The sequence below is a fragment of the Phaseolus vulgaris genome, chromosome 10 (assembly GCF_051622355.1).
Source record: "Phaseolus vulgaris cultivar YP4 chromosome 10, ASM5162235v1, whole genome shotgun sequence".
Taxonomy (NCBI): domain Eukaryota; kingdom Viridiplantae; phylum Streptophyta; class Magnoliopsida; order Fabales; family Fabaceae; genus Phaseolus; species Phaseolus vulgaris.
The window spans coordinates 8529989-8673844 of NC_143507.1; the positions used below are offsets into that span (position 1 = coordinate 8529989).

At 32.0% G+C, this 143856-nt stretch overlaps 12 protein-coding genes, 2 long non-coding RNA genes and 1 pseudogene across 25 annotated transcripts; 10 read left to right on the forward strand and 5 right to left on the reverse strand.

Annotated features, from left to right (window-relative positions):
- Positions 1-9787: 9787 nt before the first annotated feature.
- Positions 9788-12793, reverse strand: LOC137818859 (transcription factor bHLH18). Of its 2 annotated transcripts, XM_068622487.2 has the most exons (4): positions 12688-12793; positions 12199-12579; positions 10202-10558; positions 9788-9938 (listed from the first exon to the last, which is right to left on the reverse strand). In XM_068622487.2, the coding sequence occupies exons 1-4, from the start codon at positions 12721-12723 to the stop codon at positions 9855-9857; spliced, it is 858 nt and encodes a 285-aa protein (XP_068478588.1). In that variant the 5' UTR covers positions 12724-12793; the 3' UTR covers positions 9788-9854. The 2 variants fall into 2 exon arrangements, with proteins under 2 accessions (XP_068478588.1, XP_090152364.1); XM_090296238.1 differs by lacking the exon at positions 10202-10558.
- Positions 12794-28272: 15479 nt separating this feature from the next.
- Positions 28273-30249, reverse strand: LOC137819135 (transcription factor bHLH18). The gene is made up of 4 exons (XM_068622897.1): positions 30108-30249; positions 29574-30023; positions 28997-29377; positions 28273-28563 (listed from the first exon to the last, which is right to left on the reverse strand). Exons 1-4 carry the CDS (start codon positions 30153-30155, stop codon positions 28477-28479), a joined length of 966 nt encoding a protein of 321 aa, XP_068478998.1. The 5' UTR covers positions 30156-30249; the 3' UTR covers positions 28273-28476.
- Positions 30250-37646: 7397 nt separating this feature from the next.
- On the forward strand, positions 37647-39775 carry LOC137818117 (large ribosomal subunit protein uL16). The gene is made up of 4 exons (XM_068621350.2): positions 37647-37748; positions 38079-38580; positions 39241-39322; positions 39540-39775. The coding sequence occupies exons 1-4, from the start codon at positions 37739-37741 to the stop codon at positions 39609-39611; spliced, it is 666 nt and encodes a 221-aa protein (XP_068477451.1). The 5' UTR covers positions 37647-37738; the 3' UTR covers positions 39612-39775.
- Positions 39776-45059: 5284 nt separating this feature from the next.
- LOC137819344 (receptor like protein kinase S.2) lies at positions 45060-47897 on the forward strand. Its single transcript, XM_068623155.2, has one exon. It carries the CDS (start codon positions 45235-45237, stop codon positions 47800-47802), a length of 2568 nt encoding a protein of 855 aa, XP_068479256.2. The 5' UTR covers positions 45060-45234; the 3' UTR covers positions 47803-47897.
- Positions 47898-50294: 2397 nt separating this feature from the next.
- Positions 50295-61089, forward strand: LOC137818745 (eukaryotic translation initiation factor 4G). Of its 9 annotated transcripts, none has more exons than XM_090296676.1 (12): positions 50295-50349; positions 50507-50737; positions 53304-53411; positions 53646-53783; positions 53920-53990; positions 54094-54150; positions 54436-54573; positions 54667-55632; positions 55756-56038; positions 56354-58733; positions 60338-60532; positions 60618-61089. In XM_090296676.1, exons 2-12 carry the CDS (start codon positions 50701-50703, stop codon positions 60949-60951), a joined length of 4707 nt encoding a protein of 1568 aa, XP_090152802.1. In that variant the 5' UTR covers positions 50295-50349; positions 50507-50700; the 3' UTR covers positions 60952-61089. The 9 variants fall into 9 exon arrangements, with proteins under 9 accessions (XP_090152802.1, XP_090152801.1, XP_068478440.1 ...); XM_090296675.1 differs by having other exon boundaries at positions 54679-55632; positions 56336-58733; XM_068622337.2 differs by having other exon boundaries at positions 50300-50349; positions 53275-53411; positions 54679-55632; positions 56336-58733.
- LOC137818748 (uncharacterized) lies at positions 55618-63331 on the reverse strand. Its single transcript, XR_011082135.2, has 2 exons — positions 63238-63331; positions 55618-55984 (listed from the first exon to the last, which is right to left on the reverse strand). It is a non-coding gene; the product is annotated as an uncharacterized LOC137818748 (long non-coding RNA).
- LOC137818747 (methyl jasmonate esterase 1) lies at positions 62722-65257 on the forward strand. The gene is made up of 3 exons (XM_068622342.2): positions 62722-63642; positions 64570-64698; positions 64869-65257. Exons 1-3 carry the CDS (start codon positions 63394-63396, stop codon positions 65157-65159), a joined length of 669 nt encoding a protein of 222 aa, XP_068478443.1. The 5' UTR covers positions 62722-63393; the 3' UTR covers positions 65160-65257.
- A 1322-nt stretch (positions 65258-66579) lies between these two features.
- Positions 66580-70856, reverse strand: LOC137818941 (cytochrome P450 714C2). Its single transcript, XM_068622604.1, has 5 exons — positions 70501-70856; positions 69542-69768; positions 68470-68711; positions 67936-68308; positions 66580-67172 (listed from the first exon to the last, which is right to left on the reverse strand). The coding sequence occupies exons 1-5, from the start codon at positions 70814-70816 to the stop codon at positions 66735-66737; spliced, it is 1596 nt and encodes a 531-aa protein (XP_068478705.1). The 5' UTR covers positions 70817-70856; the 3' UTR covers positions 66580-66734.
- Positions 70857-74887: 4031 nt separating this feature from the next.
- Positions 74888-81695, forward strand: LOC137813366 (uncharacterized). 2 transcript variants are annotated; one of them, XM_090296620.1, is made up of 4 exons: positions 74888-75922; positions 78494-78543; positions 79149-79410; positions 81155-81695. In XM_090296620.1, exons 3-4 carry the CDS (start codon positions 79273-79275, stop codon positions 81332-81334), a joined length of 318 nt encoding a protein of 105 aa, XP_090152746.1. In that variant the 5' UTR covers positions 74888-75922; positions 78494-78543; positions 79149-79272; the 3' UTR covers positions 81335-81695. The 2 variants fall into 2 exon arrangements, with proteins under 2 accessions (XP_090152746.1, XP_090152747.1); XM_090296621.1 differs by lacking the exon at positions 78494-78543 and having other exon boundaries at positions 74894-75922.
- A 2358-nt stretch (positions 81696-84053) lies between these two features.
- LOC137819556 (large ribosomal subunit protein eL43) lies at positions 84054-85695 on the reverse strand. The gene is made up of 5 exons (XM_068623442.2): positions 85562-85695; positions 85416-85455; positions 85124-85212; positions 84417-84499; positions 84054-84322 (listed from the first exon to the last, which is right to left on the reverse strand). Exons 1-5 carry the CDS (start codon positions 85562-85564, stop codon positions 84259-84261), a joined length of 279 nt encoding a protein of 92 aa, XP_068479543.1. The 5' UTR covers positions 85565-85695; the 3' UTR covers positions 84054-84258.
- Positions 85696-87137: 1442 nt separating this feature from the next.
- On the forward strand, positions 87138-97100 carry LOC137813372 (uncharacterized; annotated as a pseudogene).
- Positions 97101-99939: 2839 nt separating this feature from the next.
- ARP4 (actin-related protein 4) lies at positions 99940-110610 on the forward strand. Its single transcript, XM_068621995.1, has 20 exons — positions 99940-100205; positions 100295-100386; positions 100729-100908; positions 101003-101076; positions 102729-102809; positions 102893-102953; positions 103051-103100; positions 104242-104296; positions 104912-104989; positions 105088-105141; positions 105801-105854; positions 105927-105987; positions 106392-106443; positions 106633-106699; positions 107389-107451; positions 107527-107589; positions 108037-108099; positions 109107-109171; positions 110037-110105; positions 110257-110610. The coding sequence occupies exons 1-20, from the start codon at positions 100193-100195 to the stop codon at positions 110300-110302; spliced, it is 1341 nt and encodes a 446-aa protein (XP_068478096.1). The 5' UTR covers positions 99940-100192; the 3' UTR covers positions 110303-110610.
- A 4243-nt stretch (positions 110611-114853) lies between these two features.
- Positions 114854-116657, forward strand: LOC137819303 (uncharacterized). Its single transcript, XR_011082267.2, has 5 exons — positions 114854-115459; positions 115550-115758; positions 115869-116084; positions 116179-116320; positions 116461-116657. It is a non-coding gene; the product is annotated as an uncharacterized LOC137819303 (long non-coding RNA).
- Positions 116658-133388: 16731 nt separating this feature from the next.
- Positions 133389-139931, forward strand: LOC137819678 (uncharacterized protein At1g28695). 2 transcript variants are annotated; one of them, XR_016516177.1, is made up of 4 exons: positions 133389-133542; positions 133849-134250; positions 137448-138403; positions 138476-139930. XR_016516177.1 is itself a non-coding variant. In XM_068623596.2 (3 exons), the coding sequence occupies exons 1-3, from the start codon at positions 133396-133398 to the stop codon at positions 137964-137966; spliced, it is 1068 nt and encodes a 355-aa protein (XP_068479697.1). In that variant the 5' UTR covers positions 133389-133395; the 3' UTR covers positions 137967-139931. The 2 variants fall into 2 exon arrangements, 1 of the variants encoding a protein (XP_068479697.1); XM_068623596.2 differs by having other exon boundaries at positions 137448-139931.
- Positions 139932-141837: 1906 nt separating this feature from the next.
- On the forward strand, positions 141838-142569 carry LOC137813378 (secreted RxLR effector protein 161-like). Its single transcript, XM_068615584.2, has 2 exons — positions 141838-142265; positions 142494-142569. The coding sequence occupies exons 1-2, from the start codon at positions 141838-141840 to the stop codon at positions 142567-142569; spliced, it is 504 nt and encodes a 167-aa protein (XP_068471685.2).
- Positions 142570-143856: the final 1287 nt, after the last annotated feature.

Sequence of the window (143856 nt, forward strand, 5' to 3'; positions counted from 1 at the left end):
AGAGGAAGACTCAAAACTCACAATTTCTCTTCAAATTTGAGTATAGTCTCTCTACTATAAAATTCCAATCTGAATTGTGAAGGACCTAAGCCCTCCTTTTATAGGAGTAAGGGCTGGTCATTTACATAGCTTATTCCCTAAGCTACCAAAAAAGCTCCTAAGATCACACTCCCCTTACTAAGCTCACTCCCCAAGATTCTAGAATTTGCTAAACTAAAGCCTAAAGATGCTTTTACAAAAGAGGTGTCTCATGTTTCCCTCTAAGCACCTTTCTAAACATTATTCTATATTATTTACAATTTAAAAGAAACTATAAAGAGAGATATTTAATATGAAGCCTATTATTTGAGAGTTTGTAGACTTCTTTATCTTTAGGCTTGATCTTCTCTTTGACTTCTTTTAATTTGTGAGAAGACTAGAAGGAAGAACTTCAAATGTGTAGGTGAAAATCCTCTTCCTTCATTAATAAAATCCTCTCCTAGTGGATATCCATCACGTAAGGTTCTAGAACTCCTAGCACATGGAAGAATTCTAGAACCTACCTCCCATGTGCTGAATTTAGGAGCCACCTTCCCATGTGCCAACATTTGAATTCCCCTCCAATTCTCTTTTCATATTCAACCCACTTTTGCTATATATAGAGGATTTTGGGTCATGTAAATGCAAGATTAATACATGAGTGAATTGCTGCCAAAATTGTGCCATTCTCACTCTTTTCCCAAAACCTCTTAGGTTAGGCTCTTAATCTTCCAAAACAGTCACCTTCCAAGAAGAGTTGGCCTCACCACTCTCATATCCTACTTCTCATGCACCTTCAAGATCACCACCACTCTTAGGAGGATCTTGTTCCACCTTCAATCCATGGAGCTTCCACAAACCATCACCAAAACCAAAAAGAGGAGGACCCAAATCCATCATTTGGTATCATGAGCTATGGTTCTTCAAGAGCTAAGTGTGCCTTCTTCTTTTCATTTTAATTTTTGTGTTTGATTCTGGATTCCTTGTTGTTCATCACTTCCGTATTGTCTTGCTGTTTTCTAATTTTCGTTTTGAATTGGTGTGCTGTTTGGAAATTCCAATTGGTGCATCTTGTTCAATTGTTCTTGAGCAATTCTTGTGCAATTTTGTGTAGGATTCCATATAGTTTGTGTTGTTGTTCTATTTTTGGTTTATTTGATTCTTTATTGAAATTTTAATTGGTTCATATTGTGTTCATTTGAGTCATTTTGATTTTTGAATCCAATTGTGATGGAAACCGTCCAGCCTCAAAACTTTCGGCCAAGAAGATAGACGAAGATCGAGCTTTAATGAAGAGTTTGTAAAGTCTTTTTCTTCTTCTTAGCCTTGTAAAAATTGTATAGAGTAGTTAGGAAGTCTTGGTCCTTGTATTTTGGGCCAAAGTAGAGAAATATGTAAATAGAAAACAAAGTAATGTGTAAAATAGTAAAAGAGGGGTGCAAATAGAAATGTAGGCAAGGAAGGCATGAGTCTCCACATGTCTTCTCCTTAATGGAGAGGATTTGCACCAATAAGGTGGTGACACTTGTCACACTCTCTTTTGAGAGTTTTTGAGAGACTTTATCCTATAAATAGGAGTCTCTTGTACATGTATTTCTTTAACTTGGAATTAGTAATGAAATGTTGCCTAATTTTGGCCATTCTACTTGTTCTTAAGTTCTCCCTAGGTTAGTCTCCTTCAAGACTTAGCCTAGACTCTTTCCTAGTGAGTTGGCCTCACCTCTCACTCTCACAAATTCCTACTCCACTTCAATCCATGGAAACTCCTCTTGAGTTTCTTTAATGCTTCCGCTCATTATATCTCCTTCATCATTCATCCAAAGAAGAAATTACAAAGATTATTACTAGAAGAAGATCGTTTTTCCATCAAATTTTGTTTTGTCAAGTCATGTTTCTCCTAATTTGTCATCAATTCCATGTAGTGCTGATTTTGTTGATAATTTTGGTTTCTTGATTTGATTTGAGTCCAAATTTATAATTCTATGTTTGTTGATCCTTTGGTGCATTTTTCTTTTAGTTTGAGTTCATATTTGTATGTTAGATCCATACACATTCATATACATTCACTCCATTGTGTTTTTGAAGTTCTTCATTCTGTTTTTTAAATTCCAGAATTAGGATTACTCTGTTTTTCAAATTTTGTGCTGGCTGTTTTATTTTGTTATGAAATTCAAATACGTTGAAGAAAAATTATTAAAATCTGGATCTATACAGTTTGATGTATTAGAAAATCATGAAAAAAAGAATTAGATCAAAAGACAAAATAGAGAAAAAATGATAAATAAAACAAAAAAAAGTGTGCATTCTGGCACCAAAATATACGGTAGTTGGACAAGAATTTTCAAAAATTTATCACAATTATTTGGTGGATAGTTTTGGTGCGATTCCAGAGCCAAAAGTTTTCTAAGACCTTGAATAGTTTGTGGTTCAAATTTCAGAATCAAATTTCAAATAGCCAGCTCAGCATAAATTTTATAAGTCACGCTTTTTGGACCTAAAATTTCCAGTAGTACTGTTTTGGTTTTTCTAATCAATTCTAGTGTCATTCTCTAGGTTCAATTTGTTTGCCACCTTTTGTTGAGTGCCTATTTTTATTGCTAGTCCAATATTATTCAATACTCCTTCTAGTTGTGTCCTATAAATCAAATCCATTTGCTGTTGTCCTATTTTTAAATTTGAATTGTTCTTTGCTTTCATTTCTTGACTTCTAAATTGTTGGTGAACAAAATTCAATTGGTGCTTGTTAAGTGGAATTAACCTTGTGGTGAGTCCATCCCTACTTAGTAGGTACTGTTTTGAATATTTTAATTGGCTAACCATAAGAGGTTAAGGCAAGGAGCTGCAGCAAATACAAATACAAATACAAACACATATACTTTCTAGAACACAACAAGGAAGATCAATCACAAGCCAAGGAGTGCATAGTTTAGGAAATCTGAATTTTATTTTGTGTAATTCAATTTCTTTGAGTTGTAATTACATTCAACCTTGATTAATTAGTGGATTAATCACGTGTAGACGGTGAGTGTGTCTTCAATGGCTCCAAGTGTCTAGAAGCCTCACCTTAGGAATCGTCTAGTATAAAGCTTTGTAGTTAGCAATCTTTAATTTGTGCTTAGTTAATTGCTTTACTTTAATTACTTGATTTGCATTGTTTAATTGCTTTGCATTGTTTTCCTTGCATAAAAAATGACTTTTCATTCCTAATTGTGATGTAAGTAAATTACTTAGAAAAAGAATTGGGTGAAGTTTTGAGGGATAGGTTTTGGCAAGGAAAGACTTGGTACTTAAGAAGTCCTAGTGACTCACCTCTCTTTCCTGGAAAGCTACCTTCATTACTTTCCTTTTCTTTCTTGAGGTAAAATACGTTTAACACAAAGCTTTAGTCATGTCAACTTACTCTTCTAAATCTAGTGAAAGTGATATAAAGTCCATTAAAACTCTTTTAAAACAATTAGTCAAGGACTTTCAATCACTCTCATATAGACAATTGGAACATAAGGCCCAAATCGAAGAGTTGAAAATGGCTAAAGAAAAGGATGAAAGCTCTCAAAAATCTAAAAAAATATATTCACATGCATCTAGTTCTCACAATCATGAATCTTTTGGGGAAGAAAGTCTTAGGATAAATGAATATTATCAACCACCCCCTAGGAGAACTAGAAGAGAAAGAAAAGAATAAGAAAGCACTAAGGAGGTTAGGGTAGATCTACCTTATTTCCATGGGAAAGAAAATGTAGAAACTTATCTAGATTGGGAAATGAAGGTAGAACAATTGTTTGCTTGCCATAGAGTAAGTGAGGAAAGAAAGGTACCCTTAACCATCTTAAGTTTTCAAGGAAATGCTATGAATTGGTGGATTGCCCTAAAAATTGAGAGACATCTCCACAAGGACCCTCCCATTACATATTGGAATGACCTTAGGGGAGCTTTGAGATGTCGCCATATTCCCTCATCCTACAAAAGGAAGTCAATGGACAAACTCTAAGGACTTCATCAAAAAAATCTAAGTGTAGAAGAATATTGGCTAAAGATGGCAATATACATGAAAAGGGTAAGGATTAACGAAGACAACCATACCACCATAGTTAGGTTTTTAAGTGGTCTCAAACTTAAGATAAGAAACAAAGTTGAACTTTTATCTTATAGAAATTTAAAAGACTTGATTCAACTTAGCATTAAAGTTGAAAAACAAATTCTGAGCAAAAAATCAAGTCAAAAACAAAGTTCATACTTTGTATCTTATGACAAGGATGAGTTCCAAAGAGGGGAAGAACATATAAAAGAAACATCTATAAAACTTTCCCAAAACCTAGCTGAGCATATCTCACACACTCAAGCTAAAGAAATTCAATGTTTAAAATGTCTTGGTAAGGGTCATTTAGCATCTAATTGTTCCAATGAAAGATCTATGATCTTAAGGAACAAAGATGAATATAGTAGCCAAGAAAAAGAAACTAGTGAGAGTGAAGAAAATAAGAAAAAGAAGAAGAAAGAAATAGAAAAGCCAAGTGAGGGGTTGTGTGAATCTAGAAAGAACGAGGAATATCTTACAACATCCCTTACAAGCATAGTGAAAAAAGAACCCTTTAAAGGGGATTGCATAGGTAAATATATAGTAGTTTATGATTACCTAAGCCACCTTAGGGAAGTTTTCTTAGTGTTTAGGGCTAATAGTTTGTTTGCTAATAGTGATAAATGTACTTTCTATGTTAATAGTGTAGTGTCTTTGGGTTTTATAGCTAACAAAAATGGGGTACATGTTGACCCTAAGAAAATCAAAGTCATCCAAGAATGGCCAACACAACAAAATGTAGGAGATGTTAGGAGTTGTCATGGTCTAGCAAGTTATTATAGGAGAATTGATCCTAACTTCTCAAGTCTAGCTTCACCACTCAGTGAGTTAGTGAAGAAAGACACTCCATTTTGTTGGATGAAGAAACATGAGCAAGCCTTTCAAAGGTTGAAAGCTCAACTCACCAATGCACCCATTCTAACTTTACCAAACTTTGTAAAAACTTTTGAGCTAGAGTGTGATGCATTGGGAGTAGGAATAGGTGTTGGGTTATTGCAAGGTGGGCACCCAATTGCATATTTTATTGAAAAACTTCATGGTGCAACCCTCAACTACCCCATCTATAACAAAGAGCTCTATGCACTTGTGAGGGCCCTGCATGAGTCTTTAAAATATTTAAAGGGTCAACGCAAGTTAAACAAAACACGTGCAAAGTGGATGAGATTTCTTGAGCAAATTCCATATGTTATCAAATACAAGAAGGGCAATACAACTATTGTGGTGGATACTATATCAAAGAGACATGCCCTATTTTCTAAATTTGGAGCCCAAATTCTTGGATTTAATAACATACCTAAACTTTATCAAGATTTTGCAACCACTTTTGTTAAGTATCAACATAGAGTACATGGAGGGTTTTATGTTTATGAGGGGTACTTATTTAAAGAAGAAAATTTTTGCATACCCCAAATAACACATAGAAAACTCTTTGGAAATGAATCACATATAGGAGAACTCATGGGCCAATTTAGAGTTGATAAAACTCTAGAGCTCTTAAAAGGAAAATTATTTTGGTTACCCATGAGGAAAGATGTTCAAAGACATTACCCTAAACGTATTTCTTATTTTAAAACTAACTCTAAGGCAATGTCTCATGAACTCTATGCTCCTTCACCTTTTGCAAGTGCTCTATGGGAAGACATAAACATAGATTTTATATTAGAACTTCCTAGGACAACAAAAGGTTTTGATTCCATTTTTATGGTCGTGGATAGGCTCTTCTTTAGAGAAGTGGTAAGACTTCATGGTTTATCTCCAAGCATAGTGTTGGATAGAGATCCAAAATTTGAAAACCATTTTTTGAGGATACTTTTGGAAAAACTTGGAACTAAGTTGAACTCTTCAAAGTCTTATCATCCTCAAACGAATGGTCAAAATAAAGTTGAAAATATAACTCTTCCTACTATGCCTAGAGTAATCATGAGAGATAATCACAACTCTAGGGATGAGTATGCATACAATAGGGTAGTTCACAAGACCACTAATATTTCCCTATTTGAAGTTGTATATGGGTTTGATCCTCTTACCCCTTTAGATTTGTTACCCATTCCTAATCCACATACCTTTGTGCATAAAGAAGAATCTACTAAAGTTGAATTTGTTAAAAGAATGCATGAGAGGATTAAAGAACAAATACAACAACAAATCAAGAAATATTATGAGAAGTTTCCAAAAACAATAGAAAAACAAGAGGAATGGCAACGTAATAAAATTGATACAACTGCTCAAACTAACACATTTGCTTTGTTTGATGATTCCCATAGATGGACGTTTGATCCGGGAGGACGAGCATAGTTGTCAAAGCAAGAGGCTGCTATCCGAGATCGACCCTGTGGATCTGAGGATAGATTTTCTCAAGAAGAAGGAGATGATGGACATCATCCAGCCACATACATCCCACTACTAATTACGAGGATGAAGCCTTGGATTTGAGGACAAATCCTTTTCAAGAGGGAGGGGATGATGGAAGAGGCCCCGACATCAATCCATTGAAAGGCCACCAAAATGTCAAATTGAGGCAACCACTAGAGTTATGGTCAAAGAGGGGTCAAAAGGACGCATTCTACATATCATAAACTCTAGTGTAGAATAGTTTTTACATTTTTGTCAAAAGTAGCATAGTTTAATTTTTTTGTATTTTTGTTGAAACATACAAAGTGGTACCTAAAATGCTAACCTAAGTTTAATTATAGTTACCTACTCCTAATTAAACTTAGGTCCAGCCCACATTTAGCCTAAGTGGAGCGTAAGGTTCTAGAACTCCTAGCACATGGAAGAATTCTAGAACCTACCTTCCATGTGCTGAATTTAGGAGCCACCTTCCCATGTGCCAACATTTGAATTCCCCTCCAATTCTCATTTTATATTTAGCCCACTCTTGCTATATATAGAGGAGCTTGGGTCATGTAAATGCAAGATTAATACATGAGTGAATTGCTGCCAAAATTGTGTCATTCTCACTCTTTGCCCAAAACCCCTTAGGTTAGGCTCTTAATCTTCCTAAACTGTCACCTTCCAAGAAGAGTTGGCCTCACCACTCTCATATCTTACTTCTCATGCACCTTCAAGATCACCACCACTCTTAGGAGGATCTTGTTCCACCTTCAATCCATGGAGCTTTCGCAAACCATCACCAAAACCGAAAAGAGGAGGACACAAATCCATCACTTCATATTTCATCTCTTTTATTTATCTTATTTTTTTTTACTATTTCTTTAATGTATACATTTTATTTTATTTTTTTTCAATAGAGATGTTTAGTTTATTTTATAAAATAATAACTTCAATTTTTTTACTCATTAAGAATCATATTGTTAAAATATTAAGTTCTTCAATAATATTACATTTGATTTATTGTGATAAAAAAATATAATTATTTAATTATTTTAAACATATTTAATTAAAAATAAATATAAATATAATTAATAAAAGATTAACACAAATAGTAATATATTATTTAATTTGATTAAATTTTGTATTTCATTTTTTCCACATTTTAATATAATTAAATAACAAAATAAAAAATCTATACCTATATATATAAAAGGATTTTCCAAGGTGCACTACATTTATTATTCCTAATTACTCTCCACTATTGTAGCAGTTTTAAATTTTTTTTAAGAAACACTTTTTATGATTCTCCACTACACATAAACCACTTACCCTACTTCCCACCTTCTTTATCTTTCTTTCCCACATACCTACTTTCCACATTCTTTTTTTACCATACTTCCCACATCTTGTGAAAAACTGATATATTATAAAAAAAATGTAATAAAATTAATAAGAAAAAAAGAGAAAATTGGAGAGAGGAATAAAGACTAGGAATAAATTGATAGTATGTTTTTAATGTTTTATTAATAGTTATAAATTTTCAATTTTTATTGTGTTGTAATATGTGAGTTTTTAAAGAGAAAAACAGACTTATGAGATCAGTTAAAGAAAGTCTTTTATAATGTTATCATTTGCATTTAAAATTGATTAATTTCATATTTTGGATATTTTCTTTTTTTTTAACGTAAATTTTATAATAAAGCAATATAGCATAGGTTCCTTTACAGATAAGTTAATATTGTTAACAAATATGAAATTTACTTGAAATTAATATATCAATACCCTTTTATGTTTATCTTATTAATTATTAACTTAGTTTTCTTTACTTTAATTAGTTTTATCAAAAAAATAGTATTAAAAAATTATATAAGCTTATTTTAAAAAATTATTTAGAATTTTAAAATTGTCTAATTAAAAGTAAATATAAATATTTATTTTTATAATTTTTTAAATGTTTTTTTAATATTTATTATTTTTTTCAGATTTTAATAGATTATATAACAAACACAAATTTGAAGACTAAATGTTGAAAATAGAAAGGAGAAATTAATACACGAGAAAAAATTTATAAAGAAAGGAGAAACAACACTATTCATATAACAAATATTATTTCAAAAATGAGATTGACATATATTTGACATTTGGCTCAATAAAAAAATGCAGTTAACAGAAATCTTATTACTGCTCCATACTATGATTTTATTTTTATTGGTGATAATCTGCATTGTAAAAATTTATATTTAATCAAAATAAAACTAAATTGAATAATCGATAAGTCTATCATGTATTACTACTATGTTAGCTATGTTTTTGATAAAATTTATGTTTACATGTATTCGTATTTATTAAAATGAACTTAAATTTATATTAATAGTATAAGTATCACTATAAGACAATCATGAAATAGAAACTAATTTTTAGTGACAAAAAATAATTAGTTGCTATAGTGACTAAATTAGAGACCATTTTAGAGACTAATTTTTTTTTTATTTCTAAATTAGTTTATATTATTGTTAAATGGTTTCTAAATTTGTATCTAATTAGCCACCAAGATTTTTGCTACCAAATTTAGAAACTAAATAATCGGTAGTTAAAACTTTGGTTGCTAACTAGATACCAATTTAGAAACCATTTCACAATAATAGAAAGTGATTTAGAAATCAATTCTTTTTACTTTCTAAAATGGTCTTTAATTTAGTTACTATAGCAACTAATTTTTTTTTTGTCTCTAAAATTGGTTTCTATTTCATGTTTTTCTTGTAGTGTATGTGAATAATAATATTGTTTATTCACTTTTAATATTAAACATAATTATATATAAATAATAAAAATAAAAAATGTAGACAAGCACGTCAGTGCCTGTATTCCTACTAGTAGCTAGTAATGATAATGTCAATTGAGCCACGTATAGTTTACAAATAAGTGTGTTAATCCTAATAGGTTTAGCCCTATGTGATAACTAAAGTTGACATCTTTAGAATGAATAGCTATTTATTGAAAATATTTTCTATAATTAATTTTTTTTCCAATTAATCATAAAATAAAATAAAAATTATTAACATGCATTTTATACATTTAAATTGATTTCAATATTTAAATAAATTTGTTTATATATGCTTGAAACTAACATAGTTATAACCTATAATTAGAAAATATGTTGCATTCTAAGTGATGAATGAATAACTAGCATATGCCTTGATAATACAAAGAAGTTTAAATCGACATTATGTCAAATTTTCTTAACTTTTATAATAACTCTCTAATTAAATTCAATAAGTGATTTTCGTTGTTATTTTTATAAAAAAAATAATATAAATAGAAGTATTAAAGATATTCTAATTCTTATACATAAAAACCTCAACACAAATAAGTATGAGCTTAGAAAAAAAAAACCAACAAAGTGATTGTTAACAAAAAAATTAAGTAATTATTGTTGCAAGTTATATAATTTCAATAAATCCTCACTTAAATTTTTGACTAGGTCATCTATTGCCATGCCGAAATGTTGCGCCTGCACAATACATTACAATACTTGATTATGTTCACACACAAAAAAAATCTTTATAAATATTTCTATTAAAAAATGGCTTAAATTTTTTAATAAATTAACTGATGTAAGAGCTAATTTATGAAGAAATTTACATGAAGTTTCTTTAGAAAAAAAATCATTAAAAAAGATTTTCTTAAAACATAATATTTATGGAGAATTTTCCTCTAAACAAGTCCTAGCTAATAATATTTTTTTCTTTTTGCATGGATGATATTGGATGGTACCTTAGCAATGATAGAAATGTTTAGGGTAGAAGTCCCAAATGGCAGAACACTGCTACAAGCTACGGAGAGATTGTGAGATGCAAGCATGGACAAAAACTTTGTAACAATGTGCTCTCGTTTCTCACAAGTAACTCTGATTATTACATCTTCACCTGAAACACTTACATTAACTTTAGGAAAAGTAAGTCTATCATCTAAACCATTGTTAGAATTCTCTGAAATGTTAACATTGGATTTGTTGTTTCTGCAGCACTCTGCATATTCTATCTTACTGTGTTGTTCCTGCAAATCTTTTACACGATTCTGTAGATACTTCACATAATCGACAGTTTTGCCTACGATAGATAACTTGTCCAACTGCACAAAGAAATATTTTACTTTTAAGCTACCATACCAACCAAATTCAAAAATGTTTCACATAACTTGGATGGTTGATTCTATTCTTTTTATTACGCTTGGCTTTAATTTTGACACTCATTTCACTTTGATGGTTTTATTCGTTTTGTAATGTCAACTTGAATTAATATGAGGATGTGGAAATAAACCACAAATCCTTTATTGATTTTTGGGGTTTTTTTTTATGAAGGTGGGATCATTTTACTTATTTTTTTTACTAAAATGAAGTTGTTTTTGAGAAAATTATGGATATGGAAAAATGCCAACTAACATGAATTTTTTGACATATTGGTAGTGAGTTGATTTTAGATTGACACATTTTAGAGGTTTCACTTTATTTATGATTTTTGAATTAACAATTATAGTGATAAGCTCAAAACAGATTGTCATTGGACACGAACTTAACCAATTGGTTAAGTAAGTGTAAAAGTTCTCTTATAGAGAACAAAAGAGGAAAAAAATACAATTATATAGTGATGATGATGAGGTGCGAAATTTAAGACAATATAAGATAGAAATGACAAAAGATGACCGAATGGAAAAGAACAATGGTGCAAATGACAAAGCAAAAAAGAAAGAGTAAGAGAAGCTTATGGATGATGGAGGAAGTGGTCACGCCACTTGGAGTGGTGGAAGACTCCAAGATGAGTGGTGAAGAGTCGCCACTTTAATAAAAAAAATGTTTCTGTGTCACATCAAATTGAAAAGACGGAACACTCGCATTCTAATATGAACTAGGACACTTAACGAGGAAATTAAGAAATACAAACTCCATTGTAATATTACAGTGTAAAAGTTATGAATTTATTATGTAGTTGATGAGGTGCTCATAAGTTGCCATTGTGAATTAAAATTAAATAGGTAAGTTAGAAACTGAAATATAAACTTTTGGAGGAATAAGTCTTCTTATGACTTACCTAATTAATATAAATATAAAAAAATACTTATCATGCTTAACTCATACAAACTAAAACTTAACTTGTGTAAAATATTGTTACTTTCTATTTATAATTAAGGATGATAATACTTACTAACCACCCTCAAATCACCAAAATATATATATATATATATATATATATATATATATATATATATATTAATTAGTTAAATTCTGAATAACTTATTAAATATCAATCTACAAATTATTTATCAATAATAAAAATTAATTTAGATACTAATTTTTTTAAATTTAAAATAATATCTAACTTAATTAATATGATAAATAATTTTTTAAAATTAATTTTTATTTAATAATTTTTTAGTTGATATAGTAATAATTATTATTTAACTATTAAAACTTTAATTACTAAATTAGTATCTAATTAGTTACTAACTTTAATAAAGTAAATTTCTTTGCGAAATTCATGTTAATAAAAGTTTTCATATTTTATATTTTTTTTTTCACTAAAGAAAATTATAAAATTGACACAAGAGTTTATAAAAATAACTATTTTTTATAGCAAATTCATAAAACAAATCACAAATATAAAAAGGTTATAGTAGTACTTACTCATTTTTTTATCTGCATCAAAGATGAAGAGGAAATAGAAAACATAACTAAACCTATAAGTTGAAGAAAAATAGAAAGGGTTTGAAGTGACCTTTTTCAAACCAGGAACCATGGCTGAAAGTTCTACAAGCAAGGTGCTGATTTTCTCTCTCCTCTTCCTCTCAGCCATTATGTGTTGTTGCGACAGAGAAGAGCTTCTTCCCTTCAAAGGCTTTTCATGGAATGATTTATCAGGAACATTTGACACCACAGTGGAATCCTCAAAAGAGAGATTGCAGGATGAAACTACTTGGTTCTTCTCCGAATTAGAATTCGCATGTTGTGTGTTCCTTTCCAAACATGAACCATTGTTGTTGCTGCTGCTGTTAGCAAAATCTGAATCACAAGGCACTGAACTCACCACCTTCATCAATTCTTCCTCAAGAGTGTTCATGTTGTGTTCATTGAACATATGCAACTCATCATCCATTTCCTGCAAAAGGGATAGAACCATTTTCATAACAACCAAAAAGTATATATATATATATATATGATATAAATGCTTGCATGATTCTAATGTAATGGATGTTGAGTATATTACCAAATCAGAAAACCATTTTTCCCATGTTTCATCCATTGTTTATGCCAACTATAGTTTCATTTTGTGTATTGTATATATATTGATGAAGAAATCACAGTTATTGATGTGATACACCCTTGAAGAATGAGGCTGAAAAAAAAAACACTTCAATGGAATTATAGGAACTATATGCCACCACTTTGTACCACTTACAAAAAATAAAAAAGCAAGTGGCCACCAAAAAAACTCCAAACACGTGCATAAATAGAATGGTCCTACAATAATAATAAAAAATTTGATTCCAAAGACATATACTAGACGGCAAAAAAGATTTGGATTACATTAATAAAATATTATTTTTTTAAGTTTTAAAAAGTTAAAATAAAAAAAAATTAAAATGAAAATTTCATATATTAAAAGAAAAATTACAAAAAATTATTAAAAATGATTTTGTATAATGGTCTAGACAAGTAAAATAAGATGAATTTTATATTGCAAATAAGCTTAAAAAAGAAAAAAAAACAATTTATTTGTTTAGATTTTCAGGCTTTTTTTTGGAAAAAGGTACTAGGTGTGTAAAAGAATAAACAAAAAAAGTCAAATGTAAATTAATTGAAGAAAAATAGAATAAAAAAATAGAAATTAACGACAAAAATAGTTATATGATTTTTAAAAAATAAATTTATAATGTATTATGTAAATTTAGCTGTAAAATATATTGTCACAACATATGTCATATAACATCTCTTATTATAACAAAATTAATTACGTAAACTTTGATTATGAGATTACTATTTATTTTTAGGATGTTTTTGGTGAAAAAAAGTATAGGATTCACAACTTATTTCTTAGCTCTTTAATTAATATTATATTTTTATATTAAAGTGTTTATGGTTAATATTTTTATTCTTAAAATCTAATATAACTATCAGTGAAATATTTAATAAGAGTATATTGAAAATATTAATTAAGCATGAAAATTTTAACCTATTTAACAATAATAAATATTTGAAGATATAAAAAAGTAAGTTTTTTTATTGAAATAATTCAAGATATTTTCGCTTCTTTGGAATAACAAAATCTTCGCTTCAAACCAAGAAAAAAGAAATATGCTCAAACGCTAAAGACATAAACGTCACAAAATGTAAAAATACGTCATTTTCTCACCTCTCTATTTTCGTGCTTAATAAAAGTTAAAATTATTTATATATTTTATTCAATTTTTTAAAAATGTAACAAGTGTTATAAGTAATGATTAAAAAACTTAACATTTAGGCCTAGCGAAACTAACTAAGATGTTTTGATGTCTCCAAATTTATGTGAAAAGTTTGAAGATCTTACTGATATGTTTATGTTGTCTAGTAGTTTTTAACTTGTTAATTCACTTCTTGAAATGATCTAAGCTCATTTGATCTTTATCTTTCTTGAAAGAAGTATTTTCTTAAAAGTTGAGAATTTTTATTTAGTTGTTTTTTAAATCAACCAGTTGAAAAAACTATTATTCAAGGGTTTGAGGCTAAGACAAGTTTTTCAACCTATTGAATTGTTGAAACAACCTCTTGTTTGAAACTTAATGATTTTTAAAATGATTTGGAAAAATTGTGCTTATTTTGTCTTTGCTGTCAAACAGAAACAATCGGTTATTCCGATAAAACAACCGGTTGTTTTTATGAAAACCTTAACAAAAAATATATTTCAATCGATTGTTTTGGAAAACAACCTGTTATTTTCATAACAAAATTCCGTTAAGTGGTTTGATTTGGTTTTAAATGATTCCAACTACTTTTAGTTTTTTATCTAACACTTTGACCACTTGATTGGGTTTATATAAAGGCAACTTGACATTCTTTTCAAGACTAAGAAAGAGAGATTACTTAAAACGTTTTTCAAGAATTCAAGAATTGGGTTTTGTATACTTCTAAACTATAGCTTCGTAATACCCAGGTGTATTCTATTATCTTATCCTCGAACATTGTATTTCTGCATGTTCTTGTATAAGGTAGTTTCAGAAAAGTGTTTTTGGAAATTGTGGTGTTGCCAAAGAGTGGTGTGTGTTCTTGAGGGGTTCAAGATCATCACTCTTGGTGTGTGTTTTGTAATCTAGGGTTGATTACAGAGTGAATTCTCAGTGGTTAACTAAGGACTGGATGTAACTCTTGGTTAAGAGTGAAGCAGTATAAACCTCTTGTGTGATTCTCTCTATCTCTTCTCTTATAAACTATTTTAACTTGGTTTTATATTTTGTTGGTATAAACAACCGGTTGTTTTGAGAAAACAACAAGTTGATTTTCTATAAATAACCTTGAAACAAAATTTTTAATTAGTTGAACAGAAAATTAATTGGTTGATTTTTCAGAACTTTTCACTCTACTTCCAAACTTTGCGAAAATCTTGCGAAAACAATTCATCCCCTCTTTTTAAAATGGCTGAAAAACTACCCTTTGGAGAGGGTGCTTCTATAAATGGATCACCTTTATTTTGTGGACTGAACTATCAATTTTGATAAGTAAGAATAAAAAATTTTGTTGAATCAATTGATAGAGGAATCTGGGATGTTATGACAAATGGCCCTTTTGTACCTAAGCTTGAAAAAAATGATGTTTCCATTGAAAAATCTTGACCCCAATGGACTGAGATTGAAAATAAAGACTCAATATGATTGCATTGCCAAGAACATTATCACTTCTGCTTTGAATTCAGATGAATTTTTCAGGGTCTCTCAATGTGCATCTACAAAGGAGATGTGGGACATCCTTGAGGTTACCCTTGAAGGCACAACTGATGTGAAGAGGGCAAGGAAGCATCCCTTGATCCAAGAATATGAAATGTTCAGGATGCTTAAAGGGGAAATAATCTCGAATGTACAAAAACGATTCACCCACATAATGAATCACCTCATTAGCCTAGGCAAAGTCTTTGAAAGGGAGAATTTGAACATCAAGATCCTTAAATGCTTGTATAGATCTTGGTAAAAAAAAGGTCACTGCAATTTCAGAATCCAAGCATTTGAACACACTGACCACTACCTCCTTGTTTGGAAAGCTAAGGGAGCATGAACTAGAGATTAATTGGCTTAATGACCAAGAAAATGAAGAAAAGCATGTGAAAAACATTGCTTTAAGAACTACTGGTCATAAGGATGGTCAAGACTCAAGTGAATGCAGTGATAGTGAGACTCTCAACTTACTCAGAAGGAAGTTTGGCAAGTTCTTAAAGAAGAACAGTTGGAAAAGAATCAACCCTCAAACAGGTATAATAGTAAGAAAATAAGTAAATTTAATTCTACAAACTATACTTGTTTTGGATGTGGTAAACAATGTTACATCAAGGTTGATTGTCCAAACAATGAGAACAAAGAGAAAAGGGGCTAATAAAAGTTTGAAAAGAGAGGCAAAGCAAGAAGAGCCTACATAGCTTGACAAGGTAATGATGACTCATCCTCAAGTTCATCATCAAAGGAAGATTAAGAAGCCAATATGTGTTTGATGGCAAAGGAAGAACTAGAATCAAGCAATGTAAGTTCAAGCAATTCTATTAATTTTGAGAACTATAGCAAACTTTTTGATGCCTTCAAACAAACTCATGAGGAAGCTAACAGGTTGGCCCTATTGAAAAACTGGTTGAAAGGGTTAAACAACTGGTTGGAAAATAGAGTCAAGACCTTAGAAGAAGAGTTAAGCAATTCAAAAACTGATTTTGAAAACCTAGAAATGATTTACCAAAACTCTTCTCGTAAGTGTGTTGGCACAAGCTTTTGTAAAAATTGTGAATCTCTTCAAAAGAAGGTTAAAATACCTTTTAAAAATCGTTGACAAGTTTTCCATAGGCCAATCCAATCTTGAAATTGTTCTTACTTCTCAAAATTGTGTTTTTGGCAAGACTGGACTGAGATTTAATCCAAAAAGCAGGAACAAACCTTTTCCAAACCTTTCTCAAGTTTCTTTGAAAAACAATATGTTGTTTTGTTGAAACAATTGGTTAAAATTTGTTTTTACTACATGAAAAAGGGCCACATTGTTAAATTCTACAGAGTGAGGAGGTTTTTTGTTCTCAAAGGTGTTTTAAAGTGGGTTCTTAAGATTTCTAAGGTTCCTAATGTCCCAATTAATGCCTATGAACCCAAATTCGTAAGGGGACCAAACCTTGCTTCTTGATTTCTCTCTTTTAGGTATTCTTGGAAGGAAACATTGAAGGTCAAAGAAAAGGTGCTCTGAGGAAAATCAACCAAAGCTATGATTATCCTTATGTTTCAAATGTATGCATCTTACATATGTTCTTGCTTTGTACTTCTTCTATTCAATTTGTGATTGTATCAGGTGTTATCATTCATTTTCTCTCTTGACCATTGTATTTTTGTAAGAACTGTTGGTGTGCAGATTCAGAGGGTGTTCTGAATTCTGTGGTGTGATTGCCAAAGGTGGTATGTGTTCTTGAAGGGTTCAAGATCACCATTTTGGTGTGTGTCTTGTAATCAAAGTGTTTGACTGCTTAGTGGAATACTCAGAGGTTTTTCGGGGACTGGATGTAGCTCTTGGCTAAGAGTCAGCCAGTATAAATTTCTTGTGTGAATCTTTCTATCCCTTATCTCTTTAAATCTGTTTTTGCTTGAAGTTTATAACTACTGCTATAAACAACCGATTGTTTCGCAAAAACAACTGGTTGATTTTCTGCTATTAAGTGAAAACTCTTTTTAAAATCAGCTGAACAGATTTCTGATTGATTAATTCTCATCAACCTTCACTATACCTTCAATATTTGCAAAAATCCTCCATAAACAATTCACCCTCCTCTTGTTCAAGGCCTACAATTCTAATAGAGGGGTCTGTTTGAATGGGAGAATAATATGAAATTTCAGCTTTTACAGGTGTTGCAAGGTCTGAACCTAGTTTCAGATATCGAAGATAGATGGATTTAGAAGGAAGACAAGGTTTGTGGGTACTCGGTAAAATCTGCCTACAACATTGTAATGGGCCCTTCTGAGGGGTCAGTTTGCCCTTGTTTGATTTCTCGTGGAAGATTAAAGTTTTGTCCTCAGCTCAATTCACTGCTTGGAGGTTGTTAATTAATTCTATTGCTTCCAAGGACAATTTGGAAAGGCGATGAATTGCAGTTGTTAGTAACTTATGTTGATTTGCAAGGTGGAAGTGGAGACAACTCGACATTTGTTTTTCGAATGTAGATTTGTTTGGCTAGTTTGGAAATTGTGCTACGCTTGGCTGGGTTGCATCGATGGATCATCATGATTCTATCTAACACTTCTTGCATTTTAAACTGTTAAATACCTATTAATGTCAATGTTGTCTGGGGATGTGTTTGGGTTGCAATTGTTGCTGAAATTTGGAAACATAGGAATAAACACATTTTTAAAGGTGGAGTGATTGGTCATTCTAAAGTGTTCACCTTGGTTCAATTAAAGGTATGATCTTGGATTACATCTAAAATTGTTTCTACTTGCTTTTCTTATTCTGATCGGTGTCTTGATCCTCTGGCATGTATGTTTTTTATTAGTGATTGTGAACTTTCTGGTCTTCTATTTATATAGGTTGGGTTTTTCGTGTTAGTTTGTTATTTTTTTTTTCCGTTAAGTGTGGTAGGTTAGTTGACAAGCTGTCAGGGAAAAGGTGAAGGTTTGACGTGTTTTGTTCTGTATAAGGTTTGATCATCTATAAAGTGGTTCATATTTTATTTTATTTTTTTGAAAAAAAAGTTCCAACTATAACCAAACAATATATAATGATTACACCATAACTGAATCATTGAGGCGATGTTTAAAGAGTATGTAATGATTAAATCATATATTATAATAAAATTATTAAATAAAAACTAATTTTAAAGATTAAAAACAAAAATAATTAATTATTATATTGATTAAATTAAATATTAATTTAGAGATTAAGAAAATTATTATTAATATTTAAAATAATTTCTATTATTAATAAATAGTTTATAAATTGATATATAATTAGTTATCAAAGTTTTAGGTACTAACTAATTAGATTCTAAAGTTTGGTAAATTAAATATTAGTTTATAGATTATTTATTAATAATAAAAAATAATTTAAATATCAATTTTATTTTATTTTTTAAAATAATATTATAGGATTTGAACATGACTCAATTTGAAACTAATATTACAATTATACTTTGAATGTATTTTGCCACGTTTAAAATTAAGGTGCAAAATGCTTAGAAAGAAGTGGTGGAAGGACAATAGTCACATGTGAGAGATTCCAAGTGTATGATGATAGGTCCAAGTCATATAAAAATGACGTTTCCTTTTCTTTCATATATTATAGTACAATTAAATGACGTCACCACTTTATTCATCCAACGCCTGCAAAAGCATCCAAAAAAGAGTTTCAGATTCTTCCAGAAAAAATCCATTAGCTACACAGTTTTTTTCATATTAAAAATTAAAATGAATTATTTTTACCATTTTTTTAATAAAAGGAGACTTAAGTTTTCACTATAAAAAGTGAGTTTTCTGAAAAATTGCAAAAATTATAATGGTTAATAATTTATTAATCATGAACTGATTATTGGAACTAGTTGGTGATGATTGTATTGAGTTGATGAATTCAATTTAATAAAACTAAGTCAATACGATAAATTTAAATCGAAATATTTTAATATCAAAGTGAAAAATTATATAAATAAAAAAAATCTATTCATGTTTTATTTTAATATAACCATTATCTCTTTAGAAAAAATTTCTTTTTTTTTTCTACATTCTTTCTAGATTTATATTCTCATCTTTCATTAAATTGACGATCAGATATCACTTTTAGACTTTTAGCAGGGAGCATAGTAAAATTGCTCAATCTGAATTTTGATTGAAGTAAGTTGAAATTTGTTCTTTTTTACTTTGAGTTAGTTTTAACACTACAAGAAAATCACCAAATAGAAATCAATATTTAGAGACCAAAATAATTAGTTGCAATAGTAACTAAATTAGAGATCATTTTAGAAACTAAAAAAAAATGGTTTCTATTATTGTAAAATAGTTTCTAAATTGGTATCTAATTAGCTACCAATGTTTTAACTACCAACTATTTAAATTCTAAATTTGGTAGCAAAAACCTTAGTTGCTAATTAGATACCAATTTAGAAACCATTTAACAATAATAGAAACTAATTTAGAAACCAAAAATTTATTTATTCTCTAAAATGGTTTCTAATTTAGTCACTATAGCAACTAATTATTTTTAGTCTCTAAAATTGGTTTCTATTTCATGATTTTCTTGTAGTATAAGTTTTCGTGTTTACATGGATAGATTACTTTTGCATGTGAGATTTAGAGCTTCAATGTCCTAGTGATATATTTAGATCATTGATTAATACATTGTGGTGCATGTTAGATATCCTTATTTTCTTTAAGAGTTGAAGCTCTTTGTGAGTACGCCTACTCCTACTAAGGTAAGGGACACTAGTTTTATTTTTTTCAATAGAACCTTAAATTAGAAGATCTGGATGTGGGGTTGACGTGGTCACCAATTTCAACTTTTTTTGCAGGGTTGTTTGTTTTATAGTAAATTAAAGTGTTGATTGAGATTGAAATGTGAAATTGTAGACATGGTAGATGTTGTAAACTTCATTGTTGAATTGTATCTGAATAAGTCAATGAATGTGTTTTGAATTGTTATATGAATAAATTTAAGTGTAATGAGTGTTGAGTATTGGTTATTTGATTTTGAATGAATTTGGTTTAAAGATCATAAATATATAGATATATAGGTTGATATAGTAGCTCAATGAGAGTGCCTGATAAACTCTAAGTAAAGTGGTATCTATTTTTATCTGATATGTTTTGTGAAAATAAAGATTTGATGTAGAATTTTTCAGAGAAAAATTGAAAGATATCAGTTTGATGAATTCTTTATTATGTACTTTTCGCTGAAGCGAGGAATTTTTTGTTCAAGAAAGATTCTTGCTCAAGCTAGATTAGGACAGTGAAAATTGAGTTACTCTCATACCTATTTTTGCTCAAGCGAAAATGAGGTGAAAAATGGAGTTCTCTCGTGTTCGTTTTCGCTCAAGCGAGAGGGATTCTCGCTCAAGCAAAAAAATGGTGAAATTTTGGAGGACTCTCGGGTTCCTTTTCGCTCAAACGAAATTATTTCACTAAAGATAAAAAAAAATCTTTTAAAAGGCTGATGTATTATTATTTATTGTTTTAATTAAATTTTATTTGAAAATTTAATTATATATCTAATTTAAAATCCTTTAATTCATGTTTTTATGTGATTTATTATATAACTTTGGTTTGTTTGATTTCTATGCTTTGTTAATAATGGTTTGGTTATGTATAATATGAGATATTAACATGTATTTGAATAATTGAAAAAAAATGTATTTTGAAGTGGTTTTAAGCATATAATATGTGTTGGGTTGAGTTTAACATGTATATTTTTGTATGATCATTGAAAGATAACTTCTTATTTGTAAGATGTAAGTGTAATCTAATCATTTGGATATTTGTAAATGGTATTTTGAAGTGGTTTTAAGCATATAATATGTGTTGGGTTTAGTTTAACATGTATGTTTTTTTTGAAAAAAAAAATTCTCTAGGTTGATATTACTCAAGTAATGAACTACCCCTCAATTGAGGCCTAAGCGATGAGTGATGATTGCATGCACCACTTAATGTTGTTCAAACATCAACATGGATGCTCAAGCAACAAAGGTTATAACTTAAGTGATGACTTAATGATTAAGCATGGGAGAGACAGAGACAATGCTCTCTCCTCTAGAGGGACGTGATAAAAAAAAACTTGTTTAAACAGTAAGGTCTACATGTGGTGCATGACTTCTAGAATATGTGAAACCATACAACTATGTACCAACACTCAAACAACAATGTGGTCGCTCAAGTGTTGAATGAATGTTTGAGCAAGTGAGGCATAATCAACTCATTCCTTTGGAGTTGATATTGCTTAAGTAATGAGAGATTTCTCAAACAAGAAAGTCGTAGTCACTCAATCAAGATGAACTTGCTCAAGCAACAAATACTTGATGGTGAGATTGTGTTGATGATGTAGTAATATTTGTATATATTGATGTGTGATATGATTATAAATGACATACATGCATATGAATTATGTATTTTGTGATATTTGTATGATATAATGACTCTTTACCACTCATATTATGAATGTGTAGCTCGTCATGGGTGTGACTCTTTGTGGATGTGTTGTCCCTTTTGGGTTGGTTATGGCTCTCTATAGGTTTATGGTGAGGGATACTTACAACGACAGATCTTGACCAATAATTTTAGGAGAACCAAAATAATATACTCAATTAATATATATATATATATATCACTATTAAATGGGTCAAGAGAGAGTTACTATGTTACTATTTTAGAAATAAAACATAACAAGTGAGAAATAAGTATAATAATGAGTTTGTGTTTTTCTTGATGGAAAAATGCACACGGAAGCAATACACACAATCACGAATCAACTGCAGAAAAATAAACAACACAAGATTTAACGTGGTTCAGTCGCCAACTACAACCTACATCCACACGGGCAACTATTAGGTTTACATTATATCCTGTTGCACACCAATTACAAGTACAATGATCTCTTTAAATAGAGATAATAAAGGACACAATTATTAAGCCCACTCACTAAAACATGGTGTCTACTCAGCCCAACCCAATTGGTCTTGGCTTCATACCCAACCATTTCCCACTTGAAGTCACGGAACAATGTTCACCTGCGCTTCAACTGTGCACATGGTGTCTTGTCAGCCCAACCCAATTGGTCTTGACTTCATACCCAACAATCTCCCTCTTCTTGAAGTCACGAAACAATGTTCACCTGCGCTTCAACTGTGTACATGTACTTCTGTAATCTGTCGACGGAACTCAATGTTCCACATCTAGTTGCCACCAGCCTTCTTAATCATTTTGAAGACTTCATTAAAACTCCCATGAGTTTCAACACGTCATTCACTGACCCATTCTCTGTTCCTACCGACTCCCACTTACAGGAACTGCCGGATCCTGGAACAACCTGAGAACAAACACTCTCCATATTCAACAAGAAATTTTCTGGAGAAGTTTCAACTGTTGGAATACTAGTTCTCCTAACCCACTGTCATCTAGGAACCTTAGCTGAAGCACAACCCGTGCTCCCACTGCCACAAGTACCTCTGACTGGTCTACCTGAACCTTTCCATGCTCGTTCATCCTGAATCTGACCTGTGGCTCTGGGTTTCTCTCTTGTAAAGACAACCCTCTTCTGCTCACGAGATTCTGTGAACCGGACTTTGTTTATCTTTTGAACTGGAATGGTCACTCCCTCAGACACGGTAATCCAACTATATACAACGAACCTCTCTTTCTTCTGCAAGCCATGACAAGATTTCCCTTGACGACCTTCCACTGCTGATTTCCGAACTTCACTTCATGTCCCTGTTCATCCAACTGCCTAACAGAAATCAAACTTTTCCTCAAGCTTGGAACAACTCTGACATCCTTCAAAGTCCATAAACCAACTGGTGTCTTCAACACTATGTCACCCATGCCCGTAACATCAAGAGTTCTGTTGTCCGCTAGTCTTACCATTCCAAAGTCTCCAATAACTAGATTCTGCAATGCTTCAGAATCCATGACCCAGGAATCCACACTGTTATCCGTGCAACAGACTAAAAGGTCCTCGTCCGCGAAGTCTCCTACAATGTTGACTTATTTATCATTTGGGCATTGATTCCTGAAATGCCCACCTCCTTGCAGTTCCAACATGTTACACTTGAGCAATCCCGAGTCTTTGACTGACTCCTTCTTTTGTTCTTGCTCCCACTATCTCTGATATTTTTCTTACCTCTAATGACATATAGCGATTCACTAGATAATTCCCCAGAACTCCTTCTTTGGACATCCTCGCCAAGAATGAGATCACGAATTTTCTCAAAAGTGAATCCATAGGATCCCGCTGAATTGGTAACTATTGTAACCATTCCGGACCATTTGTCAGGCAAAAACAATAGCAGTAGTAAAGCTTGAACTTCATCATCGAACTTAATGCCCAATGACATAAGTCTGGCTAAGATCGAATATTGATGTGCTCAGTAACTGAACTCGCAAATCCTCAATTTGCATTTTCCACAAACTGAAATTTGTACCATCGAATTTTCAATTCGGAACTTCCCGTCTTCTGCCATCCATCTCAAACGACTAGTCGAGATACTCGGTACAACTAATTTCATATCTTGGCAATCTTTCTTTTTAAATCAAGACCACAAAAATTGCACCACCCAAAATCAATCACCAACAGACCTGGTCGCAGTCCCCAATACACTGGCGCTCCGCCTCACTGGACCACAGTTGCCAGGACACGCACCACCGCGGTTCGCGCTCCGCACCACCACCGTCGCTGGTCACCGCCGTCGCACTGTACTCTGTGTCGTCTCAAACCAACACACCTGCAGAACGCACATGCAACCCTAACTTTGGGATGTCGTTGCCGCCCCTGCGAAACCCTAGCTTTGGGATGTCATTGCAGCCCCTGCGAAACCTTAGCTTTGGGACGCGGTTGCCGCCTCTGTGAAACCCTAACTTTGGGACGCTACTGCAGGCCCTGCGAAACCCTAGCTTTGGGACGCTGCTGCCGCCTCTGCGAAACCCTAACTTTGGGACGCTACTGCAACCGCAATTTTCATGTCTTGTCGATTAATTTCTGCTGATCGGATCTCTAGTGTGTAAACGAACCTAAGCTCTTGATACCACTTGATGGGAAAAATGCACGCGGAAGCAATACACACAATCACGAATCAACTGCAGAAAAATAAACAACACAAGATTTAACGTGGTTCAGTCGCCAACTACAACCTACATCCACACGGGCAACTATTAGGTTTACATTATATCTTGTTGTAGACCAATTACAAGTACAATGATCTCTTTAAATAGAGATAAACAAAGATAATAAAGGACACAATGATTAAGCCCACTCACTAAAACATGGTGTCTACTCAGCCCAACCCAATTGGTCCTGGCTTCATACCCAACAATCTCCCACTTGAAGTCACGAAACAATGTTCACTTGCGCTTCAACTGTGTACATGGTGTCTTGTCAGCCCAACCCAATTGGTCTTAACTTCATACCCAACATTTCTATTAAGAAGATAATGAACTATACAGGTAAAAAGATAATGTGGGGAGGGTTACGATATCTCTCCACCATCTTCCTCCCACATGAGATGATATTATTGCTCAAAGTATTAAGCATGAAATGTATTATGAAAATGAGATATCTCATGTTTCACTAATGATCTAAGTACATAAGATGGTAAAAAGTCGAATGAGGTTCTTGCATAAAGTCTTTCATGGCATATGCAAGAAACCCTTGACATAAGAATTTAAGGTTGAATTTTAATGATGGTATTTTCGATGGGTCAGGTATTAGTTTTTAGAACATACTTAAAACAGAAGTTCTAGAAAACGTTGAATGTGACAAATTAATTTTTTTTCCTTAATATGAGTATACAATTATACGAAAACAAATTAAATTGCAGGTACCAATAAAAAAAATTAGACTAAACTAGAAAAAAAAATATTGAATATTTTTTATGTGCATAGTTTTAGGAGTTAAATAAACATACAGTAATTGAGTGGAGGCCTATTATATAGTTGTACTTCTATTATATCTTACTAATGTAGTTTAAATACGGTGTTACATAAATCATCATTCCAACAAACAAACAATCAATCATATTAATATTTGATGGAATTAGTCCATATCAAGATTATCATACTCGAGAATCTACATAGACTCTTGAAAGGTCTGTAAACTTAACTTTTAAACCTGACTCATAGACTCGTAAGAGTCTTTTTCATATAAAAATTCAATAAAAAATATTCATACACCAATTCCATAATATTGAATGCTTTTATTAAATGTTTTTAAGCATAATTACCTTATTACCTTTCACTTTGACCAGAGCAATAATTCCACAATTTTATTGTACTAAAACACCAAAACCAAAATAATAAGAAATAATGTAATCCCAAATTTATTTCAAATCTGGCCCAATGACTTAAAAATCACTTTTATGATAACCCTCAGTCTGTCTCTATCAACAAACCCTAAAATTAAATTTTTTTAATCCATCGAACTCACAGTCTTAACATAACTGCACAACCCAATCGCAGAGCCTCCTAAACGGGGTTGTGTCGGTGAGGCACAATGAGGTGCAACGAGGCGAGGCGAGGAACGGTGACTTGATCTGAGGAGATTTGAGACTGTGACACACGACGAGCAGATGCGACATAATGAGGCGATGACGACGACGCAAACGATGAAGCGAAACGCAAAAGCACAAGGTAAGGCAACAAGTTTTTGGCTTTTCTTTCAGAACTCGTTGACTCAGTCTCCAACTCGCGAGTTTGCACTGAGTTCAGCCAGTTTGTCCCGAGTTCATCCAGTTTGTCCGATTCCTCTCCAAATTTATTAAAAAATGAGTCTACTCACGAGTGAGTTACCACTGAACTTTTAAACTCAAACGGATTTAAGAGTGAACCCGTGAGTTTGATAACATTCATCCATATAACATAAGTAATTCAATTAGGATTTAAATAATCCATCATATTAATTATTGATCGAAGTAATCCATTTATAACTTTAAGTGAATTCAATTGGGATTAACACCAATCAAACCCTAGATATGTCCAAATGAAATATAAAGTGGATTTGCCAACCATGTTCATCAAGTACCTATTTCTTTGCCCTACCATTCTAGCCTCTCTCTACGTGCATGCCTTCATGTCACCAACATGGTTCCACCAATTGTTTTTTCATTCCAAAATCACTTTAAACAGCTTTTATTTGACTCGTTCTTGTGTGATTATTTTGCTTCCTTCGATCATAATTCCCATCACCATTTTCAAACACAGTACAAAAGTCTCTCAGTCTCTACTTTTATATATTTGGTCACAAAACATAACATTTCCAACATCAATGTTTGGCACTTTTCTTTTATCCATTTCTTTGCTTCGCATCTTCTAAATCATAGTAATCAACGGGAGGTGGAAAAAAGCTATCTTTTTTTTTTGTCTTTTTGTCAAGCTTTAGGCCATATGTTTGCATTTTTTTTATAATTGCTATTTTCAACCATGCTTTTCTATTCGTCCCATTTTAATCCAAATACATAAGTTTGCATATTTACTTATAAGAACGAAATAGAATAAAAAAAAGTCAAATTTATCTATGAAGAAATTAGTAGATGTTAATATGACACCTTTTGTTTCTTTTATATGGAAATAGAGTTCACTAGAATAGGGATTTACCTAACGGGTTTCTTTTGTAAAAAAAAAGAGGGCAAATAGTACAATAAAGTATATAAGTTTAAACATTTTTTTATTGTTCATAGAAACGTGAAATACTACACTTTTTTAGATTATTAATTTTTATCAAAAAAATTATCAAACCCCTTTTAGTGGAATATTTTCTTCTTTAATCATATTTTTTTTATTTACTTGAATATGAAATTTTATTTCAGATTTTCACTCGAACCAAGGAAAATTTGCTCCAAGTTTGAATATTATGTATTTAAAGTAATATATGTAAAAGATGTATAAAGTTGTAATTTGATTAAACTAAAATATATTATTAATGAAAATGACAATGGTGTTTCTTAATTAATTATCAGGGTAGACAATGGTGTTTCTTAATTAATTAATTGTATAAAAAGTTAAATTAATTATCAGGGTTTCAAAATTGAACTCATAAAATGAATTTACTTACCAAACAATTTTATTTTACTTAAACAAAATCATGTTTACAACAATAAAAAGTGGTGGTTCACCACTATGTTTAAATGCTTATTCTGTCGTATGACTTTGTTTGACTTGAAGTAGCATGGAGTCATACATAAGAGTTGGTCTTTTAGTCAGCTTTGTCAGGAATATATGTGTGACTAAGTTTATGTCTTTTTTGAAACATGTCGAGGTATTCAAACTTCATTTTTAGTTTTTGTTTTGTATCCTTTGTAAGGGTTAATTAGATTTTGGTGAAAATTTTGGATAAATCTTGATTGTTTATTATCTTCTTTGTTAGGCTAATGAAGATAGTTAGTCTAATATTTCTTAAATTTTCATTTATTAATGTCTTCTTTGTTAGGTTATTCAAAGTAGTGAATATAATAAGGTAAATGTCTTTAAAATACTCTTATTTATTATATTTTTTTATTGTTGATTACAGAAAATAATAAATTGTGAATTAAAGGAAATAGATTATATTCGAATTTCAATTTGAAAATGTTATCTCATTATAAAGTAGTAATTGATAGATTTGAGTGGAAAAAATTTATTTATTATTTTTATTTAATAATATTATATTTATTCTTTATTTTATTATAATAAATAAATAAGTAAATATTAATAGAAATTAACATCTAATTTATAAAAAAAGGTTTTTCCTCTCCAAATTTATGTTTTTTAATCATTATCTGTCTTTATTTTGCTTTGTCTTCTTTCCTTCCTTCTGTAGTACTTCCAAACACAATGTAAAGGTGAATTTATTGAAGCATTTTAAATTATAATGTATTTTGGAGAAAGCATGCATATACAGTATCAAAACTGTCAATACAAATACAGTAAAATAAACAAAAATATCATCTCATTTCCCACAGAAATGAATAATCCTGAAGATGGTCAAAAACATAACTATCATGCACAGCAACACTGTTTCTTTTGTAAGGAGCTTTTAATGATTGATAAAAATGGAAAAGGCACATTCAATAGTATCGTGTTGAAACTGTTGATGATAAAGCATTTTTTAACTAGATTCATGATGGTGCTCATTATTAATATTGCAGGCTACAGCACTTGGACAAATCATCATTCAACTTTTTCACTAGGTCCTCCACTGCCATGGTGAACTTAGGGTTCATCTGCAACATGGGACAATATCATGGTCCATGAACAACAATATATTATTATTTTAATGTTCCATGTGATACGCATGCAAGGGTGATGTAGTTATTCTTACAGACAAAATACCTATTCTTCCTATAGTATAGTAACATGTCAGTGTTGGAAAAGAAGAGACAAGTGATTGTAATTGTTCTTGGAAAATAATTAATATAAGTATCTCATCTGAAGATAAAAACAAAAACACTACTGATCCTTGATTTTCACACACGAGGCAATTGAAATTGTAATGAGTTATCCTTTTCCAAAGTGTGAGAATAAAAATACTACTTCATTAAACTTTGATAATGTACTTTTTGCTTTTTGACATGCTTCTAATAGATTCTCTAATTAATGTTTAAGCAATGAAATTGATCTGTTCATAACATGTGATTATAAGAAGAGTGTGTATACCTCAGCAATGGTGGTAATGGCGAGAGCAGAATTTCCAAAAGGCAAAACATTGCTGCAAAGTATGGAGAGATTATGAGCTTGAAGCTTGGCCATTACATCTCGAACAATGTTCTTTTGCATCTCACAAGTTACCCTGATGAGTACATCTTTTCCTGCTACTCTTGCTTCAACTTTTGAACATTTCTTGGTGGTTTTGGCACCATCATAAACATGAGAGCTCCATGAAAGGTCATAAGCAACCATGTTGGTTTTGCTTAGTTTCAAGCACCCTGCTGATTCTATCTTCCTCTTCTGCTGCTTCTCTTTCTCCAAATCTTTCACTCGCTGCTGAAGATACTTCACGTACTCTACAGCATTGCTAAGAACAGAAACCTTGTCCATCTACACACATGTTCAAAAGTTTCTCACATCAGTTCAATAATAGATCTAAAAATAACCAATGGGGGAAAAATGGATGATTTGTAGTGTTTCTGCTGCTTAAAAAACAAAATTATGAGTGTATTACCACTTGTCTTTGAATGAAGATCATATATATATAGATGGTACCAAGAAGCAAGGAAAAAACATATGATCTAACCTTTTTCAAGCCAGGAATAAGGGCAGCAAGAGCAATGAACATTCTGGTGATATTCTCTCTCCTTTTTCTCTCAGTTAATATGTGATCTGCTGTCTGAGGAGAGGTTCTTTCCCTCTTGAGGGATTTTCTGTGGTGTGGCTTTTCTTCTTGTGTCTGCTTTGGTTGTTCACCAAGATTTGGTTGGCATGTTTTCTTGGCAACAGTTGGCACTGAAGTGGAATCCTCAAATGACAGAACACAAGTTTGTGGTTTATGTGGAGAAGCTTGCTGTGTGAGACTTGGCATGTCAAAGGCAGTGTTCTCTTCCAAAGATAAAAAATTGGTTAGAAGGGTAGCTGTGTTTTCTTTCCATGAGACTTCTTCAGGATCCACTGAACTATCATCCTCCTTAAGTTCTTCTCCAGCAGAGTTCATGTCAAAATCACTGAAAATATGCCAGTCATTGTTTTCCTGCAAACACAACAAAAAAGAACAGGTTATAGAGGAAGAAGGTTATGTATATGGTTTATATATACCATGTTCCATGTTACACACCATAATTGGAACCCATTTTTGCCATGACTCATCATCCATTTGGTCCATGGATATGTGCCAAAGGACTGTAGTGTAGTATATATATGGTTATGAAATTTGGGAAAGTTGAGACAAACTAAGCTGTGTGGGACTCCTTTTCAATGCCATTATTGTTCATTGATCTATACTAAAATATTGGTACTTTCAGATAGAAAATATGTGGCTCAGGCTAAACCCACGTTCCTCTCACATTTATGTAACAAGTGGCAATTTTGGATGCTCAATTCTTTTATAAATATATATATATATATATATATATCATAATTTTAAACTTAATACATTGTTTGTGTATTATTCAAAAAAAAGTTTGTGATTAATCAAAAAATTGTTTTAAATATGCTACCATTTGAACTAGATTAAATGCATCAATTTGGACTTCAAAATTCCACATTTTGATATAATTTTAGGAATTTATGTAATTAACAGAGGTTTTTTTAATCTTTATTAAGTTTCAAAGATTATTCAAAAATCACGGAGGTTTTTATAACCTTTGTTAAATTTCAAAGGTTTATTTTAAAATTTTAGCAAAATAGTGGAGGTTTTTTAACCTTAGTTAAATTTCAAGTGTATTCTAAAATCTCAACAAAATAACGGAGACTTTTTCGACATTTGCTAAATTTTTCAAAGGTTTTATTCTAAAACCTTAGCAAAATAACGGAGAATTTTTTAACTTTCGTTAAATTTCAAAGGTTTTTTCTAAAATCTCAACAAAATAACAGAGATTTTTTTAACCTTCGTTAAATTCCAAAGATTTATTATAGAACATGAATAAAACACTCCAGATTTTTAAAACTTTAATAAATAAATATAATTAAATATATTTATAAATAAATAATTAAAAACTACATAATTTTAATATATTTTTAATATTTTTTATAACTTAATTCAATAAAATTTTGAAAGTGTAACTTTACATTACAAATAAGTTTTCTAAAGTTTCAAAAATTTATTTTAAAAATTATATAAAATAACCTTGGATAATATGTATATAAACAACTAACCTTGGATAATAAGTATATCAACAACTAACCTTGGATAATAAGTATATCAACAACTAATCTTGGATAATAAGTATTTCAATAGTATTTACATATTTTTTTATAATTAATGGTAGTTGATTTATATAATTCTTAATTTTTTTTCTTAAGAGCTCATACTTCAAAAAACCTTCGTTAAAACCATTTTTTTTTAGATTTAAAAAAACCCTGGGAAACACGTTTCACATGGATGGTTTAGCGGAGGAAACTGCAACCCTGGGACTTAATAAAGCTTTTAACCTTGAATAATGTAAAAATAAACCTTCGTTAAAACATTTTTTTTTAGTGATCAAACCCCTTTTAGTGGAATATTTTCTTTTTTAATCATGTTTTTTTATTTACTTGAATATGAAATTTGATTTAAGATATACAAACTTAATTTCACTCTAACCAAGGAAAATTTGCTTTAGATTTGAATATTATATATTTAATATGTAAAAGCTGTTTAAAATTATAATTTGATTAAACTAAAATATATTATTAATGAAAATGACAACGGTGTTTCTTAATTAATTAACTGTGTAAAAAAATTTAAATTAATTATCAAGGTTTCAGAATTGAACTCATAAAATAAATTTACTTACAAACACTTTTATTTTACTAAAAAAAATCATGAATACAACAATAAATTCTGAATAAAATTAAATAGCTTATATACACACTAATGAAAAAAGGGTTTTAATGAAGGTTATTTAGTAAAGGTTGATATAACCTTAGGAATTGATTTAATTAACGAAGGTTAATTAATCTTCGTTAAATTCCAAAGATTTATTGTAGAACCTTAATAAAATACTCTAGATTTTTCAAAACTTCAATAAATAAATATAATCAAATCTACTTATAAATAAATAATTAAAAACTATATAGTTTTAATATATTTTATAAGTAAATTCTCTAAAATTTTGAAAGTGTAACTTTACATTACAAATGATTTTTCTAAAGTTTCAAAATTTTATTTTAAAAACTCAGCAACATAACCTTGGATAATAAGTATATCAACAACTAATCTTGGAAAATAAGTATTGCAACCGTATTTGCATATTTTTTTATGATTGATGGTAGTTGGTTTATATAATTCCTAGTTTTTTTTTTTGTTAAGAGCTCATACTTCAAAAAAAAATTGACTTATTTTGTTTAAGATTTTGGTGTACATATATTTTATGTGTTATTTTAGTTTTAGTTATAATTGTTAATATTTAATTCTCATAATTTTAAAATATTTTAAATTAAGGTCTTTATTTTAAAATGAATATAATAATTAATTCACTATGAAAGTGAGAAATGATCAAGTTAATTTCTCCTTGCAATCTTTAGCCAAGAACACACATGACTTTGATGCCCACATTTAATAGATAATGCAATTATTTAGGATATATAAATTAGTGATAAACAACAGTTTATGTCAAGTTAGGTAACAGTGGCTTATGATCCAAGTTGGGGCAATAAGGTGATGGAAGAAGCAATATTGAAGTAAGAAGAAGATAATGTCTTATTTAGTATTTCTTCTCCTTAGATATACTAGACATAAGTGTGGCCAAATTGTGATTCCTTGTTAGGATTATCGGCGACGACCACTGAGCCTATGTCAAAGAGCAGTTTGTCTATGATAGAAGAGAGAAGTCAGCAGGATCGTAAGATATGGTGGAAAATAGGGTTGAAGTTTATTTCAAACGGAAAGTCATTTTATGAAAATTTTGAAACTCATGGTATTTTACTGAGGCTTTTAAACCCATGGTATTTTGCGGAGGTTCTTAAACCCATGGTATTTTACAAAAGTTTTTAAACCCATGGTATTTTATAGAGGTTCCTAAACCCATGGTATTTAACAGGGATTCTGAAAGGTTTTTCCTAAAGTTTAAAAAAATCTCGGGGAACATGTTCCCTAGGGATGGTTTAGCATGGGAAACTGCAATCCTAAATAAATGACTTAATAGAGGTATTAACCTTGGATAATGTAAAAATAAGCGTTTGTTAAAACCATTTTTTCTTGTAGTGGAATTTCAATTTGAAAATGATATCTGATTAAAAGGTTGCAATTGATACATTTAAGTGGAAAATTTATAATAGATGTAATTGGAAAAATTTATTTATTATTGATTATTTTAATAATATTATATTTATTATTGTACTTGTATAGGGTCTACATAGTTTATGCTAATGGCTTAAATAATTTATTTTCGTCCCTCGGTCATTCCTCCTTCATCTCCCTTCTCGTAGTACTCTAAATTTGCAAAAGGTTTTCCAACGATCAAGTAAGTGGTATGCATTAGAGTGAATGATATATTGATAAAAGTGTGTCTTACTCCTGTATAACAATGCCTATTTATAGTGCTCATAGTGAGATATTTCGTTTATGAGTCGTATTTAATATGTATCTTTGCTAAAATAGCATTACCTAATTTATCCCGTATTTACTAGATTTATAGCATATTACCTTATTTATCGTGTATTTATTTATTTTACATTAATGTAATCCATTTATCCGATCGATTAACTATTGATACCGAGAGGTGTGGCTCACTCAACTCCGACCAGTACATTTGCCCCCAGGCTCGAGGGAGAGCCTTCCAGAAGAGCCTAGATGTGACCGTTTTGTGTCTCGAGGTAGGAAGTGACCGTTTTGAGCATTAATGGTGTGCAGTGTGAGAGGTTATTAGACGTACGTCATTCAACACATCGTTCAAGTTTTAACCTAATTTTTATCTGAGAGATTTAAGGTCATATTCCTTCTTGTTCTACATCATCTAAAAGAACTCATACCAATCCTAGTGAGGTTAGGGGGGAAGTTGTTGGTTCCAGTCGGGTGGTCGACCTTGCTAGCCGACAACCTCATTATCCTAGACACGAGTGGGTCGACCCTTGTGTGACCGAGTAGATTACCCATTTTCGGGGTTCATCTGTTTTAGATGAGTTCATCTCTAGGGTATCCATGTTAAAACTCGACTCCCTTCAAGATGTGATTTTAGCCAAGCTGTAGTCCGGGTAGCATTCTTTTTGCTCCCTTCATTACGTCATATAAAAACTTTAAGGGTAGATATTTTAAAATCTTTGTAGAGTCAGAAGATAAACCTTATTTTTATGATTCCAATCATAAGCCTGAGTTTCCCTTCCATTGGACTCGTTCTCCCACCCATTACAAATCTTGGCCAAGGTCTTCCTTGACTCAGCAAGATAGAGAAATTTCTCACGTGTTCGGTCAACTTTTGAATAGACTTCTTACTCGGAGGATTCTTGTTGTGTACTAGTCACCCCACCGTATGATGGATTTTCTGGTATGTAGAATTGAAAGTGCTTATTTATTTTTCTAAGGTTGTTGGTCGTGCTTAATTTGATGTTTGTTTGTAGGTATAATGGCTCAAATCGACCCTGGGACAGTTTTCATGACGAAGCAACTTTGTCGGTAGGCAGTGGGTCAACAAAAAGGTTCTTTGAAGGTAGTTGGTGGGAGTTCATCCACCCCTATCATATATTTGGTGCCTCCATTCAGCACCGAGGAACGACTAAAGAAGCAAAAGAAAAGGGGGAGACCCGAACCTCACTGGATGTAGGCTTGGGAATGCTATGAATAAATTTGAAATGTTAATTGTTATCAACATTTATTCGTAACGATAAGAAGTTTTTATAAATGTGAGAAATTGATATTTAGGAGACTATCTTAATAATTTTATATTCGAGGAATCAATATAAATGAATTTTATATGGGCATCAATATCAATCAAAATAGAATATTACATGTTTTTCAAAATACAAAAGAGTGAGAAGGATGAACCATAATCCCAATTTTCCCAATTGAATCAACCATTATTTACTTTGCTTTATTTACATTCTTCCAATCTCACACATAATAAACTTCCAACAAAATTTATTTATTATATTGTTTTCTATTTAGTGAAAATTACACTTGAGAATTTCAATTGTTCATTGTGGGTATGATATCCACTCGTAGGGACAAATTTATTACTTTTGACACGATACATTTTGTCGTAAAAAATAGTTATCAAGTTTTTGGGGCCGTTGTTAGAAAACAATTTTATTTGAAATTTGAAAGTATAGTTTACTAAGTATTGTTAATATTTTTAAAGTTTTTGTTTTTTTTTAAATGTGAATATTTTTTAAAAGTTTTTTTAATTATTTTTTATTTTGGTTAGTGTATATATTTTATTTAGTTTTTGTTTAGTGTATTTTGTTCTATTTAGTTTTTGTTTAGTGTATTTATTCTATTTAATTTTTGTTTTTATTTTCATTTATTCATTTATATTTTATTTTATTTAGTACGATCTTGTGCATTTATTTTATTTAGTTTTGTTTAGTGTATTTATTTTGTTTAGCTTTTGTTTTGTGTATTTATTTTATTTAGATTTTGTTTTTGTTTTTTGTTTCATTTTATTTTATTTTGTCTTCTTTCCTTCGTTATGTAGATCCAAATACAATGTAAAGGTGAATTTATTGAAGCATTTTAAATTATAATGTATTTTGGAGAAAGCATGCATATACAATATCAAACTATCAATACAAATATAGTAAAATAAACAAAATGTCATAATTTTCCATAGAAATGAATAATCATGAAGATGGCAAAAAACATTACTATCATGCACAGCAACACTAATTCTTTTTTTTTCAAGAGCTTTTAATGAATGATAAAAATGGAAAAGGCACATTCAAGAGTATCGTGTTCAAACTGTTGATAATAATGCATTTTTTAACTCGATTCATCTGATGTTCAAATAATTTTTTAATGAAATCTGATAATTATGTGCATTTTTGGACTTGATTACTTGTTTATTGAAAGGTATTATATTGAGGGCTCTAATTTTTTTAAGAGTTTTCAGGTTCATCATGTTTCTTGGATGGAAAAATGTGTTAATCTTGAAGCTTAAACTTAAGATTAGTTTGATAATTCTTCATTAAATTGTTAAAAATTTATTATATTTGTATTTTGAAACTATTGATATTGACCAAGTTAGTTTGTCCTTATATTGGACCCCTGTTACTTTGGTCAATTTTTAATTTAATTGATAGATTTTTTTAAAATTGATTTAAACATGTCTATATGTAATACTTGGCAGAATCTTCCTGCACTGCTACATTTTTCTTTCTGATTTTAATTATTGGTACAATGTTATGTAAAGATGAAAATGTCCCTATTACTTTTTAAAAACCCTACGATGCACATGAACTGTTTTTATTTTTTTGCATTTTGAATTATGGAATCTGGAAAAATTTTGGATTAACACTTCTAGTAAAATTTTGGATCCACCAATCCGTAATTCAAAATATGTATTTCACATTTAAAAATCTAGAAGTCAATAATTTATGCAAAATTTACTTATGGAACACTCCCTCATCCGAAAAAAAAAATGATTTAGTTCTGGGCTGATGAATCCGTAGCACACTCCCATATCCTGATTTTCGGTAACCACGGTGCCCTTTTTCAAATAAAAGGTCAAGGCCAATTTCGGGATTTAAAAACTTTTGGGGGTGCAGGAAGAAGAAGGAAGCCTATGTTATTAGTTTAGATAATCAAAGCACAATAGTCTACCATGTTCAAGAATTGGGCCCAAAATAGAATGTCACCCTTCAAAAAAGGGAAATTGCATTTTACATCTCATAAGTTTCTCCACACCCTCTAAAAATGTGTAAAAGACCAAATTGCCCCTAAATTTTACATCTCTTGTTAATTTCTCTTGTTCCCATTGTTATTGCCATTGCCACCCCAATTAGCGTCATCACCATCATTGTTCTCGCAATGAATTGGGTAGTTATTTTTTTTTAAAGATGTGAGATTTACTTTTTATGGTTTCTTGTGGGTTTAGTATTTAGGGTTCAAAAGACTTACACATTCTGAATTATATTTTGAATGGTGTATTGTATAATTTAAAAATGTATTTTAAATAACACAATTCATAAGTCCTTTTTTAATAACATTGTTTTAAATTGTGTAATTTGAATTACTTTTCCAAATTTTGAGATTGTCTAATTCAAAATCATTCGATTTTTATTTATGAAATATATATGAGGACTTCTATATTAAATAATCCAAGAAGTTTCTAAATTGTATAATTTAAAAAAAAAAAATCAATCTCTTTAACACCTCACCTTCCTGAATTCCAGAGAGCAAAAACCAAGATTGTGTGCGCCTAAAACAATCTTCACTATCATTTAATAGAAAAAAAGATAAAGTGAATATTTGGAATAAAATAACTATTCGATAACATTTTTTTAGAATAAAATATTATATTAATAAAATAATAATTTATTTAAATACAAGTAAATGAAAATGGTATCAAAATATCATTGCCCTATTTTGAAATTCATGGGAATGCACAAGGAACTTATGAACCAAATAAAAAATTCTCCAAAAAAAGATAGAAGCCAAACACAGTTTTGCCAGCTTGGTTTGTGATGCCTGAAGTGTAAATAGCAAAAGCCCAATTTCATTTTTATTGCCAAAATTGTAACACTAAGCCCATTTTTGCTTTTGTATAAATTAAATGAAACCCTCTTTCTTCTTCACTTTCTAGGGTTAGTTTCTGCCTCAACCTAGACGTAGCCATGGGAAGAAGTAAGATCTCATAACCTAACCTTTCCCTTCCGTAATTTTGTTTTTTGTACACTTTGCTGAATAAAATTTTGGATTTTTTTCCTAAGAAATGGAATATGGTTCTTATATGTGATGTTAGCTTGTGGGTTCGGCAAATTGAATGCAGATCCAAGTTTTTCTTATTAGAATTAACCTTAAGGTGTTAGTGAATTCGTTTGATTGAAACATTAGTTTTTTGTTCTGTCTCAAAATTTGTCTATGTTTTGTTTTGAATGCGTGTACTTGTTTTTGTATTGTACTTGTAAAACTAGATGTGGTAATCATGAATGGTTATTATGGTGTTTTGTTCAGGACCTGCAAGGTGTTATCGTCAGATTAAGAACAAGCCCTACCCGAAATCGCGGTTTTGCCGTGGTGTTCCTGATCCTAAGATCAGGATTTATGATGTTGGGATGAAGAAGAAAGGTGTTGATGAATTTCCTTTCTGTGTGCATTTGGTTAGTTGGGAGAAGGAGAATGTTTCAAGTGAGGCCCTGGAGGCTGCTAGGATTGCTTGTAACAAGTACATGGCGAAATTTGCTGGGAAGGATGCATTCCACTTGAGGGTTAGGGTGCATCCCTTCCATGTTCTTAGGATCAACAAGATGCTTTCGTGTGCCGGAGCCGATCGGCTTCAAACCGGCATGAGAGGTGCCTTTGGAAAGCCACAGGGTGTTTGTGCTAGAGTGGCTATTGGCCAGGTCCTGCTCTCTGTCCGCTGCAAGGACAGCAACAGCCATCATGCGCAAGAGGCCCTCCGCCGGGCTAAATTCAAGTTCCCCGGCCGCCAAAAGATCATTGTTAGCAGGAAGTGGTATGTATCTGGAGAGATGGCTGCTAACTTATTCACAGTTTTTGAATTTGAATTGTGAAAAGTATTGTTTTCAGAATCTTCCGATTCACAATTGCATCAAATTTGGCTACCTTCTAATTCGTATCATAATATGAATCTTAAATGAATTTATATTGTGCAGTACATGAATGAATCTGTGTTTTGAATACAATTCACGTGATTCATATATTTCTTTTAAATTGCCATGATAACAAAATTGAGGCACATGAGCTTAAATTTTTGTAATGAAAAGGGATTGAAAGAACACTGGTGAATGTATCCTGTTTGATTATTCCACTACTTTATTTGTTACTCATTCATTTAATGCATTTTCTCTATTTGTCTATTTAATCACATTGTTTTAACTCTCTTAAGATAGTGGTTTTACTAATTCAGACATAACTAATAGTTTTGTATGACTTCTGCTTAAATTGTGTTTTTGTCTATTTCTAGTTTACATTGAACATTATATATAATCTGTATGGATACATCTTAAGTAAATTTTTTATTGATATCAACAATTCACAATTTGAGTCTCAATTTGGTAACCTTGTTGTAAGTAGTTTACATATATATTATAGATAGATTTGCACTGTTTCTTTTGTGTATGGCTTTAACTCTTGGTTTTAAATTCTTGCTTAGGGGGTTCACCAAGTTTAACCGCACTGACTATTTGAAGTTGAAGTCAGAGAACAGGATTATGCCTGATGGTGTTAATGCCAAGGTAATGTGAAGTTGCTTGATAATGCAATATGATGTGATTGACACTGTATAGGAAGTAGATTTTATCATGCTGAGAATGTTTTTACTTGTTCACTTGTATCTTAGGGAATGCATTGAATTATGTTTCTGAATGAAATTTTCTTTGTGTCTTAAATTAGTTTTTATTAGTGCTTGTAATTGTCCTTCTGAATCACATGTTCTGTTTTGTGATTTTGCAGCTTCTTGGGTGCCATGGACCACTGGCTAATCGCCAACCAGGAAGGGCCTTTTTGTCCAGTGCTACTACCTAGACTGTTTGTTACTCAGAAATATTAGTCTTTGAGAATCATGTTTGTTTTGCAATGGTGAACTTTGTTTGTGTTTGTGTTTTCTGCACATTCAACTTGAGTTAATTTTTGTTTTGCTGGAATCCCCTTAAATGGATACTTTTAATATTATATTTTGTTATGGTCCATGTTCTATTCCTTCTCTTTAGGATTTCATATTCGGTTGTTGGTCACCAGATATTGGGTCACTTACTTAGTACGGTTTTATTATCAAGAAATAGTACTCCCTCTAATGTGATATTTCTTATTCTTGTGATCATGACCTTGTCGTTATGTTGTAGTTTAGATGTGATGGTGGATAATTGATATTTGCCCTCAAATCCGATCATTCCTTTTAGAAAAACTAAACTCTATTTGTTTGGTGTTTATTTTCTATTTCCTTTTTCGGTGCTATTAATGACATTTTCATTAGTTGTTTTTCACTGTTGAGAGTGTCTGTGGTTTTTGTTTCTCTCTAAATGTGAAAATTTGAATTTGAGTAATACCAAAGAGTTAGGGTTTTTTTTAACAATTTGACTAATATCAAAAGGTTAGAAAGGTTTTTAATTGTACTTTCTTAAGCTATAAATTTTTAACTGATAGGGTTATATACTGAATATGAAAAGGTACCATGTTTAATCGAAAGTTATCATCATCCGTTCTAAATAAACTTTTTCAATGATAATTTGCTCCTTGGATCCAGATTTTCTGCAATCAGTTTGAATTTATTCTATTGATGAATAGACAATGTTCATGGTTGACTTATATTAGTACAATTGCATAGGATGCCAACTTTTATTTTAGGTTAAGGTTGTCAAGTATAATCTTCATCCTGATTTTTGCTTTTCCAAATCATTAGAGTTTCTCTAAAATATACAATATATAGATGTAGATTTCTATCACTAACCAAACTTGTATAATAATATAACACTTTTTATGGGTTTAACTTAAAGTAATGAAACTTTTTGTATGTGTTTGTCTCTTGAATTATGTATAAGCTGACTTTTTACACTAACTCTAACTGCATAATGTCAATGTTATTATGTTCAATTTTACGTGTGATAAATAAATAAGTTTTTCTTCTAATCTCTCATATTGAGTTTTTTCTACTAGAGAATTCTTTGTAAATGAATGATTCTATAACTCTACCAATAATGACAAACAATGATAATGGTTAACAAAGAGTATTGAGAATACTTTTATCTAATTTACCATGTGTGTTCAAACAATCGTCAATGAAGTTTAAAATCATACATGAGTAACTGATTTAGGAAAAAGAAAATATAAACAAATGAATAAATGCTTAAATTAAAAATTAGTTTGTTTATAACTTTACGTTGTTCATGGACAAGTATCACTGGTGACTTAAAATTTCATTTGAGACTAATATGGTTTAGTTGAAAAATAAGTAAAACATGAATTTTTGTCAAGAATTCAACACAATAACTTCTTGTGTCCAAATTTGCAGGAAAAAATAGTTATCTATCATTGTCATTGTCTTCCCATATAAGTAATCTTCTATATTCAATTTGAACATATATTTAAATATCCAGAATCCAAGTTAAATATGTGGTTTGAGATTGGTAATAAAAGAAGAACCAATGAAGAAACATAAATAACACCAAGAAGTTTTAATATAAAATATCCATCAACATGAGAAGGAAAAATTACAGCTTCATTTCAAACATCATGAATCCCCATTTGGCTTTTTCTGATTTTCTGATATGTTTCATCATTCTTATAGGAAAATGATTTCTTTTATGAAAACTAAATTGTATTTTCTTATCAAAAAATGGGAAATTAAATTAATAATCAGAACATCAAAGGGATTAAAACTACATATATTCACTGTGTTTCTTTACTCTTATATGAAAAAACATGTCATGCAATCATATTTTGTAAGTTTGTCAACTTCTGTTATGATTACTTGATGCTTTTTACTGATTTACTGTGTATTATTGATGGTATTTCACCTCTCATTTTCTTAATGCATGATTGTATTGTGTAGTTGAAATTGCACTTGGTGGAAGCAGGTTAAGTAAACTAAGTAGTTGTGGGTGGTTTAGTTGGAGAATTTCCATGGTTGGTTGGTATGATTTTATTCTGATATATTAGGTAAGTGTGTACTGAGGTTGGCCTAAGTTCACTGATCAAAGGAGTTGGCCTAAATTCAACCAAATTCTTCAATACTTGTACTTCTTTTTCTCTCTTTTCTTCACTTCAGAGAAAATTTGTTGTAATTAATTAAATACAACCTTTGTAAGCAACTAGGTTTAAGCAAAATATTTTTTTTTTCATATTATTGTTTTAATTTTTCGTGTTTAATTATTATGTTTGACAATCCAATAGTGAATTGCTTCATATTACGACGGTTAAAAGTAAAATGAGAAATAATTTTTTTTTTTACTAAAATGTGATCCATATGAAAAGATAGAGAAATTTTGAAAGAATGTAACTTTAACTATATAGTATGTTTTTTTATCCCAAAATATTATTAATCTTTACATTTGCAAGTCTTATTAGTGTTAAATATATTATTATCTAGAGATCAATGCATTAATCCAGAAATTCATACCTATAGAAAAATATATATATTAGATAAGAATATTTAATCTAACCATAGTATTTTATTTTTTATTAATTATTTTTTTATTTACACGCTTAGTCTTAATTTAAACATTACTAGAAAATCATTAAAAATAAACTAATTTTAGAGACAAAAATTCATTCGTCATTATTGATAAATTTGTATATTATTTTAAAGACAAAAAAATGATTGGTTAAGTAATTTTTAAATTTATAAACTGATATCTAATTAGTTACCGAGGTTTTAGCTATCAATTGGTATCTAATTAGAAACTAGTTTATAAATTTAAAAACTAATTTAGATAATAATAATATTGATATCTAAATTAGTGTTTAATTTAGTCAATATTATGACTAATTTTTATTTTTTTTAAATTTGATTTTTATTTAATGATATTTCTGTAATAAAATATCTAAAAATGTATATTAAAATCTGGTATTTTTTTTATTTGTATTAATTTAATTGTAAAAGAGAAATATTGTCCATGCTCAAGTCAAAAAACCCTCGTGACATTATTTGCAATGCAAAGAAATAAAATTTGTGTGATAAAATAGATGACATGATGCAAAAACAAAGAATGAGTAACACAAACATTGCAGAAAATTCAAATATAAAAAACATTACTCTTTATAAAATGATAATGCATGTCATATTCATATGGATACACAAAACCATGTATGAAGTTTTTGTATAATTTTAAACAAACTCATTGACATTATTGAGTTTCGTGTATTTTCAAATTTTTCAACTTCATGCAAAATTATTGCCACAATGATTTATTTTAATATTTTACACAAAAAATAAAAAATAATGGTTAAAACTAAACGATGAGCAACCTAGATCTTTTATCATGCATACCAAAAAAAGTCAAATGAAATTGATCTCTTTATAAGTTTCCTTTCATATGTACAATTAAGAATTGAACTATTATCAACATAATCATATATATATATAAGAGATAATTATGTACCAACACTAAAAAAAATTATTAAATAAAAATTAATTTAAAAAAAACAATTAATTAATATTAACTAATTTAGATATTATTTTATATATTAAAAGAATTATTCGTATCTAAAATTGTTTAATAGTTAAATTTAATTAAATATTAATTTAAAAAATTTATTAATAATAATAACTATAGATATTAATATTTTTTTAGTGTATAAAATAATATCTAATTTAGTTAATATAATAAATAATTATTTTTTATCTTTAAAATTGATTTATATTTAATAATTTTTTATAATTACATTAACATTAGGTTTTTATTTTGATATCAAAATAATTAACCTAGTTTTTCTTATATAATTATTTTCATTGGATAATTGCATAGTTACGTGTGAGGGGTTGATTGAGACATTCTTTGGCATATAGCTAAAATTGTTGGTTTTTCTGATTTTTTTTTCTATGGTTTTATTAACTTTTAATTGTCTTTCTTCTTTGTTAAGAGAAGCAAACGATATCATCTAGAATACTAAATTTTAATGATTAAATTTAAGAAAAGATTATTAACAATTAAGTTAGTGTGTTATCTTTTCCTTCATTAAGTTATGCATATATTTTACTTTCAAACGTACATGTCATCACATCATAATTTTGTTTTGTTTTTGTTTTTCTTAGTAAACCAAAACAACATTGGAAAAAATTACTTAAATTAACTTGTTCAAAACACTTAAAGAACAATTATTTTCCTTAGTTTAAAACAGAAACAAATGTACGAAGCTTAGTTTTCCCAACATTTACGCAAACAAGTTCAATACTTTTTTAATGAAAAAATAAATGTGAAAACAGATATGTCAACAACCTCGATTTTTTAACTAAAAAATAATCCACTTTAATTATACTATTAAAAAAAATCAAAGTACGATATTATATTTTATTTTTTATTATTTATTTATTGATTATGTTTTTATTTAATCTGGAAGAAAAAAAGCTTCTGTTCCTGTTTTTTTGTGAGTAACTGACAGTGACTTCCGTTGACATAAAGCCAAAACTGCGTTAGTTTTTTCTGTTGGTTCATCATTTTCGTTGGAAGTTTTCTTTTTTCATTTTATCAACTTTTACTTTTTCACATGAATATGTCTTTTGCATGTTAAAAACCTCAAACTTCTCTCAGAGACTTCCTTCACTGAGTTAAAAAAAAAACGCAGCAACACAAATAATCACGAATGAACTGAAAAAAAAATAAACGACATAAAGATTTAACTGTCGTCAACTGCAACCTACATCTACACGGATAACTATTTAGATTTTATTTCTGTACACCAATTACAAGGACAATCTTTTTAAATAATACTTTTTATGGATTTGACTTAAAGTATTGCTGATAAAAAAAAAAACAAAAGACAAAACAATCTCTTTAAATAGAAATTATAAAGAAAACACAATGATTAAGCTTATTCACTATACATGGTGTCTAGTCAGTCCGCATGAAGTGTCTTTTGAGAAAAAAAAACATATAATGTTAATTTAAAATATGTTTTTTTATAATTCTAACATGATTATAAACTAATTTAAAAAAAAATAGAATAACTTTTTAAAAGCTAAACTCAAATTTATTATATAAGATTTTATTATAATGATAGAAAAAGCCATGAATTTTTATGACAAAAGAAAAAATCTGATCATACTTGTTCGAGAACCAGTTGAACTCAATTTCATCTACCTATATGATTCTTTAAGATCTTAAAATTTAATTTTTAAACGTTCATAGAGAGATTAAAACTTAATATGATGTGTAAGATGAATAATGGATAGTGATAATAGAAAAGAATAATGGTTTTGGAGACGTCATATCAGAGGTGGTAGTAGGTTCCAATTTGGCAAATGGTTGCACTCAATTCAACCGTGCAAACTTAACGCGTTGAATAATTCCATTAACAATGGCATTGCCATCATCATCAAATACCCAAACTTCAACATCTTTTTCAAAGCAGCATTAGCACTAATGCCATTCATTGCAATCTCCATGTCCTAGCTGATTGTGCTTTTAATATCCATTCTCACACAACACAAACTATGCAGCTCACGCACCTGTGCCTTATCATGCCCTCAGATTATGATAAACTAGAGGCACTTCATGATGCAACCCCACCAAAACAAAAAGGGACACAGAAAAAGGTTAAGGCCAAAAGAGACTTCCAAGGGGCATGTGGAGGCCATGTTGTTGCTACCCTTCAAGGTTCCTTGACAAGGTTGTGTGACACAAAGTGGTGGAGTTGTCACTGGAATCTGTGCCAGCATGGTGCAAGAGAAACCAAGCAGATCAAGGCCTCATCATGTGTGTTTCATGACATGGAGGGTGTGCAACTCTCTTCCAAGATTGGAAGGGACAGCAACAATCCAAGGATTTTCAGCTATGCTGAACTGTACATAGGGTCAAGGGGTTTCTCTGAGGAGGAGGTTCTAGGCAGTGGAGGGTTTGGCAAAGTGTACAAAGCTGTTATGCCTAGCGATGGAACAGTGGTGGCTGTGAAGTGTTGCTTGGCAGGGAAGGGTGGCCAGTTTGAGAAGACTTTTGCAGCAGAACTAGCGGCAGTGGCACACCTTCGCCACAAAAACCTTGTTCCCTTGAGGGGTTGGTGTGTTTTTGAGGATCAACTTTACCTTGTGTATGACTACATGCCTAATCTCAGCCTTGACAGGGTGCTGTTTCGCAAGAACTTGAAGGAGGAGGCACTTGGGTGGGTGAGGCGTGGGAAAATTGTGAAGGGTTTGGCATGTGCATTGCACTATCTGCATGAGCAGTTGGAGACTCAAATCATTCACAGGGATGTGAAGACCAGCAATGTGATGCTTGATTCCCACTACAATGCTAGGTTGGGGGACTTTGGCTTGGCAAGGTGGCTTGAGCATGAGCTTGAGTATGAGACTAGGAAAGCATCAACAACATCAACCAAGTTTGAGCATTTCAGGTTGAGTGAGACCACAAGGATTGGTGGCACAATTGGGTACTTGCCCCCTGAGAGCTTCCAGAGAAGGAGTATTGCTACCTCAAAATCTGATGTTTTCAGCTTTGGGATCGTTGTGTTGGAGGTGGTGTGTGGAAGGAGGGCCATTGATCTCACATACCCTGATGAGAAAATCATCTTGCTTGATTGGGTCAGAAGGCTTAGTGATGAAGGGAGGGTCATTGATGCTGGGGACACAAGGCTGATATACGGTTCCTACAAGGCTTTTGAGATGGAGCATTTGATTCACATAGGCCTCTTGTGCACACTCCATGACCCTCAGTTGAGACCAAGCATGAAGTGGATTGTTGAAGCACTTTCTGACATGTCAAACAAGTTGTCATTGCCAACACTCCCTTCATTTCACTCCCATCCTATGTACATCTCTTTGTCCTCCTCTTCTGAGACTAGTCCAAGCACCTCAAAAGGAACCTCAAAAGGCACTTCCTCAGGCACAACAACAGAAAGTTCAAGCAATCTTACTAGTTCCATTTCCAAATATGTCACAGCCACAGGAGATACCATCTATGTAACTGCTGAAGCTGAACAGAGAACCGATGGAACTAACTCTGCTAAGAGTAGCAAGAGAACCATGCATCAGCAGCCATCATTTTCTGTGGTTCAAACACCTAGGGAGATACCATTCAAGGAGATTGTTTCAGCCACAGATAACTTCTCAGAGTCCAAAAGGGTGGCCGAGTTAGACTTTGGAACTGCTTACCATGGCATCCTAGATGGCCACAACCATGTCATGGTGAAACGCCTTGGCTTGAAGACATGTCCTGCACTGCGCCGAAGATTTTCCAATGAGCTAAGAAACCTGGCAAAACTTCGCCACAGGAATTTGGTGCAGCTTAGAGGGTGGTGCACTGAGCAAGGAGAGATGCTTGTGGTGTATGATTACTCAGCTAGAAGATTTCTCAGTCACCAACTTAACCATCATAACAATTGTACTAAAAATGGTTATTCTGTTCTCAAATGGCATCATAGGTATAACATAGCAAAATCACTTGCATCTGCACTTCTCTATCTGCACGAGGAATGGGATGAACAGGTGATTCACAGGAACATAACCTCTTCAGCAGTGACTCTTGAACCTGACATGACCCCAAGACTAGGTAGTTTTGCTCTGGCTGAGTTTCTGTCAAGGAATGAACATGGCCATCATGTGATCACCACCAGGAACAAGTCTGTTTGTGGGATTTACGGCTACATGTCACCAGAATATGTGGAATCCGGAGAGGCAACAGTGGCTTCTGATGTTTATAGTTTTGGTGTGGTGGTGCTTGAGATTGTGAGTGGACTTAAGGCTGTGGATTTTAGGCAACCTGAGGTGCTTTTGGTGAAGAAGGTTCATGAATTTGAGATGAGGAAAAAATCACTTGAGGCACTAGCAGATATACGACTCAATGGAGAGTACAATTACAAGGAGCTAATGAGATTGGTAAGGTTAGGTGTTGCATGCACCCGTTCTGACCCAAAACTGAGACCAAGCACAACACAGATAGTGAGCATCCTTGATGGAAATGAGAAATTAATCATGGTGGAGAACATGGAGAGCAGGGAAGATTGGAGAGAAAGAAACTCTTGCTCTTTGTCACTGGTTAAGAGAATCCAAGCTCTAGGAATACAATGAAAAGTTGCACAAGAAAAATCAAGGAACAAAATGTACAATGATGGTTTGTAACATATAAAACTCGTTTGTAACATAGAGTTGTTTTTAACATTGTATCTTTGTGCTTTGCATACTTTTCATACGGGTGGTCATGGATCTAGATCGATTTCATAACATAATCAACTTAATGTGGAATGATAGATTTGTAACTTTCTTGCTAAACTTTTTAAAGTTACTATACTCTCAATAATCACACATCACTTAAAAGTTTTAGTCAAAGACAATTTAAGTACACCTTAATCACACATCATTTAGAAGTTTTGGTCAAAAACAATTTAAGTACACCTTTCTCTTTTAGCATTTTTTAAAGTTAAAATCGTGATGGAGCTTCGAATTTCAAAATGAATATTTTTTCAAATGCAGTGATTAACCCTAGTGATATACTATTTCAGTACATTGAAATTAGCTATATAAATGAAAAAATAGTTACACATTAGTTAAAATTCGAGTTGCTATATAAATGGAAAAATAGTTACACATTAGTTAGAATTCGAGTTGCTCCAAGGACTATTTTTATATTTAGCTATCTCTTGATTGCACATAACAACTAGAAATGAATGCATTAGCATATATTTCTGCTAAAGCAGAACTTATTCTATACTTTTTCAGTTTCAAGAACATATTGTATAGATTTTTGCCATAATGACAATTTCAAAAGAATGAAGGAAAAGATTCTGATTTTGGCTTGTTCAAGGCTATAAATTGAACATAATGTAATATCAAACACTCTTCTATGCAGACTGCAACTTTTCTGGTGTGAATTACATATTTTTATCCAAATCAGTCCCAATTCTTTTGATGAAACTGAAATGGGATGAAAGTGACCTTATTCTTGAACCAATCAATTTGGTATATACAAATTAGATGAAATTGTTTACCAATTTACAACTTAAGAAGAAACTTTTCAGCAAATCTACACTTTGAACAGTAACAATATTGCAGCATAAAGAATTTTTTAATCCTGATTACTCCAACAAAGCCACTTGCACACTGACAATGATGGGAAAGAAAAAATTCTCTTCATGTTCATCCAATGTAATAACTATGGTCACATCATAAATGGTGATTTCAAGTTGTAAAATTTTGTTTTGTTTTCCTCTTATTTTCTTGGCAATTACTTACTGTACTCAATGATTTTATTCCTGCAACCAATGAATTTCTAAAATTTCAGAATTCTCCCTCATTTCGGAATGGGAATCTGAAATTCAAAATTAATTGTGTGTTCTAAATTAAATTCAAAAGTATACTCTAGAATATTAAATTTGAAATACATTTTGATCTGTCACTCCACTTCTATTTAAAAACTAAAGAGTATATTTGGATCATTTCATGCCAATGACAGGATCATGTTCAGATTTGATCATTTCATGTGAATGATAGAGCCATGTTCAAATATGTTCAAATGTATTGAGTGTAGGAATAAATTGAGTATTTTCTTTCACAAAGTTGTGATATAAATAAGCTTGGTCCAATTTGTTTCATTTGATAAAAGGCACACCAAATAATTCTTTGGTCTACAACAGTCCTTTAATTATTTGATCAGAAACCTATTTGCAAATATTAAAAGTTATCTAGGAACTAAATTGCACTTATTAAAAATATTCAGAAAAAAAATTAAGTAAAAACCAATTAACATATAAAGTATTTAGGAACTAATTTCAATTTAAGAAACATTAGGAATTAATATAAAATTACAAAAAATATTTTAGAAATTAATAAAAAAAACACTCAATTTTTTATAAGAGTAATATTTATTAGTTTCACACCTTCAAACAATTTCTATATTTTTTATTATTATTTCAATCATTCATTCTTGTTGTGGTTTAAAAAGGTATGGAAAGAACTTCTACCAAATAAACAATTCACTTTTTTTTTATTTTGATCTGTTGAAAGATGCTCTTTCTTCCATTCTTTATATTAATTCGGCAAATTCTTCCTTCCTCAACTCACTTTTGTTCCACTCCTTCGATCAAGTTTTTCTTCATTAGTTACTGGAAAAATATGTTCCGATATTCAAGTGAATATTCAGTATTCAGTGCAATAATGCTTAATAATGATGTACATCTTTTAAAAAGTTGTGCTTATTTATATATTTGTAATGAAACATATTATTGTTGAACTGAGATTTAACATATATGAATCGTGATTAAAATTGTATTACCTAATTCTTCATACAATTTAATGATGTAGATCATAATGCATTTTAAATATCTTCATCGATCATAACCAAATATCAAAACTTCCATAACTTTCACATTATAATTATATCTAAATACATAGTTTTATATTTAGTAGAAATATACCTACTTCTTAAGAAAGAGTGATGAAACACAATTTTATATAATATAAAAAGTTATTTTAAATATAAGATTAGAAAGAAAATAGAATTTAATAATAAAGAGAGAGTAAATAGGAAATGTGAGTAAAAGGTGTCAGAAAATCCGGAAGTGATTGGAATTGTGTGTGTTTGTGTGTTCTTTTGACCCTTCCCTCACTCCTCACTGTAAGGTATTTCTTTTCGGGCTTTTTCTTCTCTTTCTTCTTTTTTTTATTTTTATTTTTATTTTTTATTTTTTTTCCTCTTTTTTTTCTACCAAACAAAATCGCATGCGCACTACACTCTTTCTCACTCTGTTTTCTCAATCATTTTCTACCAAAATTGAAGAAGGGAGATTCAGTTTTCTCTGCATTTTTTTCTTTCCTTGCTGAAGAAACTGCATTGTTGTGTGAGGCATTCAAAAGGGTTGGAATATATGTCCTTCAATCAATCAAAGGTGGAAAAGAGCGACGTCGTTTACAGAAACGGACGATCCTCAGGCTTTAACCAGCAAAGAGGTTCCTACGGCAAGACTGGTGGCGATGGCGGTGGAATCAATCCATTATCCACTGCCCGAAGGTGAGTTAAGCTCTGCCATGCCCATTTTGCATGTTGCATGTTTGTGTTTTGTGATTAAATTTTGGATCATGGTGTTGTAGATTGAAGATGATTCTTTTGAATTTGGATATGTTTTAGAGTGTGAAGTGCAGTGCAATGATGGATAAAAAAGAATAGAGACTTCACATTGTAATTGTTGTGTAACTAAATAATATATAATATATAAATGTAACACTGTAATTGATTGTTTTTTGGTGATTAACTTTGAAAGATGTAGATTGAGATGCATGTTTAGAGTGTGAAGTGTGATGATATGATTAAGTGTTGACATTGTGATTTTGATAAAAAAAAGTAGCAAATTATAATTTATATTTAGTTATTCTGTGAGGATTAGTTTTGAAGGATGTAGATCCAGATTTTTTTTCTTTTTGATTAATTTTGAAAGATGTAGATTCAGATTTTATTTATGGAATTGAGATGCATTTTTAGAGTGTGAAGTGTGTGATGATATGATTGAGTGTTGACATTGTGTTTTTGATAGAAACAAGTAGCAAATTATAATTTATATTTAGTTATTGTTTCTGGATTAGTTTTGAAGGATGTAGATTCAGATTTTTCTTTTTGATTAATTTTGAAAGATCAAGATTGATATTTTATTTATGGAATCTAGATGCATTTTTAGAGTGTGAAGTTTGATGGTATGATTGAGTGTTGACATTGTGATTTTGATAGAAACAAGTAGCAAATTATAATTTATATTTAGTTACTGTTTGTGGATTAGTTTTGAAGGATGTAGATTCAGATTTTTTTTTTTTATTTGGATGCGTTTTAAATTGTGAAGAGTAGTTTTGTAATGGTTGAAAAATAATTTAGTGTTGACGTTGTGATTGTGATATAATGGGCAACAAATTGTAATAATAATTGTAATTGATTGTTGTTTGTAAAATAGTATTGAGGATGTTGATTGAGACTTAATTTGTTGATTTTGTGGAATTTTGATTTTTAGTGTTTGGAAAGTAGGTGGAATGAATTGATATTTTGTTTTTTTTTTTTTTATCTATACTTTTATATGAATTTTATATGAAGAGGATCAAATTTTTTTATTTCAAAAACTACATAACAGATACACATAGGTGGAAGTGCATGTGTTTACACAAGTTGTTTGAATGTGGTTTACCCTGTAAAAAGTGTAGCAGCAATGTGTTTTAATTGATAAAAGGAATTAATGAAATTGTAACATTCTGATCATTGAGATAAAAATATTTAATAAAATATAATTAATTATTGTGTGTGAAATAATATTAAAGGATCTGGATTGATTTCTATTCATTAACTTGATTATGTTTTAGAGTTTAAAGTGTGCGTTATGATGAATGAAAAGAATTAAATTCTGACATTATGATTGTGATAAAATATGCAACAGATTATTATTGTTTGTCAAATAGTATTTGAAGGCATGGACTGATTTTTTATTGTTGGAATTTAGATGTGTTTCAGAGGGTAAAATCTAGTGTTAAAATGTATAAAAAGAATTAAGCGTTAATATGTAACAAATTCAATAACATGTTTGTGGAGGGGTGATGAAGGGCGTAGATTGGGATTTTCTTAATTTGGATACATTTTTTTAGTGTAAAGTATGATGTTATGATTGATGAAAATAATTAGCTGCTGTGATTGTGATAAAATATTTAACAAACTGTAATAAATCATTGTTTGCGTAATAGTGTTGAAGAGTGTAGATTAGGTTTTTTTTTCTAGTGAAATTTGGATGCATTTTAGATGTCTTGTTATGATGGATGAAAAGAAATAACTATTGATATTATGGTTACATGAAAGTATAATTAATCATATTATTATGGTTATGATTGAGATTTCTTTTTCTTGGTTTTCGGTGAAATTGGGATGTGATTTAGAATTTAAAGTAAATGAAAATAAAATCAAATTTTGGTATTATGATTTTTGTGAAAATTAAGAAAGGATATTATTGAATTGTATTTTGTAGAATAGTGTCGATGGATGTAGATTAATTTAGGATTTTATTTTGTTGACTTTGTAGAATTTTGTTGTATTTTAATGTGTGTGGAGTGTAATATTATAATAGATGAAAAAGTTAGATATTTAGATTGTGTTACTGTATGTGTATAAATTACATATTATAATTATGATTAATTGTCGTTCGTAGAATAGTGTTTTAAGGTGTACATTGAGATTTTTCTGGAATTTGGATCTGTTTTAAACACCTACATTGTGATAAAACATATACTCAAAGTACGTATAACATTTATACAATAGTGTTGAAAAGTGTAGTTTAGGATTCTTCTGTGGAATTTAGATGTATTTTTGTGTGTCAAATGCAGTGTTATAATGACTGGAAAAGTTAAATGTACGTTGTATGTGTAAATATTAATTATAAAGTTGTGAAAACCTTTTATTTTCTCTTTCTTGTGACATGTGTGATGATTTGTTACTCGTTAAATTATTTGTTCCCCACCATTATGAGTTGTGTATTTTGTTTTCTTCTTTATTGGTTTATTGATTATGCATGTTGATTGTTATAGTTTTAACAAGAAGTCTAATAATGCACAAGGTGGACAATCTAGGCTAAATCCTTCCCAGGGAAATTCAACAGAGTCAAATAAGGCATCTGCAGCCCGGATCATTAGTAATGGTACCCATTTACAGTCCCAATTACATGGTAAGATTTAGGAGTAATATTTATTTATTTCTGGAAAAGATGTAATTCTTGTCTTCATTGATTTTTAGTGTTTGGTTATGTTGTTCCGTAGAATTTTACTGAAGAAGGATTTGTGAAACATCCTTCTCTCTTTTTTTAATACAAGAATCTTCTGATGTTGTTAAGGTGATCAAGTGTTTTATAAATATTGGTTTCTTTTTTTTACGTTATTCATTCATTTATGTGGCACGATAGGTGGATCAGATGGGCCAATTACAAAGTCATCTGAATCATCAACTGGACATAAGAGCACTGGAATTGTTCCAAAAGCTGCAACTGCTGCATTTCCCCCTTTGATTTCTGATCCTGTCCTTCCCACAAGCCCTGCCAAGGGTATGTTAGTCTTGTATGTTTTTGTTGTGTACATTAGATGTCCACTAACAACTCTTATTTTGCAAAATAATTCTTCTTATTAGCAGTTAGTTATGTTGCGAGAGTTGTGTAATATCAATACTTATGTTTGAACCAGGAGATGATGAGTCTAAGGCATTCCCTTTTCAATTTGGATCCATCATTCCTGGCTTTATTAATGGGATGGAAGTAAGTTTCTTTTATATTAACCGATTAATTTATGGTGCGTTACACATTTTGTGGAATTTTTGGGTGAGTAGAGTAATGATCATGTTATTGTTCTTTTGTACAGATCCCTGCTCGTACAACATCAGCTCCTCCTAAATTTGATAAGCAGGAGCCTGATCAGGTATGCATTTATTTTTTTCACCTCTTTTCCTTAATTTTTGTACTGTCATTCAAAGAGTTACTACCCGCTCCCTTTCAAAAGTAAAGAGCATTTCTTTTAGATTCTATCTTGCAAAGATTATCTGATTTATATTTTATTCATGAAATAAGATCCTTGTTCTTTTTGTATGTCTAATTGAAGTTAATATTATTAGAGATATTAGTATCAACAATTGAAGTTGAACTTGTTCTATGTCTTTCCTTTCTGAGAGTGTTTATGTTTGAGGCATGATTCCTTAACTCTCAGGCTCTTGATGAATCTTACAAATCTGTGTCTTCGGTGCCAAATCCTCCTGTTCCAAAGCAGCAGAAACCGCACGGGAAAGAGGCTGGTGTCAATGAGCAATCTAATGTTGAGGAGATTAAGGCAAACAAGGATTCTCAGGTGTCAATTTTAACCTCAGTAAATCAGATATCAAAACCCTTTGTTGCTCCTGTAACTGGGATTTCAATGTCAACTTCATATCACCAATCACAGGCTCCTTTACAGTTTGGAGGTGCTAGTCCACAGATTCAATCTCAGGGCATGACAACAACGTCCCTCCAAATGCCTGTACCGATGCCTTTACCAATTGGTAATGCTACGCAAGTGCAACAACCAGTTTTTATTCCAGGTCTTCAACCTCATCCAATGCATCCTCAAGGGATCATGCATCAAGGCCAAAACATTAGTTTTTCTCCTCAAATGGGTAATCAATTAGGCAACATGGGCATTGGCATAGGTCGTCAATATCCACAACAGCAAGGAGGAAAATTTGCTACTCCTCGAAAAACTACCCATGTAAAGATAACTCATCCTGAGACACATGAAGAGTTAAGACTTCATAAAAGGATGGATGCATATTCAAATGGTGGGTCATCCGGTGCTAGGTCACATCCTAACATACCTTCTCAATCCCAACCTGTTAAATCTTTTCCGACCACTCATCCTGTGAACTATTTTTCATCTAACTCATATAATACCAAGTCTCCCTATTATCCACCTAATTCTCTCCCATTAACAAATACCCCTATGCCTCCTAATTCTCAGCCACCAACATTTAATTTTCCTCTGTATCATGGTCCCCAAGGTGTGAGTTTTATGAATTCATCGTCACAAGGTTCCCCTCTTACTAATAAAACTAGCATTCCTGCTGGGATTACATCTATGACCATTAAGCCTAATGGTACAGCTACTATAGTGGACTTATCATCGTCCAATTCCTGTATTGCTGATGTTCAAAATGGAGAACCCCCTAGTTCAACAATATCCTGTGATGTTAGCTCCTCTGTGCTACAAAAAGGGTCGGAAACCTTGTCAGAAGTTTCTCCACAACAGTCTAAGTTTTCAAGAGATTTTGTCACAGTTGTGTCTAATAATGAAGGTGGACAGGAATCTCTCAGTATATCCAACTCTTTGAAGGATAAGAAACCAGGGAAGAAAGATCAATTATCACAAAATCAGGTATATGAGTGAATTATTATTCACACACACAAACGCACACTTGAATGTAATGGATGTACTTTTTACTATTATGTGATTTTGGTGTGCTTGAATATAATGTGTACACTATGTCTTTTTCAACAGGTTTCTGTACGGTCTCCCACAACGGACACTATGCCTTCTCGTGTTGTTGATCATGATATATCTGATATTGGAGTACCCGATGCTATAGGAACTAAAAAAAATCATTCTGCAACAATTATTAATGAAGATCTTCCAAGATCTAATACAATTTCTGCTGCTGTTGAAGTGGAGACCGATGGGTCTGTAGAAGCTCCTGGTTATGTTTCAGTGGAAGGAAATGCTGCACAAACTATTGACAAAGTTCACAATCAGATGCCTGATAAGACGTACGAATTAGTTGAAGGTAAAAAAAAACTAAAGCATTATGATAAAAGTGATGTGTCATCTCCTAAAGTATACAAACAATATTAGATTTTACGGAACAAAAATTAAATTAGCAAAAAAAGATCTTGCAAATTTGGCACTGGGTTCTTGACCTTTAGAATTGTACACACTAAGATGAATTTGCAAATTGTAATAAACAATATGATAGAATCAGTGATAACTTAGGCACTTCGGCCACTGCTACATTGAGTTATTTATTCTAGAGATGTCTCTTTTATTAGAAATGGTAGTGTAGTTACAGACTGTTTTGATTCAGGAAATTTTGGCTCATCAGATCTGCAGTCTACTGATCTTCCAAAAACAACACCAAAGCATGTTAAGAATGATTTAGAGAATGTTGATGGTGAGTCAGGTACCAAGGATAGACCAATTATGGAACCAAATAAGGTGAAAAATACATCTAAAGGGAAGAAGAAGAGAAAAGAGATACTTCAGAAAGCAGATGCTGCTGGGTCAACTTCTGATCTTTATAATGCATACAAGGGACCCGGGGAAAAGAAAGAAGATGTCTTAAGTTCTGAGAGCAAGGAAAGTGCTACTGCTTCTCTAAGTTTGAAGCAATTTGATGTTGGTCAGTCAGATATTAAAGCCAGTGAGAAAGGTGATCATAATAAAGTTGAACTTGAAGATTGGGAGGATGTTGCCGACATGTCTACCCCTAAACTAGAGGTTCATGACATATCTCAAAAAGCAGGTGATGGACATGGAAGTACAACCAAAAAATATTCACGTGATTTCCTTCTGAAATTTGTAGAGCAGTTCGTTGATCTTCCTGAAGATTTTGAAATCACTGCTGACATTGGTGCTTTGATGAATGGCAATATTGGCGGCTCTCATATTTTTGAGCGTGATTCACATCCTAGTCCTGGAAGAGTTGTAGATAGACTAGGTGGGATGTCTCGGATGGATCGTCGTGGCGATGTGGTTGTGGAGGATGATAGATGGAACAAAGTTTCTGGTTCTTTTCGTGGACGTGGTCCGGAAGGCGTTGGTGGTAATTCAGGATTTCGATTTGGTCATGGAGGCAATTTTGGTGTTTTAAGGAACCCTCGTGCACAAGCACCGCTACAATATGGTGGAGGGATCCTTTCTGGGCCAATGCAATCTGGGGGAAATCAGGGTGGAAGAAATAGCCCTAACAGGGAGAGATGGCAGCGATCTGCTAACTTCCAGCAGAGGGGTTTAATTCCTTCTCCCGCCCAAACTCCTTTACAAATAATGCACAAAGCTGAGAATAAGTATGAAGTGGGTAAAGTGACAGATGTGGAAGAGGTAAAACAGAGGCAGTTGAAAGCTATCTTGAACAAACTAACACCGCAAAATTTTGACAAACTCTTTGAAAAGGTGAAAGAAGTTAGTATTGACAATGCAATCACCCTCATTGGTGTCATCTCACAAATATTTGAGAAAGCTCTTATGGAACCTACCTTTTGTGAAATGTATGCCAACTTTTGTTTACATTTGGCTTCTGAGTTGCCTGATTTTAGTGAGGACAATGAAAAAATAACTTTTAAAAGGTTATTATTAAACAAGTGCCAAGAGGAATTTGAGAGGGGTGAAAGAGAAGAAGAAGAAGCAAATAAGGCTGATGAGGGTGAGGTTAAGCAGTCTACTGAGGAAAGGGAAGTTAGAAGAGTTAAGGCAAGAAGACGCATGTTGGGAAACATTAGATTGATTGGAGAACTATATAAGAAGAAAATGTTGACAGAGAGGATAATGCATGAGTGTATCAAGAAGTTACTGGGTCAATATCAGGATCCAGATGAAGAAAACATTGAAGCTTTATGCAAGCTAATGAGTACTATTGGGGAGATGATTGACCATCCAAAAGCCAAGGAACATATGGATGCATATTTTGAAAGGATGAAATTATTATCAATCAACATGAATTTATCTTCTAGGGTGAGGTTCATGTTGAAGGATTCCATTGATTTGAGAAAGAATAAATGGCAACAAAGGAGGAAAGTAGAAGGTCCCAAAAAGATTGAGGAGGTACATAGGGATGCTGCTCAGGAAAGGCAATCCCAAGCTGGTGGTAGGTCAAATCGTGGTCCTGCTAACAATCAATCGACAAGAAGGACTCCCATTGATTTTAGTCCAAGAGTATCATCTATCTTGTCATCTTCTAATTCTCAAATGGGTGGATTATGCGGTCTTCCACCTCAATCTCGTGGGTATGGTGGCTCTCAGGATGCTCAATTTGAGGAACAACAATCTTATGAAACTAAGACCTTGTCAGTTCCTTTGCCTCAAAGATCTTTAGGAGAAGATTCTATAACCTTGGTACCTCAAGGTGGTCTTGCTAGGGGAATGTCTATGAGAGGATCAACCACAATTTCCAATTTGCCAATATCTGAAGTGGTTCCTGTACCTAGAGACTCTCATAGAATGCCTACAGGTCTTAATGGTCAGAGTAATTCATCAGAGCGCACACAATATAACTCAAGGGAGGATATTGGGTCAAGACATGGTACTAACAAGTCTTTAGGTCCATCTACTCATGATCAATCAATTGCTCCAGAGCATAATGTAAACCATGGTAACAGAAACTTGAGGAGTGTTTCACCTGCTCCTCAAATTGCTTATTCAGATAACATTTTGTCGGAAGAAAAACTGAGGGACATGTCCTTGTCAGCCATAAGAGAATACTACAGGTATTTTTTTTTTCACTCTTTCTCTACAGTACTTTTTTCCTACTAGTTACCTTTTCTGCGGCCAGATATACTAGTTACAACTTACTACATACCCATATAATCTTTTAAGTAAAACCATTTTATATTAGAAATGTTCAATTTTTCTTCGTAGGAATCTCTTTTTGGTATGTTTGCTTGAATGTGTCTTTTTTTTCAAATAAATTATTTTTCTGGAGACAAGATTTTTTGTTCACAATATGTTTTATTTTAAATCAAACTCATGTTCCCTTTTGATGTGTGTGTAACTTTCAAATCATAACATAAAATTTATCTTGAAAAAAAATTAAATTCCTTTATTATTGAAAAAAACTGTGAAGACGATGTTAGATCTATCAGTTTTGTTAGTAAACAAGGAAACATGTATAAATATATGGAAGTGATATGCATATAAATGTTGCGTATATTGGTATGTGCATCAACCATGATACATTACAATACACAAATATCATCATGTTTAAAAAATGAAGGTACGGTTGTAGGCACGCATTAAGAAAAAAGAGGATATGACAAAAATAAAAATGCAATGTTATCATACGAATATCATTATAGGTTATGGATATACTGCTAGTTTTGGAGCATAGTTGTTAATTGCATGTGAAAGTGTCATAATCGTGGTGTGTCAAAGAGGTACTTGTCGCTCTTGTGTGTGTGTATAATTTACTCATAATAGCAATCATCCTATCATACGCATTTTGGGGTGACTACTTTCAGTTGTTATATGCTATTGACTATATTTACTATGTTTAAATTAGCTATTAAAGTAAAACAAGTAGTTATATGTTTAATTTACAGAAAGAAGACTAGCTTGGAAAATCAATTTCAAATGGAAGTTTACAATTTCATAATATTATTGGTTATTGACATTTGTCTTTTTGGATGGATAGATTGATTATTGATATTTATCTTGAGGGGTCTTTTTTGTAGTTTGTTGTTTGATCTTTTTCTTCTACACCTATATTCCAAACTACGGAGGCTGTCTCAACAGTTGGTTCAATCCTTATAATGAATAATTCAAGATTTTTGGTTTGTTATAATACTTGTTCGAACTCACTATGATAAGATGTTGAAAGGATGGATAAGATGCAATCTCTGGGTATTTAAGTGAAACAAAATTGCATGTTTGTGTGTATTATTACAACTCAGATGTTCAGTTGATAGTGTTTAGGTTTCTAATAGTCTTTAGATGCTCTAGTTTTGTGTGAAAGGCATTTTGTCTACATTCAGATGGAGGCATCTTTGAGTTTATCATAAAAGTGTATATAAATGTGTTAAAATATAAATATGGCAGTTGGAGTGGTGTTGAAATATTGTCCTATATTTTTGTTGGATTCAGAAAGGAGATTATGTGAAGTTTCTTTTGCTGCTACATCAAATTCAGGAATCTGTTTTTTGTTAAACTTTGTCATTATGAATTTTTATTCTGTGTGTATTGGATCCCATTAGCCTAATTAAATTTACATATATGTTATAATTTTTTTTCTTCTTTTTTTGAATTTATACTGGTGAATTTAATTCCCACTGTTCTCGTCATTTAATCATCTTACTAAAATTAATGCAATTTTCAGTGCTAGAGATGAGAATGAAATTGCTTTGTGTATCAAAGATTTGAACTCCCCAAGCTTCTATGCTTCTATGGTTTCTCTCTGGGTCACAGATTCATTTGAGAGAAAGGACACAGAAAGAGATCTTTTGGCCAAACTACTTATCAACCTTGTGAAATCTCAACATCATACATTGAGTCAAGTCCAACTCATCAAAGGGTAAGATTGATTTAACCATAGTAGGGAAAATTGATTTATTGTGAACACAACTATCAAGTGATTCCTTTGTATGTATGTTGGCTAGGTTCGAATCTGTTCTCTGTACATTGGAGGATGTCGTTAATGATGCCCCTAGAGCACCAGAGTTTCTTGGCCGAATTTTTGCTCAAGCCATAATAGAGAGAGTAGCTACTTTGAATGAGATTGCACAATTAATACATGATGGTGGAGAAGAGCCAGGTAGTCTCTTAGAAATTGGACTTGCAGGTGATGTTCTTGGAAGCACATTGGAGGTAATTCAAAATGAAAAGGGAGACATGGTTCTAAATGAGATCCTTTCAAAAAGCTCTAATTTCCCATTGAAAACTTTCCAACCACCTGATGCTAAAATATCAAGGAAGTTGGAAAAATTTATTTAGATAGCAGTGATGCTCGTTGAATGTCTCTTTTTGTAGAAGGCAAAATTCTTTTACTAGAGTTTTTATATGGGATTCTTTGTTCTTTTGTTCTTTTTCCATCATCTTTACTGCAATTGTAAGAGGTTCATTTCAGCATAAGTAATTCTAGGTATAGTTATTATGTTTTTTGATGAGGACCTTTTCAAACACTTTACATGTTTCTTTATATATATAAAAGGTTCAATGAGCATCAAGAATCTTTTTTTCACATCATTCATGGTTGTATTTCATTAATGTTTTAGATATTGAAAAACTTTATAATTTTACTTGGTAATTATATTTGTTATGATCCAAAAAGTTTATCTGGAGTTAGCCCACAACCCAACTTAAAATGTTAAAATTATTCTGTTTTTTATTGATATTTTTTCCATTTCAAAAATATCTTTTGATTCTATAATCTGTAATATGTTTCTTATAAAAAATGCACATAAATTCTACAATTTAAAATGTATTTTTTATTTTCTTAAAAATATTACATTCTGGATTCTATAGGTATTTCACAAAATGGAGTTTTTAGTGTCACTAGTTTTTTCTTAAAATCATATGAATTAATGTTGTGCTATCAACAACACTCCAATGGTAGTAGCTTTTCCTTTTCTGTTTTAATCTCTTTTTCCTTCTCAAATTCATCCCAAAATGAATTTATTTTCCACTTTTGACATGAGAATGCTTATTTTTATTAATCTATAACAATTAAAATTAATAATGAGATGAATGATTGTAATTGTTTATTGGTGTACACATTTTTATACTTATTTTACCCTTCCGCTTATATTTATTGGCTAACCTTTTAATTTTCATCATCTACCAAAACTATCCATAATGAACAATAAATATTAAAATTATTTTTATTGTATAATTTTAACAATTAATAAAAGATAAATTGCTTTTATAATTATTTTTTACATATTTTATTACAATAGTCATTTCAAAATCTTTACTTGTATTCACTATCTTTTTATTGTTATAAAAAACCACCTATGAGCAGTAAAAAAGAAAATAAATAAAAGTTTGCTCAAAAACATTTGCAAGCATTCAATCTTGATGTTATAGAAAAAGTATAAATAATATGATTTTATTCATTTAATTTTTATGTTTTATATAAAAGAAAGAAATTTTTAAATTATTCCTTTTTTTTAAGATGGGGTTCAAGTTTGGAAAGAAAGGGATATTTTAAAACAAAAGGGTTGAATTAATTAAAATATTTATATTTAAATCTATAAATATAAACATTTTTAAGATTTGAGTACAAAGGAGTTACGGGTTAATTAAAGTCATGAATAACTTTGGCAAAAACAAGTAGATACAAAAATTAGTGTTGCCTTGAAGATCTAACACTTAAGCAATGAATTAATCTCTGGAATAAATAAAATTATATATCACATTACCCTTTTGCATATCACATCACCTTATTGAAAATAAATTAATTAAAGATATGAATGCAAGATAAGTGTATTAAAATATTAAACACAAAAAAAAAATCATTAGAACATAATGGAATCATATAAAGGACAAGATGCACTTTTTCTTATAAAATGGCCCTTTCATTGTAGTCACATTGAAAGATTCACATATATTTTCTATTTTTAAAAATGTTTGAATTTTTTTTCCACGGATTTTCTAAAATGAGAAGATTAGAAATCACAATAAAAAAAAACATCAAAATCATGAATTAAAAATTAAAAAAAAGGTACAATTTAATCATATATTTTTAGTGTGACTTATCAAGTTAACATAATCAAAATAAGGATGAAATGAACTATAACTTTTTGTCAAAATTCAACAAAAAGATTATTACTACTCAAAAGTAAAATCTAAACATATTTGTGAGAAAAATATGTTTAATTAAGACTTTATGAAATTGAGAAACATATTAAAAAATTAACCATTCTTGAAAAAACAAGAATAGATCACTACAAGAAAATCATCAAATAGAAATCCAAATTTCTAAATTAGTATCTAAGGTTTTAACTACCAATTATTTAATTTTTAAATTTGGTAGCAAAAATTTTGGTTGTTAATTAGATACCAATTTAGAAACTATTTAACAATAATAGAAACTAATTTAAAAATAAAAAATTTATTTAGTCTCTAAAATGGTCTCTAATTTAATTATTTGTTGTCTATAAAATTGGTTTTTATTTTATAATTTTCTTGTAGTGGATGGAGTAGTAGATAAAGTAGATGAAACTAAGAAAAAATAAAGAGAAAGAAAAAGTTTTGAAGATGTTCAAAAGGGAGAGGTACCTTTTGGTGATCTTTCTCTTATTTCTTCCCTTTTTCTGTGTTTGTGTTGATGGTAAGCACTTTGTGCTGGTGCATGGAGCTCTTCATGGTGCATGGTGCTGGTAAAAGGTGGCTGATCAGCTGAAATTAGAGGGTCACAGTGTCACAACTCTAGACATGGCTGCATGTGGTGTCAATCCAAAACAGATTGAAGAAGTTGATTCAGTTTCGGAGTACCATAAGCCTTTGATCACATTCTTGGCCTCTCTTCCTCCACAGGAAAAGGTGATTCTTGTTGGTCACAGTCTTGGAGGGCTATCAGTATCCATTGCCATGGAAAAGTACCCTCAGAAAATCTCTGTTGCAGTTTTCATCACTGCATCTGTTGTCTCTCAAAACCTCACCTACCCTGCTTATCTTCAAGAGGTATTCTTCTCAGTCCTCACACACCAATTATCTCAAGTTTTTTTATCACTTCATGCTCATCCAAAATCATGCTGCATAATCTTTAAGTATGTGTGCTTTTTTATCAACATGGAACTTTTTAATTGAATTAGTACTGACAAAATTAGTTAAGATTTATTTTACCCTTTCACATATAAATATATATGAATGGCAAAACAGGCTGGGTCTGTGTTGGTCTAATCTACCTAATCCGCTAGTTAGATTGGCAGGAGTTTTTTTTGCACATTTAAATTAGATGGGACGGGTTCACTTTTTGAACTCGTCCATCTGTGTTGGTCCAGTCCACCTAACCCGCTAGATTGGTAAGAATTTTTTTCACATTTAAAAAGGGATCTCATGTTTTTGAAATAAAAATTGATGGTGGTTAATGTTTTACATAGAACTGTATTTACATTAATTTCTTTATACATCATTTGATTCATTGAAATATTGTTGATATTTACTTTATTTTGTTAAGTATTAAACCTTCTTTTATTAGAATATTAAAATTTGATTTAATTTTATTGTTCTTTCTTGTATTTTTATTATTCAAAACGTAATACTAATTATTATAATCAAGTAAATAAATCTATAAAAAAAATTAAAAAGTAACGGGTGACTCCACCAACCCGTCCTATAACAGGACGGGTTATTATTTTCAGTCCGTACATCTTTGACGGGTTTATACACTCCGTCCCGCTTTTGGTAGACCAATGACGAATCGGAACAAAGGATTAGGCTGGCGAGTTCTACCATCATCCATATAAATGCATTGAAAAACTTTGTTAAATTGTTATTTATTGTATAAATTCTTGTGAATTTTATATATGAGTGTTGAATTTCTAATCTATGAAAGAAATTACTATTATGAAACCATACAATTGGAGAATTTATGTGTCACTCATGTAGGTCAATAGAAGATTGGGCCATCTTTTGGAGCAACAATACTTCCTATTGGATGGAAACAAAGCTTCAATCCTCTCACCAATTGGAGTTGAATTTTTGAGATCTAGATTGTACCAACTATCAACAACTGTGGTAAACATGTTCAATTCAATCAATTGAAAAACTAATGAATGATATGAATACAATTGATTAGTTGTTTTTATAGGCATACATGTGCATGCTTTGATTTTGATAAACCTTATCTCTTGTACATACAATGTAGTGTCCCTTTGGAGTAAAAGTGTTGTTCACATATTATGCAGGATTTCACACTTGCTATATCTTTGGTGAGACCTTTACCTCCCTTTATGAGTGATGTAAAATTATTGACAGAAGAAACTGCAGTTAGCAAGAACAGAAATGGAAGGGTTTCTAAAGTCTTCATCATTGCTGGAAAAGATAATTTGATGACAGAAGACTTTCAAAGGTGGATAATTCAGAACACTGGTCCATATGCTGATGTCAAAAAGATCAAGAATTCTGATCATATGGCCATGTTTTCCAAACCAAAAGAGCTTAGTTTGAAACTGTTAAAGATTGCTTACAAATATTAACTTTAATATGATAATGTAATGTGCATCATAAATTAAAGAAATGTCTACACAAAAATTAAACAAGTAAAGACATGTTTATGGGACCATTATCATCAAAATAAGTGCCAATGATAACTTTTAGTCATTATTATATATGCTTTATTTATAGAGGAAGAGTATGTTTGGTTGACTTTTTCAACAAAGAGCAATTTTAGAAAAAAAGACAAAAAAAAATGGAAATGATTTCTTAAAATTCAACTTTTTAAGATAAAGAAGAAGTTTGTGTAGGTTTGTTGGAGAATCCTTCTAGATCAAATTGCCTCAATGATACTATTAATACAAGAAAGTTATTATTAAAAACTAATCTTAGTGATAAAAAATAAATAGTTATTATATTAAATAAATTAAATATTATTTTAAAAATTAAAAAAATTATTTATATTTAAAATAATTTTTATTATTGATAAATAATTTCTAAATTCATATCTAATTACCTATTAACTATTTTAAATTCTAAAATTGGTTCAAAAGTTAGTTTAAGTCAAACAATAATGAAATACAATGTCTCCCTAACCTCTCACTAGGATTTCTAATCTCAATCTATGATGGATATATATTCTCTCTTTTACACTCTATGTTGTTCTTCTCTTCCTCACAAGTTTTCTTATATAAAGAATGAGAGAAATATTTCTTCATAAAAAAATAATGGATAATTAATGTTTGTCGCATTTTCAGGATACCTTAAAAATATTATCTTTAATTTTCTAGATTAAACTTCACAGTTTTTAATTAAACTTCATAGTTTTTAAGAAAGATATAATTCCAAGACTTTGGAATGAGCATCATTAAATATATTCAATGAATCAATTACCAAAATTCATTGGTCATGGTCTCCCATTAATTAAACCATTGATTAAGGAGGAATTTTCATCACTTACTAATATTGATCTTTCAATCTCATCATAAAATAAAAACATGTTCTTAGAGATCATGTACCATAAAAATAATTACCAAATTTTTTAATCATTATCTATTTATGTTTAGTTTTAGTTCATGGCTGATGTAAAAGAGTTGAGATTGTTAAGGATTTTATTTTATTTTTGTAACACTAATCAATTACTTTTTAGCATTCATGGAAAGTCAAATTCGTTAAATAATTCAACATGATTGGATTGAGAAGGATTCCATTGCAGAAAATGACAATAATACAAATGCAATGAATGTTACTATCTTCTCCATAAACAACTAGGTGATGTGTGCAAGATAAATAGTTTATATTTTTTAAGTGGAAAATTGAATGCATACAACATATTTGAATCATTTTCTGTTCATAATTAATGCGAAAAGTCATTTAATAAATTTTAACCATTTATTACTTAAGTTGAAATAAAATTCTGTCTCTAAGTCATTTTTTACTAATTACTAAGTTTATAAAAACAGGTTAGAAAAACAAATATTTGTGCTCTAATTTAGATTAAAAAAACCACCAACATTTCCTGCATGTTTTCAATATTCATCTGATACAGAAATGATGTCTTCTGATCATATTTTCTAAGCACAAAAGCAAAAGAGGACCTCAAAGAACAAAGGGAAATGTTACATTGTTGCTGAAATTCTTGACATCTGAAGAACAACTCCATGGCCAGGTTCTATAACCAAATGAAATGCAGGTGAATGCAAGTAACTTGGTGAGAGAGAGAAGTGAAACTTCATCAGAATCAGAGACAAAATCACCTTCAGTTCTGTCATGGCTAAGTGCTGTCCAACACACACACGTGCCCCAATTCCAAATGGCATATAAGCCTGTGGAACCTTGCATGCTCCAAGCACCCCATTTGCAAATCTTTCTGGATTGAACTTGTGAGCATCAGGACCCCAGAGACCAGGGTCATGCTGCAGCACTGAGACTGGAATCTGAATGTTCATTCCTTTTGGAATTAGGAACCCTTTTAGATTGACATCTTGGAGAGCTGCTCTAACAACAAATGTTGCTGGTGGATACAACCTCAAAGTCTCTTGAATCACCATGGTTAACTGCATTGAAACATTATTATGGAAGGCCTCAAGTTTATGGGTGAGAATGCTCATGAAACTTGCAAATGCTTCACTACAATTATACTAAAACTTGAGACACAAATAAATGTTGCATTGAAAAATCAGATTATTTCAGCAATCGATATGAGCAAAATCAAGTTTAGTTAGATACTGAGTTTGTATAAAAGTGGTTTTAAGACAACTAGTTTCGTTTAGACACAACACAGAATCAACTCTTACCTAAGAAAAAACAGCTTATGCCCTTAAGAAAGCTTAGTTTATGGTCTTAAGAAAGCTTAGTTTAAAAACAGCTGAAATCAAAACATGCTCTTAGCTTTTCTGCAAGTACTACTGCCCTTTATGCCAACAAAACCTTGAACAAGAAATTTTTACATAAAATCCTTTGGAGAACATGCATGTGGGTCTGCTTGAACAAGAAATTTTTATAAATCAAATGAAATGAGTGTCTTCATAAGCTAAAATTAGTTTATGCACAACAGGAATTTCAAAATGATATGAGAGAGCTTCTACAAATTAATTTATGCACAAGGAGATTAGGATGCATTTGAAATGGGAAAAAGGTACAATGAAATTTCCCCAGCTACAAATAAATGATATGGCCTTCATGCATTGTGTCCTATCTAAATCTCTTATAGCAAACTTTCAAAGATCAAGAAAATTAAACCAAGGGGAGATGGGAATGTATCAATTCAATGTGTTTCATGGAAACATTTATCTTTAGCACATAGTGTGTATAACATACTGTTTTCAAGCTTCTAAGCATGTCTGCATCTGGAGCACCTTTTCCACAAACTTCAAGCACCTCAGCTCGGACACGGTCTTGCCAATCTTGATGCACAGATAACAGCATTAAGCACCATGATGCTGTGATGGCAGTAGTCTCATGTCCAGCAAAGAATATATTTTTGCAGTTATCTATCATAAACCTGTCACATGAGATGGAATCTGATATGAGTCCATCACCACCCTCAGAGTTCTTTGCACCCTTAAGTATCATTTGTAAAAGATCCTGCTCATGAGTTTCCACCAGGCGTTGTTTTATGAGCTTTGATATCTTTGAGTCTATCTCTTTCTCCAATCTCCACATTTGTCTGTTGCTTTTGTTTGGCAAGTATCTGGAATAGATTATGGCACCACTTTTCACATTAGCAGCATCACTAACAAGAACAAGAACATAACATACAAATGTGCAAAGACTATTGGCAAAAGGAAAACATGCACATTATATCTCTTTATGATTGATGAGAATAAAAGTCTTTTTAGTTGGCATGCATACCGAAAGCCTGGAATTCCAACATGAAGCTTGGACAAGAGAATTTGAAGATCTCTAAGCTTTGAGAATATTTCTTTTCCTTCAATGTAATTGCTTCCAAAACAAGCTCTGGCAATTATGTCAGCTGACAAACTTCGAAGATCTTCGTCAATTTTAATCTCTGATACTGCTCCCTCACTTTCAACTCTAGCCTCCCAAGACCTTAGTGTTGTATATGTTGAGTCCACCATCAGATTAACCATTGCCTTCAATATGATTTGCAGAAAAAGTGAATCATGAGATTGGTATTGTAACACGGTTTAGCTGACATTTTGTTAGCTCTCTTATAGATTGCCTTTAGATTAGTTTTCTAAGTCAAAATGCTTCAACATACTCAGTGAGTTAACCTTTAATTACTTATTCGATCCCTATGCCTACACAATCTTTATGTTTTAGTCCTTACACCAAGAAACTACTTGTTTTTGTAGGAGATCTCACATTAACTAGATATAAGATCAGGTCATAGTATATAAGTGGATACAAACCTCACCTTACAACCAATTTTATAAGGTTGAATTAGGCTTAAAGTCCACTTCTTAAGAGTTTTAGTTCTTACACATACTTTTTTTATCAGTTCATAATATATAAGTGGATGCAAACATCAACTTACAACCGATTTTGTAAGGTTGAATTAAGTTTAAAGTCCACTTCTTAAGAGTTTTAGTTGTTACACATACTCTTTTTAACTTGTAAAAAAGTCTCTACACATACACTTCACCTTTTAATCAATTTTAGTCCCGGCCGTTTTAGACAGCAAGGACTAAAATAGAGTAAAACTTTTCGATTAGGAACTAAAGACAAGTAATTTTTAAGTGTAGGGACACTTTTAAGGACCATGAATAAGATAAACTTCTTAGGAAGTTGACACTTTTTAAGGACCAATTTGCATAGACATGCACTTCCAAGGATCAAAGCAACATAAAGTTGTCACTCTCAGGGATCAAGTTTTACATTAACTCCCCATTTATTTCTTCTTTGTGGCCAATGCAGCATTCATTTCTCTTACGCAGGGTAGGGTGGGGTAGAATACACTTACCTTCACCTTATCAAGGTATAGTTCAGGGGCCATTATCTTCCTTTGATGAGACCAAGTTGGCCCACTTGATGTCACTATGCCTTTGCCCAAGAGTGGCCCCAGATCTTTAGACAGATAAGTAGGCTTCCCTAGACTCAAAGAGGTGTGCATGATGACCTCCTTCACCATCCCTATATCTGACACCATTAGCCACTGTATAGACCCAGAAGAAAACAAGTATATGGGACCTGCATGTATGAAATCAAAATTTGGACATAAAAATTATGGCAATAGAATCATATTAATCTGTTAATTCTAGGAAACTAAACCTTTTATTTAGTATTATGGCAACCCTTTTCGACACTTCCTGAAAAAATGACTTTTTTTTTGGGGATTTCTGTTTTTCTTTGGTGTATTTAATATGGCTTTGATTATTTCAAGTGAAAACTTGTCATTTGAGCACACCATTGAACCCATTCTTATAAACAAAATTGCAACTTGGGTTAAAATCTTGACCTTTTACATGAGAATTGTGAACATGATTCTTTCAGCCCTGTAGCCAACAGGGCCTTCTGAACAAGTGAAAATATTCCAGAATTTGGCATCTGAGCAGTGAAATGCTTTTTTATGGAATCTGAAAGTTTCCTCTTACAGAACATTTCCATCAACTTTATCAGATCAAGAACAGAAAGAGTTCACAATAGACTCAAACTCAACCAAATGTTAAGCCTCAGCCTATATAGACTAATCAATAAACTCAGAAAACATGAAAGAGCCCAAAATGTCAAGCATGCAAGTATGTGCTTTTATCTTGCACTTTGAACAATTCAACTTTATAATCAAAATCTCACAAGAAAACAAGTAAAATGAAATTTAACTCAGAAAAACAAACATCAATAGCAAAGAACAGTGACTGTTGTTGATTCATTGCTCCAAACAAAAAGCAATATGAGACTGGCCAAAGAATGCATGTAACTGACCATATTGGTTGATCCACTTTTGAATATGAGGGAAGATAGTGAAAGGCCACTTGTGAGAAACAGAAACCTCTTCATCTTCCTCTTTAACTTTGGTGGCTGATTCTGACTGAACTTGAAGCATAATGTTCTTCATTTCTGGGATGTTGCCAAAGTAGAAGTGAGGGGAAGGCCCTTTAATCCCCTGCCTCTTAAGCTTTTCTCTCATTGATCTTGGCCTCAACACCAAAACATTCAAGCCATGAATCAACGTCACCAAAGCTACTCCCAACAAAATTTCCACTGTCTTAATCTCCATCAAAATCCTTTGCTTTTGCATGCAATCACAAAACAACAAAAATCATCTATATATTAACAACAACCTTAGCTGTATTCCACTTGATAATTAAATATATTACTCTTTCATTTTAAAAATTTGTTTATATTAATTTTTATTAAGAAAATATATTATTTTATTATTAAAAATAAATTATAGTATTAACTTATCTAAACAACTTATATAAGTATATTACAAGAAAAAACAATATTTTTTGTTTTAGATATCATCTTAATAGGTTGTATCGTGTTTAATAAAATATTTTATTGCTATTATTGTTATAAAACTTCATTTTTCATCAAAAGATAGTGTTGGCAACATTTATGATACTGTATTTCAGTTTTACTTTTAATTTTCAACCACTTTTTGTTAAAAAATTAATAAAACCTTTTCAATTTTCAAGATAAAACTGTGTAGAATTTGAATGGTCTTTGGGAACAGTTATGTGTAGACATGGTCTTTGTTTATTTATTTTATTGGAAAATCTGTCATACACTCGTCATAGGTTCATGAAATTAAAATATAAGTTTCTATAATATTTTTTCATTGGAGTATATTTACTCTCATAATAAATAAGATTGAGAGTCTTAAAATAAGACTTGAGTTCATAAAAATAAAAATAAATATTTTTATCTTAAGAATATATATTTCTACTAAACATTAAATAATAATGAAAGTCTAGATTTAGGTTTATTTCATAGTTAAGATTTTGTTTGTGATAGAAGCATTTCTTTTAGTATTTTCTTGGATTTTTCTCATAAGTGTAAGTTTCTTATGTTTCGTCTTATTTAGTTTGGTATTTTTATTTTTTTTGTATGGATATGGTATAGTGATTTTGTACTTGTTTTTTTATTGTCTTTTTATTGTTTTAAGATATTTTTTTATATAATTGCAGATGATAGTTGATATACGGAGTGTTAATCTACATTACAAGACAATCATGAAATAAAAATCAATTTTAGATAAAAAATAATAATTAGTTGTTATAGTAACTAAATTAGATACCATTTTAGATACTAAAATTGTTAAATAGTTTTTAAATTGGTATTTAATTAGCTACTAAGGTTTTAACTACCAAATATTTAGATTCTAAATTTAATAGCAAAAACCTTGATAGCTAATTAGATATCAATTTAGAAATCATCTATCAATGATAAAAACTAATTTAGAAACGAAAAGTTTTTTTAGTTTTTAAAATAGTCTCTAATTTAGTTAATATAACTAACTAATTATTTTTTTTTTGTCTCTAAAATTAGTTTTTATTTCATAATTTTCTTGTAGTGCTAATTGAGATGTAAGATTCCATTTTGATGTTTATCATGAAATTTTTCTTAAAAAAATCTACATTTTATAAGATTTATAGAGTAAAAATTGCAAAAAATATATAGAAATAATGTGAAACAATAAAATTTATAAAAATTAAATTAATACTTGAGAGAGATGTTCTACAAAAAATTGTGGATTTTTATTAGTGATTTTATGTAAATTGAGTTTCCTATTAATAATTTATAGTAAATATCAAACTGTAATGTGATAATTACTTACCCTAAAAAAGAATGTATAAGATATTGAAATAATTTTTTAGCCTAGAAATATAAAATAAAATGAGTAACATTTTTTTTCTAGTGAGTAAATTGATTAGTGAGAAGATTGAGTACATATATTTAGAATTGTTGAATAAGAAAACAGTATGCTAAAAAAATAATGATCTATGTTAAAAAAAAATGTTTATAGAGCATAATAAGGCATTAATAATTAAAAGGTTTTTTATATTTAATTGGATTTAAAATATGAAAAAGTAATGACTAATAAGTATGATGGAAAAAATTGAACAAATTTTATTTATTTTTAAGTTTAGAATTAAAATTAATTATGTACATTTATTTTAGTCATTTCATTACAAGAAAATCATAAAATAGAAATTAATTTTAGAGACCAAAATTAATTAGTTACTATAATGACTAAATTATAGACATTTTAGAAATTAAAAAAAAAATTCTAAATTAGTTTATATTATTGTTAAATGGTTTCTAAATTGGTATTTAATTAGTTACCAAAGTTTTTGCTACCAAATTTAAAATCCAAATAATTGGTAGTTAAAACTTTGGTAACTAATTAAAGATCAATTTAATATTTAATAATAATATAAACTAATTTATAAACCAAAAATTTGTTAGTCTATAAAATGATCTCTAATTTAGTTAATATAACAACTAATTAATATTGGTTTCTAAAATTAGTTTATATTTCATGATTTTCTTGTAATGTTTTTTTTAAAAGAAGACTGTTCCTGCTAGGGAGATGGGACCTAGAGAACTATTGAAGTCTTCTTCTCCTTCCTTCGGTCGGGCAGGTGACTGTGTGATGACCGAAGGAAGGAGAATCACCGGATGGTGGGGTACTTGCGAAGGCACTCCGACGCTCAAGTTAGTAAAGCGGGTGGTCAGCTCTCAGGTAGGTGAACAGTAATAAATGACATACCTTACTCTTTGGGATGCGCGCTATTTATATTATTCTAATGGGCCTACCTTGTTGGGCCCGTTTATCGAGGTGAATACCGCTTAGGGTTGCATTACCTAATTCTTGATGATGGATTAGCTTCACTGATCTCGGTTTGAGCGTTAATTGTGATAGGGTTCGGCCATCGGCCAAGTTCCCTTGATGCGGGTCGGCCATCGGCCAAATCCTTGTGGTCTCGGTCGTCTTAGTTAAGTCTTCTGAGGTCTCGGCCTCTCGGCACAAATCTCCAAAGGTCTCGGCCTCTTGACCTCTCGGCACAAGTCTTCCAAGGTCCTATTAACAACATCTTTTTTATTCTCATCAAGGTGCAACCTATCTTCCAACACAAACCCACTAGTAAAATACCACAACTCATTGACTATAACATGTCCAATTTTCTTAAAATTGTCTAATAGCTCAAAATATTTTCATCTATTCATGTCACATGACCATGTACGTGTCTAACCAACATATTTTACTCTCAATATTTACAAACTCCTTCCATTGTGGACCACAACTTCAAAAAAGCTTCTCGTACATGACAACCAATAAATATATATAACCCTGTCAAATATAAATATTAACACATAAAACCACAAATATTACAAATCAATCCAACAATACATACACAACGAAGAACTTGTGGACCATAGATAACAAACATTGCATGTGATAGGATACCAAACCCTAATCAACCTATAAAGTGCATTCAAATTTTTTTTAAAAACTACATAATTAAATACTTAAAACAATCAAAATCTCACCGGAACAATGTTTTAATCCCACAATTAAACTCTAAACCAAACATAACAACAATACTGAAAAAACATCGACCACCACTACCCAATGAAAAATTTGTGTTTCCAAATCTCACAAACATTCAACCAACAAAAAAATACTTATTTGTGAAAATCACTTTTGTTTCAATTTTCACAATATAATATATTTTTCACCTCGATAAATGACTACAAAGATCATGCAATATATACCTTAAGTCGAAAATATCACATATGTTTCAAGTCTTGTTTTCTCATTACTTATTGTAACAACATTAATAAAATAAATTACATTAACTCGTTTTAACTAAAATAAAAATGAAATTGAGAAAAAAATTTGAAAAACAATATTAAATAAATTCAATAAATATTAAAAAAAATCTATTAAACCTTTATTTCTAATATAAATTGTTTCTTTCTTCTTTTAACTTAAATGTCTCTTTCAATGGAGAAAAAAAAAAGATCTTCATACTTTACCTTGTACCTTTTACTATCCAAATTAAATTTTCCCATTAAAAAAATGTGTTCCAACATTCTTTTATACATATTAATTCCTAAAAATGGAGACAAAATTATAAGGGTTGAAATTAAGCCAACCACACTTCTAAAAGGAAAAAAATCTATTCCTTCTTTTCAATTATAAGTAATTTGTTTTTAAGCTTTTTTAAGGATAACTTTAAATCCTTGTTTGCTTTTTTTTATTAATTTTTCCACTTACTAAATAAAATAATCTTAAATTTTGTTTTCATTTAATATTTAAAAAAATCAATAAGACATAAAAATACTATGGTATTGAAATGGATAATAGTGTTAGAATTAGTAAGTAATATTAGAGGGGGGAAAAAAGAAGAAGATAAAAAACACCATCTTCTTTCTTCTTCTCTCTTCTTTCTTTGAACAGAAACAAAAAGATCAAAAGAAAAAGAAAGAGTGGAAGTGAAAGAAGAAGAAGAAGAAGAATAAGAAAGCAAGTTGTTACCGTTTTCCCTTATGTAATGCATCAAAAGAAATCCGAACTTCAGATCGGAAAAGAAAGCACCGGTGTCTCTTCCGATTTCAACCCTCTCCGCCACCACCACCACCCCAACCACCACCACCACCCTATCCCCAACCTCCAAACCCTAACCTCAACCGCGCCCTATAAAAGGCCATCCCTCTCCAAATCACCATCCCTCCACAGATTTCCAAAACCGCGCCGCGCTATTGTTCCCTCCGCCACCACCGTCACGTGGCTATCCTCCGTCGTCTCCCTCCGGCGACGCATACGTCTCTTTCTCTTCCTCTCCCTCCCATTCTTCTACTTCCTCGTCTCCCACCCTACAAACTCCTTCCTCCTCGATTTCCTCTCCGCGTTCTTCTTCTCCGCCGCGCTCTTCTTCTCGCTCAGCCTCGCGCTGCCGCGGATCCCCTCCGTCCGTTTCTTCCTCAAGCGCGAGGCCCGGCCCCGGCCCGGCCAGCCCGAGTTTCAATTCTGCGTGGTTGCGTACCCGAACGGCGACGTTTACGAGGGGGAGTTCAGGCGAGGGAAGTGTTGTGGGAGTGGAGTTTACTACTACAGCATGAGTGGGAGGTATGAGGGGGATTGGGTGGAGGGGAAGTACGATGGGTTTGGGGTGGAGACGTGGGCGAGGGGGAGTAGGTACCGGGGGCAGTACCGCCAGGGGCTTCGCCATGGGTTCGGGGTGTACCGGTTTTACACCGGCGATGTTTATGCCGGGGAGTGGGCCAGTGGGCACAGCCATGGCTGTGGGGTGCACACGTGCGAGGATGGGAGCAGGTAAGTGGGGGAGTTCAAGTGGGGCGTTAAGCATGGCCTTGGACACTACCATTTTAGGTATGAAAAAATGGTTGGTCGGGTGGCGTGGGGGAAGTGTGTGTGTGTGTGTGTGTGATTGTTTGTTTTGATTGACGTGTTTTATTGAAGTGACGTGCTTTATGGTTTATGATTGGGTGTTTTTAATCTGAAGTTACGAGTTAGGGAAATTGGGTATGAGGTTGGTTTAATTTATGAGCAATTTTGGACCAGGAATCAATATTTCATCGTGGAACTGATTGTGTGAATGTTTTACTTGAGATCGCGTTAACTCGTGTTTTGATTTGATCGTGTGGATTGGGTAGTGTGAATTAGGACACTTGTGTGATTTAATGGTCTGTGGGAGTTGACTGATGTGTGTTGGCTTGGATTCTTGGAAGTTGATTGTGGTGTTGCTGATTGGGGTTGGTTGGGTTTTGTGCTTTGTCTTTGATTCCTTAGGTTTGAGGATTATGGGAATTTCTTACTTCTGGGCAATGTTTTGGTCGCCGTGTGTATGTTTGGTTTTGCTTTGTTGTTTAGCTGATGGTGTTTGGGCTTTGACAAATGGGAATGGTGTTATGCCGGGGTTTGGTGATGTAAACTTATCGCATGCTTGTTTTGTTTTGGTTTCATTTGTTGTGTGTGAAGCTTTTGTGAGTTACTTTGGCAGGAAGTGTGCGTGTGAATGTTTTTATGAGATGCTTTTGTCAGGGTGTTGGTGCTTGATTTGTTTTGTGATTTGCCTTTTGTTCTCAGTTTATGACAAACTCTTCCTTCTGGAATGACGTTTGCTACTCAGCTGTCCATGTGTGTGTAGAACTTGCTTTATTGTTGACTTGTTGTTTAGGTATTGATGTTTAGTGTTTGACAATTGAGAATGGTGCGATGGCAGCTTTTATTGAATGTGTACTCATTGTATGCTCTTTTGTTTTGATTTTTTTTTGTGTATGTCTAAAGCTTTTGAGTTACTTTGGCATGATGTTGGGGTTGATTTGGTAATGTACTTTGTCCTCAATTTTGTAGACTTGCCTCAATTTCTTCAGACTGTAACCTTTTGCTACTTTTGTGGGTTGTCTTAGGTTTTATTTTATAAAAAAATGAAAGTTGGAATGCCATTAACATATTTTTACAGTTGAAAGCATTTGCATAGAGGTTAAAGATATTCAATTTGCTTCAGACATGGTTTCTGTTTTGTCAAAAATACCTCGTAGGCATTTGAAATTTACTTGGCTCAGATCGTGTTAGTTGTGGGTACCTATTGGTAGCAATTGTGGAGCATTATATGTCATACAGTTATTGCAAAGCAATTGCTTTAAGATCTTTTAGGATGTTAATTTTTAGTGTATCTTTTTCCTGGAATAAACTAAGTTGTAAATAGACCCAGTACCAATAACATACTGTGCTAATAATGATAGTTTGTTTCACCCGCATTGGCATTTGGCTGCCAATTGACTAGCTCTGTGGAAGTAGATAAGTGGGAGTTAAATATTGAAATCAAAGATAAAATGCAGCAAGCATAAGATATTTTAGGATGTTAATTTTTAGTGTATCTTTTTCCTGGAATAAACTAAGTTGTAAATAGACCGAGTACCAATAACATACTATGCTAATAATGATAGTTTGTTTCACCTTCATTGGCATTTGGCTGCCAATTGACTAGCTCTGTGGAAGTAGATAAGTGGGAGTTAAATATTGAAATCAAAGATAAAATGTAGTAAGCATGAAGTTGGTCAAATTTCTTTGAATAGATGGCCTGAGACTGATACTATGGTTCAAAAGCACCTGCACCCGTATCCATTTCCACCTGTCCCTGGTCTGAAGGGGGAAAGAAGAAGAAAGGAAGAGGGAGCTGAAAAGGAAACACCACTTCTTTGTGAAAGTAAAACTATACCACTATATCATAGAAAGCCACATTCATTCGTGGTGTCTGACTACTAATCTGATATAAAGCATCAGTCTGAAAATCCTTCCCTCTTATTCTACTACAGTGTTAGTTTTAAAGCAGTTAATATCTAGTGAGTAGTAACTTAGTAAGTATAAGTTTGTGGGGGAGATGAATCATAAAGTAGGTTAAACAAGCATGCTTTTTACTCTAGAGACCCATCAAAGCAATCATTTATATCTTCATTGGATGAGTAACCCCAAATGGATTAGAAGGGTAAAGATTGTAGAATTATCAATTTCAGTAGTGAAATAAGATTGGTGGATATCACTTCTGATAGCTCTTGTATTTGTTATCTTCCATGATTTTGAGTAAAATAGTAGACATTTTGCATAGGAAGTAAAAGGAAAAGGAGGCGACATAAAGCTTTTTATGATATTTTTTGGGTTCATTTTCATTATCTTAGTGAATAATCTCTTATGTCCTTCTATAGAAGAAAGACCAATTCAAGGGGAGAGTGGAAAACCATTTTGAGGGAATACATTATTTCCTTATTATTTTATATTCCTATTTTATTCATTTGAATGAAAGATCATATAATTGTCTATATAAAGTATACAACAAGTATAAATCTAAAATGCAGAAAAAAAACTGAAGAATTTAAAGTGTAAACATTATTTGTATGTATTCATGTTCTTAGGACTTATCTTTGTTATTGCTACTTTCAGTTTACAAGAGAAAGAGGTATCTGCTCCCAAGGATAGAATCAGTTTCAAAGGTGCTTTATATCTCTTGAACTTTAAAACAATAGGGTATTCCATTATAATTACACGGCACATGTTTTGAAGAACACAATCTCAAGTTCCTTTTCAAGAAGCTAATTCCACAACTTGGCCTTGTGATCTTCATGTCACATAGCAACAATTCCAACCATTTGGATGTCATGTAGTTTAACTTTGCAAGCTGCTACAAGTGCGGTGTCTTTTTTTCTTCTCTCCCTTTCCATATTTCCACTGAAGGAAACCCGTCAGTAAAAAACAAAAAGACTATTTGTTCTCTGATCAGTGCACTTTGTAGACATTTTGTTCAGCATCCACAATCCACAATCTACATTGCTACCTTTTGTGTTTAATTTTAAAATGGACTGTAGTTTCAAGTATCAGTGGGTAGGATCTTGAGCATCCACTTAATGAAATTTGGTACTCAATCCTGGGATGCATGAAAGCATTCTTCTGATTTTTCCTTGAATGTGGATTCCTCTCTTCCAAGAGTCGTTGTTGTTATCATTGAATTGAATTAGATGGGACTTTGTTCCGTTTCTTTTTCTTTGCTCACCAGTAATAGTATTTTATTTTTGTTGTAACTAATTATTTCTGTTATCAGAAATGGGGATACATATGCTGGTGAATATTTTGCGGATAAGGTGCATGGATATGGAGTGTATAGTTTTGCAAATGGCCATTGTTATGAAGGATCCTGGCATGAAGGCAAAAGGCAAGGTATTGGAATGTATATATTTAGAAATGGAGAAACCCAATCTGGTCACTGGCAAAATGGAGTCATTGACATCCCCAGCACACAGAGTGCTACCTTTCCTGTTTCTCCTGTTGGTGTGTATCATTCCAGAGTACTAAATGTAGTGCAGGTACACTCTACATTTGTGACTTAGTTTACCTTATTTTATTGTTTAATGTTCTTTCTTGTTTTGTCATCAAAGAAAAAAGACGTTGGCCTAGAATGATCAGTCTGGATGATTCCATTTTGGTCATTGGTGCTGTTTTATGACAATGGCAAATAGTGTATCAGTCTTCTCTGAGTACATTACATTATCCTCTCTTGAGAGATGCTTAAACTACACTCCCTTCCTTTGAACATGTTAATAATTGTCAATATAAAAAACCTCTTAAACAATTGTGAACAATTTATAAATGCACCTCCCAGTAATATTTTATGTTTTTCTAGGGCAGTTATTATCACTGCCAATTAGCTTTGAAAATCTATTATCAAATTTAATATTTTAGAAAGTATAATGGAATTTTATCAAGCGACATTATTGGCTTTGAAGTTTCATCTAAATTTTTTATTTTATTTTCTAAGGTCATCAAATTGATAGTGTCAATCATGTCGAGAATCACAGTGAAAGAAAAAACTCTAAAATGTTCTTTTACATTAAAATAGATTCAAATGTAGCTTCTATTAATCTTTCAAGGCTGGGGAGCATATATTTTAAAGTAAGAGGGGGAGAGAGTATAATTTAAGCATCTCTCGAAAGACAAAAATGTACTCTTTTATCTTTTTTACATGAAATGTGATAAGCTTTAATTATGTATTTTGAATTTTTTATGATCCAAGTTATTGGAAATTCTGATTGTTATCCTGTATCATTATGCTTTCTTGTAACATTTTACTACTGAACCTACAAATTTCTTGTAATGGTTTCCTTTTTTATTGGTTTCTTATCTGAATATGAATTAGTTCTTTTTTAACTGAAATTCCAATAAAAAGTGTAGCATTACACATTACAGGAAAAATTTGGCAGAATTTTCGCAGATTTCAGCTAGATTCTGGAGTTGTTGAGTATAGATAATATGGTAAAAGTCCCCCATTTATCCAATAATTAATAAGGTGTTACTCATTCTGTCTAAAATTCTGGCTGTCTACAATTTTTCCATATGAACTAAGCTGAGAGAACATTACTTTTATATGTATCAAATTAGCTCATTTGAATAGAAGGAAAGAAGAGACAAAATTAACTGCAAACATTTAGTTTAGTATGCATCATGAGTGTGAAGATTAGTTCAATAAAATCTTGATTAAAGGTACTAAACTGTCTGATGTTGTAGATCATTTGATAGTTCAAGAGCGTAAGATGATACAGGACTGACTATCTTAATCAAATCATTTGTGTTTTTCATGCGTCTGTCTTTAAACCATTAGAGGGTATTAGACCGTCTACTCGATGGTATTAGACTGTCTACCCAACATCTATAACTTCCTCGTTTGTTATCATAGTCGGACTGGTTTGATGTTTCAAGCTCAGAAGTGAAGCACTGTTCACGTGTCTTCTACTGTTTTGGCACGTTTTATGGAAATCAGTTCTTACAGTTATTTTCTGTATAAATAGGACCTTCAACTAATATAACCAACATAGGGTTGAGTTCACTATGAGAGAAACCTTTAATTAATCTCTGTTATTAATGATTTTTTTATTGGGAATGTAGATTGAAGTTAGTTAACACTTCAATTGAATCATGTTAAGTTTCTCTGTGTGATTCTTCGTTTACTCTTTCCATTTAATCGTCTAACTGTTTTGCGGGTTCTTCGTTATTGACTGTTACTCCTTACAATAGCTTTCATTATTAATAATGTGTTTGTTTGTAAACAAACAGGAAGCAAGAAGAGCAGCTAAGAAGGCCTATGATGTGGCCAAGGTAGATGAAAGGGTGAATAGAGCAGTAGCAGCCGCTAACAGAGCAGCCAATGCAGCTAGAGTAGCTTCTGTCAAGGCTGTGCAAAATCAAATGCATCGTAATATTAACAACAAGAGCATCCCAATACCCATTGTGTGAGGCTATCAGTTGCAACTTTTGTTAAAGTAGAGATGCACAAGATTGTTGGAAGAGGTCGAAATTTTAAACTGAACCATTAACACCACCATCAGGCTGAGAGCAAGCAGATTTATTATCCTCTGCCATAAGTCTTAGTATTGGGGGTGAAAGGGAGATGGCTTCCACCTGGTAAAAAGCTACATTTTCATTTTTTTTTCCTTTGCCTACATCTTGTAAATTTATGTAGATGTAAGTTCTGGTGTGCGGGTCAAACCTCAACCCAGCTACCGTTGTAAGATCACTTGGTAAAATAAGGAGAGAAATATCTTGATATCTTTGCTTTATCTGATTTTGGAATACGATATGTTTTTTGTTACCTTTGCAACTAGAGTTCTCCATTGTTAGATAGGCATTGTCTTTTTGTAATTTAAATGGAAAAGATGAGTGTTACAACTATATTTTGTATCAATAATTCTGCATACTGTAAAGGTTGAAAGCATGATTGGCTTAAAAGAGCTTTGGGTGTGGTGTCTTTAATGTCTGCAGCTTTGATGATAACTGTAAACAATGCTCTTTATTGATTGGGTTGCATCTTTATTCAGTGGGACTGGGAGAGCATGTGAGAAAAGCTGACTAGTAACAACTCTGAACTGATTAGATTAGATCTGTGAAATTGATTTCTGTACTTTCCAATGCCTACTGACCATTTGGTTTGAGGTTGATAGATAGAATTGAGTTGGAAAAAGTTGAGAAAGAAATTCTATTAGACCGAGTTATATTTAAGTAATTGGAAAGTGTTAGAATTTATTTTTCTATCAGTAGAAGAAAAGGGCCTGAGATTTTGGATATCAGGCATTAGCGATAATGAGTTGCTTTTTGCCAAACTATTAAAAACATGGATTAAAAAATTGTCTCTCATAGTTGCGAGTGATGTCAAATACTTTATGTTTATTACATTTTTCTCTCTTTCCTTTTAAGGTATTAAATAACGTATATATCAATCTTCATTGCTGTTGCTGATAATTGAATAGACAGCAATGTCTGAGACATCCCCATCATCATCATTTCGTTCATTGCATCAACTCTACCCATCCACCTATGTTACCATATTTTAACTTTTTTAGCTTAATCTTAATTTTACAATTACATCACATTTGTCTACATTTGTTTCAATGTTGTAAAAGCTATTTTTAATAAAGTTGAGTTTAAATTATGAACGTCATTAAGACAAGTTTTTAAACTTTAAAGTAGTATGTTATTTGTACCTGTGATCTTGAATCAATATGGCTGTCTTTATATTCTTTCTCATTTACTTTTTTTACATTGGTCGTTTGATGTGTGATTTTGGATAGAGAGGACTAGATGAGAAATAATTGAACAGTGAAATTGTTTTACTTGGGAAAGGGGGAAAGAAGAGAAAAAGAGTATTGACATGACTGAATGCTAAAAAAATTTATCCTTTTTGTCTTTGTAATGTAATTAACATTCGTTTTCTGTCTTTTTTCTCTCACTTCTTTTATTCATATAACTTGAAAATCTCTTTATTTTTACTCATTATCGCTTACTGTATTTTATTTTTAATCCAATTCTTTGATTTCTTATCACTCGAATATCAAATATTTTTTAGTGCATGAAGTGATGGATTGTTAACTACCAAAATTTAATATTGTTGACATAATTTAATAAAAGAAACTTAATAGCAATGTTAGCAATAAATGTAAGAAATTTTCTCCTTAGAAGGAATTTTTTTTTTATTCAATTTTTTCATTTTTTAAAAGAATTATGAAAAATTGGTTCAGTATATAAAAACAATATTATATTTTCTCAAAGTTAAAATATTATAGTGAAAAGAGTAAACTGTAGAAAAATAGAAGCAAGAAATTTAGATAATTAAATATATTAAAATTATATTTAATAAAAATTAATTGTAGAGTTAAATATTCTAAACATTTTGAACTTAATTGTACCTGAAAGTAGTTCCTTTTAACATTTCACTGGGACTTGTCATCATATAATAGTTTAATTATACTTCAATTTTTTTATATTTACGTATAAATCGAGTAGTTACATTTATTTTAGAGATAAACTACAATATACAATAAAATAAACAAAAGATAAAACATATCAGAGGTTAGAAAACGGGATTTTATCAGTTTAAAAAACTATATAAAAACAAAGAAAACCTTAAAAAAATTAACTAAACATGTTTTCATATATAATACAAAGGGTCACGGAACATATTACACTACAAAAACAAACAACCAATCCAATGGCATGTTCCTCCAGCACAGAACTTACCCCTCAACTGCTTCCTCATTCAACAAGGACAAAAGCAGGAGGCAAACCTCAAACAATTAGAAAAAGCTCCTTAATAATGGCACAACAATAAGCCATTCAAAAATCATGGCACACACTTGCCAGATCGATATCCTAAATCAAGGGCGTTAACAGTTTGAACTTAGAAAAAAGTTATGACAATTTGCACAGCATTCAAATAGTCCCCATTCCAAAAATGAAGATGTTATTTCAGTATGTTAACATGTTATTTCACATGCATAATTTGACATTCATTAAAATCTAATTAAATCTTGTTTGAAAGAGTTAAAGGGTCTAATGGTTAGACCCCTCTAAAAACACAATGGTAGTTCAGGAGAATATATCAGAATAGGCATCACTTGAATATATGCAGACAAAATACAGGTTAGAAAATACGAAATATGATGGCATAATGAGTGCATGGTAACAAAAAGCAAAAACTGCAAATTCATTCACCATCCAACGACTGGATACTACAAAACTAAGTAGCATTCTTGAGTGATAAATAGCACGTTACTGATATTCATAACAAAGACCAGTCAAAATTGTACTCTCGATAAATAAAGTATGACAATTGAACATAAGCAGCAAAATTTATGCATAAAACAAATTAAGAGTGTAAACTGCGTTTAACTCTCAGTCTGCTCCCTCAGCCTTCGAATGGTGCTTCGGACAGTCACAGCACTGGCAGTACTGTCATGAAGAAAATGGAGAAACAAAACATAACTTTAACTACCATACAACAGTAAATAATTACAAACAGAAGAAAGTAGAAGACAACTCTTACTTCAATGTGTAAGCACCTCCAGCCTTCACTTTTCCACAGTCTTTGCATCCCCAGATGCCCACAGCCTTCCTCTTAACAGCGTACTGAAAAAACAGACATTCATCAGGCCATAGTCAATAATATTGATTACCATTACCTATCATGTTTAGGGTTTTATAAAATGCAGCCCAAAGTACACACAAAATTTATGCAATTAACAGTTCGCAAAATCTTCTTAATGACACCTATAGTTAACAATGATAATGCACACTAACCCCGTAGCAACAAAACTTAATTCGAAAGAGGTTTTGCTCCTAAAGATTACACTGAATCAGGGACATGGGCTTGAATTATACTTCAAATAATCACAATCTAGATCAATACTTTGTACTCATTAAAAACGTATAATTTATAAAAACAGTTCATATTATCTATTAATAGATAAAAAAAGTAAACTCAGTGAATATAATTTACATAACATGATATTATACATTGCAAAATATACTACTGATCAATTCTATGCTTCTTTAATTCCACAGTCTAGCTGAACATTGCGTTACAATCTAACATGTTCAGCACGCCTTATCAAGTGCATTGTATAAAATCTAATAAATGTAAATACCAAAATTTTGGGTTAGTACTAATAAAAAACAATATCATTCATTCAAACACCCCAAATCAATGGAAAACACAAAATACATTAATAAAATGATGATTAAAGAACATACCTTTCCACAGAACTCACAAAAGAATTTACTGTGCTGACTAACTTCCATCTTCTTAATTTGCTTCCTTAAACTAGCACCATATCGGGTGCCTGAAATTTGAGAACACAACCATAAATCATCACCTTACTTTGGTATATACATAACATTCATCAAGTGAACTTGTCTCTAACAAATAAACCCACTATCATTCAAAATTCACTTTATAATAACTTCTTCGCTACATGCCAAATAAACCTTAAACCCTAAAGTAAACACTGACAACATTCAACAACGATCGAAACCAAACACCTACCGTATTTTCCAACAATACCGGCCTTCTTGGTTCGCTTGGTCTGTTCCAATGCACAAAAACGCGAATCAAGTTAAAAAATTGGGATTAGAACAAAACTTGGGGTTTCATAAACGCAATACCAAATAACAGATAGAGAAAGAAAGTACCATTTTTCAGATGCTGTGAAGAGAGAAGAAGTTGCAGGGTTGAAGTGAGAGCCGATTCTGAAAAATTAGGGTTGGAAGATAATATCAACACGTTTTAGGGTTTCCGTAATGGGCCTATGCCAATTCGATCCATATTGAAAGCCCAGTCCAGTTCAGCTTCTCCAAACCACCAAAGATTAAAATGTTATTTTTACCTTTCAATAATAAATAAATAAATAAATGAATGAGATTCTTCCAAATTAGATTTATATTTTAATGTATAAAATATACTGAGACTAAAAAATTAAAATGAATAAATATCTTCAAATTGATAAATTATATTTTTCATTTATATTAAACAGTTTAAAAAGGTCATATACCACCATTTATAATGAAAATTGGTGATTTATATTAAAAAATATTGAAATTGAATTTAGAATTCAAGATTAAAAATTATAAGTTAAAAATCTTATACAATCAATTACATAAAGTATATAACGAAATGATAATTTTACATTATTTTGGTAATCATATCTATAAATTTATAAATAATACAAATCTCTATAAATAATACAAATCTATCTATAAATCTATAAATAATACAAATCTATAAATAATACAAATAGTGATCATTTCAAGAGAAACTTTTTACACGTGTTAACATACGGTAAAATTAAAAAAAATAAATCAAAAATCGATTTTATTAAAAGTGGAAGTGAAACGTGGCAAACTATGAGAGCAGATGCGTGAGGAAAATTACTCCCTCTTCTTCTCTCACCCGCACCAATTCTTTCTCGTCTTTATTATTTTTTCTTTCACTCTCTCATCACTCTTTTATTTTTCCCTATTATGAAACGTGGAACACGATGTCCTCTTATAGAAATTACTCTGTCTTCTTCTCTGACCCCACCAACTCTCTCATCTTTATTATTTTTTTCTTTCACCCTCTCTCATCACTCTTTTCTTTTTTAGAACTTTCTTTTTCACAACGTGGCACACTATCATTCTTTTTAAATTACATTGTCTTCTCTCGACCCGTAGCAACTCTCTCTCATCTTTATTATTTTTTCTTTCATTCTCTCTCATCACTCTTTTATTTTATCTATTTTGAACCGTCTTTTTTAGAATTACTTTGTCTTCTTTATGACTCATAACAACTCTCTTTTATTTCACCTTCCTCTTTGACCCTCACCAACCCTCTCTCACACTGCCCTTGCCACCTCTACTCTGATATACTAATAGTTTCCTTCTTTGTGAAAATAAAGGTGTCATATCTTCAATCATTGTATCTTCAACCAAGTTAATGGAAGATCTTGCCCATTGTTGGAAGGCTTGGGAAATCAAAACTGAGGTGTTTGCTATTTTTTCTCCCCAAACAGTGTTACATCTTTTTCATGGCCTTTTTTTTTAACATTTTTTTCTGATTCATCATTCAAAATTTAAATTTCAACTTTTAAATCACGAAGACATGTTATTTTTTTTGCAGTTTTTAATAATTAAATAAGATATCTTCAGTTTATATATAGAGGTGGGTAACTTCATTCTGTTCAATTCAGTCATTTAGTCATTTGCATTCTCACTATTCATATTTGTTATCATGTCCCACTTGAGCCAAACTACTAATTCCATCAAGGATGTTAATCCTAAAAAGGAGAATTGGTTCCTCATAGCAAAGGTCATTCGTATGTGGTTTGTTTTTGACTTCAACAAAACGAAATCTCCATTCTCAATGGAAATGGTCATACAAGATAAGGAGGTGAAGTAGTATTATGAGCTATAATGTTTACTATCAAAGTTTTATGTAAAGTCTTTTTCTAATAATTACTTTTGTTTTATGTAAAGTCTTTTAATCATGTATTTGTTAGGAGGACACTTATTTATAAATTCCAAAAATATATTATTGAGGATAAGGTCTATGCTTTCCAATTTTTAGTGTTGTCACTAATGCTGGATCATATAGAACAACCTGCCACCAATACAAAATTAATTTCCAATTTAGAACTAAGGTAACCTATGTAAGTAATTTATTTGGTTTCAAGTGCAACACCTGAGTACATTCTAATGTTTGTGTTGTCTGCACTGGCTTTGATATTGACTACTTAGTTGGTAAGTTTAGCTATTATGATTTTAGTTCAATATATTTGTTTACTGAAATCATTTATTTTATACAGATGTTATCGGAGTTCTCATTGGTGTAGGCACTAAAAGAGAACTTAATAGAACAGGGAAAGTAACTAAGTTAAAGTCGATGGGTAAGATATTACTTTCAGGAGCAAGTAATTATTTCAACAAATACAACATAAATTAATGGTCTTTTACAATTTTTATTTTTATTTACAACAACTTTCGAATGGAGTGTACCCTATTTGGAAATTATGTTGATGAATTGAATGCATTTCTTTCTTTCAGAGAACTGCAAAATATGTTGTTGTCAGTATCCAGTTTGCAAAAGTTAAGGTGTTTCAGGGCATGTAAAGTGATCAAAATGTATTATTTCTTAGTTAATTATAAGCTAATGATCTTGGTTACCTATAGGTTATTTTAAGAAAATAATAAGCTAATTAAGAAAAGGTTATTTTAATCAATTGTTTGTCATTCAATAAACGTTTTTAGTGAGTATTGTTGAAATTCATGACTTCAACGAATTATAACTACAAATTTAAAATGTGTAGGATGATTGAGTCAGATTCTCCTTCGTAGGGATTAAGTCAGTTGTCTAATTTAGGAAAACAAAATATGGAAGATGAGTTTCTCCACTTGATCCCAAGAAATACTATTCAAGGACTCAAGGATTACAAGGAGGTATAAATATATTATTTTTACAATTTATAATTTTTTTATTTATTTTGATTAAATATTTGTACTTGTTTATTATTTATTTATTTTGTTTTAGGAGAACACTTTTATTGTCCTAGCTACTATCAAACATATTGTACCTGATGATGATTGGTGGTATACTGCTTGCTTATGCAATAAAGCAGTTTATCCATATTAAAAATATTCTTATGCGAGAAATGTAATAAGCATGTAATAAAAGTGAAACCAAGGTATGCAATGTATTTTCCACAATTTCATTTCCAGTGTGATATGAATTTCCTACAAATTTTATATTGTATTTTGTAACTTTTGTTTGTGTATTTTCAATTTCAGGTATAAACTCAAGGTTCTAGTTATTGATGATACAGACTCCACCACTTTTGTGCTTTTTGATAGAGATGCAACTACACTCGTCAATAAATCTTGCGCTGAAGTATTGGAATGTCATGAGAGGTCAATTTTGTTTAATTTACATGTTTTATTGATTCATTTATATAATGTATATATATATATATATATTAATTATTATACTTTTATGTATTTAGAATGCTGCCTCTGTTGTAATGCCGAAAGAATTTGGTGACTTGATCGATAAACTTGTGCTTTTTAAAGTTAGTTGTACCAAAGATCAAAAGGTTTGAACCGTCATTCCGTGTCAAGAAATTGTGTATTGATCATAATGTTATCTAAAAATATTTTGATGATGTTATTGACAGTCTGGTATGTATAGATAAATATTTGTCCATCTATTTCGTTTTGCATTCGTCTAGTTTATTGTGAAATTCGTTATGTATAATGTTATAAATAATGTTATGTTGTCAAGGAACTTTATTCCCATAACAAATAGATGTGCAGTAAAAAACCTGTTCAAGATGATGATTCCTCGGTAACACTTGCAGAGGTATTGTTGGATTTAAATGAATAATTTCTAATATTTATTATCTTTACTACAAATGGAGCATATAACTTTTGGTACTTAATATTTCAGGATTTGTTTATTAAATTTTCAAATGAGTCCAATAATTTGCGTCTCACACCCATGACTTAAGTGAATTTAATCCTTATTGTACTAGCTTGCATTTTCAATTGATTTGATTTTTTTTATGATTAACTGAATTGTACTTTTCTAAATGAAATGGATTGATGTGATTGATATAAGATGTATGAAAATAAGATATATGTGTAATTGATTTGAGAAATCTTAGATAATATTGATATGCATTACATGCGAATGATATGAGATGTACGTGATTTGATGAAAGCTTGTATGAACTTGATATCATACATTTGGAGTAATGTATGAGATGTTGTGTATCATTTACATTGAGTATGAAAAAACTACCAGTAGAGATCATCTGACTACATGATGATCTAAGTCACATAGACTAAAGCATTAGTTGGTGAGATGCTGATGAGGCAGTTCATAGATATAGTGACCTTTTGTAGTCACACTGATGAGAATCAAAAAGATGTTGTTAATAGGAAGAATGGACAAGGGCCAAATCATTTAAAGTTCTTCTTATTAGTCTTTTCAAAAGATGAGGCCCAAGCCCAATGCCCAAGCCCAAGAAGGCCCAAGCCCAAGAAGGCCAAGTCCAAACCATGAGGGGCAAGGCCAAGCATTAAATAAAAGAGCATCATTTGAATTAATTTTGTATAGTTGTAGGAGGTGTGAATATTAAATAAAAAGTGTGAATAGTTAGGGGGTGTAGACGCATTTTAGGAGGTGCTAAAAATAGGAAGTGGATCACACTTACTTCATGACTAGGTGGCACCAATTTGCATTTGAATTTGGAGGGAACTTTGAGTTTCATTTGTGTTTCATTTCAGCCCCCCTTTTATTATAAATAGAGAGGTTGAGCTCTTGTAAATTCAGATTTGGATAATTGATATAGAGAAACTCTATTCATTTTGAGAGAGCCTTTTGTGAGATTTTGATATCCTTAGCATAGTCTCATCTTGTGAGCTTTTGGAGAGCTTCAAGTGGCGGCTTCCTTCACTCATCTTGGGACTCCATCACCAAGTGGCGTGATCATTCTCCTAATCCATTCCAGTCGGACTTCAACCATCTAAGTTCCATTCCTTCTCATCTCCTTTGCTGTTTTCATTCGGTAGTTTCAGCTTTTATGTCTCGTTCATCAATTTGTACCGTTTAATTTGGTTCTTGTGCTGTTCTTGAGTTTCTAATCGGTTCATTGTGTTCTTTGGATGATTTTAATTGGTAGATATGTTTCCTCTTTCAATTCTGTCCAGTTTTAGTTAATTACATATTTCAATTGGGTTTCTATTTGTGTTCTTGATTTGTTCTTGCTTTCCTTTCAATTCCGCCAAGTGTTTGTGAAAAGGACATGACACTCATTGTTCAATGAGTTTGGCTTCTCTCTTGGATGGCATTATCCTCCATTGAGATGACCTTAAGCCTCCTTAAAGTGTTGTTTCTTGTTAAGTGTTTATCCAACTCATATCATGTGGTATCTAGAGCTATGGTTGTGTGCAAATTTTTTTTTTAGTTGCTGGACACTTTGATTCTGTTTTGTGTTAGTGATTTTGTTTTTTGTGTTTTTTGAGTATTTCTTGTTGTTTTAATTGGTACAATTCATTGTGCTTGAGTCATTTTAATTTTTGAATCCCTACTTGTTTTGTCTAGTCATGTTTTTTCCTATAATGTCATCAATTCCTTGTAGTACTTTTCTTGCTATCTTTGGTTGATTGCTTTTATTTGAGTACAAATTTTGGTTTCTGTTTTTCTTGAGGGGTCCAAGTAGTAGAATAAGTTGGAAGAGGTGCCTATAGCATAATAGGGGGTGTAGTTGTCATTTTAACTTGTTTCTAGCCCTTTACGAAGGAAATTTGACATAGTTTCTAAAAGAACAAGCCTAGGGTGCGGTTTTGACTTAGTCAAACCCTAAAGGCAGCTCCTCACACATTTACCACCCTACCATTGCCCTTCTTGCCTACCAATGTACTCATTCCTATAAATAGAGTGCCTTACTTCATGTATTTTCATGTTGAAATTTATAGAAGAAATGAAACTTTGCACAACTAGTGAGAGATTTGTGAGCTTTTAGCTTATGTCTTATATTGTGAGAGTGAGGCTATTCAAGTGGAGGCCCTCCACACTTATCTTGGGGAATCCACACTCCAAGTGGTGTGTTCTCTTTGCCACCTCCATAAGCTTTCTCTACTCCACCTTTTCTTCCATTTTCCATTACTCTATTTATCTTTGTGTGTTTATGTTCTTATTTGCTTCCAGTGTCAATTTGGAATTTCATATTCCTTGTGTCTCCTTCCATGTTACATTCTTTATGTTCCTTTCCATGTTTAATTAATTTTCGCCTTTCATCATTAATCACAATATAATTGTCATTTTTCTTTTTGCCCTTGTGAAGTGAACCTTCACACTTACTTAACCACTTGGTTAAGTTCATGTTCAGTGAGAATCTTCTTAAGGTTCTCACCATATTATTGCTAAAATCTCAATCCTAAGTAAAGTGTCATCATCTAAAATGAACAACTCTAAAATCAACTCACATCAGATAAGGCCATACTTAATGAGTCTTCCAGAATAGGATCCATATGCCATCATGATGATTAAAATGAAATTGAAAGTATTGGGGATTGAAAGGACGTCAAGGTACTGTGAGGCTAATGGATCTCTGAGCCTTTCGAGAAAATGATAGATCCATAAGTCATCACTATGATTGGCCAAAAATTAAAAAAAAATATCGAGGTTTGAAAGGAAATCAAGGTACTGTGAGACAAGTGGATTTATGTTGAGTTAGTATGATTGATATTATGGATTGAAATGAAATCCAATGACTGTGATTGACACAAATCCATGTGTGATGTATTTTAATGATGTGATAGATATGAAATTTTGTAAGACCATATTTGAAAGAATTCTTATGAATGACTAATATGTTTGATTCTTTTTGGAAAGTATTAAATATGTTATGAAAAATTTCTTTTTACTAGTTTACCCTTACTTTTCCTATTGTGTTAGGGACTGCGATGATTATACTACATACACAAACAAATATGGATATGGGTGCAAGAACATTTGAGGGCCTTAGGACTCTATTTGAGAGCTTGTTTATATAAATATTTGTACTTATATTTCTAATACATGTATTATGAATATTTTGGAAAACTATGAGTTTTATCTACAAAACTTGTTTTGTAATAGTTAGATATATATTTTTGGGGTGTTACACCTTTAATACCTTTCTTACAGCTAAATGGAAGCAAAAATTCACTATGAATGTCAAGGAAAAGTGGAGGGATGTGCTACAATTCAAGTATGGAGATTGACGGAAATGAAATTACCCTAAGAGAGATGGAGATGATTCAAGATGGAAACTAGACATAAAAAATGTCTACAATAGTTTAAACTACTCTTTGATTTAAAGAAGTTGTGGAATGGAATATTGGAGATGGAAATAATCTATTTTTTAGCAAGATTAGTGGTTGGTTGGGGAAGCTTTGGAGAATAAATTTAATATATTATTTTTATTGTATACACACAATAAGAGTAAGCTTTATGACTTAGGTGAATGACATAATTAGGGATTGTTAATGAGGTTGGAATGGAGAATAAATCATATTCAGTGGGAACAAAAGCAACTAAAGTTGTTGCAACAAAAATTAAACAATAAGAAATTGAAACAAGTTGGGGAAGATAATTGGACTTGGTCCGCAAAGTCAAATGGGGTATTCTTAGTCAAATAAGCATACATGTTAAAACAAACATTGCTTGTATGGGATAATAAAATGAATTCTTCGTGTAACTTTGGGATATAAATACAAAACCAAAAACAATGTTGCTTGTATGGAGAATTGGCAAGGGAAGAATTTCGATCAAGGATAACTTAGTAAAACGAGGTGCCCAAGTGGGATGTCAAAATTATGTCTTGTGTGGACAATATGAGGAGACAACTAGACACATTTTCTTTGCATATAGTGTGATAATCAAGGTATGGGATAAGTGTTGTAGATGTGTGGAGATCGAGTTTTGTCTTCCAAATACACTTAGAGGAACACTTCATGTAATTATCACAATTATAACTTAAGCAAAAAAATAATAAGATTTGGAAGTTGATGTGGATGGTTGGAGTGACAGTCATTAGTAAGGCAAGTGGGTAAGTAGAGAATAATATTCTGGTTATTAGCATATAAGATCAAAAGGTGGTATGCAATTAGGATTAAGTTTCACCTAGTAAATTTTACTAATAAAAAAGGAGGCCTTTGGATAATTTGGGGTGAGGTGCTGACTCATATTGATTTTAGCCTATAATGTGAAAGTAAATTTGCTTTACCTCATGTGCTTGGTATAACCATGGTAGTCAAAATCCTGAGTTGCATCGTAGGATCGTATGATTTTATGATATAAACTCATGGTGACTATCTACGATCACCAGAATAGTACGATTCCGGTGGATGGCGTGGGATCGACGTAGCAAATCGCAACTCGCGTGGGATCGTCGAGTTTTGCGACGTTGCAAATCGCCACATGCAACGCTTCTTACATTGTTGTGGTGACGCGATAATGCTTACAGTGTCACGACGCAACGACGTGCGGCACAATGGTTGTGGTGTAGCGGCAACAACATATGAGATAGTTGATTTAGGGTTTCTTTTTAAGATGGAGGCAGTCGCATATGAGATAGTTTGATATTAGGGTTTCTATTTAAGATGTAGACAACAATAGTATATGAGCTCAAACTCAATTAAATAAAAAGCTCAAATAAGTAAAAAAAAAACCCACTTACTACATAGTGAAAGAAAGACACTTACTACACAGTAAATTTTTATTTTATTTTACTAAGAATGTTACAATTTCAACATAATTACAACTTCATTCCCACTCTCTTCTCCCCTTCCGTTTTATCTTTTCCTTTCCTTTCAATTTCTCCACTGCAGTCTCACTCTCCTTGGTTTTTTTCTCTTTGTAACCAAATGCAGCTTTTTTTTCCTCTATTTTTTGTCATTGCAACCAAGCGCATTTTTTTTTCTCTATTGCTTCTCACTACAACCAAGTGCATATTTTCTTCCTATGTTTTTTCTCATTGCAACCAAGTGCAGTTTTATTTTCCTCTGTTTTTCTCACTGCAACCAAGTGCAGTTTTCTTTTTTTCTCTATTTTTTTTTTCACTGCAACCCAATCTGCAGTCCCAAATTCCCATAATTAAAATGACTTCTATACTAAAAAACTTCAGGAAATAAGAGTGATGTTGCTTGGAAGCATTGTATCTTAGTTGATGGGGTACTAGAAAACTTCAATGCAACTACTGTCAAAAGGTATTAACAGGGGAAATTTATCGATTGAAGCATCATTTGATTAGTACTCAAAAGGATGTTGGAGCATGCAAGGATGCTCCTGATGATGTTAAAAAGGAGATGTGGGAAATTACTGCAGCCAAGTGCATATTTTCTTCCTGTGTTTTCTCTCATTGCAACCACGTGCAATTTTATTTTCCTCTGTTTTTCTCACTGCAACCAACTGCAGTTTTCTTTTTTCTCTATATTTTTTTTCACTGCAATCCAATTTGAAGTCCCAAATTCCCATAATTAAAATGACTTCTATACTAGAAAACTTCAGGAAATAAAAGTGATGTTGCTTGGAAGCATTGTATCTCAGTTGATGGGGATACTAGAAAACTTCAATGCAAATACTGTCAAAAGGTATTAACAGGGGAAATTTATCGATTGAAGCATCACTTGGTTAATACTCAAAAGGATGTTGGAGCATGTAAGGATGCTCCTGATGAAGTTAAAAGGGAGATGTGGAAAATTGTTATTGATTTGCAACAAAAATTAAATAAGAAATCAAATCTTAGTTTAGATGATGAGGAAATGGCAAAAGTTAATGAGAAAAGAAAAAACAATGAGGAAGAGTCCACTCAGTCTAGCAACCACCCCAATGATAGAGATATTTTAAAGAATAGACAAGCTACCATCAACAACATGTTTAAGAAAGGTCTTAAAGAGGAGGCATGTCAAGCAATTGCTAGGTTCTTTTATAACAATGTTATACCTTTCAATGTGGCAAAGAGTGAAGAATTCACTGCTATGTTTGATTTGGTTTCAAGACATGATCTTGGATTTAAACCTCCATCCTATCATGAGATTATAGTTAAATATTTGAAGGAGGAAGTTACAAATACATCACTTGCTCTACTATCACATAGGGATGAATGGAAGAAAATGAGATGTACGATTATAACTGATGGTTGGAATGATAAGAAAAGAAGGACAAACTTCTTGGTGAACAACCCAAATGGAATTGTATTTTTAAATTCCATAGATGCATCTGCTATATCTAAAATAACTGATAAAGAGAAAAAAGTTATTTTGGACACCTTGTGCTGCACATTGTGTGGACTTAATGTTGGAGGATTTTGAGAAGAAAATCTCAATCCACGAGGAGACCATTCCAAAAGGTAAAAAAATTACTACCTTTATTTATTGAAGATCTTCTCTAATATCTTTTCTTCAACATTTCACAAAGGGAAGAGATTTGCTAAGGTCGGGTATTACTCGCTTTGCTGCATCTTTTTTTACATTAGGGTGCCTCCATGAGAATAAGGGAGCTTTTATTAGAATGCTTACTTGTGATGAATGGAGGTCTAGCAAGTTTGCTAAAATAAATGATGAAAAAATAGTTGAAGATGTGGTTTTAGACCAGAATTTTTGGAAGAATATTATAATATTTTGAAGGGTGCATTGCCTCTAATTGAAGTGCTTCGATTGGTTGATTCGGATCAAAAACCAACCATGAGTTTCATTTATGAAGCAATGGACCAAGCTAAAGAGAAGATACAAAAAGCTTTCAATGATGTTAAAAAAAGGTATTTTATGTATTTGTTTGTTGAGATAGTGATTTTGAAATTCAAAACAAAAAACTAACTCAATATAATATATTTTAGTTAGCTATTTGCCTTTGTGGAATATCATTGATGAAAGGTGGGACAAACAACTTCATAGGCCTTTGCAAGCTGCCGACTATTTTCTTAACCCTCAAATGCATTATTGTCCTGGATTTAAAGCAGATTTGGAGGTGAAACGAGGTCTAATGGAATGCATAACTAGGATGGTGGAGGATGAGGATGAACAAACTCTCATTGATGTTCTAATTGATGATTTCAAAAAACGAGCAAAAAAATTTAATTATCCCATGGCTACTAGGTCAATCAATTTAAAGACTCCAACAGATTGGTGGGAGTCTTATGGTGATGAGTATACAGAACTCCAAAAGTTTGTCATTCATGTATTGAGCTTGACATGTAGCTCTTTCGGATGTGAGCGTAACTGGAGTTCCTCTGAGATGATAAGTTAACTTAAAATATATCTCAAAATTAGTAGTCTACTACTAATCCACTAATTACTTATAATATTTGTCTTTGCATTTGTTTAGGCCCACACAAAGAGAAGAAATAGGCTAAAGCAAAGCATAATGAATGATGTTGTTTTTGTTATGGCTAATTAAAAATCAGCTAAGAAGAAGCAAACAAGAAAACCAACTCAAATTAATATTCATGATTGTTCATCTGATGACGAGTGGATTATGGAAGATGAGCATGAACATAATGAAACATTTGATTTGAATGAAAACTTGGTTCCTATCAAAGTAGAGGAGGATGAATCTTTACATAGTCATCACTTAGACATGATTGATTTGAATGATGAAGGAGATAGAAATCATGAAGCTGAATATGAATTTAACTTACAAGATTATTTGGTTTAGATAGATTATTATTTTCTCAATGTTTTGTAACTAGTAAATGGTTACTCTTATCATAGGATGTGTTGTTCACACCTAATTATGTACTCTTTTTTATATATTATGAGGTTCAATTATGAATTTCATAAAATTGTAGGATCTTACAATCCGTGTTACGATTTTCCGATTTACGATTCATGTTTATCTTTTCGATCCTAAGTAAGATCTCGATTTTGACTACCTTGGGTATAACAAATTCTATAGAAGGGTTAGCAAGACTCACTTACAAACTAGGTAAAAGAATACATAGTGGTCCAATCCAGATCTATTGGGAAGCATAAATGTAGCTTCTAGTGAGACAAGTGGGAAATCCACAATTTTGATTTGAAAGGTACATTTGAATATATGCAATTTGCACCACAATATCATGGTTTCTATTCACATACCTAAATTGTGGAGTTCAATCTTTTTTATTAGCAAGAAAATGAAGTTCAAAATTATGAATTGTTTCCTAACCAAAATCAAACTATGTTAATCTCAATATACGTTTCCTTGGTACTTTGTAAGCAAAACGATAACTACAAGTGCAAGAAAATAAAAGATAAAGAGGAAGAATTTTAATTGACAAAAAAATATGGGAACAAGAACAATGTACATAGTGAAAAAGAAAAGAGAAACGAGGAAAGACGTGATATATACATTAGATAACAATACATATGATTATAACAATTCATACTGGGACATATAGATATGTAAAAAAATCATGAAAAATTCAAATTGAGGTATTAAATGATGTAAATTCGAAGTTGACTAATGATAGAGGCTACTTGTAGTTTGTAATAGAAATACAAGATCCAAAAGTTGTAATGGTATATGATGGTTAGACTACACATCCTTAAATGCATGCCATTTATTCATATATCTATGTTTTGTGTTGTTGTTTCTTTTTATATGTCAGTAGATGTATAAAAAACATTCACTTATACATGGGCTTGAACATCCCAAATACTTTATATTTTTTTTCTTATTTCTATTGATAAAAAAATATATAAAGTTGTATTAATGCATGTGTAAAGTAAATGGTTTGATTCACATTAAGCTAATAACCACCTAAAAAATTTGTATAAAGTTGGTCTAATATGCCTTTTTAAATAGACTTATAACTTTACTTATAAATATATTAATTTTATATATAAATAAATAAAAATTACACTACATTGTATGTGTTTTAAAATATTTTTTTGTTTTTTAAATGTAATTATTATTTTATAAAATAGTTATCCTATAAGGTTATTTGTTTATCTAGCCTAGCCCAATTAAGTTACGGGCCAAATGATTGAAAAAAAATACTCAATTTAATTTAAACCACAAATTTTGTTGTTTGACATAACATATTTTTCAATATTTTGTTGGACTAACTTGAACTATGTAGCGTGTTTTGATTTGATTGTTATAAATTCTATTAGTAAATAATGCAATATATGATGTTAAAAAGTGAGTTGTTTTAAATCGATTGCCTATCTTAAATAACTAGAAAATGGAAGAACTTATTTTAAAAAATGTATGATAGTGTTTTTCATCATTGATTTCCAACTTGGGATAAACTTTTGCCCCGTGCATGTTTTTTCCTAGTATGAAACACTCAACAACAAAATGATCTATTTGAGACCACATAAATACATATTCTGAGTCATCAAACAATTTTTCCCCAAACATTAATGGAGTATGATAATATATTAAAAATTTCATATAATCACTTAATGAGTACTATATATCTTCATTATGTAATATGGACATAAATGGATCATTGTTGTTTGACTACACAATGACAATTATATAAGGACCGTCATCAATATGGACTTTAGTGTTACATATGACAATGAGTTTAATAGGAACATGTGACCATATGACGAGTCAAATGCATAAGTGTTTTAGCATAATGTTAAGCACTTGACCCAACATGAGTTTAATTCTCAATGACACAATTGTTTAGGAGACGATTATTGCACCAATTGTTTCATAATAGAAGTTAGGTAGAGCAAGTCACAATATAAAGTGTGATTCGTACCAGACAATTATCAAAGGAAATTGTTATAAGGTGTATAAATTGTCCCATGATAGAGGTCAAATTGGTCAAATCACAATCGGATCATGACACTTGAATTACGACATTCTTAAATAAATAAAAAAGTTGTGTCAAAATTATTAACTATAATTTTTAAGTATAATGTAAGTATTGGATCCAAAACTTGATGATTAAAGCATCTTTTATCTACCAACCAGATAATGAACCTTAAAAATAATGTGGCTACATGTTCAAACATAAATATATTCAAATCAATATTTTTAACAAATTCATTTTAATATAAGGTTTCTAATAGTGTAATGTTCAACAACATACAACTATTAGTTTTTTTATACTACCATATTTAAATTTTACATATATAGTTTACCATATTTAAATTTTACATATATAGTTTATAATAATATGTAGAAGGAATTTCTTTTCAGTGTACACATTTTTTTTTAATTTTAGTCTTTATAATATTGAATCATAACAAATTTAATAATTATTTATTTTAAATTGAAAATTTAAATTTAAAAAATTTAGAAAAATTTGAATTTGAAAAAATATTTCTCTAGATAAATATAAAGTACTGAACAAAAATAAATTAAGAAAAAATGTTGGAGGCTCGTAACGTGTGGGTTTTAGGTGATGATATTTTCAAACCTATAAAATAAAATGAAAGAAATTTATTTAATAACTCAAAATAATAATATTTTAGTAATATTTGTTTTATTTTTAATTTTTTAATTTTATTATTACATTGTTAAAGTAGTTGTGAAATAGATGTAAATTTTTAAAGGAATATTAAGTATTATTTTCCTATGAATTATCGTAGCCCTTACCATACCCTAATTTTTCGTTCTTCAAATCGCGCGCGCTTCTCACTTCTACTCTCCTCCTCCGACTACCTCGCCGGAAATTCCCGCGGCGGCGTTCCATTTCGCCGCAGCTTCTCTCTCTCTCTACTGAAACCCTAGAGAGAGAAAATCCGTAAACCTTAAATTAAAAAACCCTAATTCACCTGTCGAGTTCGTAGCCAGTCACAGCCATGTATGGCGGTGGTGAGTATCCAAACCTGTTCTCCTTGTTCTCGTTCTCCTTCTCCTTCTGAAGAGTGAACTCAATTTTCTTCGTTTGCCTGATTCCACAGATGAAGTATCAGCTATAGTATTTGACTTGGGTTCACACACATGTAAAGCTGGTTATGCCGGTGAGGATGCTCCCAAGGCCGTATTTCCGTCTGTAAGTGTTTTCGCTCCTCTTTTTACTTTTCTGAAATTTCGGGGATTTGTTTTTTGTTTACTGTTTTTCCTACATTGTTGTACCGTTTATCGTTTTTATAGGTAGGGTGAAATTGTTTCCATTTTGTTTTGTTTTGTTGATAGAGTATTGAATTTTGTTATGCTTTGAGTTAATAATAAAGTGGACACTGGCATTTTTGTGTGGTGATAGGCTACTACTGCTTGATGTGTAGTTGGGTGCATTTATAATTTATAGTTGATTGGAAGGTATCAGGAAAATTGATGGGTAGTTTGATTGTTGATAATGAATTGGTGGTTGTCTTGTCTCTGTGTGTGAATTTAGGTTGTTGGAGCAATTGATCAAATGGATGTTGATGAAGCAGATGATGATGCCGAGAAGAACTCTGCCTCAGTTGGGGAATCAAAGAATAATCTTAGAAATGCTGATTCTGACAAGGCCAAGGGAAAGAGGAAATTGTTTGTAGGATCGCAGTCCTTGGGGTACCGTAGAGACTATATGGAGGTAACCCTTTTGTAGTGGCTTTCTTGATTTGATTAGGATTAGTAATTTATTTTTAACAATGAATAGTTGTTGTTTTATATTTTTGTGTTAGCAGGTGCTGTCTCCATTTAAGGATGGAATTGTAGCTGACTGGGATATTGTTGATAGCATATGGGATCATGCCTTCAGGTCAATACTGATTTTCTGAACTGTCTGTGATATGTATTGTAGGATTGTGTTTTCCTTTCTGCATTGATTATTTTATGGCAGATATGGTTGGAATTTGATAAAGTTCATGTGATTCCTTTTTTGATTATTTGATGATTCCTCTCAAAAGCAATTGTCCAAAGAATAGTTGATCTGTTACCTATATCTAAAGCACATAAATACACGAGAAATCTCGGTATTAATGGTGGATAATAATTGTTTGATAGCAATGAAGATTCTGTTCCAAACATTGATGGCCCATACCATAAATATTTATCATACTTTTACTTTATATTGGCTGTACAAGGCCTCACTCAGCCCTTCTCTTTCATGTACGGATTGACAACATTACTGGAACACAGGAATAGTTAGCAAACATCAAGTTGTTAGGTTAAACAGGGGGTGACATCATACCGCAAGTTGCACATGTTAGGTATTTTGGATCTGTCTTAGAAAATAATGGGAGAAATTGAAGGGGAGAAGTGCATATAAATCAAACTGATGAAGTAAACACATAGATTATTTAAGGGCACATTCAAACTAAAAGAGGAAATTCTATCAAATAGCTATATGATCGATGATGCTTTGTATGGTAGTGAATGCTGGACAACAAATTGCAAAAGAGAATAGATAAGTATACTAGAGATGATAATGCTGAGATGAATGAGTGAATAAGAAAAGAAAGGAAAGAAAGAACAAAGAACAAAGATACATGGGAAAAGAGTTGGAGTAGCACTGTTTTGGAGAAGAGAAGATAACAAAAAACTCACATAATAGTGATTTGGCCATGTAAGAAGGTCAACAAAGGCTCAAACAAGAAAAGTTGACCAAATTGAACTTAGTGCAATTAAAAGGGTAGAGGAACCATTAAAAAAACCATAAAATGAATTTGTTGAAAACATTGATTTGAATATATCTCTATATTGTTTGAACCATGTAACCAAAGTGCATGTTTGGATGGGATTATTTTGAAGAATCATTATCTGATTGATAGATAAAAGTTGCTTTTATCACCAAGTGTTGGATCAAACACTTACCATTATACCAAAAACTATAGCTAATAGTTAAGACAACTCTTTCTATTTAAGAGCGTAGTAGTTTAAGTGTCATGATTCGATTGTGACTTGACCCATTTGACCTTTGTCACGGGATAATTTATGCACCTTGTAACAATTTCCTTCGGTAATTTCCCCGCTACGAATCAAACTCTTCTATTGTGACTTAAGCTACCTAACTTCTGCTGAGACAATTGGTGCAATAGTCTTCTCTTAAACAATTGCCCCACTAGGAATTAAACTCATGTTGGATCAAGTGCTTATCACTATGCCAAAGCGACTAATTGTCAGGTTGTAACTCTTTCTACTTAAGAGTGTAATAGGCCAAACACTAGGATTCAATTATGACTTAGTTCTCCTTCCTTCTGGCATGGAACAATTGATGAACCTTGCAACGCCAAGATATTAGATTCTTTTTGTTAGTTCTTTTCCTAGTCTTGCTTTGACATTTTTTTTAAATTTTTATTATTATATTACATATTTCATATACCTTAGGAATTATTTTATTTGTCACTGGCTGCACATTCTTTTTCTGGTAGAGAGTGCCTATTGATCAGCCATGCTTTCTGTTTTTGGTAGGGAGTGCCTATTGATTGATCCTAAAGAGCATCCTATGCTCCTTGCTGAGCCTTCTTCAAACTCTCAACAGCAGAGAGAAAGGTATTCTTATTATAATTTATTGTCTAGAATTATGAGCTCATCTTAAAGTGTCAGTATGTATAATTTGGATTTTATTATTGCAGGACAGCAGAGCTTATGTTTGAGAAGTACAAGGCACCTGCATTATTTTTGGCGAAGAATGCTGTTAGTGCTTCGCCAACCTATACTTCATAAAATAATATCTGTTGTGGAGTGAGAACAAAAAAGGTACTGAACGTTTATTCCTTGTGTTCACATACAGGTTCTGACTTCCTTTGCATCAGGGCGTGCTACGTCATTAGTTGTTGATGGGTAAGAGATCATGAGGTTATTCAATGGTAGTTTTGTTCTTATTCTGCTGTAGTATCATTGTGAACAATGGTGTTTTCCTTCATTTCCGTATAACAATTGCTTACCTTTCAAAATATTATATATGGACGGCCTAAGTTATATTTGTCCTTGTCTTGTTTAACTAGATCTTACATGGCTTACTTTTACCATATATAGTAAGATAAAATAGGAATTTGGAATTATAGAACAAATAATGTAGATCAAGATAGATCTCTCTTGTGCTGAAATCAAAGAAAAAAAATGATGGGAAATTCTGCAGATGCACAGAATATTTCACTCCTCAAATTCTTGCCACCTTTCTCATTTTTTTGCTAGTTCTCCCAGATTCTCTCTTCTCTTTTTTCTTCCAACCTACTCCTTTTTTCACACTCAATGCCATGTAATCAGTAATCAGTATCGCAGTTTACAGTTGAAATTCTTCTTCAGCCTGTGTTCTCTTATACTTGCTTGAAGCAGTAGTCATATACTTTCACTTTAGTATCAAGATAAAAAAAGTTTCATTCATGTACTTGAAATCACTGAATCAAAAGAGTCGACAATGACATATAAGAAATTATACTTGTTTTTATTTTATTTCAGTTCTGGAATAGGAAGTTTACGGTTATTACAGTTAACTGTATGAAATAAATACCAAGAGGGTTTTGCTTATTCTAAATTATTGTTAAATAAATAAGTAACCTGCGACCTTACGTTGAGAAATAATAATTTGAAAGCTTCTCTGTTATGTATGTTAACATGCCTAAAGATTGTTATTTTCCTGCTCAACCATTTTAAAGTAGTCATTTGGGTTTGGTGACAAGCAATGAGACTTTGCCAATATTTCTTTTAAAAAAGTGGAATGGGTTAGCACCATATTGGAGACATCATAGGAGGCTGATAATGATGAAAGTTGAATTTCCTACTATTTGAGTCAAAGCAATGCATTGGGTGGACTAAATTGAAAAACTTTAAGCATATACATATTAGATTGAGAATTCAATTGAGAAAATTGAAAAGGGGAAGGAGAAAATGTACAACTTTTTCTATATTTATTATTACTTCTAATATGTTAGACTAACATGCCAGAAACATAACATTTTCTTCATTATTCCATTGTTTTCAGTGGTGGAGGGTCAACTACAATTGCACCAGTACACGATGGTTATGTTCTTCAGAAGGTATTCATTACTATTGAATCCAATAAAATTGACATTGGAATTTCAATATTTAGTTTTGTTATCCAATTTATTAAATTTGACTTTGATGTTGTTAGAAGAACCTGCATTGACCCAATTTACTGTATACACCACTCTGGAAAAGGTTTTTTTAAGGCTTAAAGGATGAAGTGGGTATTTGAAAAGGATCTCCTAACTCAACATGGGTTATAGATAAATTTGAACTGATGTGATTATTTGATTAACAGTGCGAAATATATACATCAAATGTATAAAAGAAAATCCTGAGAAAACACTGAAGCTCTTATTTATTGGCCATAATCTCTATATTATTACTCAGTCATTAGATTGTGTTTTACAAAACTACAACAAGTATCAAAATTGTAAGAGAGAAAGACTATGGATATGTGAGGTACTATTGCTTGCCTAGGTAATTTACAAACTAATATTTTTTCATGTATCTTCTGCATAATGTCTGCCATTATGTGTGTGCCACATACACACACATGTCAAATTAAGAATATAATGTTTTATTGTACTCAACATTTATATTTGAGATTTGGCTAATACTATACGTCTTTTTGTCTGCTCATATCTCTACTTTGTTAACAACATAAGGCTGTGGCAACCTCTCCAATTGGAGGAGAATTTCTTACAGATTGCTTGATGAAAAGCTTGGAAAGCAAGGGTATTACGGTGGGTGACAAAAATTACTTACTATATTTGTCAGTGATCATATAAAATAAAGATGCTCTGACTTTATCTGCCTGAGATTTTTCCCTTTTTTGGCATAGATGAAACCACGTTATTCCTTTAGGAGAAAGGAAATACGCCCTGGAGAGTTTCAGGTATAATGTTTTCATCCTGATGACTTCTTAGTAACATTTTTTTTATTCAATTTGCTTGCAATCATTAAAGTGTGAGGCAGCCAGATCCAGGTTTTTTTTTCCTGTTGTTTTCTTTAAAATTTGAACTTGGGTATTATATGTACTGCTTGTGCCTCAAGGGCTTCTGGATGGTTGTAATATGGTTTTTCTTGTCTCTTTTAATTGAGTGTTCTTCTTGAGCTGTTTTCAGTTATGGATGTAATTTGATGAAACTGGTAAGTGCCAGTATACTTCTGGTAGTGATCTGAACTGAATAATTTGGACATCGTACTAAATGTTTGCACATGTTAGCAAATTGATTTTAAACTTTAGGTATAAAAGAGGGAACAGTGTTAGCCTTTTAGGTATAGAATTAAGGATCAGAACAACGAAGAAAAAGTGAGTTGTAGTTATCTTACATCCTTTATTTCAGTTACATTATAACCTTGCATCTGTTATTTCAATTAATATTTAAAAGTAATTATAGAACTTTTGGGGCAAATGAGCAAAATTGACTTTTTTTTTTACTTTATTAGCACCAAAATTTAGTTTTTGGCTCGTACCTTTCTATATGATTTCAACTGCCATTGTATGCATAAATGATTACTATTTCTCATTATTTTTTTTTCTGAACCTTGCAGACAGTAGATATTGATTTTCCAAATACAACTGAAAGCTACAAACTCTATTCGCAGGTCTGTGAATGGCGATGTAATATCTCATAACTTTCTGCATTTTCTTTATCTGATGTCTGTTCTCTTATGCAGAGGGTGATTGCCAGTGATATCAAGGAATGTGTGTGCCGTGCACCGGATACTCCTTATGATGGTTTGTTTACCTCTTGTTGTGTCACCTTGTATAATGTTTTGAATATTATTGGAAGTGTGCTCTTGTTTGAATAGTATTGTTGCTGTGTTTTATTGTTCTTTAATGGCTTGTGGAAAAGGTTCCTAGTTTTTATTGTGGCATTCTTTTATTTCCTTTGCTCTCCTTTCTCTATGTACACCTCTTAGATATCTTTTTATGTGATGCCTCTTGTGATGTAATTTGTTCAACTTGATGTATGGGCTTTCACTTAGGCCATATATGATATTTTTTCAATCATCTGGTTTAGTGATAAACATGTACCAGTTCAGTCAGTCCTTTATAGCTCTAGAAGATGCTTTTACCTTGGTTCCAATAGAATTGCAGTTTCTGTACATTAAAACTATATTTTTCCCTTTATTTGACAGAGAGTGCATATTCAAACATCCCAATGACCTCATATGAGCTTCCTGATGGCCAGTAAGTCAGTGTTATTCTTTTTAATTGAAACATGGATGAGGATGGAATGAATGTCGTTTTATCTTCAAAATATCTTCTTTCATTTAATGTGCTACTATTTGTACTTCATAGCCTGATTGCTGCTTCTGGTTTTTAGTGTAACTTTTTGTCTATTGTTTTGTTTATGATGTATTTATTTTTATCATGCAGGACACTTGAAATTGGATCTGACAGATTTAAGATTCCAGATGTTCTTTTCAATCCATCCCTGGTTCAGGTATGTGGCTTGCATGCATAGATGTGATTAGTTTGTCTTGTTCATTTAATATAAATCATTTATGGTATTTCATGTTCTTAGAAATATGCCAAGGATTTCTTGCAAGGACTTTAAGCAATGTTGTTAAACCCTTAATGTACTAAGGACTTTAAGCACCTACAGGCGAGGTGCCAAAAGACACTTCCCACTGAAGATTGTTGTTAAGAATTGAATGAAAGACATCTTTATGAAATTGTTAATCTAAATATATGGTGACACTAATGAGTAATAGGATTCTTGTTCAATAACTTGCAATGTCACAAGTTTTCTTTATACAAAAAAATTTAAATAACTCAGTATGTAGCTTCAATCTGCAATATAAACATAAAAGTAAATAATGATTCAAGCCATATTAATTTTGAAAAAGAAATAATTCAAAGACATAATGTCTATACACCTAGCAATGCCCTATATGTGAAAATATTTTCCTTTTGGATGTGTACTGTAAAAAAGTTTTAAAATTTTTTAATGCAATTTTCTCCCTCTCTTCCCCTTGTGCCACAATGAAATCTTCTGTCTGGTGGTCATTTATTTTGATGTTCTGTCTGGTCCATTTTTTGTTGTGCTTCTATTTTGTTCTGCAGTTCTTTAACATATTTCTGTTCTTCTCTTCTGTCTACTAATTTTCTTATTGTGTCAATGGTGTACAGTCAATTCCTGGCATGGAGAGCTTTGCTGAAATTGCTCCTTCAGTTCGTGGCCTTCCTCAAATGGTAATTTATTAAACTTAAAGCGTATTTGTTTGAAGTACCTGACTTGCTTTTGCTGATTGTTTTACCATTTTGTAGGTCATTGAAAGCATTAACAAGTGTGATGTAGACATTCGAAGAGAGTTGTTTAGTAGTATACTGGTAAAGTTGATTTCCATTTTATTTCTTTTTCTTTTACTTTGTGTGTGTACACACACACACTCATACTCAAGTAGTTCTTATTTAGTTTGCCAAGTTCAATTTTGGTGTAAAAAGAGATACAGGGGCATCCTTTTTTTTATGGAAAATTTTGGAGTTATTTTGAGATTGGGTTGCAGTTGTTGGGGTGGGTGGAAGTGTTGCCCTAGTTGTTGTTTCAGGATATTACACGCATAATAACTTGTGCTTTTATCTTGATTGGAATTTTATTTGAGTTCTATTTTTAGTCAAATGACCTTTTACGCAGAACTTAACTGACAATTATTTGCTGAAACCATGATGTACATATTTATTATGTATAGTCTATGATCACTTGATAGGTTTTTTGAAGCATTTCATTTCAATATCTTTACCTGGTAAATTAAAGTTGATTTCGTTTATCACATGCAGCTTGCTGGTGGTACAGCTTCAATGCAACAACTAAAGGAACGGCTTGAGAAAGACTTGCTAGAGGTATATATTTCAACAAATGAGCCCTTGTGTATTTTATTCAGAGTGCAAGGCTTTATAGGAGGGACTTGTAAATCTGTCTATAAATTCTATAATTTATTGGCTGAAGCTTTTGTCTTCACCTTTTTTGTAGATTATAATTAAGTACATTTGATTTCTGTATAGAAGGCTTGTGGAGTGTTTTTACTTCTATTTTAAAAAAAAATCAACTTCTTTTTACTTCCAAATATAATATTGAAGGTAAATCTGTACTTTTGGTTTCCTTTGGGGTCTTTCTTCAGCGGAACTTTCATATGCAAGGCATTGGAGAGATTCTATGTGCTAATATATATATATATATATATATATATATTTTTTTTTTTTTCTTAGCTTTCTTTTGGGATGAAATTTTGTGTAACCTTTTAAGTTAATTTTTTTTTTATGAAATCTGTTCAAAACCAAGAATTGAAAAGAGACACGAAAGATTTTTATTGAATAGGATGAAAGAACAAGAAATAGGAGACTATCCTGTTCCTCCCAGGGTTTCATTTTTCCCTTTACAAAGGATTTCTCCTTTCACGAGAAGCTAATGCTCATCTACAAATGAAGATATTTATACCTGTCTTCTATCCTTCTCCCCCTGTTTATACCTGACTAACACCTCATCAACTAACAAACTCATTAATGTTTGGACTATCTTAACCCTTATATCTTAACATACTGATGTTAACGACAACAGAAAATCTATATCATTGTAAAGTCCAATCGTAATCTGTAAGATTGTGGTCAAAGTGGATTATAAACCTTTAGCTAAAGCTTCTGCAGGCTGGCAGTTCTAACAAGGGGAGATTAATTGAAAACATTTATTAGAATTTCTTAGAAGTTATATTTGAGTTTATAATATTATAAAAATCAACACATTGGATCTATTTAAATTAATTCACCAGATGGCATGTGATCACCATTGTTTTTCAAGAAGCTGGAACGATTAATTGTAGTAAGAATTGACTACAATTTCATTTCCATTGCAGGAGTCCCCTCAAGCTGCCAGAGTAAAAGTATTGGCCAGTGGGAATGCTACTGAAAGAAGGTTTAGGTGTGTTATCTATCTTGTGTCAATGCACTTATTAATTACGCCATTATCATTTTGCTGTTTTACTTCTCTTTCCTGGTTATTTCCTGCAAAAGAAAAATCAGGTTTATTACAAGTTCTCCATGGTTACACATATCAGTATATGAAGTGGCTAGGTTTTTATTCATCTGGGAAGCAATGTTTTCATTATTCCATTTATTACAGATTTGAAGGCTTTATTTCTATACTTTGGTGGAGTTCAATTTTTACATAAGCAGCCTATTTTATATTTTGTTTTGTTCTTTAACACTGAAAATAAACCATCCTTCAGATGATTTAGGCCTTTCTACGTGAAATAAGAAACTCAAGAAGCTTGTCTAATTGATTTAATTTCTTTCTGTTGTATGAATTTATAACTCCTAAAACTCTGATTTGACTGCCCATGTCTGTTTTCTGGTGTCTTTGGTATGGTTTATTGAGCTTGGAATTTCTGTGAGCTACAACTTTAACTTCTTCATTCTGAAACCACCACTCGGGCTGAAGCAAGAGAATGCATCATAGATGTCAAATGGACTGGAGATCCTGTGAGACAAAATATGTGCCATGCCAGCCTGTTTTTTGTATTGCTTGAACACAATTTTTCTATTGACAAATCTTAAATTGATTGATCAGTGGGATTTTTCTTTGCTACTTCGTGTAGTTTTCTTTTATTAGTTTTGAAAAAACCAACTTAATTTTTGCCCCTCCTTTTTATTGTTATGCTTCCATATCTCTCCAAAATAAGGGGTTGGGGACTCAGATTAACATTTTGTGTTAGTAAATTGTTGATTGATGCATTGTACATATACTTTGTCTTCTAACTTAATTAATGAATGACTTTTATATGCAGTGTTTGGATAGGGGGTAGTATATTGGCATCTCTTGGCTCCTTCCAGCAAATGTGGTTCTCCAAATCCGAGTAATTATCCCCTATTCACCAAATTGTGATCATACTAGTTCATTATTCACATTGCCTTTCTTGTTTTCCCTATTTTATCATAAGAAAAGGAAATTCGCCAAATTAGGCTTCTATTATTGAAAACTGAATCGTTTTAATGCATTTCTGGCAGGTATGAAGAGCATGGAGCTTCATATATCCAAAGGAAGTGTCCATGAGTTGCTGTTGTGCAAGTTTATTTCACTGCCTTTTGTTATGTTGGTGACTTGAGGAAGAGTTGTGAACGCTGAAGTAGTGCTTGTCTACTAATGGATTTTTCTTTTCTATTTGATGATCATTCCCATTAGATCCCATTCTAACTAAATCATTGGCTTCAATTGAATCACGGATCCCCTATAACCTGTAATGATGTAAAGTTTGCCTAGGTCTGTAACAATGCCCTATTTATCAAATTAGATTTATCTTCTGTGTACCTCTTTTCTCTTTTTCTGCTTTGGTAAATGCGAATATTTTGTCTGGACTTAAACTTGTGAAATTATGATTCTAAAGCCATCTTTATACTTTCATTCTTCAACATAAGTTTATGCTTGGTGCTTGTCATCAATGAGATGTGATGTCAACAGAGTTAACTAGTTTGCTTGTGACAGTTTCCATCTTCATTGTACGAAAGTACTTTGGTTTTGGGAGAAAGTTTCTTTGGATTGATTTAGTATTATGATTTGATTCTGTTGCGTGTTCTTTTTTTTCTACTTTAATTATAAAATCTTAGTGAAGGTTTACCATGAATTGTTAGACATTTGATTTTTTTAACAAAAGTAGCAAAGTTTGATTTTAGATTTGAAAATGAAGTTGTGATGGAAGGTATTGCTTTACTTTAAACTTAGGGAATTAGGGGTGTTTCTTTGTTCATTCCTACATTCATGTGAATTTATAAAATTAACAAGGCAGTTTTCAAAAATTCCAAAGCCATCAAAGACCATTCGTTTTTTTTTCTCTCTGTATTTTCATGGACAATGTTGAGAACAAGCAGTGGAAATGACAAATGGGAGTACATGCATATTTGTCCGTCCGTAATCTTGTTATTGGAAAAGGATAATTCTTAACCATTTTCGAATACCTTTTTTTTAACACATTTAATAAATTTTGAATGATATAAGAATGATTCTTTTTGTCTTTTGGATATTCTATTATGTTTTGTTTATGAAACACATTCTATTAACCATCCACAACTCTCAAGGGTAAGTCACAATTTTTTTTCTAATCTAGACACATCTTCAACATGACTTAAGGATGATTAAGGATGAATAATGTGAGTTAGTACCTATTGTTTGGATAAACTTTTCCTAGATGTTGTTATTATAAAAAAATAAATTGATTTTTTTTTATCAAATATTGCAACTTGCTAGACTATTTTTTGGTAAGATTAATTTCTTTAGGACTTAATCAGTTCTTTTAAATTTCAAGTGATAATCTTAAGGTTATTACTATATCAGAGTTGTATAATTCAGAAAATTAATTTTTACAATGTGATTATATACATTTTAATGATCAGTTATGTCTTTTTTTCATGTTAATTGCATATATAGCGACATCCCAATTTTTTTTAATTGATTAATTTGCCCATTGAAAATGTTAGTGTTTGACTATGCTTTAAGCATCATTATATTCTAATTTTACCAACTATCTCACAAGACGAGCTTACTTTTGAGCCAGTTTATGTATTTGTAAATAGTGTTGAAACATCTTTTGATCAATACATTTAGATTATAATTAGATTTTACTTCTTGCATTATTTCATTTTGCAAATTTCACCACAGGTAAAACGACAGAAAGATCCTCCTGTTTTTAAATTTTTTCTTTTGAAAACCTAAATTCGTAAGCCAAATTTTCTCTTTTGAAATTCATATTTTGAAATTCATAACTAACATTTTGGATTTCATTTTCTTGTATACGTTTTTCATTTCAAAATCATTTATGGATTCTCATTTTCAGAAAATAAAATATACACAAATACTTCTGAATTACTTATTCCAGAAAATACTCAATTTTCAGAATCAAGCTTCACATCTCTATTTCAAATCAAAATTTCAAAAATATTTTGGGTATTTAAAAAATTTAGTAATGTAGGCTTTAATTTAAATTTTATAAAGTTGTATTTTTTACATTTAAAACAAGTATCTAAGTGATTATATTTTTAAGATGTACTTAATTTTTTTTTTCAAATTATAATTCTGTACCCTAAGCTATATTGTTCCTGTTAAATGAAATGAAAATTGAAATTAATTATGGTAAATATTTAATTGAAGTAGGATTTTTTTTATTTAATATAGATATATTAAGTTTTCATTGAAGGAAATTCAAATGGTATAATATATATGTCTCTCACTGTTTAAATGGACAGTTATCACAATTATGATATTCAGTTTTGCAAAATAAGTATCTTTTGGATTTATTTTGAACAAGTTGACCCATTTCATCATGAATGAGATTTGTAGTTGGACTTCATCATTGTTGTTTAGACATGTGAGGGTTAAGACTAAAATTTGCACTTATATATCAAGACCAAAAATATTGATTTTAAACACGATGAAGGTGAACTTCATAAGTATTTAAAATGATTTTCTAACGTATAGATGTGGTTAATGAATGTAAAAATTGTAAATGATAAGAAGAACAGGCAATCATAACATGAATGCAAGGAAGTTGAATTGCTTGAAATTTCCCAAAATCAACAACCCCAAGTCATTTAACTTGAGCTCACATTGATGATTTGTTAACTTTTGAACATCAAGCTTAAAATTTTGTTTATTGTACCTTTAGGTGTGATATGTGAGAGATTTTTGTTGTTTTTGTTTGATCAAGGTACTTATTTCTTTCGAGTATTTATGATATGCTCTTAACATGAAATTTACTTTGGTGTCTCATTCATATTCTTTCAAATGTTGTTTTGGTTAGGGAAATTATGGATTTGACTATTATTTCTTTCTAAATAGAACTATTACACTTTATAAGATTTGGTACCATATGAAAATATCTTTTACTTTTATCATAAGTTTGTGTTCACTTTTCAATGATATTTGATCTAACAAAGCAATGACTTGTTGAAACTCAGACTACGAAACATTTAATTTAGCCAGATTGTGGTTGTTTCATCTCTTAGCCCTTATAATAAAAATAATAAATTATGTTATAAAATGTCATGAAATAATGTGTAAAAAATGTATGAAAGAGGAAATATGAGTTCCTATGTTGATGACTTGTCTCTTCAAATTTGCCTTTTTGACTTTTTAAAGTTTGAGGTAATATGTTTGATTGATTGTAGACCTTCGACACCCCAACCAACTTCTTGATACTTTATGGTTGATAATATATTTGTTCCTATATGTGACCATGCATAAGATTTCCTAAGGTGCTACATGATGTTGCAAAAGTTGAAAAACCATATTAATATGTTTCACCTTCAACAATTGCAAATGTTAGTGGAAAGATATTATCATTTCCATCTTTTGCAATTGCTGTGAATAAAATAACATGATATTTTTTTCAGTTACAAAAATAACATTCAATTTAGTAACTGACTTGTATTATTTGAAGCTTTTGATGCATGACTTAAATGATAAAAAAAGATGTTTAGGATGTAATAGGATGAACCTTGCACTTCATCGGTCATATAAGGACTACCAATGTATTGAACTATTGTCCATGAGACACTTTCTTAAACCTCATGCAACTCCATTTAGGAAACTCATTGTATAATTTCTCTTAGTCTTCTAACTCTATGACAAGTGCTTTTTGTTTAGCTTTTCAAGACTTTTAGTATGTCATTGAATAACCGTGACAAGTTTTTATATTTACAATCAAACTTTTGATAGGAATTGATGGATTAGTTTTCACCGATTCAAAAATGATATATAAGATTTAATTTTAGTCTAGGTTTTAATGATCAAGAGATCAACTATAACAAACAAGTTGTTATGGTGTTCTAGGATAAGGGCACAAAGACTGAGAAAAAGAAGGAAAAAGTCTATATAGATGAAATTGTCTTCTATAGACCACATACATTATTGTAAGCCAATCCCTATAGGACAACTGTTCCCTTTGCTAATAGAAATATATAACTATGTCAGCTAATGCTTCTAGATGTAATCTTTGAACTTTGTGGGCTTTGTTATTTTCCTGATGGGCCTAAAAGATGTGGGTCTAGTATCAATTGCCTCCTCCTGGGAAACAACCTTGTCCTCAAGGTTGGTAGGTACTGGGTAAATTGGGCAAAAGGAAGTGAAACAAAAGGAATTGAATTGTGGGCTTTAGGGTAGGAGGAGAGTTGGGCCATAGGAATTGAGTGCGAGGCATTTATTGGGCTGGAATTGGAATTGTACTCTTTGGGCTCTTTAGGATTATTTGTAAAAGGAAGGTTCTTGAGAGTGGGGGTAGGTGAGGAGGTGGGGCCTGCTGGTGTGATTAATGTAGTAGGTGAGAAAGGGTTGGTAGCTGGCGTAATTAATGAAGTAGGTGAGGTAGGTGAGAATTTTGGGTTTGTTGAGGGTAATAACGAATGTGCGTGGGTAGCTGATAAATTAGGCACGACTGGGGTAGGTGAAAAGTTAGGGATAGTGGGTGGTAGTAATGATGGTGTGGATCCACGTGGTTGAATGTTAATGGCTGGACTATGCGGTTCAACACGAGCCGTTGGTGGTGGGCACGTGGTGGAAACTGAAGTGGTTTGAGTGGGGTTTGATATTACCAGTTAGTTTGAAAGTGTAGAGTTAGAAGCAGTGTTTGTTGAAGTAGGACAAAGTGTGGGGATTGTGTGGGAGATGGTCGAGGGGGCATCATCCTCTTGAGACATATGAAAGGAAAGAGGTGGTTTGGGTCCGTGATATGGTTTAAGCAAGGAGATGTGGATCACCGGGTGGATTTTGGAAGAGGGTGGAAGGAGAAGTTCATAGGCAACTTCGCCAATGAGGCGGCTGATGGGGTAAGGACCGTAGAATTTCTGGGAAAACTTGTTTTGACCTCTTGCTAAAAGAGACATTTGTCGATAAGCTTTAGCGACGGAGGAGAACCCAATCACCGACGTCGAAGGTGTGATGGCGTCGACTCTTATTTGTTGTTAGTGCCATGCGCTGTTGCGTTTTCGCGAGGGTGGCCTTCAACTGATGGAGCATCTGTGTACGTTTTTGGAGCGTGGTGTCAAGGGTGGGCTCTGTCGCTGTTCCTGGAACGTAGTCGGGGATTGTTGGTGGAGGTCGTCCATATAGCGCTTGGAAAAGAGTCGTGTTGATGGCAGAGTGATATGATGAGTTGTACCAGAACTCTGCTAGATGTAAAAATTTGTACCAAGTTCGCGGATTGTCATTGGTAAAACATCTCAGGTATATTTCTAAACTCCTATTGATAACTTCTGTTTGACCATCCGTTTGTGAATGGTAAGCTGTGCTAAATTTTAATTTGGTGTCTTATAGGTGAAACAATTCTTTCCAAAAATGGCTAAGGAATAGAGGATCCCGATCAGAAATGATAGACTTTGGAACTCCATGCAACCTGCAAATTTCAATAGAAAAACGGTGAGCTAACTGGGTGGCAATAAAGGAGGTGGGTAGGGTAATAAAATGGGTAGACTTGGATAGTCTATCACAGACTACCCATATGACAGTGTGGCCAAAATATGAAGGTAAGTGGGTGATAAAATCTGTGGTTAATTCTTCCTAAAGCTTGGCTGGTATAGGTATTGGTTGGAGTAATCCTAAAGGTTTTTGATTGCTGGGTTTGTTTTGTTGGCAGGGAAGACACTGTTTGATGTATGTTTTTGTATCACGGTACATTCTGGGTCAGTAGAAGGAGGTGGCTAGTCGTGCCATGGTTGCTTTGAGACCCGAGTGACTTGCGGATGGAGTGGCGTGAAATTCGTGCAAAATTGTAGAACGAAGGGCACCCCTAGCAGGCAAATAAAGGCGTTGACGATGGTAAATGAGACCTCGTTGAAGATTGTATGCTGAGGTAGGTGATGACAATAAATTTTGCACTTCTTTTGTCCCTTCTTCTGATGCATAATAATGGTATAATTCTGTGACGATATTGGGAATCGATGAAGACTCTGCTAAAAAGAGGGAGATGGTGGTCTGGATAAAAAATCAGTGACTTGGTTGTTGTGTCCTGAACGATATATGATTTCGAAGCTGTACCCTAAGAGCTTGGTGGCCCATTTTTGTTGGTTAGGCGTGTGGCAAACATTGGTAAGTAATGCCTTCAGACTTTGCTAATCTGTTATGATTTGAAATGTGTTCCAATAAGATAGTGCCGCCATTTTTTCACTGCCTCTGTAATGGCTAGCATTTCTCGAACATACACTGAGCTGTTTTGCATTTTTTGACAGAGTTTTTTTGCTGAAAAACGCAAGAGGATGACCTTCTTGAGATAGGACTGCACCAATGGCAACATTCGGCGCATCTGTTTCAACAACAAAGGGTAGAGAAAAATTTGGAAGATGCAGTACTAATGCCGTAGTTAATTTTTTTTTTTCAATTGTACAGAGGACTCTTGAGCCGTTGTAGTCCATGTAAACTTTGTCAATCTTAGTAAATCCGTGAGTGGAGAGGCAAGAGTGGCATAACTGCAAATGAATTTTCTATAAAATCCCGTAATTCCCAAAAAAGCGTGGAGAGTGGTGAGGGATGTGGGTCTGGGCCAAAGGAGGATGGCCTGTATTTTGTTTGTGTCAGAGGTGATTGTGCCTTCTTGAATGAGATGGCCCAGATAAGAAACTTGGGTAGTGGCAAAAACACATTTAGACTCTTTAACAAAGAATTTGTTGTTTTCCAATAACTCTAGAACTAGAGTCAGGTGCTGGATGTGTTCTGGCATAGACTGACTATAAATGAGGATGTCATCAAATTACACTAGGACAAAATGGCGTAGATGTGGTCTTAGGAGGTCATTCATGGCTGCTTGGAAGGTAGAGGGTGCATTAGAAAGGCCAAAAGGCATAACGAGAAACTCGTAGTGCCCATCAAAAGTTCTAAATGCTGTTTTGTGGCAATCCTTGGGGTCTACTCTTATTTGATGATACCTTGAGCGAAGATCTAGTTTGGTGAACACCTTAGCCACAATTAACTCATCCAATAACTCATCAATTGTGGGAATAGGGAAACGATCCTTCACTATGATAACATTTAGGGCTCTGTAGTCTACGCAAAAACGCCAAGTGCCATTTTTTTATCAATATGACTGGGGATGAGAAGGGACTGGTGCTGGGACGTATGATGCCTTCGGTTAGCATTTCTTAAATGAGGGATATCATAATGTGTTTATGGGCGTGTGGATAGCGGTAGGGTTTGATATTAATTGGGGAGGATTGGGGAAGGAGGGGAATGTGATGGTTGTGGGGTTGGTGAGGGGGTAGGCCATGAGGACGTGAAAAAATTGTAGTGTATTTTTGTAACAACTGGTTAATATCTGGATGGGGAGAAGGGTTGGGGGCAATGGATAGTGGGGTGATGTGATTGGAAGGTAAGAAGATGTATAGAGGCTACAACGTTGTTATGTAAGAGTTGGCAAATATGGTTGGGTGAAGCATGGGTGTGGAGAAGTTTGGTGGTGCCATGGAGGGTAATTGAAAAACCCTTATGATTAAAGGAAAGATGAGGTATTGAAAAATCAGCTTGTAAAGGACCCAAGGAACGTAGCCAGTCCATTCCAAGGACCATATCAGCGCCTTCAATTGGGATAAGGTAGAAGGGAATGGAAAAATTATGGTGTTGGATGAAAAATGAAACATTAGGACAAAGAGACGAACAATGTATTCGTGATCCGTTTCCCACCATGACTGAAAATGGTGTTATAAGAATGGTACACAATTGGACGTGGTTTGCTAGACGGGGTTGTAGTATGTTGTGGGAGCTGCTGGTGTCTATAAGGATAGTGATAGAAAGGTGACCAAGGAGACCTTCAAGTTTAAAAGTATTGGAGGAAGGGGTTCCAGAGAGGGCTTGGAATGATAGGTTAATATGAGTATCGTTAGTTCTGGGTTGGAAAAGTCTAGTCCGGGGTCGAAAAAAGGGGGGAATTGTGGGTTGGAAAAAATGTGTGGGGAGGTATTAGTAGGGTGTTCTAGGGTGAGGTCTTCATTCAACAATAATAGAAAACGACTAGAATTGCATTTGTGACCTGGAAATTTTTTTGCATCACAATTGTAGTAGAGGTCAGTAGCTTTGCGCTCTTGGAGTTGGACGAAGGTGAGTTTTTTTATGGGTAGTTGAGGGGGTGTAGTGGAGGGTGGCTGGGGTGGAAAAGAGGGACGTGGTGGGGGTAATAAATGTGGTGAAGGTTGGGGTAAAAAAGGCACCTGGCGTATAACACGTTGGAGTCCTGGAACTTAGATTCTAATAACTTTGCAAGGCCCATGGCTTGTGTGATTGAGCTGGGTTGGAGAACAACCATTTCCCTCCGTATGTCAGGGATGAGGTCGGAGATGAAACAATTTAGAATAATTTCAGGTGTAAGGCCCAAAACTTGATTGCAAAGTTTTTAAAAAACCTTTTGATATTCAACTACAGTGCCATGTTGTCGGAGTTTAAATAACTCAGCCTGGTGGTTGGCATAAGTGGAGGGGCCAAAACGCAACTCCAAAGCCCTACTAAAAGAGATCCAATTAGTGAGTTGGTGATTTTGACACATCCATTTGAACCAACTGAGAGCATCACCCCGCATATAGAAAGCAACCATGTTTAAACGGGATTCCCCGAGAATGGTATAAAACTGAAAAAATTGATCAGCTTGAAATAACCAATTTAATGGGTCCGTACCATAAAAAAAAGAAAGCTGAATTTTAGGGGGGCGTATAGGTGAAGGAGGGATGGTGGAAGGAATGGTGGTGGTAGTGGTGGGATGAACGTTAGGTTGAGAAGTATTTGATAGAGGTGGTGGAGGAGCAGTTGTAGCATCTATGGAGAAATGCCCGATGGAAGTATTTGGATCTATAACAGGGGCAGTGTTATGATGTGGAATGGATAGGGTAGTGAAAATGCTGGTAAGGGTATTGGTTAGGGTATCATGTTTAGATTCTAATGCCATTTGACGGGCTCCCATGGTTTCTTGGGTGGTATGGAATTGGGTATGCAAATCAACTAATTTTTCTATGATAGTTTGGAGTGTTTCTTCCATATCTTTGATGGTTTTGGGAGGCATGGAGGTAGGTCAATGAAAGCACCAAGTTGTTACAATGTTCTAGGATAAGGGCACAAAGACTGAGAAAAAGAAGGAAAAAGTCTATATAGATGAAATTAAAAATCACTCTCCCCCTCTGTTACATAGAATTTGTCTTATATAGACCACATACATTATTGTAAGCCAATCCTTATAGGATAGCTGTTCCCTTTACTAACAGAAAGATATAATTATAAGATATTCCCTTAGATATGACAGCTAATGCTTCTAGATGTAATCTTTAAACTTTGTGGGCTTTGTTATTTTCCTGATGGGCCTAGAAGATGTGGGTTTAGTATCACAAGCTGACAAGTTTCATTTTTTCTTTAATTTGTCATTGCTTGCAGATTCTAAAAGACGCTCTCAATGTCCATTGACAATCCTAACCTTAATTATGCATATTTGTCAACTTTAGACCCTAAGAAAAAAAAAATAAAAATATGCCCATGATTAATGTAAGATTTCTCAATTGTAGTTATTTTGCTTCAAAACACATGTCTTTCCAAATGTCACTTTGTTGGTATTGCAATATTGATTGGAAGACTATGGTTATTGTGTTGTACTCTAGTCCTTTTTAAGGGAGATTGATTGCTTTTTTCATTGTTACTAAAGTCATTCACATTCTCACTTGTAATTGGTTCATTATTGACAGACACAATGGTTTAGTACACCATCTCTTTAATTAAAGGTTAAGTTTTGGTTCAATATCCCAAATATCCCAATTAAAGAAGGGTGGGTAATTCCAATTGTTAATAATAACAAATGTTAGGAATTTGAGTCAATACTAACAATCCTTTGCTTAATAAATGCTTCTCTTAATTAGTTTAATGTCTTAGATAAAGGTTCCGTTTTTGTTCAATAACTCAATAAGGGGTATCTTCCAATTGTTAATAGTAAGAGATGTTGGAAATTTGAGTCAAATATTGTCAATCCTCTGTAGTAATAAGTGCTTCTCCTATTTAGTTTATTGTCTAAGATATCTTCACTTTATAGCTTTAGGAATTGTCTTACAAATATAATATCACAATTATAAAAATAAAAATCCACACTCAAAGTTCCTAGAACACTTTTTAAATTTACTTGATGCTACGAGAACACTTGAAGTTGTAATTAAGTATGTCGTATTTACTTTTTAAATTTTTTTAGAGACATCTTAATCACTAAATCATCTAATCATATTTTCTCTGTGAATGTCATATATGTTAGAATGTATGGCCTTAAACGAGAGGGGGTGAATTGTTTAAAGAGGGTTTTCGCAAACTTTTTAAGCTATAATGAAATTCTTTGCAAGAAACCAGATTAGGAATTCAGTTAGCCAAGAAACAAAGCTCAAAATAGCAAAGCACCAGAAAAACAATCGGTTGTTTCTGCGAAACAATCGGTTGTTTATACCAGTAAAATAATAACAACTGAATTTAAATGAGTTTAAGGGAAGAAAGAGATACACAAACAATTTATACTGGTTCACTCTTAAACCAAAAGCTACATGCAGTTCCCAGAATCCACTGGGCAATCCACTAAGCAATCAATTACAAATTACGCACAAACACCACCAAAGAAGTGACCTTGATCCCCTCAAGAAACACACTTCCTTTAGCTCAGCACACCCACCAAGAATGTTGATCTTGACAACCTCAAGAGCACACAACCCTTCTTGGCTTTAGAACACCAGAATGTACAAAGTATTCAGAACAAATTACACTTGTTACAGAATGAACTGAAATCAATACAGATGTAATCCTATTCCACTCTCTCTTGAGAAAACCAAAGCTCAAAGGTGAAAACTCAAATCTTGAAAGCAATCTCTAAAAAACTCAAATCTGTTTTTCTTTTTTCTTGTTTGTTATAAAACATTAACAAACTATTTATAGCTTTCAAATATTGGTCAAAGCATTTAAAGCAGGAGCGCATTCAGTTTGAAAATCATTTAAAGCACACTCAACTGACAAAACATATTCTGTTAAGATTTTCAAACAAACAATCGATTGATTTCTCGAAACAATCAATTGTTTTGGTTTGTTAGCAAGTCAACCAACCAAAACAGTTTTCAACCTTTTCAAAAACACCTAAGTGTAAAACAATCAGTTGTTTGGACAAAACAACAGGTTGTTTTTCACTTAGTTTGAAAAACACATTTAAACTAAAAATATTTGAAAACACCTAAACTTTAGATTCAACAAAGAGTGGATTACAAAGATAAACTACCCAGATCCTACTCTAAAACACAACAACAACTTCAAGCAACTTCAGCCTTCCATCAAACACTAGGATTTGGATTCTTCAAAGCTTTTGATCACACTTGATTCAACAATCTCCCCCTATTTGATGAAGACAAATCCTTGGTTGCTTGTGTTGGACTTGTTTGAATCTGAAGCAGTTCTCGCAAAACAATCTTTAAGCAATATACAACATCTATGGCAACAAGTTAGAACAACACATAAAACTTGTGTTTTGCTTAATCAAAACAGCAGAAAAACCAGCAGCTAAAAAGGCAGCACACCATAAGGCATCAGCAGCAGAATCATTAATCACTTAAACATATATAGTTTGCAGATATAAAGACAACACAACACAAAATCTCCCCCTATTTGTCTTCACAAATAGACTATAAGAAGAGATAAAGCAGAAATTGTTCCAGATAAAACATAATTTTAAAAGAAATAGCACTTAAACTGTTACAAAGAAAAAACAATCGGTTGTTTCGAGCATTCAACCAGTTGTTTTTCTTCAGTCATCCTTGCCATATTGCAGCTCAAAGATCTAGTTCTGAACAACTTCAATATGTTCATCCAGGGTCATAAAACGAGTGTCCATGCTCTGGAATCTGTTGTCAATGCTTTGGAAATTGGTCACACAAAGATCATGGAGATTTCTTTGATTTTCAGCAAAGCCACCAAGCCTATCCACCATGTATCTTTCAAAAGAGGACATAGAAGGAATCTCATCCCCTTGATGTCCTGCACTTGTTCCAGCATCAAAGTTAGTTGCAGGTTGTTCTTCATTGTGGATATCCATATCAACAACTTGATCTTCTTCAACAAAATCAGCAGCTGCGACACTTGATGAACCACCATGATCTCCATCTTTGCTCACCCATCTTCCATTTATCTTGGTGAATCCCATCTTGCTTAGTGAACCATTGTTCACTTCTTGTGTTGATTTAACCAACTCAGAGGTCTCACCTTCAAGATTTACTTCAAAATAGAGCAAAAATTTATTGATTAAAAAAACATAGGGATAATGGTAGTAACTTAACCTCATGGATTTTTGTATATGTTCTTTGATTATGTGGATCCAATTGATCTTGATCTTCTTCATGATGCAGTAGATATAAACAAGATCTTCTTCTATTAAAACAGAATGATTTCCCCCCCTTGGAGTTAGGATCCAAGTGACAATAAGAGCTAACACCCTTTCATCTAACTTTAATCCTCCAACAGAACAAGTTCTCACTTGTGCTTGTTGATTCTTCAAGCAACTTTTGTAGTATTGGACCTTGTTGAAATCTTCCACAACTCCAAGATTACCTTTATTGATCCTAAGACCAGCATATTTCAATCCAGTAATAGCAGCCCATACATCATGGGTAATCTCCATGTCTACACCTTTAACATGTGAAACAAGGTTGTTTCCTTCAAACTTAAGGTTGGTGTAGAATACCCGAATCAAATATGGATATATGTTTCCCTTCATCTCTAAGAATCTTCTCAGCAATTGATCCTTGAGAAGCTTTCTAACATTGTCCAGCTTTTGGCTTTTCAACCAATTAAAGGAGACAACTTTTGGATTATTGATCACTTTTGTGCTTGTTTCAAAGCGATACCTCTCAATAAGCTCATTATCCCCTGAAAACCAGCCCTCAAGCCTCCCTCCTGACCTTACTGCCCTTGTTTTGATCCTCTTTGATGTAGGTGGAGTGGACTCCATGATAGCAAAAAAAAAAAAGAGAGGCAAAGGCTCACACACAAAGAGAGAAAGAGATGTTGCTAGAGATGACTCAATTGGTTGTTTTTGTGAAAGAAAACAACTGCAACTGTTTTTATAGCAATTCAGATAACTCCTTTGATCCTTTGGTGATTGTGGGTTTCGGTCTTCAAGATAAGAGACTGGTCCAAGAACTGCACAGAAAACGTCAGAAAAAGGCATAAAAACACATGGTTAGCACATGTGATCTTTGACTAGACATAAAGGCTCTTGAATTTCCAAGATATGGAATATAGTCCTTTATGACATCTTGTAACTGTTAGAATGGATGGCTTTAAACTAGAGGGGGGGTGAATGGATGACCAAGACATTCTCAAAGTTAGATTTCCCTTTTGAAAGCTTGTCCATAGTGTCAACAAGATAATGAACCTTTTTCTCAAGATTTTCACAATTTTCGCAAATGAGAGTGTCACACTTGCAAGAAGAGTTTTTGAAATGATTTTCCAGATTTTTGAAATCATTTTTAGATTTTTAGATTTCAAGTGATTTCAGTCTCTTTTCCAGCCAGCTGTTAAGTTCTTTCAATCGGTTGTTTGAAAGAACCAATCGATTAGCTTCATCATGAGTTTCTTGAAAAGCTTCAAGCAATTCACTATAATTTTGTTCATTTAGAGAAGCACATGAACTTACCTCACTTGAGTTACAAGATTCATCATTTTCTTCAGCAATCAAGCAGATGTTTGCTTTCTCATCTTCACTTGATGAAAAGCTTGATGATGATACTTCATTTTCATCCCAAGCTCTGTAGGCTCTCTTTGTCTTGCCTTTCTTTTCCTTGTTGCTAGGCTTTTTCTCCTTGCTTTTGTTTGGACAATCTGCCTTTATATGACCTTGCTCACCACATCCAAAACAAGTATAGTTATTGGAATTAAAATAATTTGATTTCTTGTTTCCATACATATCTTTGTTGTTGTCCTTGTTGTGGTTCCTCTTCAAGAATTTGCTGAACTTTCTTGACAGCAAGCTAAGGTTTTCCTCATCACTATCATCACTGGATTCTTGCTTTCCTTTGTGCTTGGAAGCTTTTAAGGTTATGCTCCTTACATGCTTGTCTTCGCTTTCTTGAACATTGAGTCGATTCATCTCTAACTCATGTTCCCTAAGCTTACCAAACAAAGAAGCCATACTCAAGGATGTTAGATCTTTAGATTCGGAAATAGCAGTTACCTTGGGTTGCCATGCTCTATCAAGACATTTCAAGATCTTGATGTTTAGCTCTTCTTTTTCAAAGGTCTTGTTAAGGCTCATGAGATGATTGACGATGTGCGTGAATCTTTTCTGCACCTCAGCAATTGTTTCACCTTTGAGCATTCTGAACATCTCATACTCTTGGATTAGAGCATGCTTCCTAGCTCTCTTTACCTCATTTGTACCTTCATGAGTTACTTCTAAGGTGTCCCACATTTCTTTTGATGACTTGCATTGAGAGACCCTGAAAAACTCATCAGAATTTAAAGCAGATGTTATTATATTTTTGGCAATGCAATCGAATTTGGCCTTCTTGCTTTCTGAATTAGTCCATTGAGACCATGACTTTTCAATGAAAGATCCATCTTTTTCAAACTTTGGCACAAAAGGACCATTTTTAATTGCATCCCAAATTCCTTTGTCAAGTGATTCCATAAATATTTTCACTCTTACTTTCCAAAATTGGTAGTTCAAACCACAAAACAGAGGTGGTCTGTTGATTGAAGCACCTTCCCCAAAAGGTAGTCTATCAGCCATTTAAAAAACAGTTTTAGGATCAACTTGAATAAATTTTAAGAACCAAGCTCTTGATGTCAATTGTTAGAATGGATGGCTTTAAACTAGAGAGGGGGGGGGGGGGGGGTGAATGGTTTAAAGAGGCTTTTCGCAAAATTTTAAGATAAAAATGAAATTATCTCAAGAAACAATTGATAAGAAATCCAGTTTGCCAAATCAACAAGCAAAAAACAACAGCAGCAGAAAAACAATCGGTTGTTTCACAGAAACAATCGTTTGTTTATACTAGTTTGCAAATATCAAAACTGAATTTAAAGAGTTCAAGGATAGAGAGAATGCACACAGATGTTTATACTGCTTCACTCTAAACCCAGAGCTACATCCAGTCTTCTCAGAAACCAATGAGGAATTCCACTAAGCAATCAAACCTAGATCACTTACAACACAACCAAGAAAGTGACCTTGATCCCCTCAAGACACACACTTCTCTTGGCCAACACACCAACACTAAGAATGCTGATCTTGATCCCCTCAAGAACACACAACACTTATCAGCAAACACACAAACAAACTTGTTCAACAGAATACAAGGATTACACTTGTTACAAAAGCAAATCTGAAATCAATACAAGCAGAAATCATATCTCACACTCTTTGATCAATCACAAACTCTAAGCAATCTCAACTCTTTGAAAAACTCAAAAACTTGTATTCAAAAGATAGATTGTTACTCAAATCTGTTTTTCTGAATTTATTCAAAGATATTGTTTGTTATCAAATCTTAAAAAACTTATTCATTGCATTTAATGATTGGTCAAAGCATTTAAAGACTGGAGTGTAAACAGTTAAAGCATTTAAAGCTCAGTCAAAGCTAAAACAGTTTTTCTGTTATGGTACCAAAACAAACAATCGGTTGTTTCATCGAATCAATCGGTTGTTTTGGTTTTAACAGCTCAACCATTTGAAAACAGTTTTAAATCTTTTCTAAAAACATCTAAGTATAAAACAATCGGTTGTTTCGACAAAACAATCGGTTGTTTTTCACTTAGTTTAAAAAACACTTTTTCTTTTAAAAGATTGAGAATGCTTATGCTATGGATTCAATCTAGAGTGGATTACAATACTCAAACTACCCCAGATCCTAACTAAGACAGCTAAGCAACAACAAGCACAACCAAGCCTTCAACATCCTTCAAAGGGTTTGGATTCTTCAAAGCTTGAACACCACTTGGTTCAACAGTAACTTCCTCCAGAACACAATCAGGCTTTCAAGACTGCTTTATTGACTCAAGATCCTTTCATTATTGAGATCTGCAACAAACAGAGTGCATAGAGAAATTAATTCAATTCTTTCACAGTGCTGTCAGAGAAGAAACAATCGGTTGTTTCGAGGAAACAATCGGTTGTTTTTCTGGAACATTTTGATAGATTGTGATTTTCAAGCATAAACTGAGAAAGGTTCAAAAACAAATGTAAATGCTCATTTGAAAAAGAAAAAATAAACATGAATTAGTAATTAAAAGACAAAGGCAAAATTAAGGAAGGTCTTATCCTTTTATGAAGTTCCTCCAATGAGTCATTGTTTGTGATCAAGAAACTTCTTTTAACTTTTGAAAAGACTTGGACTGGTATACACTCTCAATTCAGTTCCAGTTTTAATCCATTACTTCCAAGAACCTGATCAGATGACTCAGAGCTTCATGTTCTTCTAATTTCCCTGCATAAAAATGAATTCAAGCAACAAGGTTTGGTCCCCTTACAAATGTGGGTCCATTTGATTTATCTTTATCATTTGAAACCTCACAACCTTTGGGAATCCACTTCATGAAACCTTTGGGAACAAAATATTTCCTTATTTTGCAGAATCTGACAGAATGAGCTCTTTTCATGCAATAAAAGCATGTAACAACCGGTTGTTTCGACTTAACAATCGGTTGTTTTACTGGTTGTTTTAAAAATTTCTTTGAAAAATTATCTTGTTTGTTCTGTGGATTAAAACCTAATCCAACTCTTCCAAAAACACAATTTTGAGATGCCAAGACACTTTCAAAGTTGGATTTTCCCTTTGAAAGCTTATCCACAATTCTAACAAGACAATGAACTTTCTTTTCAAGATTTTCACAATTTTCACAAACAAGAGAGTCACACACATGAGAAGAGTTTTTGCAATGTTTTTCAAGCTTTTCAAAATCAATTTTTGATTTTTCCAGCTCTTCTACAAGTGTCTTAACCCTCTTTTCAAGCCAGTTATTAAGCCCTTTCAATCGGTTGTTTGAGAGAACCAATCAGTTAGTTTCTTCATGAGTTTCTTGAAAGGCTCGAAGCAATTTACTATAATTTTCAGCACTTAGTGATGAGAATCAAAAAGATGTTATCAATAGAAGAAATGGACAAGGGCCAAAGCATTTAAAGTTCTTCTTATTAGTCTTTGCAAAAGATGAGGCCCAAGCCCAAGCCCAAGAAAGCCCAAGTCCAAACCATGAGGGGCAAAGCCAAACATTAAATAAAAGAGCATCATTTGAAATACTTTTGTATAGTTGTAGGAGGTATGAATATTAAATAAAGAGTGTGAATAGTTAGGGGGGTGTAGACGCATTTTAGGAGGTGCTGAAAATAGGAAAGGAGTCACACTTACTTCATGACTAGGTGGCACCAATTTGCATTTGAATTTGGAGGGAACTTTGAGTTTCATTTGTGTTTCATTTCAGCCCTCTTCTATTATAAGTAGAGAGGTTGGGCTCTTGTAAATTCAGATTTGGATAATTGATATAGAGAAACTCTACTCATTTTGAGAGAGCCTTTTGTGAGATTTTGATCTCCTTAGCATAGTCTCATCTTGTGAGCTTTTGGAGAGCTTCAAGTGGAGGCTTCCTTCACTCATCTTGGGACTCCATCACGAAGTGGCGTGATCATTTTCCTAATCCATACCAGCCAGACTTCAACCATCTAAGTTCCATTCCTTTTCATCTCCTTTGCTCTTTTCCTTCGGTAGTTTCAGCTTTTATGTCTTGTTCATCAATTTGTATCGTTTAGTTTGGTTCTTGTGCTGTTCTTGAGTTTCTAATCGGTTCATTGTGTTCTTTGGATGATTTTAATCGGTAGATATGTTTCCTCTTTCAATTCTGTCCAGTTTTAGTTAATTACATATTTCAATTGTGTTTCTATTTGTGTTCTTGATTTGTTCTTGCTTTCCTTTCAATTCCGCCAAGTGTTTGTGATAAGGACATGACACTCATTGTTCAATGAGTTTGGTTTCTCTCTTGGATGGCATTATCCTCCATTGAGATGACCTTAAGCCTCCTTAAAGTGTTGTTTCTTGTTAAGTGTCTATCCAACTCATATCACTTAGGGAAGCACATGAACTTACATTGCTTGAGCTACCTGACTCATCATCTCCTTCTGCAATCAAGCATATGTTTGCCTTTTCATCTTCACTTGATGAGGAGCTTGATGGGGAGACTTCATTTTCATCCCAAGTAATATATGCTCTTCTTGATTTTCCCTTTTTCTCCTTATAGCTTGATTTCTTTTCATTGCTTTCTTTGTTTGGGCAATCAGCTTTTATATGCCCTTGTTCACCACAACCAAAGCAAGTATAATTGTTAGAATTGAAATCACTAATTTTCTTGTTGCCATACCTTTCTTTGTTGGCTTCTTTGTTGTGATTTCTTTTCAAGAATCTACTAAACTTCTTGGACAACAAACTAAGGTTTTCTTCTTCACTTTCATCACTTGGCTCTTGCTTGCTTTTGTGCTTGGCAGCTTTCAAGGCAATGCTTCTCACATACTTGTCTTCACTTTCTTGAACATTGAGTCTATTCATTTCTAACTCATGTTCTCTAAGCTTACCAAACAATGAAGCTGTTGTCAAGGATGTCAAATCTTTTGATTCAGAAATTGCTGTCACCTTAGGTTGCCATGATCTATCAAGACACTTGAGGATCTTGATGTTTAGTTCTTCTTTATCAAAGGTTTTCCCAAGGCTTATAAGGTGGTTGATGATGTGGGTGAACCTTTTTTGTACTTCAGCGATGGACTCACCCTTAAGCATTCTAAACATTTCATATTCCTGAATTAGAGTATGCTTTCTAGCTCTCTTCACATCATTGGTTCCTTCACGAGTCACCTCCAAAGTGTCCCACATCTCCTTGGCCGATGAGCATTGAGAAATCCTGAAAAATTCATCCGAATTCAAGGCAGATTTTATGATGTTCTTAGTAATACAATCAAATTTGGCATTCTTGTTTTCAGAATCAGTCCATTGAGACCAAGGTTTTTCAATGGAAGATCCATCTTTTTCAAATTTTGGAATAAAAGGACCATTTTCAATTGCATCCCAAATTCCCTTGTCAAGAGATTCAACAAAGATTTTCATTCTAACTTTCCAGAATTGATAATTCAAACCACAGAATAGAGGTGGTCTGTTGATTGAAGCACCCTCTCCAAAAGGTAGTTTTTCAGCCATTGAAAAAAGATTTTAGGATCAAACTTGAGTATTTTTCAAGTACCAAGCTCTTGATGCCAATTGTTAGAATGTATGGCCTTAAACGAGAGGGGGAGTGAATTGTTTAAAGGGGATTATTGCAAAATTTTTAAGCTAGAATGAAATTCTTTGCAAGAAACCAGATTAGGAATTTAGTTAGCCAAGAAACAAAGCTCAAAACAGCAAAGCATCAGAAAAACAATCGGTTGTTTCTGCGAAACAATCGGTTGTTTATACCAGTAAAATAAGAACAACTGAATTTAAATGAGTTTAAGGGAAGAAAGAGATACACAAACAGTTTATACTGGTTCACTCTTAAACCAAGAGCTACATCTAGTCCCTATAATCCACTGGGCAATCCACTAAGCAATCAATTACAGATTACACACAAACACCACCAAAGAAGTGACCTTGATCCCCTCAAGAAACACACTTCCTTTGGCTCAGCACACCCACCAAGAATGTTGATCTTGACAACCTCAAGAGCACACAACCCTTCTTGGCTTTAGAACACCAGAATGTACAAAGTATTCAGAACAAATTACACTTGTTACAGAATGAACTGAAATCAATACAGATGTAATCCTATTCCACTCACTCTTGAGAAAACCAAAGCTCAAAGGTGAAAACTCAAATCTTGAAAGCAATCTCTGAAAAACTCAAATCTGTTTTTCTTTTTTCTTGTTTGTTATAAAACATTAATAAACTATTTATAGCTTTCAAATATTGGTCAAAGCATTTAAAGCAGGAGCGCATTCAATTTGAAAATAATTTAAAGCACACTTAATTGACAAAACAGATTCTGTTAAGATTTTCAAACAACAATCAATTGATTTCTCGAAACAATCGATTGTTTTGGTTTGACAGCAAGTCAACCAACCAAAACAGTTTTCAACCTTTTCAAAAACACCTAAGTGTAAAACAATCGGTTGTTTCGACAAAACAATAGGTTGTTTTTCACTTAGTTTGAAAAACACTTTTAAACTAAAAAGATTTGAAAACACCTAAGCTTTAGATTCAACAAAGAGTGCATTACAAAGATAAATTACCCAGATCCTACTCTAAAACACAACAACAACTTCAGCCTTCCATCAAACACTAGGATTTGGATTCTTCAAAGCTTTTGATCACACTTGATTCAACAATATATGCAGGTAAAGAATGCACACAAAATTGTTGATAGAGAAAGTTATCAAAACATTAGAGATGAACAAAGAAAATATATTGTTTTGATTTCCAATCTACTAAGAGGAGAATAGTCAGGAGATTTTGTTAATACTGTGGAGTATTCCTGGGATTCTGTATCAAACCAATGTGCTTGGTATCCATTAATTGAAGGTTCTTCATTCTATTGTATCTTACCATTTTTTGTGATGTACCTTTAGTCAAGTTCTAAGCAAAGGAATAAAAAGAGTGATCATATAATTCAAACTGGTCAAAGACTAAGTTATCAATTCAATTCACTTGCTTGAACATGTATCAGACAATTTAACTTCGTTTCCCTTTCACGAAAAGTGTAAATCCAAATATAGAACTATAAACTAGTAGAATGGATTGAATCCTAATTGAATTTAGGACATAGATAAATTTAGTGAATTTAAAAGGTGTCGAGCATATAATTGTAAAAAAAAAAATATTTATAAATTTACTTAAGAACTAAAGTTAGTGGATATTATCTATGGAATGGACTGATGTTAATGATTATTATACATATTAAAGCTAGTGGGTATTTCTTATGAACTGATGTAGGTAAGTATTATCTATGAACTGGTGTGGGTAGGTATTACTTACGAATTGCAGTTACTCATTAATTTATCATCTATAGGTAAATTACCTACAAATTTTGTTCGGTGGATAATATTGATTTACCTACAAATTTTTGTTGTTATCTATGGATTTTTTTCGTAGGTAAGTCTAGTTTTTTTTAGTATATATATATACCTACAAAGATGTTTAATAACATTTTTCATGTTTAAAGTAATTCCTAATTAGCTGAAAATATAAAACTATGTATTATAATATTAAATTAAAAATTTATCACTCATTAAATTAAGAATAAATTTCATACATATGACAAATTATAAAAAAAAGTTGAACTTTACCACAACACTAAGGATCAGTTGCACATATGATGTATGCTCAAACAGACAAACAAAATTAGGTGACAGAGATAAATCACATGTATATTTAAATGCTACATAGATACATAAAGACAAATTCAATATACGTTAATATTTTCATAAATCACGTTAATTATTCCTCAAGTGAAATTCTACAATTACTTAATTTTTTCTGTGTTTACACATGACAAAGAGGGGTGACATTTTTTTTCCATTTCCCTTTGAAAGTATTATAGCGTTAATATCTATAAATTAGATTGTTTTAATTGTTAAAAAAAATAGTTAGTGTAATGTTATTTATTTTCTTATACATCATCACATCTACTTTTTTTGTTAGATATAATTATGTTGGAGCAAATATTTTGTTAGAAACTATTAAATACACATGTCATTTTTATTAAATTTCTCGTGTTTCAATATTTAATACATTTATATATTTCCAACTCAAACTTTATTTTCTTTTTCTGTATTCTTCAATCTTTTATGGATTATCTTGTGGAATTTTGAATTTTCCTTATTATGCCCCAAATAACAAGTTTAAAGACTATAGTCAAACATTTGACACTTTCTTTTCATTGATTATGCCATTACAATGAATTTTGTCCACTTTTCCTTTGCAGCAGAAAATGAAAATGGAATAAAACAACTCCAAAACAACAACAACATCGTATTTGGTGGACAATCACTTCAATTTATCTTCTTGTTTTTTTTATCAATAATTAAAAACAAAATTATATGAAATATCTGAGGTATTTTAACCCATATAAAAATTATCACTACACTACAAGAAAATCACAAAATATAAACTAATTTTAGAGACCAAAATAATTAATTTCTATATTACCTAAATTAGAAATTAATTAAAAATATTATTGGTATCAAAGTAGTTTATATTATTAATAAATATTTATAAATTAGTTTTTAAATTGATATCTAATCATTACCTATTATATATTTTAAATAAGTTTCTATTAAAGACTAATTTAAAATCTAAAATATTAATAGTTAAAATTTTAGTTGTTAATTTAGATACCAATTTAAAAATTAATAAATTTTTATTTATAATAGAAATCACTATAGAGATATCAATAATTTCTTAGTTTCTAAAATTATATCTAATTTAACCAATACATAATTAATTATTTTTTATCTCTAAATTTGATTGTTATTTAATTATTTTCTTATAGCATGGTCTATTTATATATATTATATTTACAGACTTCCTATTATAAAAAAAATCAAGTGTTCTAAAACTAAAAATTAATTATAATTCTATATATGTTTAATTTTAGCAAAGTCATTATACCTACCATAAACATCTTCAACTTACACAACAGTCTTCAACTTAGACCGCAGTCTCCATGGGATGATGACTTTAATGAAGATTAGGTCTTAGCAGATATATTTTATAAATTAAAAAAATATTAATATTTAAAGTAATGTATATTGTCAATAAATAATTTTTAAATTGATACTAAGATTTTAACTACCAGAATAAAAGTAATTATTAACTAAAACCTTAATAACTAATTACACCATAATCAATTTCTCAAAATAACTAAAAATGTTCCCAAGATTAGAACCAACAAAGAATATTGTTATTATGATCACATAAATAGCATTTTTAAACTGTGGACTCAACCTAACCAGTGCAAACAATACTCTTATTTTTTCTCCGATCATTCTCCAACATTCAACAAAAACAAAAACAATAATATATGACTATTCTCCCACCAAAGCCAACCTCTCTCTCTCTATATATATATATGTTAAGAACTCTACACAAAAGGCATATAATATAGAGATAGAGAGAATAATGGATAACCCTAAACAAACTCTTGGGAGTTTCGCAGTTGTTCTATCTTTGCTTTTTGCTGGGGTTATTTTGCTGTTCCATTGGTCCTCCTCCTCCAATGAGTTAGTCCTAATCCAGAATCAACCACCATGCAAGCCATCAAACTTTGTAAGTTCAGATCACATCCATTTTCTTCTTCTTTTTTATGAAAACAAAGCAAAAATAAACCAACAAACTTATAGATTTGACTGAAATGAGTGATGCTGCATTTCTGTGATTCTTGCATAAATTTTGGTCCAACATATATGTATATGTAGTCATCTATGTTGAAAATCTCAAGATAATCTCTCTCTAACAAGTCTGATTCATGAGACTGAGTTGGATTCAAATCTAAATTCAGATTCATATACATGCATTTAATTTTGCATCTGAGGTTGGTTTTGCTTAATTCTGTGGAAACATTTTGCACTGTAGAGCACCTCAAGCATTGAAGAATGTGGAGATGCCCTTGAATGTGCTCTAGCCAAAGCTTCAATGGGAAACAAAACAGTGATAATTGCTATGGTGAACAAGGCTTATGCTGAGCAAGATGTGGAGAGTGACAGCACCATGCATGATATTTTTCTCAGCAGTTTTTGGGTTGGAGAGGGAACAAGATCTCTGATTCATCACATTCTCTTAGTAGCTGTTGACCAAGTTGCCTATGATCGGTGCATGTTTCTGAAGATGAACTGCTTCAGATTGGAAATGGAAACAGATGGTGTTGATTTTGAAGGTGAGAAAGTTTACATGTCTGAAGATTTCATCAAGATGATGTGGAGAAGAACTTGGTTCCTCTTGGAAGTTCTCAAACGTGGCTACACCTTCGTTTTCACTGTATGTATAATTCATTCCATTTTCTTATTGCTTTTTTGTTTCTGTTTTGATTCATTGTGGTTTCTCATGTTTAGTGCATCTGCATAATTGAATTAGGGCTCCAATATTATCTTAAATTCTCGAGATTTTTATTAATCTAGTGAAATTTTATCTTTTAAATATCAAAATAGATAAAAAATTTAAAAACTAATAAAATGAGTAAATTGTTTCACTTTGAGATGACTCTAGTTAAAATTTAATTATAGAAATCGTCTAGCATAACTTCAGTTCAAATATAATCCTTTATAAGGCTTTTTGCTTTTAATATTTATCATTCATATGTTTTCATTCTATTAATATTAAACTTATTTTCTAATATTTGTTTTGATATTTATTAATAAAGTTAGATTTAAATTTACTTTATAATATTTGTTTTGATTATTAATTGTGTTTTTTCATGTTAAAGTGCACGTAGAAAATTGAATTAGGACTCTAATATTAGTGTAAATTCTCATTTAGTTTTCTATAACTAAAAAATCCTCTTAACTATTCTCTTTTAATATTATCATTTATATTTCTCAATCTATCAATAGAATGAAATCTGTTGTATTGAGAAAGTAATTTCAATTTTGAACAATCTTGTATTACAATTAAAACTTTTTAGTTATTTAAAGATATGTAAAAACTAAATATTAGTATTTTATTTTATTTGATTGAAGATAAATTGATAAAAAAAAGAGTTAAATGACAAAACAAAAGTTCAAAACATATAAATATAAAGAAAGGTGAATAATATTCATTTGCTTTTTCAAATGTCAATATTTGTTTATTTTTGCATAACGTCACACCTTTTCTTATTGTGTGGTGCACGTAACATGGCTTAGTTACGTAAGTTGAAATTGGAACAATATAATTGAGAATGAGATTTGAAAATTCAATTAAGAGAACGATTTAAAATTAATTAAATAATTTACTTAAATCTGTAACAATGTTTCATTTGACAACGTTTTATTTTTATTTTATTGTGTTTATCTTCTTACTTTCTTTGTTAAACATTGACTGCATAATATTTTTTAAGATATTAAATGAATTTACACTAAAAAAAATTGATTTACTATCACTACAAGAAAATCATGAAATAGAAACCAATTTTTAGAGACCAAAATAATTAGTTATAGCAGTAACCAAATTAGAAATCATTTTAGAAACCGAAAAAAAATTGATTTCTAAATTAGTTTCTATTATTGTTAAATAGTTTCTAAATTGGTATCTAATTAGCAACCAAAGTTTTAGAGACCAAATTTAGAAACTAAATAATTGGCAGTTAAAACTTTGGTTGCTAATTAGATATCAATTTAGAAACTATTTAACAATAATAGAAACTAATTTAGAAACCGATTTTTTTTAGTTTCTAAAATGATCTCTAATTTAGTTACTATTTCAACTAATTATTTTGGTATCTAAAAATTGATTTCTATTTCATTATTTTCTTGTAATGTATGAACCAAATATGTATGTAACAAGTAGAAATCCATAGGTAAAACAACATTACGTACGTATTTTTCACAAAAAGAAATTCATATATAATGTTGGCATAGGCAATTTACCTATGGAATATGAGTCACAATAACAGTTCGTAAGTAATATTCACGAATAACCGTCCGTGAATAATATCCACGAACACTGGTCCATAGATAACCTACAAACACAGTCCGTGAGTAAAATCTACATACACATTAACCACCGACTGTATTTCATGGGTAAATCCGTAGGTAATCCTACATCCATCAAAATGTCTATTCATGCATTTAAATGAATGTCTTTTTTAACATCGGTATAATTTAACATATCCAACACGTATCTAAGATATACTAATTGAACAATCTATTACCAAACATCATCCAATACACCTAGCATAAAACAAAACACACATTCAATTTCAAATTTAAACATAACATAATTGAAGTCTCATCATATAAAAAATAACATAATATAAAAATCAAGTCAACTTGAAATATTTAAAAATCCAAACAAACTTCAAATATAAGTAAAGATCCTTAATTACAATTTACAAACTTGTAATGTAAGTTGTTGTTAAAAAAACTATAGAAACATTTAATCACAAAAACTAGAAGGGAATCATAACGTTATTTATATTTCTAATTTCTGCATTTTAAATTTAAATAATGTTTAAATTTTCATTTTAAGATGATATCAAACTAATATTATTTAATATTTCATCCATCTCATATTATATCTTTCAAAAGAATTTAGTCTCTAATCAATAGACTGGGAAAAGACATATGGCAGAAAAAAAAAAGTTATGATACACAAATTTATTTAATAAAATTAAATTTATAATAACTGAAGATATTATTGAAAATAAATAATAATTTCTTAGTTTTTAAAATGATATATAATATGAACCAAATATTTTTAAAATTACTTAATTCAATCATGTATTGTTTTATATCATTGTATACAAGATTTGGACTGTTTCATGTCATAATATATACTTAAGAAGAAAAAAAAGGTTTTTTAAATCGTATTATGAACTTGTATGTCATACTTTGTTACGTAAACGTGTTAGGTTACTCACTGTTAATTAGTTTTTGTTGAAAGTTGACCTTTATATTAATTATAATAATTCCATTATTCAAAAGAAATTGAAAGGAACCATGATTAGAGTGATGAGTAGAAAATAACACAGATTAAAAATGTTTACAGTCAAAGATGTTATTATGATTTTTTATTTATTTATCAGTAAAGATAGTGAAGTTATTATAATTTTTTTAGAAGAAGGTGTTTATGATATTAATAAGTAATATTAGGGCATGTTTGGGTGAGGAGTTTTAAAAAAAAAATAGTCTAAATTATTAGAGCACAAATAATTACAAATACCTACATAATTTTCCCATTTGAAATTGTATAATTTACAATCTTAAATCGAGTGCTCATAAGTTTAAAAAAATTAATTTCATATGAAAAACGTATTTAATTCTTTTATTTTATTAAATAGTATATAATAATTTATTTTAAGTGTCTAAAACACTAATGTTCCATAAAAATTATGTTTTACTTTATCTATGTAAATATAAATACTACATATCAATAGCAAACTATAAAATATAATGTGAAAAAAAATATATACAACAATTTACAAAGAATATAAATACTATTTTATATCTCTAATTCATATGCAACATCTTTTGTCACAGGACACTGATGTAATGTGGCTAAGAAATCCATTTACAAGATTAAACAAAAATGAGACAGAAGACCTTCAAATTAGCACAGACATGTACTATGGTGATCCTTGGTCCAAGAAAAATCCAATCAACACTGGATTTTACTTTGTGAGGTCAAACAATAAGACCATTTCCTTATTTGAAACATGGTATGGTGAAAAAGATAATTCCACAGGAAAAAAAGAGCAAGATGTGCTTCTTGACCTCATTAGAGGTGGTATAATTGAACATTTGGAAATCAGGGTTAGGTTTTTGGATACTCTTTATTTCAGTGGATTTTGCCAAGATAGTAAGGATTTTAGAGTAGTCACCACTGTCCATGCTAATTGTTGTAGGAGCATCAATGCAAAAGTGGCTGATATGAAGGTTGCCCTTAGTGATTGGAAGAGATTTAAAAGGTTGGATGCTAATTCTACATTGAATCCTCAATGGACTAAGCATGATTGGTGTCAGCAATCTTGGGGAAGACCTAAACAAACAAAGGGCTAAACTTATTTTTTAGTTGAGTGATATTGAACAAGCATTTTCTTCCTACACTTCCATGGTTTTTTTTTTCTCACTTCTATAATTCTTTTAATTTCAAAATTTCCTTTTGACAAAAAAAGTGTTGGATTTTTTTTTAATTTCTGAATTGTATAATTTGTAGACTTTTCGAATTGTACAATTCAAAATATAAATTTATATTTTGAATTGTATAACTTGGAAGGAATTTTTTGGAATGTCAAATACGTTTTGAATTATAAAATATGAAGAAAAAAAAATCTAGAAGTTTCAGAGGTTCACTTTCATTTTTTCCTTTCTCGTGCTCTTAATTTCTCCCTTCTTCATTTTTTCTTTTCCGTTATGTGCCATGTGTTCCCTATAGAGGTCCTCAATTTCCTTTGTCTCCCTCATATGCAGTTGACTTGCTTCCATGGTGACGAAAGGTAAGTAATCTTGGATACCTTTATTGTTTACATTAGGGAGTAGTGGTTTGACAAAACCTAATTGTAATGTAGAAAAGACATTTGAAATTGGACTTGGATTGAAAGTTCAATCTTGAAGTGGAAGAGGAAACATGGTCGTGAGGAGGCAGAGAAGAAGTCATTACCATTATTAGCCTAAAGGTGAGTTTTGGGTTGGATTTTATACTTTGATAGGGTCTTTTTTGTGTGTATTTTGTGGCTTTGATTATTGTTGAAATTGGTGGATGAGAGGGAATGTTGCATGCGAAAGACCCAAGGGTTCCTTTTTGCTTGGGCTTGTTTTAAACGCTTGGTCCTGTGGTGTAGAAGCTCGCACTAGACGCTAGGACTAGACAATCCTTGTAGTTTTTTAGGGTATAAACACTCCTTGTTATCACTTTTTGGTTACTTTTGTTGAACAAGATGCTTTGATGTCTCCAAATCCAAGTGGAAAGCTTGAAGACCTTGCTGTTGTTGTGTGTGTGTGTCTAGTTGTTTGAAACTTGTTAATTCACTCCTTAGGATGATCCAAGCTCAATTGAATCTTTAACATTTTGAAAAGATGGGGTTTCTAAAAAGAAGTGAAATTTCAACAGATTGAAATTTCGAATCAACAAGTTGTTTGACACTTAGAGGATTTTAAAATGATCTGGAAAAACTTTGTCTTTGCCTTTGCTGTCAAACAAAAATAATCGTTATTTCGATAAATCAACCGATTGTTTTTTTGAAAACCTTAACAAAATTTTGTTAAGTTTTTTTCTGTTTTAAATGATTCCAACAACTTTTGGTTTTCTGTTGTAACTGTTTTAACCATGTGATTGAAAGATAAAAAGGTGGTTTTAAGCTCCTATGCATCAACGAAGTGAGTGAGATCAATCAAAAACAGTTTTCAAGTTTTCAAAGAGCTTTTGGATCATCTCAAGTGTGGAATAGGATTGGGTCTTGTATTCTGAACTTTGATCTTGTGATTTACCCAGGTGTATTCTATTCCCTTCTTTCTTGAAAATTGTATTTTTGTACTGGTGTTGCCAATAAATGTTGTGTGTTCTCGATGGGATCAAGGTCAACATTCTTGGTGTGGTTTTTGTCAAGGAGTGGTGTGTGTTCTTGAGGGGTTCAAGATCATCACTCTTGGTGTGTGTAGCTTGTAATCTAGGGTTGATTACATAGTGAATTCTCAGTGGTTTATGAGGAATGGATGTAGCTCAGGTGTTGAGTGAACAAGTATAAACATTATGTGTGAATCTCTTTATCCTTACACTCTTTAAACTACTTTAACTTTGTTTTTATAAAGTGTTGATAAAAACAATAGACTGTTTCGTAAAAACAACCGGTTGATTTTCTGCAACAAGTTTAAAAACAGTTTTATATTTGGCTGGACAAATTTTCCATTGATTAATTCTTCATAGCCTTTCACTTTACCTTCAATACTTGCAAAAATCTTTCAAAAACAATTCACCCCCTCTTGTTTTAGCCTTATAATTCTAACAAGTTTGTTGTTGTTGGTTACTATGTTCATGTTTAACATAAGATGAATGAGATAGGATACATCATTCAATTTGATTTTTTTAATCCATTTTAGCATAGGCCAAGCCCACGCAAAAATATTTTTTTAAAGTTAGAGTCGGTCAAGTCCACTCTAATCCTTATTTTCTTTTATTTTTCTTCCACTTAGAGTTGACCAAGCCTACTCTAATGCTAATTTTTTCCCTTAACCGTGAGTTAGACGGATGCAAAATGCTTATTTTTTTAATTATTTAGCATGGGCTAGACCCACTATTTTTTTTCTTAATTAGTGTCAATTAGCCCACTCTAAAACTATATTATTAAATACTTTTGCATCCATCTAACTAACTCTAATTGTGTCTGCTCTTGTGGCCCACACAAATGCTTGTTGCTTCTGACCATACAATTTGAGCTTTTTTTATGAAGTTCTGAGAGATAGAGCACCCACTGAGTTAGCCCAACCTTCTAGAAGGATGACTAGGAGCATGACAAAAGACCCAAGGTTAGGTCAGGATTCCTCCATAGTCAGTGCCTTAGAGCCCATCATTCCTCAGAGGACTACCAGGAGCTGAGTCCGTAAAATGTGCGGTATATTTGATAAACAGATCACACACTCGGAGTGTTCCTAACACAACTCCGATTGAGGCATGAAGCGAATTCAAACCCAATGTGCAACACTTGAAGGTATTTGGGTTAATTACTTATGCTCATGTCCCTAAGGCAGCAAGATCGAAGTTGGATGATAAGGCAGTGAATACCATTTTCATTGGATATAAGCATGGGGGATACAAACTATACAATCCAATGACAAAGAAGGTGATTATCAGTCGTGATGTTACATTTTTTGAAGATGAGGAATGACAATGGAATGTAACAACTGAAATGGATTCGAAAAAATGATATATTTACGTTTTGAACGATGATGTGGAAGATGGAGTCACTCTTGAAGCACTTGCAGTTCAACCTGAAGCTGTAATTCAATCTGAAGTTGCAGTTCCAATTGCAACTATGATGGAACGACCAAGAAGGCAACAACGACAACCTGTACACCTTCAAGATTGCGAAGTAAATCTTGATGATGAAGTTGATGACAATGGAGATTTGGTTCACTTTTCTTTTCTTGCAGATTTAGAACCCGTGAGACTTGCAGATGCCATTCAACACCCCAAATGGCAAGAGGCTGTGAATGAAGAATTGATGGCGATTAAGAAAAACAATACATGGCAGCTCACTGATCTTCCAAAAGGATACAAAGCAATTGATGTGAAGTGGGTGTACAAGATTAAAGTGAAAGCAAATGGTGAGATTGATAGGTACAAGGCAAGGTTGGTTGCAAAGGGATTCGAGCAAAGAGAAGGCTATGATTACGAAGAAATATTTTCTCCTGTAGCTCGAATGGAAACAATGAGATTAATCATTGCTTTAGTTGCACAAAGGAAATGGAAAATTCACCAAATGGACGTCAAGTCTGCATTTCTAGACGACCCACTTGATGAAGATGTTTATGTAAAGCAGTCGTCGGGTTTCATACAATCTGGCAAAGAGGAGAAGGTGTATAGACTAACTAAGGCTTTATATGGTCTTACACAGGCACCAAGAGCTTGGCAAAAAAAAGATTGATTTATTTCTTCATGCCACTGGATTCAAAAAATGTGCATAAGATCATGGTCTTTATGTAAAAACTAATGATTATGGAGATTTGCTAATTTTATGTCTTTATGTTGATGATGTGATTTTTACAGGAAGTAATCTCAAATGATTGATGACTTCAAGCATATCATGATGAAGGAATTTGAGATGACTGATCTCGGTCTTATGTCCTACTTTTTGGGCATTGAAGTCATCCAAGGAGACGATATAATCTTCATTCATCAGAAGAAATTTGCTGCTAAGTTTTAAAGAAGTTTAAGATGGAGGATTCAAACTCAGTTAAGACTCCAATTGAAACTGGAATTAAGCTCACGAAGGAAGGTGATGGGCGAACTGTAGATGCAACATACTTTAAGCAGATCGTTGAAAGCCTTAGATATCTCATGTGTACTAGACCTGACATATGTTATGTCGTGGGATTGGTTAGTCAATACATGGAGTCACCTCGACAAGTTCATTTACAAGCTGTAAAGAGAATTATGCGCCACATCAAAGGTATTACAACTTTTTGTCTATTTTACTCTTCATCTAAGAAGATTGAGATTGTCGGATACTTAGCGAGTGATTGGGATGGAGATTCAGACGAGAGGAAGAATACTAGTGGTAATTGTTTTATGATCGGAAAGACTGTTTGCTTGTGGTCATCAAAGAAGCAGTCAATTGTTACATTATCTACTTGTGAAGTTGAGTATGTAAGACCAGCAACAAGTGTTTGTCAATCAGTTTGGCTCAGCAATATCATGACTCAAATTGGTTTTAATCTAGATGTTCCAATTAAGATTTATGTTGACAATGTCTCTGCAATTAATCTTGCAAAGAATTTGATTTTTCATCAATGAAGTAAACACATTGATATTCTATATCACTTCCTGCGAGACCAAGTTGAGAAGAACATGATCAAATTGGAATACTGCAGATCAGAAGATCAGATTGCATCTTTCATCAAGTTAAGAGATACGTTGGGCATGAAAGTGGTTCCAAATCAGAATTAAGGGAGGATGTTGGTTATTAATTCAAATTTTATTAGCCTTAAATGTTGGTTATTAATTCTGATTTTATTACCCTTAAACTATTTACCGTTATTATTGCATTAATGGTCAATTTACAAGGCTATTAGCATTCCTATTTTATAGCTTCCAGTAATTGTAATTTTATTATATATATTATTGAAGTAAATCAAAATAAAGTATCAGTTTAGCAATTTTGCAATTTCGTGCAATTACGTTTAATTTGTTTCTACATAAAGAACACACACCACCTTTGGCAAACAACACACAATTTTAAGAACAACCTCTGAAACTGCACAATACCAAGTCACACAGAATTATAGTAATCAAGAAAGAAAGGAATAAAGTATACCCGAGTACAATCAAATATTAAAGTACAAAGAATACAAAGAATCTTATTTCACACTGGAAAATGATTCAAAGCACTTTGAAATCTTGAAAAACTGATTTTAATTAAACTCTCTTGCTTAGTTAATGACCAGGAGCGTAAAACAACTTATTTAAACTCCAATTAGATGGTCAAAGCATTAAATTCAAGAACCAAAAGCAGTTTGAATCATTTAAAACAAGTTGAAACAACTTACCAAAATTCTGTTAAGATTTTCAGAAAATCAATCGATTGAAATCACGAATCAACCGGTTGAATTGGCTTGACAACAAAGTCAGACAAAGTCAAGCTTTTCAAATCCTTTTCAAATCCACTAGGTGTAAAACAACCGGTTGAATTGACATTTCAACAGGTTGAATTTTTATTTTATTTAGAAAACATATATTTTTCAAAAGGATTAAGATTCATTTGACCTTGGATCATCACAAGGAGTGGATTAAAAAGTTCAACTACTTCTAGACACAAACACACACAACCAGCAGTAAGGATCTTCATGCATTCCACTTGAATTTGGAGAAATCAAAACAAGTGGTTCAACATGATATAGTGCAAATTGGAATTTGATAAGCGTAGGAAGCAAACGCCATAAGAAAGACCACCAATGTCAAAAGGCAATAAATAGGAGGCTTTTGCTTCTTGCAGTATATAATTTGGGACTTAAACAAATTTTTTAAATGCCCAAAATACCTTTGGAATTTTTGATTTGAAATAGAGAAGTGTGAAGCTTGATTATTGAAATTGGATTCTGAAAAAAATCTTTTAGAATAAGTAATACTTAAAAATCTTCTAGAATAAGTAATCCAGAAGTATTTGTGTATATTTTATTTTATGAAAACGAGAATCCATAAGTAATTTTGAAATGGAAAACGTATACCAGAAAATAA

Coding starts and splice junctions, on each gene's coding strand:
- LOC137818859 (XM_068622487.2), bottom strand. CDS start 12,723: ATGGATGAAACATGGGAAAAATGGTTTTCTGATTTG. Junction 10,559..12,198: donor TGGTTCCTGGTTTGAAAAAG/GTCACTTCAAAC, acceptor TTCTTTGTGCAG/TTGGACAAGTTATCTATCGT. Junction 9,939..10,201: donor ACATTTCTATCATTGCTAAG/GTACCATCCAAT, acceptor TGTATTGTGCAG/GCGCAACATTTCGGCATGGC.
- LOC137819135 (XM_068622897.1), bottom strand. CDS start 30,155: ATGGACCAAATGGATGATGAGTCATGGCAAAAATGGGTTCCAATTATG. Junction 30,024..30,107: donor AAAAATGGGTTCCAATTATG/GTGTGTAACATG, acceptor TTGTGTTTGCAG/GAAAACAATGACTGGCATAT. Junction 28,564..28,996: donor CCATTACCACCATTGCTGAG/GTATACACACTC, acceptor CCCATGTTGCAG/ATGAACCCTAAGTTCACCAT.
- LOC137818117 (XM_068621350.2), top strand. Junction 38,581..39,240: donor ATCATTGTTAGCAGGAAGTG/GTATGTATCTGG, acceptor ATTCTTGCTTAG/GGGGTTCACCAAGTTTAACC. Junction 39,323..39,539: donor CTGATGGTGTTAATGCCAAG/GTAATGTGAAGT, acceptor GTGATTTTGCAG/CTTCTTGGGTGCCATGGACC.
- LOC137819344 (XM_068623155.2), top strand. CDS start 45,235: ATGCAGCTCACGCACCTGTGCCTTATCATGCCCTCAGATTATGATAAA.
- LOC137818745 (XM_068622333.2), top strand. CDS start 50,595: ATGTCCTTCAATCAATCAAAGGTGGAAAAGAGCGACGTCGTTTACAGA. Junction 50,738..53,274: donor CCATTATCCACTGCCCGAAG/GTGAGTTAAGCT, acceptor TGATTGTTATAG/TTTTAACAAGAAGTCTAATA. Junction 53,784..53,919: donor TCCCACAAGCCCTGCCAAGG/GTATGTTAGTCT, acceptor TGTTTGAACCAG/GAGATGATGAGTCTAAGGCA.
- LOC137818747 (XM_068622342.2), top strand. CDS start 63,394: ATGGCTGCATGTGGTGTCAATCCAAAACAGATTGAAGAAGTTGATTCA. Junction 63,643..64,569: donor ACCCTGCTTATCTTCAAGAG/GTATTCTTCTCA, acceptor TCACTCATGTAG/GTCAATAGAAGATTGGGCCA. Junction 64,699..64,868: donor ACCAACTATCAACAACTGTG/GTAAACATGTTC, acceptor CATATTATGCAG/GATTTCACACTTGCTATATC.
- LOC137818941 (XM_068622604.1), bottom strand. CDS start 70,816: ATGCAAAAGCAAAGGATTTTGATGGAGATTAAGACAGTGGAAATTTTG. Junction 68,712..69,541: donor TATACCTTGATAAGGTGAAG/GTAAGTGTATTC, acceptor ATCATATTGAAG/GCAATGGTTAATCTGATGGT. Junction 67,173..67,935: donor TGCTTAGAAGCTTGAAAACA/GTATGTTATACA, acceptor GTTTCAATGCAG/TTAACCATGGTGATTCAAGA.
- LOC137813366 (XM_090296620.1), top strand. CDS start 79,273: ATGTATATATTTAGAAATGGAGAAACCCAATCTGGTCACTGGCAAAAT. Junction 79,411..81,154: donor GAGTACTAAATGTAGTGCAG/GTACACTCTACA, acceptor GTAAACAAACAG/GAAGCAAGAAGAGCAGCTAA.
- LOC137819556 (XM_068623442.2), bottom strand. Junction 84,500..85,123: donor TTTGTGAGTTCTGTGGAAAG/GTATGTTCTTTA, acceptor CTGTTTTTTCAG/TACGCTGTTAAGAGGAAGGC. Junction 84,323..84,416: donor GGAGGTGCTTACACATTGAA/GTAAGAGTTGTC, acceptor TCTTCATGACAG/TACTGCCAGTGCTGTGACTG.
- ARP4 (XM_068621995.1), top strand. Junction 100,909..101,002: donor ACCGTAGAGACTATATGGAG/GTAACCCTTTTG, acceptor TTGTGTTAGCAG/GTGCTGTCTCCATTTAAGGA. Junction 101,077..102,728: donor ATATGGGATCATGCCTTCAG/GTCAATACTGAT, acceptor TGTTTTTGGTAG/GGAGTGCCTATTGATTGATC.
- LOC137819678 (XM_068623596.2), top strand. CDS start 133,396: ATGGATAACCCTAAACAAACTCTTGGGAGTTTCGCAGTTGTTCTATCT. Junction 133,543..133,848: donor CATGCAAGCCATCAAACTTT/GTAAGTTCAGAT, acceptor TTTGCACTGTAG/AGCACCTCAAGCATTGAAGA. Junction 134,251..137,447: donor GCTACACCTTCGTTTTCACT/GTATGTATAATT, acceptor CTTTTGTCACAG/GACACTGATGTAATGTGGCT.
- LOC137813378 (XM_068615584.2), top strand. CDS start 141,838: ATGGAGGATTCAAACTCAGTTAAGACTCCAATTGAAACTGGAATTAAG. Junction 142,266..142,493: donor TTATCTACTTGTGAAGTTGA/GTATGTAAGACC, acceptor GGAATACTGCAG/ATCAGAAGATCAGATTGCAT.